The following is a 144,179-nucleotide window of genomic DNA, read 5'->3' on the forward strand; positions in this document are numbered from 1 at the left end:
TTCCAGGAGAGAGGGGATTGTGGCTCAGGGAAAGGAGAAGAGGGGAGGAAGGCGAGATTAATTCCTGCCCGGGGCCCGCAGCAGCTCAAGGAAGGCTCCGGGGAGAGGCAGTATGTGAGCCAGGCTTACGAAGCAGATGGGGTATGCACAGGGACGTGATGAGAAGTAGATAGGAGAGGATCCTCCATGGCAAGGGGCAGCTTGCCAGAGACACTTCCCCCAAACACCTGCAGCTCTTAGAAGGAGAATCCAAACCGAACCCAGGGGCTGGCGACTGTATGTGGTGCTGGAACAAGGGATGAGCCAGGGGCTTGACCCTGCAGAACCTAATCACAAGAACAGGAAGGAAGGGTGAGACAGCCCCTTAGTCCGTTTTATGTCCCCGTGGTACCATTCCAGAAGAGGTGACACCCAGAGGTGATTTCCTAGTCTCCTCCACCATTTCTTATTCCAATATTAAACAGTCGGCAGTGGGCACCTTCCCCTTCCGCCATCTTGGACCTGGCCCCTCAGGCTTAGCTTTACTCCCGGGGCCTCTTGTTCGGCATTCAGCAGAGGTGACAGCTGCTAGGAACTCCTTCCCTGTCCTTGGCCCCATTCCCCCTCTTCTCTTGGTTCAGTTCCCCAAACTTCTCCTGTGGAACTTGATTTAAAAGTATTTGACCTTGATCCTGGCTCTTCGAGAGACCTGTGTATGTGCTCGCTCACATCCCTCTATCCGGGATCTAATGAGAGGCTAACCAGAACCAAGTGGCATAGATGTATCTAGTTTTAGAGGATCGATGTTTGCCTAAAAGCTGTTTCGATTTTTTTTTTTAAACTTGAATTTTAAGTGCACCCAGGGATTTGCTGGTTATAAATGGCATTTTTAATCATATGGCAATCCTTCATTTCTGTAAACATAAGGCTCTTCAATGGATTGCTCGGGGTACACCATGTGTCCATTGTTCTCTTACAGCGGGGCGCACCTGTAGTACAGACTTGACTATTTACAGGACGCATATGAAGAAGAATAAGAGTTGGATGCGGACCATGAATAGAATGTTACATTTTAAAACTGTAGCCACATGAGACAAGGGAGCTCTATGAAGCCAAAAATCCTTTTTCCTTTTCCACGCCTGTCTATGTGGCATGCAGAAACAAACAAGAAAAGCAAGGATGCAGTGAGGAGTTCCGGCTGTGACGCTCCTTTAATGCACACACTCAAGCACAGCTGCTGGCCTTGCTGCTCCCTGCTAGGACAGCGGGGTCCCCTTGCCGGGGGACCCCAGTGGAGGTGTTCAAAGAACGTGCCTCCTGACAAAGCCAGCATCAAATGGCTGAGGCCAGGGCAGGGTGCTCAGTGGCCGCCGCCTTCAGGCGCTGGACCTGCAGCCGCGATCTGAAAGGGCTGGGGCCTCCTGGGATTCGGGTCTGCGGTGTGTCTCGGTCATGTGGGGACCCGCTGAGCGGTGCTGTGAGGGGGACAAAGGATGCCCGGGGCGCACCGAACCGCCCTCGTGAGCCATCTTAAGTTGGTGCCAGTAAGAATACATCACTGGAAAGTTATTCTTGTGGTGAATGGAAAACCATAGCATAATGTCAACTTTTTTTTTTTTTTAAAGATTTTATTTATTTGACAGACAGAGATCACAAGTATGCAGAGAGGCAGACAGAGAGAGGAGGAAGCAGGCTCCCTGCGGAGCAGAAAGCTCGATGCGGGGCTAGATCCCAGGGCCCTGGGATCACGACCCGAGCCGAAGGCAGAGGCTTTAACCCACTGAGCCACCCAGGCGCCCACATAATGTCAACTTTTCATGAAGTCAATTCTGCAGTTATTATGTAGGTATTGGTACTATTTTTTTTTTTCGCTTTATTCCTTTATCTCCTAGTTTTTATGTCTAGAAGGTGAAAATATGTATCTTCTATGAACGTGTTCGTCTCTCCTCTAGCATCTTGGACAGATGGAATACAGTTAGAATAATATCCTCCCTTGGGGTGCCTGGGTGGCTCAGTCATTACGTGTCTGCCTTCGGCTCGGGTCATGATCTCAGGGTTCTGGGATCGAGCCCTACATCGGGCTCCCTGCTCAGCAGGGAAGTCTGCTTCTCCCTCTCCCTCTGCTGCTCCCCTGCTTGTGTTCCTTCTCTTGCTGTGTTTCTGTCAAATAATAAATAAAATCTTTTTTTAAAAAAATAAGAATATCCTCTCTATTAATTCTATCAGCTCTGCCCTGTCAGTTTCTGATTCTCCCCCCCCCCCACCCCTTCCTCATTATTGGTTGTATTTCCCAGCTTCTTGGCTTGCCTGGTAATTTTTGATCGGATGCCAAATACTGTGACTTTGACATTGTTGGGTGGTGGATATTTAGTGATACTGTAAATATTCTTAAGCTTTGTTCTGGGATGCAGTTCAGTCCTTGCAAAGTTTCTTTGGGTCTTGTTTTTAAGCTTTAAGAGGTGGAACTGGAGCGGCGGTTGGTCTAGAGTTGGTTTTCCCTACTACTGAGGCAAAATCCTTCTGGGACTTCTCTGCATTGCCTTGTGACATCTGAGGTTTTCTAGCTGTGGCTGGCCTCAGTGAGCTCTGGGAATGTTCCGTCAGTTCCTTCAGGTCTCTGTGGATGGTTAGAGGCCTTCTCCTCTGTAAGAGACATGACAGGCTGACCGCGACTCCCCTGGAGACGGGCCTTTGCAGAAGGTTGGGTCTAGTGACTTCCTGAAGGCATCTTTCCTACGGGGTCCTTCTCTTCCCTACTGCGCAGCTTGTTCACAGGGCGCCTTTCCATCTGGCTGATCTTGCTTCATCCGCCTTGTCCCCCCCACCAAACTCTCCGTTTAGGTGTTCTGCATACCCGAGAAATGTCTACACCCGTCCATCTGTGGTTGGCCTTCTTCTCGCTCTATGTCCAGCATTCACGTTCGGGTTTACCAGGTTTGCACCCTTTGCAGCTGCCTTCCAGCTGGCCCGAAGCATGTGGGGTGTTTTCAGACATACTTTCATGCCTCATGACAAAAAAGTTGTGCCTTGTGGAATGCAGGAAATTTCTTTTGATATGAGGTTTGGTATCAAACAAGTGCCTTTCCTTCATATCTTCACTCTTCTGTCCTAAAGACAGCTTTGCTCTGAATGGCTGGGAAGTCGTGTAATTTGAACACTGTAGTGGTTACCTCTTACAAGGGCCTCCTCCTACAACAAGGGTCGGGAGGCAATTCAAAATGTTTTCTAATGGAGAATCAACTCCTGTCCCTTAAATAAGAGATGACAGAGGCCAAACCTTACAGACGAGTGTAAAACTTGAATGGAGAACGTGAGCATATTCTTAGCACGCTGCCATCAGTCACACGGGGGGAGAAAAGTCGTACAGGGCTTTAGCCAGACACAATTCAACTGAACTCCTTGCTGGAGATACTTGTTCAACCCACAGTGGGGCTGTCACGTCTGCAATTATCCTTTTCAGTTTACTAGAAAGTTAGAGACTATGATACTTGACAACAAAGCGGGCAGTGATGGAAACTAAAATCACTTTGGGTCTGCTCTGTCTTCCCGCAGCCCGGCTTGTTTGTGAAGGATTGGCTGCCTGGAGCTGACTTTGCTCGGGGGCCTTTGGGAGCTGCTTGCTGACTGTCCCAGAGGTGTACTGCCACATCAAATTTCACTATTATGACAGCCTTTATTTATTTATTTATTTATTTATTTATTTATTTTTAAAGTAATATTACTCAAGCTCCTTATAAGCCACAACCTGGAAGACAGCTGATGTGTCCAGTGCTTTTGTTGTGTTCACAGCATATTTCACTTAAGGCACTTGTGCCCCTTTAAGGCAACTGTCTGCCAATTTTGGATAAAATGGACCAAAGAGCCAACTCAGGAACTTGGGGTTTGTGGTATTTACAGAAAACATCAAGCATGAACGGAAGCTAAGACTGAGACACAAGATCGTAAGCAGAGCTCTTTTACCTACCTGATGAGCTCCGTAACGGCTGAAGGTAAGAAGGGCAGCTGGGCAAGCTGGTTCCTAGTTGGGCTACTCCTGTTCAAAAGGTAATAGTAATTGAGCATCTGCTACATCTAGGACTCTGACCTATTAGGATAAGACACTGCTCGAGTGCAGAAGTCACATCTAAGAACTATCTAAGCAGCCCCATGCCTCTCAGAATGTGTCTGCCAAACACCAAATGTGGAGGTTTACATAGCCAGTAGGGCTGGGGTTTTGTGGCCTCCAAGCTAGTGCTGGTTTAGGGGGAGGCATATGGAAGTCCATTGGTCACTGTAATTACAGAGTTGGAAACAGAGAATGTCAACAGAGGAAAAGCTGAACAAATTATGGACAGCCATACAGGAGTGCATCATTTAAAACGAGGGGCTGGGTCTAGAGAGACTGACCTAGTAAAATGGGACATGCTAAGTGAGATGTCGTGAGACATACCATGTAAAATAGAAATCAAAACGTGTCGCAAATCAGTAGTGTATGACCCAAAAACCAAGAGCACGTGCGTGTGTGTCAGGGGGAGAAGGGGTGTGACGGTCTAAACTAAGACAAATGTCAGAAAGAGCACAAGCTAAATTATTAGCAGGGGTTAGTTACTTTAGTAGGAGATTGGAGGAGGAAGGGTAGATTAGCTTGGGAAGGTTTTACTTTGTACAATTTCCTAAAGTAGTTAATATTTTTAACTTTTTGTGGTTTTCAGTAATTTTCTATAAAGAAAATTCAAATTTCAACATTTTGGAAAAGTAGGAAAATGACACAGAACACTGTAATCTACTGAATCTGTACTCATGGTCACGATCCCATTTATTACCACGGGACTTTCGGGCACATCATTAATCTCTCTGAGGGCTAAGGTTCTCATCTCATCAATCAGCAAGAATTCCTATTTCTGACTACCTCCTCTAATTGTTAAAAAATAATAATAATAATGCTGAAACAAGTTCATATGTGAAAATACTTGGTAAACCGAAGAGCGATGCAGGAACATCAGGCTTCAGTGGAAGCTCTCTGTCAGCTAGCACAAGACACCAATTCTAATTTCCCTCTTGATACGGCTCCCGGTTTTTCCTAAGAAGGCGTGTGTTTTCTCCAGCAAAGGTTTTGGCAGAGCCCACCGACTGCCCCGGCTCCAGTCCAAACGCCTCTGCCAGGACAAGTGTAACCTGATCTTCCTGCGGAACCTCAAGGCCCAGACTGGAGGTCCATCTCTTCTCACATACCCGACGTGGTGTTTCTTCTTACGGTTTCCTGCTTCAGAGGGCAGAAACTTCCCCATGATGGATGGAGCTGATCTTTCCCCTTTCATGCTGGGATCACAATCAGGGATGAGCGGGTTTTCATTACAAGTAGTTTCTGACCAAGCGAAACACACCCAGGTGGCTGGCTGCCAACGGAGCAAATGGCCCCACTCGCTTCAACCGCGGTGATCACGTGGCCCACAAACCAGGACTACCCACAGCACACCTGAAACCGGGGCAAAGTATCTCCTTCATAGCAGTGGACCAGTAAGCCACTCTGAGCAGACATACCAATTCTAAAATTCATGCTCTTAAAAAAAAAAAAAAATTCATTCATGCTCTTTTACCCTATGCATCTATCTGTTGTATAAAATTCTTAGGGACTAGCTTCTTTCCATCGTCCCCAAGGGCTTCCTCTGTACCCTTTGCAGTCCCTTCCCTTCCACAAGCTCTAGCCAACCAAACTGCATCTGACTTCTCTACAATTTCATGTATGTGGAATCACAGGTAGTCTTGGGTCTGTTTGTTTTGCTGAGCATGCCCTGAGAACCATTCATCTTCTTCAGTAGTTCACCCCCCCTCTCCTTTTTTCAGCGGTGGAGGGGGAGGAGAGAATCTTAAGTAGGCTCCATGCATAGCACAGAACCTGACATGGGGCTCGATCTCATGACCATAAGATAATGAATGGCCTAAGATGAAATCAAGAGTTGGATGCTTAACTGACTGAGCCACCCAGGCACCCAGCAGTTCCTTTTTATTACCAAGAAATACTCATTTAAAAAAAAAAAAGAAAGAAAGAAAAGAAATACTCATAGATGTAGTAGAATTTATCCACTCAGCTGCTAATGAACATTGGGTGGTAGCTACTATATAACTTTCTTCTGTTCCCACCAGTGCGGCATGGAGGTCCCACGCCTTGGTCTCACCAATACTGGGTATGAACCAGTCTCTCAAATTTTAGCCATTTTAATTTGGATTGTGGTTTCTATCTGCATGTCCCTGATGATTAATGACGGCGAGCCTCTTTTCAAATGCTTATTTCCTGTATCTTCTTTGGGGAAATATCTGTTTAAATCTTTAAGTATGCTGGATACAAACCTTTTGAGGTTTTTTGTGAACATATCTCACTTCCTTTAAATGCTGTTAGGTTCTGCCTACAACAGATTTGGGAAAGAACGGGATAGTCTGTATGTTCACAGATCTTGCTAGGTTGGACGCTGTTGCCCTGACTCAAGGCCGTAACTGGGTGGGGTTCCTCACAATGGCTCAGCAGAGCTCCAGAAACAAAGCCCTTCCTCACTCCGTTAGCTATTTCTACTGGAATTTAAGGTTTTACATTTTGTGTTCATGTCATCTTAACAGTAACTAAGAACTTAAACATTAGACCTAGCTTTTTTCACTATCAGTATCTACTGGAAGAGTCTAGATCAAAGTATAAAAGTAAATCAGAAGGCAAGACAAGGAGGACTGACAGAAAATTAGCTTCAGAGGAGATCCAATACTTCCCTATAAGACAGAACCTAGTTGCTCAATTAAATATTTAACGCCACAATTTTATAATACTGATTACAGTGAAATGTATGGCCTAGGGCAAAAGTAATTTTTCACTGTTTCCGATGTTCCCGCTGCACTGCTGTCACCATGTTTAACTCCGCCGGCAGAACACAGCTATGCAGCAGGTGCTTGGTCTCAGGATATCAGGGAGTGAAAACACCTCTGCACATTCGAATATTTCAAATACTTGCAACATTTTTTTCACTTTAAAATAACTTCAAGGGCGCCTGGGTGGCTCAGTGGGTTAAGCCGCTGCCTTCGGCTCGGGTCATGATCTCAGGGTCCTGGGATCGAGCCCCACATCGGGCTCTCTGCTCAGCAGGGAGCCTGCTTCCTTCTCTCTCTCTGCCTGCCTCTCTGCCTGCTTGTGATCTCTGTCTGTCAAATAAATAAAATCTTTTAAAAAAATAAATAAATAAATAAATAATAAAATAAAATAACTTCAACGGCTGCAAGACTAACTGCTAGACTGTCACTGCTTCCTAATGGTCTCCTAAAAATACTGTTTCCCAATGCTGAATGTCAAATGTGAGCAGTGACTGGAAATCTTCCACTCTCTCCTACTCGTGCGCCCTGCATCCAAATCCGCTCTCTGCTGCTTCATCCGTTAAGCCTCTGGTCCTGAGCTCCTCTGGGCTTTTCCTAACCATGTAGCTTCACGGACACCGTGTTCGCACAAGCTGGCCTAACGCAGGGAGTGGGCGGCATTTATCCACCGAGCCAGAATCGCTTTCTACTTTATTAAACATTAAAGCGTAAATGGATACTCCCTGTGGGGAGGGCTACAGGACACCAGGGAAGGAGAAGGGGACACTCAGGGAGAGAGTCACACAGCGGAGCCCCATCTTCACAAAAATGGCTCAATATTGATTTCCAGGGAGGAGCAGGGCATGGTCAGCTCAAATTTGGTGATGACGTCAGGATGAAGGACCCCAAGCTTCCCGATGCTCTGACCCCTGGCAAAGATCTCTGCGCATCTCCCAGGGAAGAAAGCAGGGCCTGAAAAAGAGGACAGAAATCAACGTTTCTCCTGGCAAAAGCATCAACAGAGATTTAACACCTAAGTTTTTCATTAGGCTGCTGGAAAAGTAAGTTCTTTAAACCACTGGCTAAGAAATAAAAGTGCCATCCTCATACTCTCTAATCTTGAAATATTTGGTATTACAGCAAGAAACTCTTAAAAGGAAAAGGTTAAGGGCAAATATGAAAGTCAGGGCCCTGCTTAGGTTTTTGTTTTTGTGGGTGTTTTTATTTGTTTGTTTGTTTTAATCATGGGGCTCCAGGAAGGCAGAAGAGGCTGGAGGAGCACAGCTAGAGAAGTCTTCGGGGAGCTCCGCAGGGAGGAATGACAAAGGGGAGAAAGGAAATATAACACTGATGACCTTACATGGGAAGAACCTGTTTTGAAACAGGTTTTTCCATAGTCCTACCTGCTGGATAAAAAGTCCACCCTGAATCCATTTACGACTCAAAACTCACTTTTCTACCTTATTACACAGAGAAACAAGCTGCATGGTCACTGGCAGGCTCAAGCTTTGCTACCAGAATGCAACCCACATTCCTGCTGGAGAAAGAACTCTCTCAGTTTCAGAGCACCTTCCGTAAAACCCACGCTCGCAAAGGCGAGCACCAAACCAGTCTGGGGTGAGCCCCGAGTTACTTAAGACAGGTGGGAAGTGCTCTCTTCTTCTGGGTATCAATGCACAGGGCTAGGGCTCAGCGAACCAGGAACTGTTATGGAGGTCCAAACAGCTAAAAACAAGCAACCATCTGGGCCCACTCCATACTCGCTGATGAGGGCCATAAGAGTTCATCAATGCTTCAATGCTCGTGCCCTACTCAAGATTCAAAAAAGGCTGACTCATTTCACTTGCCACCAACTTGAAAAGGGATCAGACCCACAGCTCCCAACTGATTCAACCAAAACTTTTACCGGAATGAACTAAAAATATCCAGCAGGGCTGGGCCACAAGCCTGCAGCCTGCCATTTCAGAGTGAGTGCATTATTTATGAAAGAATAAACTGCTGAGTCTCTACTAATGGCTCCAAGGTCAGCAGGATGAAGAAATCCAGCACTAGCGGGGGAGCGCATGCTGCTAACAAGTCATGGGTACCAGCCACACCGTAAAGACGCGCAGGACAATTCCACCTACCTCACAGTCAGCCTAGGACGATGTGTGTTTATATTTCTGAAAAACATTTTTAATTGTCATTCTTAACCCCCAAAGCACCCTGAGCTGGAACAGAAGGTGGCCTGTTCCCCACAATCCCTCAAACTAAACAATTCTGCCTCACTGTCTTATTAAAGCAAGACTTTCACTGCACTGCCTTTGAAATAGACGGCCCTGCACCTTACTCCACATCTGGGGACAAGGCAGAGAGGGAACTCAAAAAACACAGAAACCCAACTGGACTGATAATGTAGAGCCTTAGTGAGATAGGAATAGCACTAAATCTATTAAAGATGGTCTACTTATTTTTAAAGACTTTATTTGTCAGAGACAGAGGGAGAGAGCCCAAGCAGGGAGAGCAGCAGGGAGACGGAGAGGGAGAAGCAGGCTCCGGCTAAGCATGCAGCCAGATATGGGACTCGATCCCAAGGTCCTGGAATCATGACCTGAGCCACCAGGTGTCCCAAGATGGCCTGTTTTAACACTATCGAAACAAAAACCCAATTTACAAAATTCTGCCCCTCTCCCTGGCCCAAATCTTCAAACGACAAAAAAGTGAAGCTGATATAAAGCATTAATGCTAAGCAGTGTAACCAAGAATCAGGAAACCTTCACTTCACCGTGCATCACCCCTTTTTTACAGAACTATAGGGAAACACTCTTCGCTAACTGGAAAAAACAACAACGAAAAACAAAACCAGCCTATTTTTAAAGGTCATCCAGAAAGGAAGCTTAAGGTCTTCTCTGGTAACCTTGCCATGTTTAAGAATCCTCAGTGTGTCTCAAAATCCTTCCTTTTTATCTACAAATTCCAATTTGATTGGATTCATTTTAACTGAAGCATAAAACCAGACTATTTTAGAATCTAAGCCAGATGTGCTAGTTCTAACAATGTTAGCAAAATAAAGCTTAAGAGATAAGAACTTAGAATTTTTACTTCATAAAACAACTTTTTGAATCAGCACTTTTTAGCGCAACGAGTTACCTTCTTCTTCAGTGAGCAGGCATGATAATGCCATCTCTGCCCCTTTCTCCAGAAGTCTGGGCCACACTTGGCTTTAGCTCATTAACCAGTCGGGTCTCAATCAAACAAAATGTTCCTATTACTCAATACAATTTTCCCTCTTTCCGAAGAAAAGCAAAGAAAACTGAAATCTGTATGTTGCATTATTTAAAACATACTCAAGTAGGAGAGTATTCTACCTGATGTCAGTATCAACAGCTCTCCGCCCCGCACACAGATCTGTCAGAGCCCCTGTCAAACCCCAAATCACCCCAGCCGGAGGGCCTTCACTGCAGAGGAGCTGCTTCCCAACGGAGAGGGCACCAGAGGGGTCCTCTGGCCTCTCAACCAGTGCTAATCCTCCCCTCCCTCCCCGCATGTAACAATGACATTCACTAATGGATTTCTGTATAAACTTTGCTGAAAACCGCACACTTCAGCCTATGACGACCATGATCATTTTCTTGCCATTTTTCATTTCTCACAAAGTCAGATGATGATAGGAAGCCCTTAGGATTTGCTTCCTCTCTGTTTAGTTAGAGTGAGGCTGCAAATTTTGTTCTTCACATGCACAAGTTGAGAGGCACACAGAAGGGACTTGACTGATGGGTGTGGACTAGAAATCCTGAAAGAAAATACAAGACTGAGTGGTCGCAAACTCTGCAGCAGAAAGGAACCGCTCTGAAGAAGGCAGTCAAGAGAGCATTGCTTCACTACCGAAACAAGGGCACACACCTGCTAAGGCAATTCGGCCCAAGTTCAAAGACAAGGGCATCTCCCATCAGCAGCATTGTGGTTGTGCTCAGTAACTCGGGTGGAGGGATGGATCCTAACACTCTAGAGCTGGGACAGGAGGCAACTTAAACCAGCCTTTCCAGAAGAAGCCACATCCAAATAGAGCCACAGTCTGGGTCTGGGCTTGTGAAAAACCACACCCAGATGGTAGTCAGATGCCACTCTAAGCCCCTCAACAAAAACCAAACAGGTGCCTCTGGAGAAAGAGCAGCCTGCTGGGTCCAGAGACAAAGTTGTCAATTCAAGGAAAACCATGTTGTCCTATGAATGGGAAATCTAAAACTCAAATTCTAAAAAATACAGTTGCCTACTCTTCAGGTATCTAAGCCCAAAAAGAGTTCCTGGTTTGCTGAAAAGACTCCAATTTTCAACCTGTGCCCCCAACACTCCACGGCACAAAGCCCCTCAGCCCACTTTTCCACCTGGTTCCTGACATGGATTAAGCGCTCCGCTTTGCTGGTATCCATCACAGTGAAACAGCCTCCAACATAAAACAGACCCGGGGGAAAATAGCACTCTCTTGCTGAAATCCATGTGGAAGCCCAGACAAAAGAAACATCAGTTAAGCACAAGCAAGAATTTAATTTCCAAAACTTAGTGGGGTGTAAGTAAGTCCCTTAATTAAAGCTTTTGTAGCATCTCCTCGAGGTCTATAATTGTCTCTCTGTGCTCCAGCGGCAGGACCACTTTGAGGACCTTGGGGGTAATTCTCGGCCAGTACCGCAGCCCAGCACCCAGTCTTTAGCACATTTTCTGGCTAATTGACCTTCAAAGAGTTTGTGAGCTCCCACTCTTGCTCGTTGCCAAACACCTTTCACAGTTTCTTTTTCCCCTGTCTTTCTTTTAGAGTCGTATTATAGGCCCAAAGTTTGGATAAGCTTTCCACAACGAGTCACTCCTGTAATTTTATGAAGCATCGGAAGTAGAGGTTTTGGGCGGTAACTGAGCAGACCCCTAATCCGAACGCGGCACAGGTTATCAAGCATGAGGCCCTTAATGCCTTAATCTTCAACCCCTGCCACTGGCTATATTCAACTAATTCATCTGGTACTTAAGTTCGCCATCTCTAATAACCATCTGACTTACAGTTTTATTTTTCCCTCTCTCCACATCACTGAGACACTTCGGGATTCAAATCTACACACTGTTACCTGCCTTCATCACCCCGATTTTCTCCAAAGAAAGGTAAGAACAAAATGAAAAGAGGCAAGGAACTCGGAGAAAGGACTGAGTGTACATCTCATGTGTCAGAGCAAAAAAGAGAAACCATCACTGTCAGCTTAAATACAAATAAATACAAAATGCATAATTCTATTGATACAAGGGACCAGTGGGTCAACTGAGTGTGCTTTAAATCTGTTCTAAATGACCAATGATGTAATATGCATAACAGAACAGGAATAATCACTCGACAGGCTGGTCCTAGGGGGTGGTCCTACCAAAGCCTACCTGTCCTAAATCCTTAATTCCAAATACAATTAGATATATATAAAATAATCCATTCCATGGTGCAACAGTCCATCCTAGGAAAAACACAAAGAACAAACAATCCCCAGTGTTCCATTCTCGAGTGAAGCCAGCAGAGCACGGCACAGAGTGGGACACAGGTCAGAGTGGAAGAGGGCTCAAACCATGTTTCCTTTCCCTACACAGGACGCGTCTCCCAGTTTCCCACCAGCTCTCTGGGCGTGGAGTAACCACAACCGTCTAACTCTGCTGCCAGCACCTCAACCCTCCCTTTCCTTTTCTGAGTAGCGTCAGTTTAAAGGAAGAGGAAGGACAAAATAAAGGGCTTAAAACACACACACACACACAAAAACTGGGTACACACTTAAACTGAACATGGAGCATGGCTGGTTGTTCTCCAAGTTTTCAAGGCAAGAGTTTTTGAGCGTACAATTAGAGTTATACAAAGTGGGGAGAACCGAAGGGGCAAGGGGGAGGCACGATATGGGTAACATATTAACTTATTAAAAAAAAAAAAAAAAGGAATAGAACAGAAAACAATCAGAATAACTGAGATACATGCCTGCATAATTTATTTCCCCCAATCTCAGTCCACTACAGTTTGGGAGAAAATACCTCTACAAAGATCACTTAATTTGTAAGTGGAGACTGAATAATTTCCAACTGGTAATATAAAACACCCATTTTCCCTCAGATGTATACAATTCTTCACCTCACATCTGAAGTGAAATATTTATGGTACCTAAAGTCTTTAAAGAGAAGGGACCTAATCCCTTGAGTTTAATGGCTATCTTTCATCCCTTTCAGAAGATCAAAAGAAAGAAAAAGCCCTTACACAACTTTACAGTGCTAATCCCAACACACCTGCAGACATCATTAACTCTTAAAGCGAAGGCAACCGGACATGAGGAGGCCGGGTGCCCGCTCAGCCCCACAGCACGGGACCAGGGAGGACACCTGTGCTCATGGCGACATCCTATCGAGACAGGACAGACAAAACCCCTACTGGATCCTGGAGACTTTATTCTTAAAAAGTAATCAGCAGAGCCCAGATTATCTAGTCTTCGAATAAAAAGGAGAAATGTCTTCAATAAAGCACCTTTTAAAATAAATCACCACAATCAACCTTATGATAAGTTTTTAGAATCAGAACTCCGAAGTTTCCCAGTTTTATTTTGTATAGAGAAATGTGCCATTTATTTCCATGGATATCACTTAACATTTCTTAAGATCTACTTTAAAGTTTAATCTTTCATGCCTCTCATACACATTCATATTTAAAAACCTGAAGGTGGTCAGCAATGTTCGAAGAATTTAAATGTGATCCATCCAATAACGATTTTAAATCAGGCTCAAATTTACTTGTATAAAACTAAAGGATTTTTAACTCCAGATTAAAATGTGCCCTACCTCTACTGGTTTTGAAATTCCTATTCTAAAATAATGCCACTATCTGACATGTAAGTAATTTCCCCCAAACTGTCACATTTCTTAAACACTCATAGGATGGTTTTAGAATTACAGTCTCAGAAATAAAAGGTATGGATCACCTGCCTTCCTGGGCCGATAAAATGGTTCTTTTCTAGTTTTTCACCTATAAAATCCTTTAAGGAGACAATTTCGCAAGCCAAATATGAACAACTTTATTAATTTCTCCACAATTATAGTGAAATAACAGATTATTACAGGGCTAATTGGGGAAAAATGGGAATATGGAATAAATAAGATTAGATCTATAATTTCACAATTAGTTAACTTACTATTCAAATTCAGACCTTTGGCCACAGTGCAGTGAACAGAACTTCCAATGTGTAATTATGCTGGATGGGTTTTAGTTGCAGAATTTGATTACTGCTGACAGGTAGGGAATGCAGGAGAAAACGGAAAGAAAACAGAGACTGTTAAAGCCAGAGTACCCGGCCTTCTACTCCTCTCCTTCCATCCCCAGAAAAGGCAGTGCCTCCTCAGTCCCAGCGCAGCCCTGGCCAAGCCCCTAAGGACAAGCAAGCTACAGATGGGGAGAAAGCGAAGCACAAGGAGATTAGGAGACCTGCCCAAGGCGAGCAACAGTATCGGCTACAGCGCGCTGAAGGTGCCGCGGCCACGGACAGGGGTGCCTCCTTGTGTGGGGCCCAGAGGCACAGATGGCCTACAGGATAGTGTTCTCAACCTTTTGGTCAAGCTGTCCATTTCATGTTTGCAAACTCCTTCTGGTTTAAAATAAAATAAATAAACAAAACTTGAGAGGGAAAAAATGAAACAAAACAAAACCTGACAACCTCTAACCTTAGGACATGCAAAGTACGCTCTATAAAATTATGAATACAACATAATACTGACGAAACAAAACAAACCCCCAGGCCTTCCAGGGAAAAGAGAACTACGTTTTTCTGATCTCACACAACACAGGCACCCTTCAAGAATAAACTCCAGATTCTCGAGACAAAGCTAGAATAACGTGAGCAGCTCAGTCAGCACCACAGCGACACCAACTAAACAGGCGAGAAAGAAAGGCAGGTCTGTCCGAACTCGCGGCAGAGCCTGCTGCTGAGGCACAGACACTCCCGCAGGGTCTGCACACTGGCGAGGGCTCTGAAGACCCTGTCCGTGCTCTGTTTTAGAGATGAGAAAACGGTACCAAAGAGGAGAGGAAAATCACCCAGCCAGGCAGCAGCAGGACAGAGACTCTTGTCTCCAGGGCTACCTCGCTGAAGGGCAGAGTTGAAATCTGCCCTGGGTTTACTCTGGAGAGGAGCTATTCCAAAATGCTGTCCCAAGCTTACCGGACTCTCAACAGCTCTGTGGTCCAGACGGACAGACCCCACCATTCCCACTAGAGATGAAGACACTGCCACGAGAGGACTGAGTCCTAAATCACCAGGAGCAACATCCAGGGTTGTCTTCACTGTGCCACAGCTGACCACACATCCGAGGGTCTAACAGAACGTACTCTTCCTGTCATTTTAAATGGTGTCTCTACCATCTCAGGATCTGCATTTCAACTTAGTTTATATTCATACATGTAAAGAGATTTTTAGCATTTCCATTGTATGTGCCATAGTGTTGCCAGACTCTAAAAGAATGTTATGTTGGAGTCATTTCCAATTACCCACTGTTACACAGAGGGCTTCTACAATACATTGCTTCTTGCTCTTTCTTGGTTTCTTTCCCTTGGCCAAAAGTAATACCACACAAGTTTAAAAAAAAAAAAAATCGAATCCTTGTCTAGCTCATTATATATCAAAGTGTTCAACAACAGACTTATAGCAATGGTAGCAACAAACCCCAAACTTACACTAATAAGGACTATGCGGATCCCATCTTGTGTGACACCAATTAAGAAATACTTTCCCTTGCATGGTACCAACTACTACCTTGTTTAGTTCTCCTGGTGGGGGAAAACAAAATGCTTCAAAGCAGCCGAGGAAAATAATTTTAAGAGAAGGTCTCTGTTCAGAGAATGTAATTCAAACAAGCCAGGAGCCTTTAGGAGTTAAGAGAATAATCAGAAACGTTTCTCTTCCGGACGGTGAGTGCCAAGTTCAGTGGCTGAGATCACAGCATTGATAAGAGACAAACCAGCTACTGACGAACGTTAGACACAGCAAAACAGGTCTTACCGTAGAAACAGGACATTCTGGAACTGTTCAGGGCAAAGCATTTTATCTGATATTTTTGCTCCAGTGCTTACTCTTTATGGCCTTCAGTATCAACTCAGAAGAAATAAAAATCCTGAAGCTACAGTCACGGTTTTCCTTTACAGTACGGCAAAGAAACAACTGCCTGTATTTGCTGTTATCCTGGGCAGTGTGGTGGGCCCACGTTTCTCCTTCCACCTCTTCCTGATATGCATTTTTCACATAAGAGCATGGCTCTCACGAAGGCACGGTGTCAGAGGGCAGGGAGATTTTTCTATTCCACCAAATTAGCCCCCATTCTTTGTGTTAATACCTGAAATTGTTATAAAGGGACCATATTTCTGCTCCTTCATAATTAGAAAGGCAGCTAAAAATCAAAGCATCTCTTAAGTTCATACTGATATGCACCAACTTAACCGAGGTCAGATCCTCTCCTGAGAAGAAAAATGTTTCTCAAGGAACAGAGGAAACAGAGAAGAGCAAGAGGGCGAGTGGGGCGAACACCCGCGGCACAGACGGCCTGCAAGGGCTGCAGCACAGCGAGGCCAGGGGTCCTCGAACACTAGCTGCCACCTCACCTCTGGCCTGTCGGGCCTAGAATAACGCCTGGCAAGGAGATTCCTGACCCCCACCCCGCCTGCGCCTGCAGTTCTCAGAGTTGTTTCCAGGAGGGAGGAGACGACAGCTACGTCACCCTCGTGACCGAGAGCGCCGCTTTCTCAAACGGGTCAAGATGAGGCCAGAGTTATTCAACACCAGCGTAAAGCAAAGTAACTCCTCAAGATCCAAGTTCTCGATTGGGACCTTGACGAAGTTGATTTGTCCTTCTATCATTTATTTAAAAGCTTGGAACACTGAATGTCGATCTGTGGCATTCCTGCAATCAGTGATAACAGAAGACTAAGCTAAATGGCAGAAAGCAGTCTCTCTAAACAAAATCTGGGGAGAGAGAAAAGGTGCTGGCGGACGAAAGAAGCTCTGGAGAAGACAGATATCTAACGAACATATGATTATGGTTCGGCTTCCCCAGTGCCCCAAAGTGACAGTAAAATATGCATTTCTCATCTTTAAACAAAGCAGATTATGGGTTGATATTTAAAAATCAGCAAGCAGGGGCACCTGGGTGGCTCAGCGGGGTAAGCCGCTGCCTTCGGCTCAGGTCATGATCCCAGACTCCTGGCATTGAGTCCCGCATAGGGCTCTCTGCTCAGCGGGGAACCTGCTTCTCTACCTCTCCCTGCCACCACTCTGCCTGCTTGTGCGCTCTCTCTCTCTCTCTGGCAAATAAATAAATAAAATCTTCAAAAATAATAAATAAAAATCAGCAAGCTATTAAGGATCCCGGAGTCTTGCTTGCTAAAAAAAGGGAAGATGTTGGTCAGTGATTTTTAACAACCTTTTAATTTCCTAAGCCGTAACAGACAGTAAGCTATTAGCTACCGAACAGTGGGAGTTACTACATCAAACTATACCTTTGGTTCAACTAAGCAAAGAGGGAGCAAAACCGAGGCTGCGAGAAAGGTGCTGGCATCCAGTGGAATGACTTTGTTATTCTAAAAGGACAGAAGCAAAAAACCCAAACCAAACCAAACCAAAAATCAACAACCTCACAAATACATCACTCTAAACAAAGTCCTTGGGTGGGAAACTGGTTATTAAGTTGCAAAGTGCTCTGAAAGGATGATGGATACCAACATTTGCTCCAGCTCCAGGACAAACCGACCTCATTCAGAGTCCTCTACTTTGATACAAACAATTACAAAATAAGGCCAACATATAAATACACCATCAGCTAAAGGTTTTATATACTTCCCAGTTACAGTACAGATGTTTCCTTTTGGAATATCTTTTAATCTTATCAATATATTACATGATTAAGGTCTCACCTCAATTTCTAATGCTGGAAAAGACCGCTAATGGACTAAGAGGGCTGGGCTGATTAAGGAGACTATCATGCCAACTTTGATTGTGCTTGCCAGTTTCTTAAAATAGTTCCCAAGAGTTGAACAATGGAAGTTTTATTTTCCTCAAATAGTCTGACCCATTCAGATATCCTCGTGTTTTCTTCTGTACCTGTTCACTCTAACAGAGGACTTCCAAAAATCATTCTATCTTTTAAAGATACCAAAGATAGAAGTTCAGATCTCTTCTATTCTTTCATGGATTCCAAAAAAGCATTTACCCTAAATTTAGGAAGGTAAGCAGTATCATTTAAAAAAAAGAAGAAGGGTGCCTGGGTGGCTCAGTGGGTTAAACCGCTGCCTTCGGCTCAGGTCATGATCTCAGGGTCCTGGGATCGAGTCCCACATCGGGCTCTCTGCTCAGCAGAGAGCCTGCTTCCCTTCCTCTCTCTCTGCCTGTCTCTCTGCCCACTTGTGATCTCTCTCTGTCAAATAAATAAATAAAATCTTTAAAAAAATAAAAATAAAAATAAAATAAAATAAAGAAGAAGAAAGCAAGCAAGCGAGCGGTAACTGGAAAACAGCATGTATCAAACTCTCCAAAGAATATGGAAAAAGAGAAAACTGGATCTATTCCTCAAATGTACTCAGGATAAATTACAAACAGGTAAGAGGTGTGAATGTAAAATAAAGAAACACTTAAGCACTAGAAGAAGCATGGGGAATTCCTCCCTCATCATGGAGTAGAAGAAACTTTAGGACTCAAAATCCATAGGCAATACAGAAAAAGCAAATTTTACTACATAAAAATCTACATGGCAAAAACCAAAAGAAAAAAAAGATAATTTAAGAACTTATAAAGAATGGTGTGATGTACATCACAAAGGGTTAATATCCCTAAACACATAAAAAAATTTTAAACAGAGAAGAAAAAGACCAACATACCTGAAGAAAAAATAAGACACAGGAACAGGCAGCTCTCAGAAAAAGAAATAAAAATGTCCTAAAACACGAAAATATGTTTACTTGCTCATAAGAGAGCACCAATTAAAACTACAGTAGATACAATTTTCCTCCTGAAAGACTGTCCCCCCAAATAGAGAAGTCTGACAAGTCTGTGAACACAGTTCAGGAAAAAAAGGTCCTCTCATCCAGTGCTGCTGGGTTTGTACAACGCCAGAACACAAGCCTTCTGGAGGAGTATTTGGCAGTATCGAACAAACATATGAATTTACCCTTTGTCCCAATAATCCCATACTTCTAGCAATCTGTCCCAAAGAAACACTAGCAAAAATACCAGATAACATATGCACAGGGCTAGTCACTGCGGCATTATTTGCAGCAGCAAAGACTGGAAAGACCCTAATTACGTCCATCGAAAGGGAACTAGCCAAATCAACTTGTGGCACTCCAAAGCAGCGCTCTGAAAAAAGAAAGCAGCAGATCTCCCTCCCTGTGTGGCTGCAGTGAGCTTCAGGTGCAGATTAAGTTAAAAAAAAAAAAAAAAACAAGGTACAGAAAAAACCTTATGTAAAGTTTTAACTCCCGAGTCAAAAACGTGGAGAATACACACACGCATTTTAAAAAACTGTAAAAGGTAACTGAAAACTAATAAAAATCATAACCTATACAGGCAGTGAGGGAACAGCGTGATGGGAATAGAAATGGAAGCTAGAATTCTTGAAATACACTTCATTTTGTAAGCTATATCTTAAGTACAAAGAAAACTGAGGATAACATTTAATTTATTGTAATAATCATATGATCCATTTTTGAAAAACACGTAGCAGGATGACACCCAAAAAACAAATAATCAAGTCAAAAAATGGGCAGAAGACATTAACAGACACTTCTCCAAAGATGACATACAAATGGCTAACAGACACATGAAAAAATATTCATCATCATTAGCCATCAGGGAAATTCAAATCAAAACCACACTGAGATACCACCTTAAACCAGTCAGAATGGCAAAAATACACAAGGCAAGAAACAACAAATGTTGGGAGAGGATGTGGAGAAAGGGGAACCTCTTACACTGCTGGTGGGAGTTCAAGTTGGTACAGCCACTTTGGAAACAGTATGGAAGTTCCTCAAAAAGTTAAAAATAGAGCTACCCTATGACCCAGGAATCGCACTACGAGGTATTTACCCTAAAGATACAGATGTAGTGATAAGAAGGGGCACAGGCACCCCAATGTTCATAGCAGCAAGGTCCACAACAGCCAAACTGTGGAAAGAGCCAAGATGCCCTTCAACAGATGAATGAGTAAAGATGTGGTCTATATATACAATGGAATATTACTCAGCCATCAGGATGAATATCCACCATTTGCCTTGACTTGGATGGAACTGGAGGGGATTATGCTAAGTATAATGAATCAAGCAGAGAAAGACAATTATCATATGGTTTCACTTATATGTGGAACATAAGGAATAACATGGAGGACATAAGAAGGAGGAAGGGAAAAATAAAAGGAGGGAAATCAGAGGGGTGACAACCCATGAGAAATTATGGACTCTGGGAAACAAACTGAGGGTTTCAGAGCGGAGTGAGTGGAGGGCTGGGTTAGCCCGGTGATGGGTATTAAGGAGGGCACATGTTGTAATGAACACTGGGTGTTATAAACAATGAATCATGGAACACTACATTAAAAATCAATGAAGTACCATATGGTGACTAACATAATAAAAAAAAGAAAGAAAAACACATAGAATAAGCAAATAACATAAGCTCATTAGGAACCGAGATTTTCCATGTAAAGGAAAGAACTATAAATATAAAGCCAAGTATAAGTAAAAATCCTCTAATCCTAGGGCGCCTGGGTGGCTCAGTGGGTTAAGCCGCTGCCTTCGGCTCGGGTCATGATCTCGGGGTCCTGGGATGGAGTCCCACATCGGGCTCTCTGCTCAGCAGGGGGCCTGCATCCCTTCCTCTCTCTCTGTGATCTCTTCCCTTCCTCTCTCCTACTGTGATCTCTCTCTGTCAAATAAATAAATAAAAAATCTTTAAAAAAAAAAATCCTCTAATCCTAAATATAAATTGGAAATATCCATATGAACTCAATGTTTTCTCATTTAAAAGAGGACAAAAAAAAAAGCCACCACCAACAACAACAAAAAAACCCCGATTTCCTCAGCTCTACACACCAAAGTCCTAGAAACAACTTCTTTAGTAGCAGTGTACAACTTCAGCACCCAGATGGCAATCTAAATTAGATTTCTCACTAAAAGGAACCAGGGCCACTTGGAGATACACCTGCTTCCAGGTCTGCCACCAAAAATACACAGGAGCCCAGAAATGTTTTCTATATTATCACCAGCTTTAGAAAAAGCCTCCTCCATGTCCTGTATACAACCATTTCCCCTTCTTCGTTTTAGTAAGAACATCCTGACAAAGGTTTCTCAAGACTTAGAGTCTTTTCCCTTCTCTTCCAGAACTTTTCAGGCAGAAATCCCCACCCTAAGCACCGTCTGTCCCCCAGATCAGGAAAGAGAAAGTTCAGCAAGGAGCTTCAGAACCTAAGGGGCTGGGGAGGGTATGCACAGGTAAGCAGAGTGATGCAGAGGCAGAGTGATGAGCAGAGCAAACTTGCAAGGGGAAAGACGGAGTCAGGTTACAAACGGGGCACTGTTCAAGTAAATAAAGAACTTAGGAATAACAGAAGCCACGTTTTTCTCTGGTGAAGAGACAAACAAATATGGACCAAGAGAAAACTGGAATGAACCATGAAGGTCTACATGGAATGCAGGAACTGCTGTGGACTTACGGTCTTCACAATACTTACAAATAGAAGAAAATGTGTGTGTGCATGCACATAGGCATGCAAATAAATCTTACCCCTATGAGCAATAAACACACCCTAAATCTTGGCTTTTACACCAATCCCTAACAAATAGAATCAGGATGGAGAAATGGGGCAATGAAAAGTTCCAGATAAGCCTGAGAACATCTTCTTGTGCCCAAAGCAAGGGAAGGGTAATAAGTAACAGGAACATGTTAAAAGGACACAGAAGGGGCACCTGGGTGGCTCAGTCATTAAGCATCTGCCTTTGGCTCAGGTCATGATCTCAGGGACTGAGCCCTGCATCAGGCTCCCCGCTTGGCGGGAAGCCGGCTTCGCCTTTTCCCCCTGCTTGTGCTCCCTCTCTCTCTGTCAAATAAATAAAATCTTTAAGAAAAAAAAAAAAAAAGGACACAGAAGCCAACTTGAAGGACACTCACTTGCCAAACTGGGGACAATGTGAGCATCACAAGAAATGGTTATAATGGATTAAAATATTGAATAAGAAATAATGAGTCCATACAGATATAGGTAGGAAGACACATTTGGAACAGGACACTTAAATAATTTCCAAGATCTCCCACACGGACGAAGGAACAACTTTACAGGATACCGTAGTCCCTACCACCTTAATGATGAAAGTGGACAGCATCAGATACGAAATAAATGGAGACTGGGTGCCACCTGAGAAGACAGCAGCATTTCTATATTTCTCCAAAGATGCCTAACCTGAATCTAACAGTGAGAAAACTACAGACAACCCAAAAATTGAGGAAGGCACTAACACGCTCACTCCAAAAATGAATAAATCTTAAAACAACAACTCTCTTCAGAGTCACTCCAATGGGTAGATGGACTGATGGTTGGACAGATCTTAAGAAGGAAATATCCTATCTAAATATATGCATACGTGTTTTGTTCTCTATCATAATATTTCCTGTTGTGGGAAATGCAACACCTTATTTCATTTTGTTCCTTTACCCTGACAAAATATTAGACATCACACATTATTTTAAGTGACTAATTGTGTTGAGTAATTTGAGTTTATCAGACTAAAAAGGGACTGCCATATTACATTAACTCCTATCATTAACTCTTTAATTATCAAAGAACTTAAGAAATGTAAATTCAATCAATGTTTTGGAAGATTTTCCCTTTTAAGTCAGTGTTAATGAAAAATATCCTTAATTTCCAGTACCCAGAAGTGTTAAGACACCGTTAGGTACCTGGTCTTCCTGAACAACTAGAACTGGAGGGCACCCAAGTCTTGGCATCTCACTGCTGACTTACAAGAAGCTGGATTCACAGCAATCGTTCTTCACAATGTGCCACTCCATGTGACAGGAGGCCTGTTGTTACTAGAATCTTAGATACTCTTAGCCAGGGCATGTAAAAGAATAGCAAGTGAAACTATGTAGTCAGGAGTAAGAATATCTAACCATCGTCAATACAGCATTCATGAACTTCCTGCTTCTCTACGACGGTGGGTTTCAAACTTCTTTTTTAAACAGGGATGCTTTGTTCAAATCTTACTTGGAAGTATATATACAAATGGTTTGTTGTTTCACAGCAGCCCAGGAGACACTGTAAAAGCCATTCCCACACAACACATTCCCTGGGAATGGCCCAGGTCTTCATCAGCTGTAAAAACGCACACTGGAACGAAATGCCAGTGATTACCAACAAGGCGTAAGTGCGTCCACGAGAGGAATATCCATGAAGGTGCCTGGACTGAACACTCCGTATGTGGACAGGAGAGTGAGCCATCGAAATTGTGCTCAAAAGTCAGAAATAAAAAGACACAGCAACTAAGAGAAAGAACAAATGATTTTACTAAGAATTTTAAGATGACTTAGAAGACTACTTCCATCAAGATGGAAACTTGATTCCATCACCTTAGAGCGGGACAGCACTCAATTCTCCCGAGGAGTTCAGGCAGGTAGAAATTAAACTATAACTTGTAAGTCAGGATTGGTTCTATCCTTGAGAAAAGAAAACTCTGAATACCAATGGCTTAAAGAACACAGAAGTTTGCATCAAAGGCAGAGTTAAGTGCTCTGGGGAAATAGGCCTTTATTCTGAACGCCCACGTTCCGCTGACTACTCCACATTAAACCCACCTAGGGATTCATTCAGTGTGTCCCGCTGCTTTTCTACCCACCCATGCATCCATCCTTTTAACCTTCTGGATTGGCCACTGAGAGGGCTGAGATTTAGTCAGCCAGAACGCATCCTTCCCTAGGAATTCACCGGACGGTGTTCATAACCAACACACGGCAGCACACCCACATGCCAAAACCAGCCGCCACCGAAGTCGGACCAATGTGCAAATCTGTGACCTGAGGAAAGTAAAGCCGTCTTATACGTGAGATGAAAATGGAGTCGTCCAAGTTACTTCCCAAATCCTCTAATTCTCAGCATCTGGGCACTTGAAATAAGCTAAAAATGAACTTCTTTGTATTGGGGCCATGACCTTTTCCACAGAAGAGCAGAAGCCAGGTTCTAGCCTGGAAGCAGGAAAGAGAGGAGTACAAGGTGGCAAAGACTTTTTGCCCACTACAAACAGCTGGACTGCAGCAACTCTGAAGAACGCACGCATTCACCGCACCAGGCTCAATACTAGGTCTTGGGGGCAGAAAAGGAGGGGTGAAGAAATCTTATAAATTACAATGGTTTGTGGCCCTCCAAAGCCGAATCCAACTCAACCATCTCACTCCTCAGTATTCAGTTCCTCTCACTGGGTTGTCCTGGGCATCAAAGGAGCAGCACTGACATGGGAGAGAAAGCAAGTGTACACAAGACCAGTCAGTACAACACAGCCACAGCGACAGACGGCTGTGATTCTGTGGCTGAAGACTTGCCACAGCTCATGAAGCCATGTGCAGGGGTGGCCCGCACACGCGCAGAGGCTGCTGTCAGCTGCCTTAAAGATGATGTTCATGTCTGACTCCAAGAGCTTCTGTGCATGGCTCAGGCTTTGAGAAAAAGAAAGTTTCTAATTCAAAAAGTTATTCAACACGTCATTAATTACATCATGTGCCAAAAAGAAGAAACAGTGACAATATCCAACTACTAGCTAGTTATTTCTTCTCGAGGAAAAGTTAAATTCACTAATGATTAAGAAATTAATTTCAGTTATTTTACTTCTGAAAAAAAGGTTTTAAATGACAAAATGTGATTAATTGGCTTGTATATAATTTGACACACTATTATTTGTATAAGTAAATATACCTGAAAAGTTATTCAATAGACACAAACTTTCATTTAGAACTTCAGCTATTTTTAACCTTCAATTTTAAGAAGGTTCATACTTATTCCTTTTATGTATGAAGGGCAGCTCTACATGGAAGTACATAATATGCAGGGGCAAATAGAAAAAGGTCTAAGAAGGTTCGCTAGAGGAGAGACAATAAGAGCAAGCTGAGAAACGGGACAACATCTATCAGATGGACAATGGAGCAGAGTCATCCAAGTGGAGGGTCCAACACACCAGTCTGCTGAGTTCTGGAACATCAAGTAAGTCCCCTCCGCCCCCCACCGCAAAGTGAAAAGAGCACCAGTGCAGGGAACTTCGTCTGGCCCATGTAAGAGAAGGAGGCAAAAACACTCCAAACCACGGGGCTAAGTGAACTGCACGCTAATGGCTAGAGCGTCAGCATCGTGGCCCCTGGTACAGGGCTGCTCCCTGCGTGGGGATCATGGCTGCTGGGACACTGGCTCCAGCTCTTTAATCCCTTCCAAGAAGGTAACAAAAGCTGTATTTGAAGGCTTGCCTCAAACACAAAAAAGAGAAGCAGAGGAAAGAAGAACTGTTTTTACACAGAGTAATAAGGTCAGAAAGCTCAAACACATCTAAACCTTTTTTCTTTTAAGCCTGATGCCTTAAGAATGATGCCTCTGTTGGCAACTAGTGTGGACACATCATATGGATCCCACTTCTACTGGTGTCCAGAACAATTATGTAAATCAAACCATAAACGGAACACCTCCACTTCAACAGTTGTTCAACAGACCTGCTGTATTTCCAAGCTCAAGTTACACTAAAAACCAGTGTGAAGACTAGAAAAACCTCAGTTTCACCTGTATTTTTTTAGCATCTGAAATCCTTCACAGGTGTCCTAAAAAAGGAAAAGGTCATGACCTACAGGTCAAGTCGATGATCATTAGGTGTTACTGTAACAGAAGGTCTCTAAAGAAGCACCAGCAGCACATATGGTGCAGGATTAAATGTGTGTATTCCTTACACGGTCATTATTCATTTCACAAGATGAATTCTGAGCAGCATGAAAACTAGAATGGTCAAAACTAAAATCTGTAAAACCTGTCTCTTAGGAGTCTTATCTCAAGTTAAACTGAAGTGTTTTGGAGAACTGTAAATAAAACAAACAACTCGGTAAAAAAGTTAAAAAGGGGAAAAAATAAAAACTAAAGTCAATGCAGCCAACTACACACAAAAGCCCACCACCTCCTACAAGAAATTATTTTTGCCACTGATTTGCCCAGCAACCATGTAACTGTCCTAAACACAAAAACACTGAGATTTTTTTTTCTTGCCCAAAAGTGGTTTCTGAAAAAGATAAATGCATTCTGACATACATAATTTAGTTTGCAACAAACCACAAAAGGGAAGAAGCTTTGGGGTGGGGGAGAAAAGGCAATATATATGCTGCAATAATCTGATCAAATGCCACTAAAACACTGAGCAAACCCTTCTGAAACCCTCAAAGGGCTCTACAGTCCACTAAAACGTTAAAGGTACTCCCTCCCCCATTAACTGCCCTTATTCTATCACCAACTCCATATTCTATCACCAACTCCATATTCTGTCTCATGCTACGTTAAGTGCACAGGTGCTCAGCAAGGAAAACTCTAAAGCTAAGCGACATGGCTTCTAAGTCCAGCTGTAGCCGCGAGCCCTGCGTGCTCCTGCACAGAACCCTCAGGCTGTAGCGAGCGGCTACCTAAGGTTACCGGGGCACCTGGGTGGCTTAGTGGGTTAGGGCCTCTGCCTTCGGCTCAGGTCATGATCTCAAGGTCCTGGGATCAAGCCCCACATCGAGCTCTCTGCTCAGTGGGGAGCCTGCTTCCTCCTCCTTCTCTCTGCCTACTTGTGATCTGTCAAATAAATATATAAAAATCTTTAAAAAATAAAAAATAAAAAAACAAAATAAACATGGTTACCCTCTGATGGCAACAGAACACCTTGGGATCAATGCAATGATCAATCAAATGAGCTTCCGGATTTCTCTCACAATGGACAGGGCCACATTTCTCAAAGGGGAATCAAATTCTATCCACTTATCACCACCAAACAGTACAGCACAAAGGGAAGTCCATGGTATTCAATAGAAAACACAGAAGAAATCAAGTGTAACTGCCGAAGAACTGACACTAGCAGGGATCTCTGGCAAACAGACTTAGCTCAATTATAAATGCAAAGCCACCAGGGACTTTTAATTATTAAAAAGGAAACCATATGCCAGAGTAACAGAAGACAACTCAGTAATCAAGAATGGTAGGAAATGGTAACTCTTAATCCGTTTCTATTCTTTAGGATACTTTCAAGACCTTTTCTTTGCAGAAAAAGCTATATACAAAATAATAGTAAATCAGTGGAAATGATGTAGCTAAACACGCTCCAACTATCAAATTCCTATATTTACATTTTTACTTAGGAGATATGTACATATATCTATATGATCTATATAATATATATGTGAGATTTTAGATGAATACCAGCTTTACTCCTGACTTATTCTGACAAACCACTTACTTTAAGTGTTGACTTCTTTAACCATAAAAAAGTCCATGTTTGTCATTAATCAAAATAGACTTAGAAATGCCTACTAGAAATGAGGAATTATTATTTAGAATGACAGTAATTCTCTTTGGTTTGATGGCTCTTACAGAAAGCGCTTAGAAAAAAAGATGTGGCCAAAGCTGGTGATAAGGACACTAGAAGTAAATACCCTGTTTTATTTACCCAGAATAGCCAGTTTAGATATACTGAAATACGTACTGGTCCAGGCCACCCATATATATAAAGAAGTTGTACCATAGCTTTTTAAATTATATAAATCTAGGAGATTTCATAGGACATCAAAACTTTAAAATATTAGAAGATTCTACTATGAAACCCTAAATAAATTCAAAAAGAAAATAGACTATTGACTCTGTTCTCATACTAAATCAAAACCATAGTAACAACTTGGTCTAAAAAACTGAACAGAAAGATTTGCAACCACATGAAATGGTTACAATTTATGAATGCATTTTCTAATTAAAAAAAACAAAACACAACTCCAAACCAAAACAGAATCTACATATTAGGGAAATTAAGTGAGAAGCATTACATATTTTAGCAACAAAATAATAAAGGATTTAAATACTGCGACAGGTTTAGAATTACAAAAATCTGAAGATCAATATGTACTAGCTGTTATTATAAAAGTTCCAAGCAGCACATACCATGAAATTTTCCAAATGCTAAGTGCTACAGCTTCTACCTTTCAGAAGTTCCTTGAATCAGTCTTCTCCTTGGAATGGCTATGCCTAGTACTGAAGTTCAAGTCCACACCCTCACTACTACAATTCAGTGTCTACTCTATCACAGTATACACACTGCAATACGTTCCAACCATCCTCTCTACCCCTACTCTCTATGCCACCCAACCTCCATATTGCTGCCAGATTAATCCCTTGGACTCACATATCTAAGTCATATCACTTACTTGCTTAAAAAAAAAAAAAAAAAAAAAAAAAGCCTTCAGTATTTTTCTCCTAATTAGCTAAAATCCCTTATTCTAGCATCCAGGATGCTAAATATAGTCCTAAGCTTACTCCTCATCATATAGGCAAACCAAACTGCACCAGGCCCCATATGCCATCGTATTTGTCTTTCCTCATGCAGCCTGCTTTGCTTGCTCTGTCTCCACCTACTTCTTCCTTCAAATGCCCATCTGACTGCCCAGAAGCTCATTAATGCTCTCCCAGATGCCCTCAGTTGCACTACTTCCCTCTTTGGAAACCTTAATGCACTTGTCATACGGAGCAGTGTGGTACGAAAGTCGGTTTGTTGTGCTCCCCCCTGCCCTCCGCAGGCGCCTGGACAGCAAGGCCTGTCTTCATCTTGGTCTTCCTGAAACCTGCCTCATTAACTAGGATCTCAGATTCTTCTAAGAAATAAATATCTAAGGAGCTTACTAAAGCTAGAGGGGCATAATATGAAGATGTTGGTTTGTGGTTTACAGAAACATCATTAATATAAAAGTTATACCTAAAAGTATCCTGTCCAAAAGATGTGGTTTGTACACACACACACACACACACACACACACACAGGAATATTACGCAGCCATCAAAAAATGAAATCTTGCCAATTATAACAACGTGGATGGAACTAGACAGTATGATGCTAAGTGAAAGAAGTCAGAGAAAGACAAATATGATCTCACTGATATGTGAAATTTAAGAAACTAGGCATAGGATCATAGGGGAAAGAGAAAAAAATGAAGTAAAACGAAACCAGAGAGGGAGACAAACCGTAAGAGATTCTTAATTTTAGGAAATAAACTGAGGATTGCTGGAGTAGAGGGGTTAGGGGGATGGGGTAAGTGGGTAGTGGACATTTGGGAGGGTTTGTGTAGTAATGAACACTGGGTATTACATAAGACTGATGAATCGCAGACCTGTACCCCACATTATGTTAATTTGAAAAAGATTTTAAAGTATCTTATCCATAATCAATTATGGATTATTTTATCATTTATCAATTATTTTACCATTTCAGCTCTTTGCAACCTTTGAAGAAAAAGAAAATTATATCTCATATACATGGCATAATCTGTTTCAGAGCTGACTTTTATCCGGTTAATCTGTTTATGAAGTGAAGATGCTAAGACTTCAGAAGGTGAAGATGAGTCACATCAGCTTTCAGGCTGCTATTCATTTGGAGGACTGTATCTTAATACAGAATTCTAGAAGAGCAAACTCGTGAAGGAGTAAGTAAAGGCACTGTGAAGGTAGGCAACTTGGTGCTGTGGGAGGGCCATTGGGTGGCAGGAGCCCTCAGTTCTCCAGCTGACACACAGTCCAGCTCACTCGACTTGTCCGGTCCTGGTTCCTTCACCTGTCAAACCGGGAACGGGACTTGCTGAACTCCCAGATCCCGCTCTACCACTGCCGAGGTTAGAAGGGTAACACAGGTTTCAGTAGGTGATTGTTAATGAGAGATGTAGAAGAACAGTAACTCCCTGTCATATTTAATCTCTCAAACTTCATTAAAAAATAATAAATAACTTCACACATCTTCAACCTAAAAAAGGCCCATGTGTTTTAGGATTATTGCATTTTCAGAGAAGTCTTCAAATAAAAACAAAACATTAAAACAAACCAACAATAAAAAATAATCTATGAGGACTAAGAAAAATAAATATAAGAAAAACAAAAATAGGTCTTCCGACAAACCTCACACCACTATATGTAGCTGCCAAATAACACTTTAAAAAAAAAAAGAATGTTGTGTCATAAGTTTAAGAGGCCAAATAATGATGAAAAATTGTCAGGTAAGCAGTAGGAACAAGCTCCTGGATATTTCTTTGAAGCTGTTTCTGGATCTCTAGTCTAACAAAACAAACTCAGATGCAAACTACAGGGATACTAAAAGCAAAAACTCCAGAATGCCTCACATCAGTAGTACACAGACTCCGTCTAGTTAGCCTAACTGAAACTCCCCAACACATTTTACTGCCCTTGGGCTTTTAGACAGGAAGAAGCTCACTCTTCCTCAGCCAGCCTTAGAACTTAATTACATGTGAAGCCTCTCAGGATAACTTTCAGGTGTTTCCTTTGCCTTAATCACTTCAGACAGGCAGCTTCTGAGTGCACATCATCAGGTCAGGTTCTCCCAGCATCCAGTCTGGACTCCTGAGTTCAGAAGTCTCACCCTGGGGCTGGGGGCTTGACAGTGCCAATAACTATGGGCTACCACACTCCGCTAGAACAAAAGTATTTTGTGCAGACCTAGAAGACTCTACAAGCATTTTCCCAAGATGCTTCAGGGAAAAGGAATGTTTTCTGGAAAATACTAACAATTAAATGAAGTTCTATTTCCCACCTCCCCACCCCAATCAAACTGAAAAAAATACCAAAACGGAGCTGGACTCTTCGTTACATTATCACTAACTCTGGATTCGGCCGATCAGTCTTACCTTCTGATGCTTTGATCACATATCCACCCTTCTTTTCACCAGGAGGTACATTAAGCAACTGCATTATTCTGTCCAGCAGCCCATGGATTATCTCAAACCCAGGATTCTTGTTGTAATAAAGAGCACAGAGATGCCTGTAGTTTCTTGCACCTACATCTGAAAAAATAAAAGAATTGGCCACAAGGCCACAGTGACCATTACTTAAGAAAGTACTGTGAGCCTAAAAGGCATCTTTAGGAAACTTAGAGCAAATACTACTTATAGTAAATTGGGAGGAAAAAAAAGAGACCACTAAGTTCAAAAAAGGTCGAAATTAAATTATATATTGTTTGAAGAACACACATAGGTTGGAAAACCATGAAGTGAAGAAGGGAATAACTATGACAGAAGTTAGGATAGTGATTACTCTAGTAAGAGAAGTGATATGAAGGGGAAGAGCCTCACAAGACGCCTAAGATACTGGCAATATTCTATTAGTTTGGATGGTTACCGTAGTATTTGCATTACAGTCTTCTTAAACCATATATTACCGACACTCCTCATAATTAAAACATGAAAAACAGCAATAAAGGAAGAGAAGAACCACACCAATGTAAAAATAAACTAAAACAAAACAAAACAAAAACCTCTACACACAGGAAAAAGACTGAAGAAAAATATACCTAAATGTCAACAGAGGTTATATTTGGGCAGACACTCTTTTCTCCAAGTCTTACCTATTTTCCAATTGCTCCTTGATTAGTATACATTATTCTACTTTGAAATCAGAACTTACAAAATGTACTATTTTAAGACAGACTTGCAGCAATCCAAAAGAACCCTGTCAGTGACCGGATAAATAAACTGGTTCATCCACACAGCGGAATACTACTCAGCAATAAAAAGGAACAAAGTATTAACAGACCTGACATCTTGGATGAATTTCAAGGGCATCCTACTGAATGAAAGATGTCAGTCTTGAAAGGCTACATTTAAGTGCATTTTTTGGACATTCTGGTAAAGGCAAAACAACAGCATATGAGAACAGACAGTAGTTGCCAGGGTTTCAGATGTGGGGGAAAAATGTGACAGGTAGGTTTTGGTTGTGACAGAGCTGATCTGTATCTTGTAGCCACGGTTACAAAGATCTGAACTTTCCCTCTCTCTCTCTGCCTACATGTGATCTCTCTCTCTCTGTGTCAAATTTTAAAAAAGGGGAAGGGGTGCCTGGGTGGCTCAATGGGTTGGGCCTCTGCCTTCAGCTCAGGTCATGATCTCAGGGTCCTGGCATTGAGCCCCGCATCAGGCTCTCTGTTCGGTGGGGGGGCCTGCTTCCCCCTCTGTCTCTGCCTGCCTCTCTGCCTACTTGTGACACCTCTCTCTCTCTTAGAAAAAAAAAAAATCTTAAAAAGAAAAAAAAGAGATCTGAAACTTTATTAAAACCTCTTTTCAAAAAAAAAAAAAAGTACAGCATATAAAGGTAAACTCAAATTCAACAGTGAGCATTTAATCTTAACAGATATATACACTTGTGGCCCTTTAATTCCGAAGGAGACAACTGCTCTGACACAAACACTGTATAAATACAGACTTCATTTTGGTGTTCAAATTACAAAAAGAAAAAGCAATTTAGTATTGGGGGTAACTGAAAATAACCTTTATATAACTTTGTATTATCATGTACTGAGCAAAAGCTCTTCCACAGATTTATTCCTGTAGCCATTCCCAATGACAAAATATAAAATGTCTTTTACCTTCCAGATATCCAAATAAAACACAAATTTTAAGACATGATACTACTAAAGTGATATAAAAGTAAGCACATAAATGGAGTGAAAAGTGAAACTAACAACTGATGATCTACTATGTGGTAGGTACTTAGCACCTATATAATCTTAATTTTCAAGACAATCATGTAAAATGGGTTTATCATCCCTATAAAATAGGATAGGAAAAATAAGATGGAGAAACAAAGGCTCAGAAAGACTGTTTAGCGTCAAGCCAACTGGCTAGAGCTAACTGTAATTGATTATACAGTTAGTAAGTTATAAAAGCAGAATTTGACCAGTGTCATTTAGCTCTAAAACACACCTTTCTACTAAACAGTGGAAATCTCAGTCTCAAAAGGATTTAGAGGAGAAAGTCTCTGAAGGACTTAGATGAAAACAAACAATATAAGAACAAACTTACCGATAGATATATACCTACTTAATGTTAGCCAAAGATACGGTTTGGCTAATGGTTTTGACAGGACACATATTTCAGTATTCTCAAGTGTTTTATTTTTGAAGTCCTTAAACTAAAGTCTCTAGCCATCAACAACACTATAATTCATAGAAAGCGTTCGGAGTGAAACTTCTGACTGAGAGAAATAACTGTTCTTGCCATATAACATTTCTTAGTGCCTACTACGATCAAGGCACACGGCTCTGGGTACTCCTGGAGGGACAGAGTCAAAGCCAGCACAGGGTCTGCACAGACTACACTCTCAAAAATTAATTTCTGAATAAATGAATAAAGCCTGGAAAAGGAGGTAAACACACACACACAACTACTAAACAAGATCAGGCCCAGTCAGTGGGCCACATTCTAAGTCAGCAAAGAACTCACTGATGTAGGAAAGGGAGTTCTGTACCACTGTCACTCTATCATTTCCGTTGGCAAGAATAAAGAAATCTGGTATCTAAATGCTCTAACCAAAGGTGTAAGAATAAAGATTAATATTAAAACCAGGCAGGCATAAAACCTCACTAAACCAACCACATGCATAAACTCAAATGAGAGGCTTGATTTCTCCGTAGGAACACACACACGCTTGCATATACAAGCATACTCCCTGAAGGGAAAAAAATGAAATGAAACAGAACTAAATTATCCCTTTCATATTACTGACTTGCTCCTGGGTATCTTTGCCATGTGGTACCCATTTGTTGGTGTCACATGCTTCCACTTTAACACAGACATGTATTCAAACTACTTTGTTCCATTTTTGCTGGGAAAGAAGAGCCCAACAGTAATGCCAGCATTCAGACAGCTTAGCAACATAAACTGAATCTTTATTTTGGTAACCTTGTACCTTGGAATACTTCTTCCCTGATCTCTAAACTGTGTAAAACTTACCTTACTGATAAGAGGAGCAACATCTGGTTTAAAGACTTAGAATTTAGAACAAGTTGAGTGATTCTGATAATCAAAATGATGCGCTTAGAGTAAAAAATACAGGACTTAAATTATACTCAAGTCAAGAAAGGTTTCAGGATGTCTGCATAACACACACATACACAAATAACCTGTGTATTTCTGGATTCGATTCTGCAATATTTTTAAGAAAACCCAGAGATTTTTAGGGCCTTGTACTAAATCCACTGTACGAATTAAGCTATTTAGGCTGCCCTTCCTACTCCCACCACTGATTGGCCATTTTCTCCACATTTCCCAAGCGTTACCGCTCCCTCTAGACTTGCTTCTTCCCATCTCGCTAAGATACTCCCCTTGCTGTAGCCAAACTGAATTAAAGGAGGAAATAACCACATATTCAGTTCCACCCACTCCTTCTTAGAGAAACTGCTAGGTATAGTAAAATTCTCATTTCCTTATATTTTGCACTGAGGGACTATATTACATCACCGGAAGTTCACTCACTGCATGCCACAAAGTAAGAACTATTTAAATTTCATGCCAAAACAAGGGTTTGTTAGAAATGCCTCAGTTCTTTATAACTCAGTTAACAGACCTCTTGTGTCATACCATCAAACAATTCTGCTTTTTAAATGGGCCTGCCAAGTATGTCAGCCTAAATTACCAATGTATTTCACAGACTTCAAAGTACTGCCCGGAGAGGCTGATCTAAACCACCCAAGGGGGGCAGGGGGGTGGGTGGGGTAGGCTGGCTACAATTCCATAAGCTGAAAGAACATGCCAAATGATTTTTTTTAAAGAGGAGGAAAAAAGGAATGGTACATGATGTTCCTCAGTGAAGTAAAACTACTGTCTACAACTCAAATTTTTCAAATGGGCTCCTACTTGGTAACCAAATTAATTACTAAAGTACCAATGATAAGAAACAAATGAAGGGTGTTAGGTTACGTTATTATATATGGACTGCCTGGAAAAGGGCAGAGTCTCTGAGAAAATGACTCCATATCTATACTCATATTCACCTGAAGGCCCAAACATAGATGCTAGAAGAAAGCCTACTGAAAAGCCAAGAAGGCTTTCAAAGTAATCAGTGGCTAATAGGGAGCATGAGATTAGTAATCCAGCCAAGACTGAGAAAATAAAATGAAGCACCTGATTTTAATTCCATCCAATACATTTCTTTAACATTAGTACCCAAGAGACTATAGTTAACATGGCAAATTTTTCATATTTCCTGAAGAATTTCAGTGTAATAGTAAATGATTCAAAAAAGCTACAAAAATCCTGTGAAGACACACACCTTAAAAACTATCTAATGTGTGAAAGAGGAATCTTTACACACTGGTGGCAGGGCTGCAAGTTTGTTTTAAAAAAAATCCTTTTTGGAAGAGAATTTAAGACAGCAATCATTTCATATGCTTACCTATGGACTGACCAATTCTATTTCTACAAATACAAATAAGTAAGGGTATAGGATATTCATTACAATAGACATGTTAGCAAAAACCTGGTTGCAATCTAAATATTCAAAACAGTCTGAATTATTATGCAGTAATACAATGGAATATTATACAGCCATTAAAAAGAATAAGATGGACAGAATGTACTCATAGGGAAAAGGTAAAACATAGGACAGGTAAAGCATAATTCCATTTGTGTAAACACTAGAAAGTATTTTTTGTAAAGATTTTACTTATTAGAGAGCAAGCGCAGAAATTGCGGCAGGGAGGGACAGAGGAAGAGGGAAAAGCAGACTCCCCACTAAGCAGGGAGCCCAGCGTGGGGCTCGATCCCAGGACCCCGGGATCGTGACCTCAACTGAAGGCAGATGCTTAACCAACTGAGCCACCCAGGTGCCCCAGGTGCCCCAATACTAGAAAGTATTTATCTATGGCTTACAGAGAAATGGACAACATATGGTTGTATATGCAAAGAAAATATCTGGCAACTTATTGTAAGAGCAGGATTAGGGAGAAGTTAGATACATGTATTTTTTTTTTTAATGTGAAAAGAACAGAATTGCTCTTAATATATATCTATGAAAGCCCTTAAAGGTGGTACAAATTTTATGAACATAAAACTTAAGAACAATTTTCCTTAAAATTTCTGTGTAACACCAAAGTACAGATTTTTTTTTTTTAAGGTAAGGCTGAAAGCCAAGAAATTAATATGAAGGGGAAAAAATCTATGACCTTCTCAGTGCATGAAGGAAAAAGTTATAACTTTGAGTTAGCTTTTAGTTAACATAAACCTGGAATAGATTTTTATCTATTAAAAAAATACGGTATGCAATGCATGACAGAGCATATTATACTCACGTTTGCAGATTTTAACTATGTGGAACCAAATGTACTAAAATAACTTTCCATATTAAAAATGATGTTATTTACAGTTAAGATGCCATCATATAGGAGAATGATGCTATCAAATATTGTTAATGTCAATGTTCCTTACACCCATATTTTTTGAGTTATTAATTGGAAATTCTACATGCCAAAAATATGAAGTAGTAAAATTAAATTAATCCAGACTGATGACATAAGCTCTCTTCAGAAAACTGCATTCCACATGTGGATGCTAGATAATCTTCCATCATTTGATGGCTACAGAATTAATGGACAATTTCTCAGAGCTTAAGTATTTCTCAAGCTCATAATGAAAATGCTTATTATTAAGCTCTTTATCAAGCAAAGAATTATAAAAAAAAAAAACTATAAAGACCTGGCCCTCATATTCAGTAGGTTACAATATGGAACAGATCCATGAATGGCATAGAGAGCAAACTGGAAGAACAAACCAAATCATATAGCAGTAACTTATTTATGTTCTATGCAGCCATGGTAGCCCAAGGAGGAAAAAGGAACAAGAATCTTATATATTGCGATTAACATTAAAAGAGTTTCTGAATTTCCACATTCAAACAAGTCAGGGTAAAAAGTAGATCACTGTGATTTAGAAAAGCTACAGGAAAGGGCACCTGGGTGACTCCAGTTGGTTAAGTGTCTCGGGCTCAGGGGACTGAGCCCCACAGTGGGTTCTATGCTCAGCAGGGACTCTGCTAGAGATTCTTTCCCTCTCCTTTTGCACCTACCGCTGCTCACACCTCTGGGCCCTTCCCACCTCCCACCCCTCACCCACAAATAAATAAATCTGAAAAGCTTCAGGAAGTATGTGAAATTCTAGAAACTAGTAGAATAATCTAGGGGGTAGGCAGAGAAAATGCAGCTCGTTACCAGGACTGTAGCAACGCTCTGGAGAAAGTAGGAATGGTCTGAGCAAGAAGTGAAGGCTTGGAGTGAGCACGCATCCTATGGCAATTGAGGCAGCTGGAGCCCTCTAAGTGGTCAAGGGCCTGCAGCCTACTTCATCTACTGTAATATCAAAACCCAAAAGTCTCTCAGTGTCTAGTTCAAACTAAAGTACGTGGTGATTTGATTTTCAAGATTCTCTACAGATGGGGCGCCTGGGTGGCTCAGTGGGTTAAGCCTCTACCTTCGGCTCAGGTCATGATACCAGAGGCCTGGGATCGAGTCCCGCATAGGGCTCTCTGCTCAGCAGGGAGCCTGCTTCTCCTCATCTCTCTCTCTGTCTGTCTCTCTGCCTATTTGTGATCTCTCTCTCTGTCAAATAAATAAATAAAATCTTTAAAAAAAAAAAAAGATTCTCTACAGATACACGTCAGAATAACAACTGGACGACTGTATCATGCTAAATCTAACCGACCCTGTACACTTTACAAAGCCAAACTAAGTCATCTTTCTTAAGCTGTGGTTCCCTTTAAACTCAGACTCAAGGGCACCTGGGTGGCTCAGTGGGTTAAGTAAGTCGCTCAGGTCATGATCTCAGGGTCCTGGGATCGAGTCCCGCATCGGGCTCCCTGCTCAGCAAGGAGCCTGCTTCCCTCTCTCTTTCTCTGCCTGCCTCTCTGTCTACTGTGATCTCTCTCTGTCAAATAAATAAATAAAATCTTAAAAAAATTAAAAAATAAAAACATAAACTCAGACTCAACACGGTGATGTGTTTTCTCCTGCCATCTCAGTGAGCTTCTAGGCATGCTGACAGCCTCAGGAATCATAATGGAATAAACTGTGATGGCAGAATTCAATGTGCTTTTAATAAAAAGCCGGAATGTTGGACTTTGCAAAATATAGTTGCTTTTCTGGGCACAAAAGATTAGCAGTTTACAAGTAGGTACTTTGCTCCCCTCAGTAATTTACTATTTTGTTTATAGTTTAGTTAGTCTTGCCATCGAAGTAGGAACAACTGAAACCAATCAAGAACTCACACAGCAGCCTGATTTGATAGCTCCAGGGCCGCTTCTACTGACTTCCGCCATAAAGCTGAAAATGTACCCCACAGCAGAGTCTGCATTTAACTTCTCGTTCCAAAGACACATGCCACTCTGCCCAAAAGGGATAAATCAGCTTAGCTGGTGGAGTCATGACTAATTTTTAACAAGGCAGCAGCAACTCTGGATCTTACAGCTCAATAAATGTAGTAATTGGCTCAGCCTTAAAGAACTGGAATGTGCAGGACTCCAAGTGGAAGTTTTACTATCCAAGAAGTGTGCCTGACTTAGTCACTAGATAGGCAGTGGGACTGACAGTCTCACAACATGGACAGTCAGTCAAAGAAGTCCACAAGAGCAAAGGAAACTATCCAGTGAGGTCAAGCATGAAAACAGGGGCCAGTGGGCTTTCACTTACTTATAGGAATTTAAGTCAAACAAAATTTGTAGGAGGCATACTGAAATCCAGCATAGATTCCTTTTCATTTCCACTGTGGAAGATACATATGCCTACACAAAACTGACAGGAGGCTGAGAGTCAGGGTTTTCCTTAATGTTAGAAAATGACTCAGTGGCAACGGTCACTCCTCTGTGTTCTCAGGGCCCCTAGTACATTCCTTCAGAGTACTACCTATAAAAATCTGCTCACCATCAGTCTCTCTCAAGACAGGAAACTCTCTCATAGTCCAAGCAGACCATAGCAAAGAACAGGAATTCAAAAAGACTTTTCTCCCAGTGCAATGAATGAGACTGTCTTGCTCACTGTTGCCACACATCTCTGCCCCTTCTGAACCAGTCCTTTGGGTATGGCCCCCACTAATGAAAATCTAGGATTTATACATAACTGGAAAATTCCTCTATCATTTCACTTTTAATGGACTACATTTTTTTTTTCTAAAACAGTTTGAATACTTAGGAGGAATTGGCTAATATAAATACAACAGAAAAATGCTGACTGGCTTGAAAGGCAGTAAAAACATTTGTGCTCAATTCATTGAAGAGAAGTGGGTGATGAATTACTAGAAACACAGCATTCCTTAAAAAAAAAAAAAAAAAATCCTCAAAAACAATGCCGCCCCACCCCACAAAACATAAAAACAAACAAACAAACAAACAAAAACCACATTCCTATTTTTAAGTAAATTGCCCCATCAGTACATTTTGCATTTTGGTTTTCATAACCTAAAAAAGATAGTGCACAACAGAAGAAAAGCCAATTAAGTCAAATTAAGGATAAAAATGAGCCCTAAGTGCCTCATTTTTAGTGTCAGCAAGGTGGCATCGAGTCACCTTTAATAGCCAAAAGTCTCTAAGTCACTCTCACAGAAAATTACCAAAAACCAAGATGCTATGTATCTGGCCTTAGGGACTCTAACAGTAAGAGCAGACACCAAACTGTATTTCTTATGTGGCTCGAACTTTTAAAAAAAATTTCATTTAATTCTTACCAAAAATCTAGTAAGTACTATGATCATCCCTGTTGCAACAGATGAGAAAACAGCACAGAGAAATTACATAAATTGTCCAACGTTCAGCAGCTCATAAGTGGCAGAACCATGACTCAAAACCGAGTAGTCTGGCTGTACAGTCTTAAATCCATGTGCTATGCTGCCTTTCCCATAGAACCCTCTATGTACACCAAATGACAAGTAGGGAGTCTGCCTGAACATATGTACAATAATCCTTCAGAAAAGCTACTTGTTAGGACATAAAATCCAGGCCTACCTAAAGAGAAAAGCCACTCCGAAGCAAACTTGTGTTTTCAAGATGATAAACTTATTGAGCACACTTACCTCTTCTCATTCCTCAAATCCCATTAATGGCATAAAAAATTGTGAAGAAAACCGTAATTCCAAGACAACAGGTAAAAGCAGTATCAGATAAAAATGTTCCCACAGGGAAAACCACAGAATAATCACAACTAAACCCCCAAATAAAAGAGGTCTGCTACAGAATGAAAACTATTCTTTCTGATGAAACAAAGTGCAGAAGAAATCCTAATCTGAGTTTAAAAGTATAGGGACTGGATTTCTAGGGTTTTCACCAGGGTGACTTATTAAATGATGGCCTACAGCCTAGCCCTGTACAATAGCTCGCTCTCAACAGCCGAGGTTATCTCCTAGCATGGGCCTTGCGGCACAGTGGAGTCTATGTTTGGGACTTCCCAAAAGACACATGAAAGAAAAAAGAGTGAAGCAATCCATACCAAGGACAGCAATACAGTCAAGTGCTCCGCGCTTACTGTGAAAATTGCCCGTGGCAATTGTGGGGAACCCCAGCTTGTTCCTCACTCTCCAGACTCTGAGCTGATCGCCTACAAGCAAGCCTAGCTCTGCAGAGCCCTGTAGGGAGTCCTTACCATGAGGGAGGAGGCTTACTGATGATATAGTATTATAAAACTTTTGAGGAAACTTAGACTCATTTTATACCTAAAAACTCCTGCAGATTGAAAGTGAGGGGACAGTGAACCATTTATCATGCTAATGGACATCACAAGAGCAACCTGGAGTAGCCATGCCTACACCAACTGGATTTTAAACCATTTTAAATATAAAGAGTATAATGAGACACAAAGAAGGGCACTATATCATAATATAGGGGTCCAACAAGAAGATCTAACAAGTATTTATGCCCCCAAATTGGGAACACCCAAATATATAGAACTTTTGAGGAAACTTAGTATAATTAACCTAAACCTAATCCTGTATTTATAAATACGTTTGGATAGCCAAGGATCAAAACCTACAATTCAAAGACCTAAAATGAAAGGAAAGAAGTCAAAGTTCACAGAAAAAATTTGACATTAAAATCATAACAAATTCTTAGGTATCTGTACCAGTGGAGGATTTGAGGCACAAGAACTACAGAACTACTTACAGCTGGCACTGAAAATGTTTTCCAATTCCTGCCAGATTGACCACCCAAAGGAAATTCTACATAGACTGGTATGAAAATAAACTTTTATTCTCTAAGGATATATGCACAGAGACCAAATTCTGGCCCTAGCTCTAAGTCCAAAATGTATGCAACCTTGGGAAAATTACTACTTTTCTGTCTCAGTTCTCCTACAAATTAAATAGGGACAATATTTTTTGGTCCAATCTGCCTCAAGGAGAGAGATTAACAATCCCAAGAGAAAAGGTATATTTTTAAAAATTTTTTAAAGTACAAAGCACCACACAGATGCAAGGTGATGCTATTAATTGAAAAGAAGGCTACATAGTAGAGAGCAGATGGAATCCAGCTTTGGCAGCAAAGTTTGCTATAGAAGGTCCACATATAGTCAAGCGGGCAAGCCTATGGTATCTGTTTCCTAAAACAGACTGATTTAGAGTCAATAGTTCTTGATGGCTCTGGGTAGTCAGAATAATGCCACATTATCCTCTTCAGGAATAACTAAGGAAAAGGCCTTTGCTGTTGTCGAGTGATTCAGGAGCACATACTCAGTTTTAAAATCTGGAATGAAACTCCTGTATAAACATGGTTAGGACTGGAACTGTTCCCTGGTTCTCAGGGAACAAGAGAAATACTGCCAGCAATTCAGTCATTTCATGGCCCTGCTACCAAGAAATGACCCCATATGCAGCTCCAAAAAGACTTGTGTCAGTCTGAAGACAGAAGTTTGAGTAAGACAGATATCCTTGGCAATCAGGTTTAAGTACTACCTAAATATGTTCACCAAATAACCTCTGAGTTCCATATGGTAGACCAGGCTACTGGCTATACTAACAAGTCCAGCCTATTCTTGAGGCAAAAACTGGTCAAACACATTTATAATGACAAATAGCTAATGCTAAACTAGAGTGACAAGACAAAGTACCTTAAAATGATATGCACATAAATCACAAGATTTTAAAAAAATGTTTCACTGTACTTTTCAAGTTGAGGTTTTAACAGGGTTCTTCATAAATGTTAAGTTCTTTAAGATCTGTTTTCTACTAAAAGAAATAAAAGCAACCAAATATCTGAAGGTATTACTTGGATGGATTTATATCAATCAATCATGAAAAGTAAATTTATGAAACAATTAGGAAAGTTTAAACACTAGCTGGCTGTTTGATGATAAAATAGTGTTGGGTTATTTTTTAAAAACAAAAGTAGTATCTTTTATCTTTTAGATAAATATATCTTTTGGAAGTACATACTGTTTGCTGGTGAAATGGCAGGATGTCTAGGAATCACATCAAACTAACGTGGGGGAATGCCATGTGCTGATAATTGCTGAAGGTGGGTGTTAGATTCACAGGGGTGGTTATACTGCACACCTTTATATAGAGCTGAGATTCTCATAATAAAATGCTTTAAGTGTACAATCAAAGGTGACTTGTTCTTACCTCTGCTAGAATCTTTTACTACGATGTCAGAGATTTCAAACAGTTTCAGAGGAAGGGGCATCTTCCGATTCGCAGCTACAGTCTTTAGGAGGCCAGGAAGAAGGGTAGTGCGTGCCACCTACAGGAGAAGACATGAAACTGAAATGACCAAAAAATAACCCAAACTGACTTGGTTATAAAACAAGGCCAAAAGAACTCGACAGCTTCACAGTAGTAAGACTCTTCTGGAAAATGCAATGAGTAAATGTCCAAATCATTTTTAATTATCAATTCCAAGACAAAAAACTGAAAATATCCTGGCTCCCAAACTTACAAAATAAAAAAATCATAAAGTCTGATCAAAAACTAAGAAGTATAAATACAATGCCTACATCTAGGATTGGTTATGATCATTTTTAAAATTAAAGTTAGCTTTTGAGATTACAAATATGTAAATTTTGATATCCTGCTTTATTTTATAAAGTAACTGAAGGAGATTACAAGAAATTCAAGTATTTAAATGAGATTAAATATGAGCTAATCAAATTCTTAAAAACCAAGACTAGGGAAAATGTAAATGCAATTACAGTATCACAATGAGAAAACAGAACACAAATATGTAAGCACTAAAAAAATTATGCAGCTGCTATGGGCAAGCTGTAACCATAGTTTTCAGCTTAGTGGCCAAAGAAATAAAAACAAACATGCTAGTTCTAAAAATAAACAAAAAGACAAAAAACAACAACTTCCCTACTTCTATCTCAAATTTCTCACTCTAAGCTATATGATAGGTTAGCTGTCAACACCCTACTCTCAGAAGTTTTAACAGCAGTGGTAGGGCACCACCCTTAAGATCCTGGGCTCACAGCAGACACCAGCACCACTACCCTTCACCCAGACTACTGTAGGAGCTTAAGCTGGTTTCTCTGCTTCTACTCCTGCCGCCTTATGGCCTGCTCTCCACACAAAGTGATGATCTAAGGCCTACATCAGATGACACTCCCCTGCTCAAAAATCTAATAGGTTGCCATCAAATTTTGAATGAAATCATGCCCTGCATGGGGTCCTATCTGAATCTGGCCCGGGCCTCCTCTCCACACTCCATGCCTGCCGCTCCCGCTGGTTTACTGGGTTTCAGCCACACTCCCCAAGCAGTTCCATCTCAAGCCCCCATGCCTCCCTCCTTCCTCTACCACATACAGTCTTCTTCTGGGTTCACATGTGGCTGTCTTTCTTCAGGTCTCTGTTCAAAAGGTCCCCACAGAGGCCTGCCCTGACCCCCCTGGCTAAAACAGCAGCCCCTCCTAGATCCTACAGGCATAACAGTAAACCCCTATGAAGACTTGCTTATACAATGTGTATTGAGGGAAAGAGAAAACCTTTCCGAATACATTCACTCTGCCACCTGCTGCTGGTAGTCTTCAACTCCCTGCTTTTGTAAATATCTCTTACTTTCACAACTGGAGAGCAAGTGCACAAACCACTCACAGAAATAAAAGTACAATGTTAAAAGAAAGCTTAACTTACTAGAATATAAACAAGCTACCTATGTAAATAGCTTTTCCTAGTGGGTTTTTTTTTTTTCCATTTTATAGATCAGCCTTATTTGCTTGTTTAAAAACTCACAGCAATACAAAAAATGAAACCTGAATCTAATCAAGCTTCTAGATCTACCTGCTAATTTACTAGAATGTATCTAACAAAATCCTAACTGCACGAACTCTAAGACAAATGACCCAGTTTGTTCAATGCAGAAAGTAAAAGGAAGAGAGACAGAGAGATGGACTGGGGGGCAATCTGTAGATTAAAAGAGACATAAGGGGGCACCTGGGTGGCTTAGCCATTAACCAGCTGCCTTTGGCTCAGGTCATGATCCCGGGGGTCCTGGGATTGAGCCCCGCCTCGGGCTCCTTGCTCAACAGCAAACCTGCTTCTCCCTCTCCCAGTCCTCCACTTGCTGTGTTCCCTCTCTCGCTACATCTCTCTCTCAAATAAATAAACAAATCTTTTTAAAAAAATAAGAGACATAAGAAACATTATCAACTTTGACTTGGGATTCAGATGAAGTTCATGAAAACTGTCTATTAAAAAAATTTAGACAAGAAAATTTCAACGACTGAACATTTAAAAATATTAAGGAATACTATTGCTAATTTGGGGGAACATGGTAATATTCTGTAACTTTGTTTATAAAATCTACATGTTTACTGACATTTTTCTTTTTATCCATTCTCTACCATATCTAGTTAGAAAACAGCCCCAAATTAAGAATTATCCAAGAGAAAGAATAAACAATAAACTGGGTTACTAGCCCAGAAACAACTTTATATTTAAACAAACAGAACTCTGTTAGCTACGTTAGTAATGGGAGGACCTATGTAATGGTAAAGCAGGAGTAAAATATATAGTCTGTCCAGTCTAAAAGATGGACTCATTTAATGTGTTTTATGCAGAAATATAGATTCTGAAAGTGTGCTAATCCACAGCTATTTATAGTGTTATTTAATGTGTTTGTGATTTTCCTTCTACTTATTAAAGTAGAGAAAGCAGGATATAAACCCTACAGAACATTACCACATCTTAAGAAATCTATCAAGCTTGATAAATGAAACTGGGAGGAAAAGGAAAATTTGGAATAAAAGCAAATAAAAATCCAGTAAGATTTACTGAAAAATTCCTCTACCCAAACGAATTTGAGTGTCTCTCACTGAAAAGAACAGGGCATCTTTTAAGAGCAGTAGGAAAGTGAGTGGACCTTCTCACAATCCTTCCAAATGGCGTAAGAATTTAAAGTTCTTACACTGAATACAGAGAAACAATTTGTGTACTTGATGAGTATTACTACCAGTTAGTTCTTTAAATAGCAAGCGAGCCCTAATCTACCATTTTATTTTATTTTTTTTTTTTTTTTTTTTTTTAAAGATTTTATTTGTTTATTTGACAGAGAGAAATCACAAGTAGATGGAGAGGCAGGCAGAGAGAGAGAGAGAGAGAGAGGGAAGCAGGCTCTCTACTCAGCAGAGAGCCCGATGCGGGACTCGATCCCAGGACTCTGAGATCATGACCTGAGCCGAAGGCAGCGGCTTAACCCACTGAGCCACCCAGGCGCCCCTAATCTACCATTTTAGTGGTACATTTTAAATCTAACTTTAAAAAAATCCAAATTTTAACATTTTTAGATCTTTAAAAATTTTTAGAACTTGAGATCCCCTCCCCTACTTTCAGAGATATGAAAATCAAGATTCACAGAAGCATACAGATCAAAACCACAATGAGATACCACCTCATACCAGTCAGAATGGCTAAAATTAACAAGTCAGGAAATGAGAGATGCTGGCGAGGATGCAGAGAAAGGGGAACCCTCCTTCACTGTTGGTGGGAATGCAAGCTGGTGCAACCACTCTGGAAAACAGCATGGAGGTTCCTCAAAATGTTGAAAATAGAGCTACCTTACGACCTAGCAATTGCACTACTGGGTGTTTACCCTAAAGATATAAACGTAGTGATCCGAAGGGGCACGTGCACCTGAATGTTTATAGCAGCAATGTCCACAATAGCCAAACTATGGAAAAAACCTAGATGTCCATCAACAGATGAATGGATAAAGAATATGTGGTGTACATATACAATGGAATACTATGCAGCCATCAAAAGAAATGAAATCTTGCTATTTGCGACAATGTGGATGGAACTAGAGGGTATTATGCTTAGCGAAATAAGTCAATCGAATAAAGACAATTATCATATGCTCTCCCTGATATGAGGAAGAGGAGATGCAACATGGGGGGCTTGGGGGGTAGGAAAAGAATAAATGAAACAAGATGGGATTGGGAGGGAGACAAACCGTAAGAGACTCTAAATGTCACAAAACAAACTGAGGGTGGCGGGGGAGGGGGTTAGGGAGAGGGTGGTGGGGTTATGGACATTGGAGAGGGTATGTGATATGGTGAGTGCTGTGAAGTATGTAAACCTGGCGATTCACAGACCTGTACCCCTGGGGCTAATAATAAATTACATGTTTATAAAAAAATTTAAAAATTAAAAAAAAGGTTCACAGAAGCTAACTCAAGTCACAAATGTTCACATATTATAAAGCATTAATGTTTTTTTTAGAAGACTTTATTTATTTGACAGACAGAGATCACAAGTAGGCAGAGAGGCAGGTGGGGCGGGGGGAAATAGGCTCCCCGCTGAGCAGAGAGGCCGATGTGGGGATCAATCCCAGGACTGAGATCATGACCTGAGCCAAAGGCAGAGGCTTAACTCTCAGAGCCAGCCAGGCGCCCCAAGCATTAATTTTCTTGAAAGCATTTCCTCCCAATTCTAAGATTCCCCTTGATTCTAAGCGAGGGTTAAAGAAAATCATGAAGAACTGCATGTGCAAGAAAAACAGAACAAGAGCTGACCAGTAAGAAAGAGATGGTCTAAGTTATTAATAAAGATATAGGGGTGTGTGGGTGGGAAGCAGTGGTTTAAATACTCTGCCTTTGGCTCCAGTCATGATCCCAGGGTCCCGGGATTGAGCCCTGCATCAGGCTCTCTGCTCAGCAGGGAGCCTACTCCCCCCACCACCCACCTGCCTCTCTACCTACTTGTGATCTTTGTCAAATTAATAAATAAAATTTTTTTAAAAAAGATATTATAAACTATAAAAACAACATTTGGAAGTAATTTCCTATTCTAATAATGTAAATCACTTAACATTTTCTAAGACAGTATTCTCTCCCTTTTTTTTAAAAGATTTTATTTATTGGGAGCCTGCTTCTCCCTCTGCCTCTGCCTGCCATTGTCTGCCTGTGCTCGCTCTCTTCCCCTCTCTCTCTGATAAATAAATAAAATTTTAAAAAAAAAAGAGTTTATTTATTTATTTGACAGAGAGAGAGATAGCTAAAGAGGGAACACAAGCAGGGGGAGTGGGAGTGGAGAAGCAGGTTTGCCGTTGAGCAGGGAGTCTGACAGGGCTCCATCCCAGGACCCCAGAAGGCAGACGTTTAACGACTGAGCCACCCAAGGCACGCCCTAAGACAGTATTCTCACTGAAATATCCCTGCACCCTATGTGAAACTGTCACTGAACTACAGGATTACCATGAAAAAAAATGGAGGCAGTGCAGTCAAGAACTGGTGTTAACTACTACTTTTAAAGTAATGACTTAATGGAGGTACTAGGAACAGTTGCTAACTCATTTATTACAAAATGGGTAGAAAAGATGAAATCTGAAAACAGTATTACAGTCAACTGATTTTAAGTGAATGAAATGGAAAGTTTAGACAAGACTAGGCAAGCAAAGCAAACAAAATATAACCAGGCCAATCAAGAAAAGACTAAAAAGTGTTAAGAATTCGTCAACAAGAGGCACCTGGATGGTGCAGTCAGTTAAACATCTGACCCCCAGTTTCCGTTCAAGTCATGACTCTGGGATTCTGGGATCGAGCCCCAGTCAGGCTCCCTGCTCAGCAGGGAGTCTGCTTGTCCCTCTGACTCTGCCCCTGCCCCAATTCTTGTTCTTTCTCGCTTGCACACACATGCTCACTAGTATAAAATCTTTTTTAAAAAATTTTAAAAATTAAAAAATTTTTTTAACTCTCTGCCCCTTTCCCACATGCTCTAATAAATCTTAAAGATCTTAAAAAAAAAATTCATCAGCACTTATGTAAGAACCAACCATAATCTTATCTAAGAAGAGATTTTTAACAAGTTCTAAGATTTTGTCATCTTAAGTATAACTTATGTACTGCCTCTCAGTATTTACCCAAATTCTTACCTATTTAAAATTCTCACCTGAAATTCAGCTGTTTTGGGATTACTTATGTGGACTGCCTTTGTTGCAGAGATGTCCAAACCAAGCTTATCAGCAATATCTTCTTGGGAACACTAAAAAGTACATGCAAAATAAAGAAAAACAATGACTAAATTTAATATACAACGTATTTAATGCTGTAAGTCAACTTATAGTCTCATAGCAATGTAGGTTCTCTATATAAAGAGGTTAAAAATAACAACTATACCAACTAATTAGGGCCACAGCAAATACAATTTAACATTAACAGTTAGTTCTCTTACAAGTTCTATCTATGATACAGAGCAAAGTTTTTCCCATGTTGATGGTGGTATAACTGTAGTGGGCCCTTCCTAAGCTAGTCTCCCATTCACCTTACCAGTCTAGTTCCTTACAGTTAACTATCCATTCCCTGATTCTTACACTCTTCCTTACGTTCACCAGAAATGTCTCAGGGTGCCTGGGTGGCTCAATGGGTTAAGCATCTCCCTTCAGCACAGGTCACGATCCTACAGTCCTAGGATCAGGCCCTGCGTTGGGCTCTCTGCTCAGCAGGAGTCTGCTTCTCCCTTTCCCTGCCACTCTTCCTGCCTGTACTCTTCCTGTGTCAAATAAATTAAAATCTTTTTTTTTTTTTTAAATTTAAAGATTTTGAGAAACAGAGTGAGAGAGAGTATGAGCAGGGGGAGAGAGGGAGAAGTAGACTTCCCGCTGAGCAGGGAGCCAGGTGCAGGATTCCATCCCAGGACCCTGGGATCATGACCTGAGTCAAAGGCAGACGTGTAACTGACTGAGCCACCCAGGTGCCCCAAAGAAAATCTGGGAGGGGAGGAGGGGAGGAAGGACGGAATAGCCTCTCCTCCCTACCTGCTCTCATCCCCCAAGGCTCTACCTTAAATGACAGCTCTACACTTCCATAAAAATATTCCTAATGACTTCTGTCAATTCACTCTCCCCACCCTGGTCCTATGGCTTTGATTACCATTATAATCCATGCTAAGTCCATACTGACTTGTGGTAGAACAGTAAGAATAAGAGCAGAACTCAAGTGGCCTGAATTCTGCCCAATATTCTTTCTACTTGACCATTTAATTTCTGTGCATAGGTGCTGGATAAAGCTCTGAGCAGTAAACTCCTAAGCACTCTTGCTCTGAAAAGAAAAAAATACCTGTTGCACTCACAACTAGGATGACTGACAGAAGTTATGAAAATAAAACTATTAGATGCATCACATCTAATAAATGATTAACAAAGTAATGCAAATAAAGTGCCTGCCAGAAACTAAGTGCTCAAGAAAATATTAACAATGGTGATTAATAAATACTAAGAATTATCACATATATTAATGCTAACTGTTGCAAAGGAGTTAAAACAAAATGAAAACTGATGGGGCACCTGGGTGGCTAAGTGGGTTAAAGCTTCTGCTTTCAGCTCAGGTCATGATCCCAGAGTCCTGGGATTGAGCCCCATGTCAGGCTCCTCTGCTCAGTAGGGAGCCTGCTTTCCCCCCACCCACCCTCTCTGCCTACTTGCGAGCTCTCTGTCAAATAAATAAATAAAATCTTAAAAAAAAATTAAAACTGATGTACCATCAGATTAGTGAAAAATTTTCCAACATTAGGTCACGTTGCCTACTGCACTATTTTACAAAGTGGACTTCGAGGACTAGTCTGCATTTCTTAGAGAAGCACACACATACACGGGTTTAGATTTTAGGTCAATGTCAGTTCTAATGATTCCTGCCATGCTTTCTTGGGAAGGATACTAAAGTCACATCCTGACAGAGAACAAAAGGGCTCCCTGATCTGCCACGGCTGTAGAGGCGAATGGTGGAGAATGGTAGCAGGCACGCTGGACATAACCAATTTTTCTCCTCAGAATGAGGAGTTTTTTAACATGATATAATGTGATTAATTAGGAAATGCAATTTCAATGATGCAATCAACTCTCAAATAGAAGTAGTACTGTGTGTGTAGAAGAAAGGTTGTTCCACAAACACAGGGCAGTGGAGGTATCTGAGTGGCTTTGTACTTCATCATGACAATAAAAGGGACAGATATTAGAAGCAGTTCGAAATCAAGGGAACCTTAAGTGGCAGTAGCTAGTAAAAAATATAAATATTTTTTTCAGTGTTAATATGTTTAAAGTATTAGAAAAATATAGTAAATATTTTACTTACTATAAGAAAAGTATAGTAAGTATTCACTGATTTTTATGAATATTCTTGTACTAAGGCTAAAGTAGATACTTAGTTTTAAAAATGAATTAATTTAGGGGTGTCTGGGTGACTCAGTGGGTTAAGGCCTCTGCCTTCAGCTCAGGTCATGGTCCCAGGATCCTGGGATGGAGCACCACATTGGGCTCTCTGCTCAGCGGGGAGCCTGCTTCCCTTCCTCTCTCTCTCTGCCTGCTGTTCTGCCTACTTGTGATCTCTCTGTCAAATAAATAAATAAAATCTTTAAAAAAAAAAGTGAGTTAATTTAAAATATTACAACTAGTAAGCAGACAGATAAAAATCATAATGATGGAAACAATTACTTGCATTTGGAAAAATCAAGGGCTAGGTTTTAGAAAAGGCTGTTTCATTGAAAACTAGATATAAGGCACAGAGATACTTAGGTTTGCTAATTATGTCACATAAATACCTCTGACATTGAAACTCCTATAAGAAAACTGTCATTGCGTATCTGAAGCTCTAACACCTCATTCCTTTCCCCTGCCCAGTGACAATGTGTGTTGAACTAACGGAACAGCTGAACAGACTGTTTCTGGCATCCCTAGGGGACAGTATAATCACGGGCCCGAGGTGCACATAGGCCTGGGCTGGAATCCTGCCCCACAGCTGACTGGCTGTATGGAATGGGACAAGTTACCTAAATTACCTGCTGTGTAAGACAGAAACACCTACTTCAGAGCACTGCACAGAGAGGGAATCAAACGCAAAAAGGCCTGAACACAGGATAAACCCCCTGCAGAGCAGCCCTGGTCAGGCAGAGTATGCACTCCCCTGAGACACATGGGGCTACCCACAGTTACAGGCTTAAAACTCACTACACTTCTATAAAAGGGCAGGGAAATACACAGGCCGAAGTCTGAACCACAGTTACTTCTGGGGAGGAAAACAGGGTTGGAATCTGAGGGGAAACAGAGCGGAACAGTCATGGTTCACTCTACATGGTTCTTTCTGTATAGGTTGAATCTTTTCAGATCAATCCTATGTCACTTAATTTTTAAAACGAAATATATTCTCAATGCTTTTTTTGGTATTTCATTGATGTTCAAGACTGTATAAGTATATGCATAGATGAATGACCTATACTATAAACTGAGCATACACAGGCCGAGACAACAGAAAAGCACTGCTCTAAAAGCCAAAAGGCTAGGATTCTGGTCCTGGTTCTCCTGCTGTCTGTGTACACTTCATTAGGTACTTATCCTGTTGACTTCAGGCTTCTTCACTCCTACAGTGCCTGGCATACAACAGATGCTCTGTAAATGCGGAATAAAGGACTCTGGAGTCAAAAAAAAAAGGACAATGCTGAGCTAGAAAATCTGTAAGGTTCCTTCTGAGGTTAGCATCCTGTGAATGACAAATGCTCAATAACAGGAGAGAGGCTCCTCTCCTTTCTGAGGACCCTCTCCCTGTCTTTCTGGAGTTGAGCTGGGGGTTGAAAATGAAGTCATTTTGTTTTTGTGTGGTTTTGGTTTTCACCCTCCATCATTAACCTGACACCTACTTGAAGACTCCAGAACTACACAGTGTAGGCACCACACAAATGCTCAGCAAGGCAAGAGGAAACTATAAACGGCACAGACTTTTTATTCTTTTCAAATGGTCAGTCTGGTGGGGGAAGGGCATTTCCTTCAATTTTGTAATAAAATTCATTTCCTAATTCAGGCCTTTTATGTCAGCTTTCCAACGCAAAGCAAATGATGTGAACACGTTCAAAGAAAAAGTTTAATGTGGAGCAGTCCACAAATCCTTAACTAGGGCGGCACCTAGTGGGCATAGATACAACCAAATTAAGACTAAACATTCCAACTTAATCAATTTGATTATGAAATTTGTTGTAAATTCAACCCTCAACACTTCCATAAAAGTAAAACATACACTGTTATGTGTCATTTAGGACTTTTGTCCTTCAAGATTTTCTGTGACTGAAAAAAAAAACTTTTTACTGGACTATACAATCTTAAGTAAAAAAAAGGTTATTCTTCTAGAACTTGGAAATTTTAGCAGTCTAGATTTTATAAATTCATGTAAGGAATCAGAGTACTTCAGAGATTCAGTGTCAACAATCAGCTGCAGAGACCACACATGAAACATACCAGGGCAAAGGTAAGTGCTTCCGTGAATCCAGCAGCTGCCATATCATGTCTTAGGAGTTCTGTGAGCTTATTAAGAGGAAACTGAAAAAAAAAAAGATAGTTAACTTTACTCCACTTCAGTAAAATTTCCTACAAGAAAAGGTTTATACAGAACAGGTCATTAAAGGGCAAACCCCCCTTCCATCCTTACTAATACTGCTAGTACCACCACTTCGCCACCCGCTCCCGTGCACTGCCTCACTACCCCAATACTCCTACACACATGCACTAACCCTCCACTTCACCTCTCCCACAACGAACTTCTGCCTACAGGTCAGGTTGAAAAATGAATCTCCCAGTTCAAGAGTCAGAAGATCTCCAAACTCAAAACCTGTCTTTCTTCAAATACTAGTCAACACAGGTTTTAAACTTACTCTAATCCACTGGGCATCTGTTTTGTATCCCCCAAATGCTTCTCATAGCACAGCATGTCCAAATACTACTTAATTCCTATGTGCTGTTTTTCTCGAAGCCTTCCTGGCATTCAATAATCAGTTTCTAACAACAAGGAGTATTTATTTAAGGGTACAATCTTACTTGATTAGCTATGGTGTAGGTTTTTGGAAGCATCATCTGAATGTTGTTATATCCATAGGCAATAGCTGCATCTTCTACAATATCACATGCATGGATAACGTCAGCTCTGGTCGGAGGGATTTCGATCTCAATCTGATTCCCATCACCTATTACTTCTGACTTTAAATACATCCTGGTTAGAAGCTTGGCAATATTTTCTGGAGTTTCTCTGAAATAGGAATGTACATTCCATAAACGTCACTGGATTATTTAAAATCCACTCATATTTTGTTTTTAAAATATTCTATTATCTGAAATATCACCTTCCTTTCGGAATTCCATGAGACACCAGACAGCCTAACAGACGATTTATTATCATTTACTCACTCTGAAAAGATACCAAAACCCTCTCTAAGCATAAGCATTCTTTCAGGAAAAATTAAAGTCTTCTGGGTACTTCATTCTTGAATTCTCTCCAACAGTAAACAAATGTTTTCAAAGCATACCTGATTCCAACTTTTTTGTTAATTAGATCAGCTCTCACTATCTCCTTTCGGTAAGCCAGTTCCTTTAAAGAGAAAAAGTTTGAGAAGCTTAAGTGAGTCCCTGTCAGCTACAGCGTTAGGCTCTAACTTTACCTCCTCTCATTGTGGCAGTTTCACTGCCCTCCCAAAAAACAGTTGTTAAAGAGAGACACTGAAAATAAATGTAAAGTTTCAAAACATTACGGAGCAGTAAATCTGCTACAACAGGCTCATAACTGGGGTGCCTGGGTGGCTCCGTGGGTTAAGCCTCTGCCTTTGGCTCAGGTCATGATCTCAGGGTTCTGGGATCGAGCCCCACATAGGGCTCTCTGCTCGGCAGGGAGCCTGCTTCCTTCTCTCTGCCTGCCTCTCTCCCTACTTGTGATCTCTGTCTGTCAAATAAATAAATAAAATCTTTAAAAAAAAAACAGGCTCATAACTGAACATTGTACTTGCTAGACAACTGGAACTGCTCAGAATAGAAAATGTCCAACACTTTTCTCTCAGATGGCCAATCACCATTCTCTGCAGTAAAAGCCTGGTGCATTACATCATTTCTAAGATGCTTATAAATCCTAGGATTTGCAGTCTCCTCGCAAGCAAGCAGGTATTTATGACCAAGAAAGAAAAATTCAAATATCAGCATTCAAATATCTCCATGTACTATCAACTATCACCATTATATTAAGCCCAAGTATTACGAAGAAATTCCTTTCTTGTCATTTATCCAGGTGGGGGGAACACCACCAGGCCCCCAGGCCATCCTAGCTATCATCAATCTGCTCCAGGAGATGGCAGGACTGGAAGCATCTCATATATTGGTACTCTCCTTCAAACAGTATATAGCTTTACCATGTTAGGTAGGAACAAACATGTAAAAAACCCAGGCTTTTGAGCACCTTTGCAAACATATCTATGAATGTTTCTTATCATTATATTACTCTCAAAGGTATATTTACCACTGGCAAAAAGGCTATAAATCTAAAAATCTGATTGGACTCAAGTAAGTACAGACCAGAGCCTTGCCCTTCAAAATGCAACTCTCAGGCAGAAGTATCATCACCCAAGTACCTCTTAGAAATGCAGGCTCTAGGCAGGGCCTCTAGAGCTGGCAGCAGTGACATTGGACTTACTGAATCTGGAACTAAAGGTTATTAAGATCCTGAGGCGATGTAACTACACATTAGGGTTCAGGAAGTGCAAAACTAGCTAGTGAAAAAAAAGCTAACGATTGCAACAGAAACAAACCTTTACTGAGCAGTTAACCATGAAAAAAACACTTTCAAGATAATCTTAACCCTCATAACAAATACTATTAGATTCCTTATCAGTGAAGTGAGAACTGTAGTAGATGAGTAACTATTCTCAAGTCGCAGCAATGATAAACTGCTGGGCCCTAGTGCTTACAAAAATGCTTGTCAGATAATAAACACTCCATATGCAGTTAAAGAGTAAATGCAGAAAGTAACAAATGAACAAATTAATGAGTTAACAAGTTCAGGCAGCCTCATTTCGAAGCTCACACCATTAACCATTCCTCTCTGAGTACCTTCCACTTCTCTCATCTGGTCCTCTTATTCCAAAGTCCATTCTTCTATATGAAATAACAGAAGACTAGAAAAGAACTATCAAAGTACTTAGAAAAATAAACTATTTCATGTGAGGAAGAATCAGTTCCTCAGAGGATCATTCTCTTCTGGGAGACAACTTGAGAAGAGCTGTTCTAATCCACATTCAGAAGAAAACAGATTAACAAATAACAATACTGACACAATACTCCTTTTCAGAAATCCCACCATTTCAAATTTATGAAAGCTCTTTATAATGCAAACGATTTCAAGGAATTATCTACATGAGAAAAGTGAACCAAACTTTAAAATATCTTTTTCCTCCCCAAAGTAAATATTTCACTTCTATTAATAGTTGACAATTCTTCATATTAAAAAGAAAAAAACTTTTCTCAAATCAGACATCATTTTAAAATAGACTAAAAAGCTATCTCTGGCTAATCCCAACTACTACTGTGGTATAGATGACCGCATTCTTCCCTTCCCTGCTGCACCCAAGGCCTTACAATGAGGTACCTCAGGTCCTCGAATTGGGAAATGGGAGTCTATTTCATCCTTCTTTGAATCTAGCAAAGTGACTCATTGAGGCCAACAGGACACCATGCTTAAAAATACTTAAGCACTGGACTTGCTCTTGTGCTGTTGGGAATCCTGCAACCACAACCATGTAACAAAGACCAAGCTAGCCTGCTGGATGATGACAGACACCTAACCTGGTAACTCTAAGGGTAAGCAGACTTGTGAGTGAGGCTATCTATCCCAGGACACCTAGATGCTAGTTTACCAACTGGCTGATTACACAGAAGCAAGCCCAAGAAAGGTTAGCCAAGCCACCCAACCAGAACTACCCAGCTGACCCACAGAATCATGATAAGCAAATCACTGTTGTTTTAAGTCACTAAGTCTTGGGGTATCTAGTCTATTATGTAACAAAAACTAACAACCACTACAAATTTTTTTCAAACGGAGACTGCCTATAATTTCAATTAAGTTTTCTACAGTTATACACTTGTTTTGAATTATAATCAATATTCTAGAATAAAGTATGACACTAAATGCTCATGTTTTCAGGAAGGGAAAGGTTTTGATCTTGGCAGGTTTTATCTACTTTAAATACTATTTAAAAGAGTAGAAATAGGGGGCGCCTGGGTGGCTCAGTGGGTTAAAGCCTCTGCCTTTGGCTCAGGTCGTGATCCCAGGGTGCTGGGATCGAGCCCCACATTGGGCTCTCTGCTCAGCAGGGAGCCTGCTTCCCCCTCTCTCTCTGCCTGCCTCTCTGCCTACTTGTGATCTCTGTCTGTCAAATAAATAAATAAAATCTTTAAAAAAAAAAAAAAGAGTAGAAACTATTCCAGGCTATGATTCACTTCTTAAGCAATAGAGGAACAATGAAAAAAATCCAAAGAGCTAAACAAATGACCTCACTTCATTTGCAAATAAATGATTAACACAGTCATATGCTGGAACAGCTATCTTTATATTAATAAAATCATCTTGGGGGAAGAAAAAATTTATATTAATAAAATCATCTTAGGGGAAGAAAAAAATGCTTAATTGTTTAAGCAATTAAACAATGCTGTTTTTCTTGGGTTTTTTTGTTTGTTGGTTGGTTTTTAACTAAGATTCCACGTCTTGACAATAATTCTGCTTACTACTTAGTCCTGTTAATATATCTGGAATCATTAGTTACAGTAATGGCTCTTCAGTGACTGTTAATTCAAGGGAGAACAGACTAATTAGGTTGGGAGGGCTGAGTAATCTAAAAAGGGGGGAGACTAAATTACCCAGTAAACAAATTAATAGGAGAATAAATCAGAACCTGCACCTCAATGTTTACAGCGGCAATGTCCACAATAGCCAAACTATGGAAAGAGATGTCCACAGATGTCCATCAACAGATGGGTAAAGATGTGATCACACACGCGCACACGTGTGCACGTGCACACACACACACAAAATGGAATACTACTCAGCCATCAAAAAATGAAACCCTGCCATTTGCAACAACGTGGATGGAACTAGAGGGTATTATGCTAAGTGCAGTAAGTCAGAGAAAGACACTTATCATCTCACTCATATGGAACTGAAGAAGCAAAACAAAGGATCATAGGGGAACGGAAGGAAAAACAAAACAAGACAAAAATCAGAGAGGGAGACAAACCACAGGAGACTCTTAACCATAGGAAACGAACTGAGGGTTGCTGGAGGGGTGGAGGTGGGGGCATGCGATAACTAGGTGAAGGACTTTAAGGAGGGCACATGATGTAATGAGCACTGGGTGTTATTTAAGACTGATTAACCACTGGACTCTACCTCTGAAACTAATAATATACTCTGTGTTAACTAACTGAATTTAAGTTTTAAAAAATAAAATAAAAAGAGTAAGTCAGAGGAATTACGGCTATATAATAAAGTGGTATAATGGAGCACACTGGAGCTGAAGCCAGACTATCACCTAGATCTACCACTAAAAGTAACAGGCAAGCTATTTAACATCTCAAGGTCTCTATCTCCATCTATGAAAAGGCCAAATAACACCCACCTTCATAGGGTTACGATGAGGATTAAATCCAGGTAATGCACATATTATCCCTGACATGTGGGTGGATGGAGGGACAGACATACGACGAGCACTCTATAACCATTATTATTACTATTATCATCAAATCCACTTCTTAAATACTTACTGGAAAGGTATAGGATTTTCCATTAGGAAAAATGACCTCAGCAGCTTCAACCCTTTAAAAAAAAAAAAAAAAGGCCAGAAATATTAAAAACAAAAAGGGCCATAAATTCTAGAAATGTGTATGGTTAACAAGTCTCTCACTTATTATACAACAGTAACCTCAACACAATCAATATACGCACGTTCCAACACTGCTGCCTGGATTAATCCTCCTAAACACAACCCCACCCTTCTGTTCCATTCCCTGTGGCTCCCACATCTCTTCAGACAGCACACATCTAATGTTTACTTCTCAGTGTGACAAAACATGCATCCTCTATTACTCCTTGACAGTATGGATATACACATTCCAGGCTCTACCAGGGTGCTGTGTTACACCATGAAAGCTGACTAAGCAACCAGTAATAGGCAAATCAATTTAAAAAACGGACCCTGCCACAATTTCAGTCCTGCACTCTGCAGGAATACTGCTATTTTGAATTATAATTAACATTCTATAATAAACTATGATGCCAGTACACAGCAAGGACCATTTAGTGAAATCTTTAATTAATTTAATAAAAAAATAAGCTTTGGAAAAAATACAGTAATCCTATTGATTTTAAACAGTTATGCATAGGTCTAAGCCCCATTCCCCCACCCCCGGCAAAGAGAGGATATGTTCTAGTCACAGGAGCCACATTTTTCATCTTTATATTCGGTATAAGGCCCTAGTGCTTTGCCTTCGGAACAACAGGCTTCAATAAAGTTGTCAAACTTACGTAAATTGATTCTCACAATATTCACTGAACATGGTGACAATAACATCAAGAACTATTTTTGCCTGCAAAAAAAAAAAGAGAGAGAGACAAATATTTTAATCTAAAAATACACTCTCTTCACTCAGATGGAAAATTTAGCCCTCAAACATCTAAAAATGAAACATATATACACATTCTAAAAAAGGAGTGGAATAAAAACTTATGGGCTAAAGTAGCCTAGCCTTATCTTCAGGTGGTCTGCATTTATTCGGTTCCCTGAGAATTAACAATCCATGACTGAAACAAATCATTTACTTCCCCTGGCCCTCTCCCTTGGGTTCACCAAGTTTCAAGAGAGACAAATAGCTGACTATGGGAGTAGACCTTATCAATCTCCTAGATCTCTACAGCCAGTTGCGGGACTCCTGGCTCAGGCACTTACTAATAATCTGACATTGGGCAAGTTACTTACATCTTTGTACTTTAGCATCTTCATCTGTTAAGTAGAGATTATAAACATTTCTATATCCCATTTGGTTATTATGAGATTTAAATGTCTTAATATATGAGCAATGCCTAGCAAAACTGTAAGGACTGTATAGATTTGTTCGAGTTTTTAATTGGAAACATATTCTTGGGAAAAAACACAATAACCTTAGCAGGATATATATAGGGTTTGCTTTTATATATACATCACTGTTTAAATATAAGCTTCAGGAAAGGTATCTAAGGTCAAGGTATGAATTTTTTAAAAATTTGTAAATAGTATATGCTATATTATTCTAGTATTTCTAAAGGCAAGTATGGCCCATAAAAGTTGTAAATGAAATACCTTACAATGGTGTCCAATCCTGTAAGATGTACTGAATGCCATTTATGGCCCTATTTCTACAGGCCAACCTTCTTCTGCCATTCAAGCTTACCTGACTTATTTGCTTAATTGCCACATTACCCTATGCCTTAAAATGTATAAAGAAATCTTATGCCATTAAAAAAAAAAAAAAAGCTCATAGCAATACAATCCAATAGAGATAGTTACTAAATGTGAGGGAACCAGTATTCTACATATTCTAGGTATCACCGTTACACAAACCCTTTATCAATTTGCCAAACAACACTTATTTATAAACTGCTTCATTTTTAAACTTTTATTACCAAGAACACAAAGGTACCAAATTTCTCAGCATTTAAATTAAGCCAACTAAGATAAACAATGGATAAAACACTTAATCCATTCTCAGTTTTACAGTTAGGTATATGGCGAATTCTCCCACTAGAATGAGCTCCTTCAAGTCAAGAAACATGAAACTCATTAAATGCACAGCACTGGAAAGACAGAAGTGCCCATTAAAGATTTGTTGATTAAACAAACACACCATAACCAAAGTATAGAATATCTGTATCTAATTTTCTAAATTTCTGAAATATGTTCCCACCTACAAAACACTTTAAAATTCAGCCATCTAGTCTTGGCCCACAACTAAAATGTCCTGTCTGACAGTACAAAAGTGGAATTAGTTTTATTTACCTTAGTGAAATCAGTTCCTGTGCATTCAATAAATACATTTTTAGTATTTACGGTTATTTTAGAATGATTTCCTGCAGTAAACACAAAATAACACAATCAGTTTCAGAAACATAGGTACACTAAAAAAGTTCTCCAAAACAGAAACTACATTTTCACTTAGAGTACCATATAAATGGACATCTCAGAGATAAGGTGATAACACAACATGTATTTTAAGCCCCCACTACAAGTGGGAGAATACTGCATTCAGTGTGTCAGAGTTGCTCCACCCAGCCTAACAAGAGACAGTCTCATCTCCTCTTCACCACAACCCTATGATAGAGCTAGAGGCAGATCTAAGATTCAGAGCTTCAGCTCACTAATCCTGATTCAGTCTATTACGCAGCAAGGCTACACTCTAGGTCTGGTCTGGCTACTCCGAAGCTCAGGTTCTGAACCCCTGTTAACAATTCGAGTTCAACCTCCCTTCTCACCTCCAGATGGTCAACATCTATGGCTATGACACTATTAAATTTTGTAAATACATGTAAGTTGCCTCCTCAAAAGAGCCTTCAGAAAGGAGGTAAGAAGGTAAAATTCAGTTTAAAAGTTTTAACTATAAAATAGCAGGCAAGGCAGAATTTGAGTTTAACCAAGTTGAGTCATGGGCTAAAACCAAAAAATATCAATGCTCTTTGGAGGAATATAACAGACTCCAGAGAGTGGCACCAGTAAATATCTATGTACTTATAAATATTTATACATTTAAAAGTTATATAAAAATCACAAGTAAACTGTTAATAAAAAGAACTACTACAATAAAATCTACAAAAACCAGAAATTCCAGATTAAGATTTATTTGACTCCATTAGCCAAGTCTAGAATTCAATTCTTAGAGAAATGTTGAAGGACAAGAGGAAAAAAAAAATCTGATGTTTAAGAAATAACTCACCATTGATAATCGGAGGCATTGAAAGGATGACACCATTGCTATCATAGATAACTGGGTACAGGGGTTTATTTTCAATGATATGTAAATAATGTTTAAGGTGGTTGTCAGTCTGAAAAAAAAAAAATTGATTTTCTATTTCTAAAGCTAATTACTTTATATACCTATCTAGTACAAAAAAAGGGGAAAAGCTAGAAAAACAATAAAACAGCCCCATATTACAGAAAGTCCTAGATCTGTAAGATTTCCTAAATATCTTAATATCCTTATATACCTCATCTCCTACTGGGGAGAGATGAGAACACAGCTAAGTCGTTTTCCAAGAATAAAAATAAATTTGCACTGGTAAGTCTGACTCGTCTCAAGGAAAACTCAAACCATCACAAAACTGTTTACAGAAACAGTTTACAAATCACTGGCAAATCAGGCCAAGGATAAAAACTTTTTTTTGCAGAATGATACACACTACTTTTATTATTTAAGCACCATTAAGTGACTATGCAATCATTTTAACTGCTGTAATCTAAAATGTTAAATAGTAGAAGACAGACACTTCTAATACCAGTTCCCACCAAAAAAACTTCTTAAATCTTATTCTTTATACTGTGCATGTGTTATAATTATACCCACATATGAATATTATAATGTGACATATTCTACTTAAGTGGTTCTCAATTCCAGTTGTACATTAAAATCATCCAAGGGGTTTAAGAAGTAATGAAACTTTGTCCAGGCCCCACTCTACATCAAATGGATCAGTAGCTCTTGACTGGAGCACAGACATGGTTTTTAAAAAGTACTCACTTACATCTCCCGAATTCCAAGACCTGACTTTGAAGAAATTTTCTTGATTTATGGAGAGCTATTTGCATAATATGAAAAAAAAAATCTACCTTGTATATGTTCATCAGTTCACAGGCTGTATACTCCTTGGTCTTATTCAGAGGCTTGAATTTGATATCTGAAGGTCGCTTTGCAGTGTATGTAAAAGGGCCTGACAAAGTGTCCAAATCATGGGTACCAATAGCAACCAAGGCTCTTTTCCTAAATGTTGAGGGAGAGAGAAAAAAGGAGACCAAAAAAAAAAAAAGATTTTTTTGACACTTCCCTAAAATAGCCTGCTACTATAAAGCAACTTTAGAAGAGTATAAGGAACACATTCTCACAGAATTTAAAGTAATGAGAAATTCTAAAAGCTGTCCAAAACACATTTTTTCAGTAGCTACAGTAAGTTCCTTGCCACTATGCCTTCCCAAGTACTGTGTTAACTAGGACATTTTCCAAGTGAACATTCCCTTTTTTTAACCCATTTCCTCTCAGGGTCCTCAAGTAAACAAATGTTTTATTAGAATAAACTACCAAATTGCTCTGTTTTTTTGGTTTTTGTGTATTTTCCTAAATTTTCTGTCACAAAGCTGTATTACTTTAATCATAGAAAAAAATAACTGAATTACAGTTAAAATTTAATGTGTAAGGGAAGTTCAAAAGCTATTAATTTCATTTGTTCTATGGTTTATGTGCAAAAGAATTTAAGGTAATTTTGGGAGCTTATAGCAAGTTAAGATTAGGAGAGAAAGAAAGAGTAGGGATATAAAACAGAGCCAGGAATAGTGTTAATACCAAGAATCTAAAGGCCTACAGTCTTAGCATACAGGATCATAAATTTTGCCCTAAGCTTTCTAAAAGAGAATTCAAAAAGAAACTTGGCCAGAATTTATGGCATTCTTAAGATTTCTTAGAATTAGTTTTAGATGTATGTACAAATATATTTGAGTATTTATGCTTTAAATGCATATCTTTATATACAGATAAAATACATCAGTAATCAAGGATTTTATTGAAGTCCATATTACATGAATTATGAAATAGTTTTCAAAATTTGTAAGAAATAATTTTTAGTTATCCTTCAAGACTGGTAACAAGAACTTTAATAAATATGATTAACTCAAAAAAACTGTTAACGAGCATGAAAGAAGTGTTACTCAATGATTTACACACTTACAGAAGGTAACTCCAGAAATACCAGAGGTTGAAATATACAGTTAAGTGTAGCTAAATTAACAACTGATGAAACCACAAGTAAGAAGGTCCATGTTTTGTTTTTTAAAAGATAGTTATGGTCCCTAAATAACTGAATAACTAAATAACTAAATAACCAAAATAGTTATTTTAGTTATAATAAACTAACTAAATAACTAAAGATAGTTATTAATCCTAAGAGTTAATATTAATAAAGATAGTTATTAATCCTAAAAGAGTACTCCCACAAAAGATCACTAAATTCTAATTTCAAACCAATTACAAAAACAAATTCTAGATGACTCAAAGAGCTATGCATTTTGAAAAAACAAGACATAAATGTACATATACACCCAGAAGAAACCACAAAAACTATTTAAAGAAAATACAGAACAACAATGTGTAAAACTGGAGGAAAGTCATAGGAAGAGTGATAAATGGGACTATCTAACTGGAAACTTTACATAGCCAAAGACCCCAAAAGTCAAGACAGACTGAGAAGAGACTTGTAATTTACATACAGAAAAAGACTGATATCCCAGACATATGAAAATACGCAAACTAAAAACAAGTCAGAAATCAAAATTGTAGCTATTGTATTGGCAAAAATTTTAAAGGCTTGCTGTGAAAAAGCAGGACAAAGCTGAAAGAACTGAACACACTCTGCTGTTGCCAACTTCAGAGACCTTGCCTAGCCAATTGTTTCAAGTTTCAAGTCTAGCTAAGTATCCAATAGTCTCTGCCTGTAAGACAAAAACCAGTCCTTAGAAAATCAAGAGCCTTATCCATTACGTAACATTCTATGTGCAATCAAAAATGCGATGGACATGAGGGGCCCCTCGCTGGCTCAGTCAGGAGAGTATAGAACTTTTGGTCTTAGAGTCCTAAAGTCAAGCCCCACAATGGATGTAGAGATTGCTTAAATAGCTTTTTTTTTTTTTTAAAGCAGCGGACATGAGAACAGGGAAATAGGATTTCTTTTCCAGACAAAACCAGTCCATACAATCCAATGCTAAAATGACCCAGATTTTTAAATCACCACACAAATTTTAAAGTTCTTACCACAAAAAATATCCAAAAATTATGGGGAAAATACGCACATAATGAACAGATGAGGAAGTAACAGCACAAAAAGAAACTTGCAAAAAGAATCCAAATGGATTCTAAGATGCAAACTAAAATAACTGAAGTAAAAAATTCATTGGCTACTTCTAGCCGAGATGGAGTAAGAGACTAGATTTACGCTCTTGCCCAAAACCACCACAAAGGGGCAAAATACAGCAAACAGTTTCATGGGTGGTGCTGGACATCAGGCAATAAAGGGTAGCAATCTCTGACAGGAAGGAAATAAATGAAGTGAGCCCCACAAGTGCCTCAGCTTACTGCTTGGAGGGGTTTCCACATTGCATGTTAGGAAAGAGGGACAAGAGTGAAGATCAGCAGACTCCCTGAGTTGAGAAACCTAACTGAGAGTCTAAGGAGACCCAAGACAGTGGGGGTTCACTGGAAATGATACTGAAGTGGACAGAGCTATGAGAATTCTGGAGATCTGCAGAGGTTCCCCTACCCCACTCCAAGTGTTTGGCTGAGTCCTGATCAGTGCATGCATGTGAAGAAATAGATTCATCGGAGGAACAGTGTTCTTATAGACGGAAAACCTCACTACTTCTTGTGGGAATGGATCAAGTAGGCAGAAGGGTCTTGCCTCAGTATTAGCAATTAGCCCTACACAGAACAGTGCTTAAATCAATGGAGAGGGGAAAAGAGCCAATAAAGCCAAAACCTGGTTCTTTGAAAAGATCAGTTTATTGATAAACCTCTAGCCACCCTCCCCTGATCAAAGGAAAAAAAAGACAAGTGAAAAAGGTGGTATCACTACAGATACTCGTTATTAAAAGGATAATAAGAGAACATTGTGAACAACTTTATGCCAATACATTTGCTAACGAAAACAAAAGGCATATATTCCTTGAAAAACACAAGTTTCCAAAGCACATGCAAGAGGTTATTTAGGATTTACTGACAGATAAGGACTCTGGCAAACCAGGGATTTATTTCTCCCCTTTCAAAAAGCTCATGACTTCCAGAAATACCAAATAACAGAGCTTAAAGCTGAGTAAGATGAGGAAACACCTTCCAATTCAGATAAAAATAGATTCTTCAAATAAACTATGTTCAAAATAGATAATCGGCCTCAACCACTTACTAGCTTGTCAGAAACCTATTTTGTTCTTCATCTGAGATTATATTTAAATTCTTATTGTTTTGCTTAGTAATTCATAAGCTAACAAATAGACTATATAAAAGAACAGGAATAAATATTATTTAGAATCTGAAAAAGCTTCTTTTACCACATAAGCAAAGATGTTTCTGGAAATAGAGACCTACTGGTGTTTTATTTTTAAAACATTCCACCCCAGAAGAAAAAAATCCAAGGTCCCCTCCATCCCTGTCCCTAGCCCATTACTTACATAGAGGACTTTTCAATCTCGTTTACCAAACTGCAATTACAATTAATAAAAATTTTCTATTTTTATTCAAGATATCTATAACCATTAATCATAACTTTCGATCAGCCTGAGATAGGCTGATGTACTTCAGGACCAATACACACACACACAAAAAAACTTGACATGTTAGTTAAAGCTTAATGTTTATCAGTACATCTATAATTTCCATCAGGATTTCTTAAATAATGAAGTTAGTTCAAAGACTCCCATTGTTACCTTCCTTGACCTTTAGGAGTTCAGGAATTATGTTTGAAGATCACTGCATTAAAAGGAGCCAATGAGAAATGATGGATAGTAAGTCAAATAGGAGTAAGAAAATACAGTTATTTGAAAGTCTTAAGTTTCATCTGTAAATTTATAATTATACTCAAAAAGTGACATCAAACGAAAAATTTTTCCATTTTTAAAAATAACAGGTCATACTTCAACTACCATCATTTAACATTTAGTAGTATAATTCACTACTAATAATTTGAACCAAACAACAAAAACGCAAACATAAAAATCAAGAAAATCTCTAGGACAAGAAACTTCTTGTCTATGTGGTATTCCAAATAGAGCTCTTATTTTTCCATGCATGAACTGTTTAGTAACAGTAACAGATAACTATCTGGTAAAATGTAAACTTACTTAAATTAGTTACGCAAATTTAAACTGTTATTCTCACATATTAACTTAGAAGTGCTCTGAAAAATCTGTAGAGAAAGGAAAGAGAGGGAAATAGAAAGGCAAAAAAAAAAAGAGAGAGAGGGGAAAGGACAGAGGAAGGCAAGGAGGAACGAAAATACAACTACACACCTGCAAATGTTCTGATGTAATTTCTCCTGGAGTTCAATGAAGCTGTCATATCGATCTTTAGTGAACTTTATATTTCGGAGAACTGCTGCCACAGCATAAGGACGTATTTTAGCTGTCTGAAGTTCAATGTATGATTAGAGATTGTCCATACTATCACAAATTCACAAACAAGCATATATATTTCATTCAAAGATATAGTGGTGACAAGAGACAAAGTTAACTTTCTCGTGGAATGTACATTTCAGTAAAAATTTCTGAATATTTACTAAACAGAAAAAATTAACCTGTTAAGGTTAACCTGCTCATAGTTGATATTTTCACCAAAACAATGTCCCCTCAAAATTTCTTTAAACTTTATTAATATACCAGAACTTAATTCTATCTCAAAGTGTTTTAAACAAACACTTGGGTGTTATTTTCCAAAATTATTCAGAAAAACGAATGCTTTGCTTTCACCAATAAATGAAAGGGAACAAACTGATAGTTTTTAAGAGCTAGAAGATAAATATATGTCCATTTTTGGTAAATGTCAAAGAAAATTGTATTTGGCAGAAGGATCAGCTTCGTACCTTTTCCCTCCCCACTTCATAAATATATACTCAAAAGAAACTTTCTAAAAAGGAAAATAAGAATTTATCCTTATTACCTCTTCTGTGATGATCAATTTCTGAATTTCTCCATTAGGCATTACCCGTTTATACACTGGAGGTTTTATCCTAAAAGGATTAAAATTAATTAATTTAATTAAAATTAATTAAAAATTAAACTTGATTTTTAACCAAAACATTTGGTAAACTGCATTCTGCATAAAAGTACAGAAAATGAATAGAGCTAAGACAATAGGCCGAAGTTACAGCAAATCAGATTTAGGCTGAATATTAAAATGCAAACTTTCTAACATTTAAGGTGGTCCAAAAATGGTATAGGATGCCTCATGGTAAGAAATGTCTGGTCACTTGAGGATCAGGAGAGGCTAGAAAACCACTAAGAAATCATATAGGGGGCATTTGTATCAGCTGAGGGACTAGAATTGTTAACTTTTTTTTTTTTAGATTCGATAACCTTTAAAGTTTTATTCCAACCATGAGATTCTGAACTTCTAAGGAAAAATAAGGTTTATTAAAAATACAGATTCCCTGGTCCCTTCTGGACCTACTGAATCAGGATATTCAAAGGAAAAGCCAAGGAAACAGTACCTTTTGAGGCATAGTCCAGGTAATTCTTACCAGGAGAGACTGGGAATTACTGTTTTCATTCAGTGCTTCTCAAAAACCTTAAGTGCTCACAGTCAAGTGGGGAATTTGTTAAACCACAGACTCATTAAATAGGTCTTGAGTAGAGGCTGAGATTCCCCATTTCTAACAAGCTCTTGCATGATAAAGAGGACGCTGATCCACGGACCACACTTCAAGTAGCAAAATGGCTAAATTACTTTCCTAATCCTGTCTGATCACCAAAACGACACTAGGAGTAGAAAACTCTAATGAAGCAGGTCTGGAGAATGCCTCTAAGGGATCATCCCTGGCCCTAAAATGTGAGGGTCTGATTGTCACACAGAACCAACCGAACCACCTTCCAAATTTTAACCACCTAAGCCAAATGCCTAACTATCACCCTTTCACCAATACCCATCAGTCACCTGAAACCTCACAGGTTCAGAGTCTAGCCCATCGGCCAGTGGCTCTCCTTCTGCAGCTGACCAGACGATGTGTCACTGAAAGCAAAACTAATTATTTTTGATAGGAGTTTCACATCTTCCACTTCATATACTCATTACTTGCTATACTCATTACATGAATAGTTGGAAAGGGACTTAAAAATACTCATTATAAATTAGGAGACTGAGGGGTGCCTGGGTACCTAAGTTGGTTAAGTGTCTGACTCTTGGTTTTGGCTCAGATTATGATCTTAGAGTTGTGAGACTGAGCCCCATGCTGGACTCCACGCTGGGTCATGGAGTCTCAAGATTCTCTCCCTCTCTCTAGCCCCACTCCCCCGGCAAGAGCAGGCAAATGCTCCCTCTCAAAAACAAAAACCAAAAAATTAGAAGATTGAAATAGAGGTCAGTTAACCTGAGCAAGATCTGAGAGCCACCATAAGACTTTCAGCTTTCCAGTCAGGAAGCTCCACTCCTGAGCTTCTTTAAAGCTCTTGAGCAAACGCATACTAAGTTTTGCCACCTCTACTTTCTTCCCAAAACTTAGCAAATCCAACTACTCATCTATTGCTATTGGCTTACTGAGGAAATTCACATGAACCCACTAAAAACTTTGTAAGAAGCCATAAAATCATTAACTACTCCAGTTTTAAATAGCTCCCCAGATGGAAGGCTAGGACTCAATATGCAAATTTTTAAACGGCTACAATCCACATTACCTTCTGGTCCAACCATCCCTCTATTCAAACCTAAAGTTGTGTACCTGCCCAACAAGTTCTTTTCTAAAGACTTAAAACAGCATTGCTGATAATAACAGGCAGAAGAATCTAACTAAGCAAATATTTAACAAACATAGTCTTTTTTTCATTTTTAATAAACATATTCTCTTACCTTTCTTTGAAGACTTGAAGTCCTCGAACCAATCCTTCCAAACACAGGAGATCATATCTATTGGCAGGTACGTCAATTTTGTAAAGAACAACATCAGAGGCCCCCTCTGCCTTTTCATTACCTTGTTCCTTACTTATGATTTCCTTCTCGGAAGTCTAAAACAAGCCCAAAAAAATAAGGTGAAACAAATCTAAATTCTTTATTTTTTTTTTTTAAGATTTTATTTAGTTATTTGACAGACAGAGATCACAAGTAGGCAGAAAGGCAGGGAGAGAGAAAGAGAGAGAGGTAGCAGGCTCCCTGTTGAGCAGAGAGCCTGATGCAGAGCTTGATCCCAGGGCCCTGAGATCATGACCTGAGCCGAAGACTTAACCCACTGAACCACCCAGGTGTCCCAACAAATCCAAATTCTTTGGAAAAAGTCATTGTTAGTGCTACAAAGGGGCACCTGGGTGGCTCAGTCAGTTGAGCATCTGGCTCTGGGTTTCAGCAAAGGTAAGGATCTCACTGGTCAGGTCGTAAGATCAAGCCCTGGAGCAAGCTCCCTGTTTAGCAGGGAGTCTGCTTGAAGGCTCTCTCCCTCTGTCTGTCCCTCCCCCAACTTGAGTGCACACACATCCTGGCTCTCTCTCTCCCAAAGTAGATCTTTAATTTAAAAAAAAAAAAAAAAAGTGACATTATACATGTTTTTCCTGCAATAAAACGTGTTTATTATACTTGCAACAAAAATATTGTTATTATCACAGCAACAGAAAATACGCAAATTTTTGCTGACTTCAGACATCTAGTATCCTCAGATATTTCATAACAGCATAACTCCTCTACAGCAAAGTTCAGCAAACTATGGTCCACTGGCCACCTCTTTTTCTAAGTTTTAATGGAACATCACCAGGCCCATTTGTTTACATGTTATCTATTGTTTGTAACAAACCATAACAGCTGAGTTGTGATAGAGACTACACCATCTACAAGATTTACAATCTGGCCCCCTATAAAAAAGTTTATCCAAACCAGATTTAAAAGAAAATACCACCAACAAGTACGCAGAGCAGCAACAACAAAAAGTGTCAAAGAGGCAAAGTAAATAAAGATAATTCACCAAATAAATGGGACTTCTTACAATGACTCTAAAAGCTAAATTCAGTAGGCTCCCAAGCCTCGAAGCAACATGAGAATAATATTAAAAACAAAACAAAAAACAAACATCTAAAGAGATCAAAACTGTGGTGTAAATTAGCAGAGATTACAGGCACAATGGGAAACAACCTAACAGTAAAGGTATAGAACAGTAAGAATAAAGACAACCAAAAAGATAGAAGAAACAATAGTATAATTTTAATGCAGTAGTCAAAAGCTTAGAATACCTCAGTCATCAATCATATTCTAGCAGAGAATAACAGATTTTCTTAAAAATAACCATTTGGGGGCGCCTGGGTGGCTCAGTGGGTTAAGCCGCTGCCTTCGGCTCAGGTCATGATCTCAGGGTCCTGGGATCGAGTCCCACATCGGGCTCTCTGCTCAGCAGGGAGCCTGCTTCCCGCTCTCTCTCTCTCTCTGCCAGTCTCTCTACCTACCTGTGATCTCTCTCTGTCAAATAAATAAATAAAATCTTTAAAAAATAAAAAAAAATAAAAATAACCATTTGGCAAGAATCACTATGATACACGCCTGCGAGAAGATAGGTCTCTTATTCTTCAACTTAAAAAGGCAGCAATTCTACGGACCCCTTTGACTAACTTTATTTAAATTCTAATTCTTCCTTCTTTTCCTGCCTCCTTTCATGTCATACTCTCACTCCCTCATCATGCGGGATGAGGCATTTTAGGAGAGACCCATATGCCAAAGGGGAGAAAATGTGGTAAGCAGAGAAATTAAGACACCTGAATTAAAAAAGAAAAAAGGCCTACTCCTTTTTGCAAAAAAAATACACCAGCTTAAATCTTTCACCTCAGTATCTCAATTCATCATAAGACTATCTTAAGACTGGGTCTGTAAGGGCTGATAAAATCCTTATAGAAATAAAAGGTCACAGAACTTTCAAAGCTAAAAGGGATCTTCAGGGATCATAATCCACAGCCCCCATTTCACAGATGAAAAGGAGGCCGAGAAGCAATGTGGTTATCCATGGTTACATAGCTAGTGAATACGGGACCCTGAACTCAGATTTTCTGATATCCAGTCTAAGGCTCTTAGATATCATACAGCCTCAAACGTAACTGAAGTCTAACTATTAACAGCAACTTGAAGAAATCATAACCAATTTCAAGCATAAAGATGTTCATTAACAACAACAAAAAAAAACTTCCTATAACACGAGTAAAAAAGCAGCAGAAAAAACAAGGCGAGTCAATGCACATTTTTGTCAGCCTAAACCTCCTGTTAGAACACTGAATAGATCAAGAAAACAAGACTTAAGAAAAAAAATTAATTACAACAGAAATACAAAATTATTATTTTATTTATAAATATAATGTCTTATGTGATCATTAGTAACATTTTGCAAGTAAACTTTTTAAAAGTATTTTAATTATTCAATTAAAAGACTAGGAAAATGCTTCATAATGATTTTTATAAGCAATTCTTCAAAATCTAGAAAATCATCTCAGCCTTTAAGATCAAATGCATTAAGATCAAATGCAAAAACTAAAAGATCACTTTACAAGGTCAATGTATACAAAAATGATTAGGAATGAATGAACACTGGTGAAACAGAAACAGAGGAAACAGGAAAGGCAGTAGAGCACAGAAGAAATGAAAGAGGAGGAGCCACAGGCCCCCGGAACTCCGGCTAAAGCAACATTTCCATTGCTCCCTAGGCCCCTTTCCATAATTGATTTGTAAAAAGACACCTCACTGCCAGGGAGCACACACTCATTCTGGGTTACTCAAGATGGTCTATCCATCTCCATAGCATTAGCCTGATAACTTAGGTGACTGCATATAACTTAACACATGAACCTCTTGAGATTTTAAAGAAAGCAACAGATACCCTTAGAACTGGAGCTTAACCCCTTAACACCAAGAGCACAGAAATCACAAGAGCCCACAAATGTTCCATCTTAGTCTAGCCATACAGTAACAAAATACAGTAAACCTCTGAAAAACACGCTTCTATGTGAAACATTTAAAAAATATTCAATACATACAATTTCATCAAGTTCCAGACCAAATTCAAAACACAATTCATCAAATTCTTCATCAGCTGTAAAAAAAAAAAAAAAAAAAAGATTGCTAATTTTAATCTGCTCATTTTAAATGATAGTATGTAAACTGCATTTTCTTAATAACTGTCCAAGACCAAGCTAGTATCAGGCATCAGATAGTACCATTTTAAAACTAACAAAAGGGACCAACACAAAACAAAAACCCTTAAAAGAAACAACTATTTGAGGGCTGATTCCCTTAATTTCAACTACAGAATTAGGTTACATGCAGTGGGAAACTCACACAGAAAAACCTATTAAGTAGCTATCAAACGTAAAGTAGGCTCTAAAACACAGATCCAGCACAATGGGATAATGTCATGTAAGTCTTAGCATTTAAAATTCTGAGGCCTGATAATAGGCTTTGGAGGCAAGCCAATCAAAATTTGAACTCCTGACTATTCCATATATTAGTTCTGAGAGCTTGGCACCTTATATTAACTTCCTGATACCTAGGCCTCATCCATAAAGTAGCATTTTACAGCCATTTTTTAGCATGGAACTCTGGGAAAGATTTCAATGACATTATGCAGGTAATGGACTTGCACAGCACTCCAAAACACAGTAGATCTCCGATAATTATCGTTCTCGTCCTTGAAGTTATATTCTACTTTGCTACCTCATGCAGCATTTAGGGGAATTCCGTCATAATCAAAACTTGAACACAAAGGGGGCGCCTGGGTGGCTCGGTGGGTTAAAGGCCCTGCCTTCACCTCAGGTCATGATCCCAGGGTCCTGGGATCAAGCCCTGCATCCGGCTCTCTCCTCAGTAGGGAGCCTGCTTACCCCTCTCTCTCTGCCTGCCTCCCTGCTTATTTGTGATCTCTGTCACATAAATAAATTAAATAAATCTTTAAAAAAATTTGAACACAAACCATCATTACTAGTATATTCTAGTGAAAAGATGGTCTTAAAATTCTGACCCTGGGCACCTGGGTGGCTCAATTGGTTAAGCGACTGTCTTCAGCTCAGGTCATCATCCTGAAGTCCTGGGATCGAGTCCTGCATCAGGCTCCCAGCTCCATGGGGAGCCTGCTTCACCCTCCGACCCTCTCCCCTCAAATGCTATCTCTCACTCTGTCTCTCTCTCTCTCAAATAAATAAATAAGATCTTTAAAAAAAAAAAAAAAAAATTCTGACCCTGACAATGGACTTCAATGCGACACTTAAAAGTGTTATCTACTATATGCCAAGAGCCATACTCAGTGCCAAGGCTACAAAAATAAAACAGTTCCTACTCTAATAAAGAAATCAGAGGTGTAAATACAGTTATGTTAACTGCCAGGTACAGAGGTGGCACAAAGAAAGTAATCAGCTCCACTTGTCCGCTAAGGCTTCACACAAAGGCTCAGTTCACCAGGCAGAGACTGTGGGGAATGTGACAACAGCAAGGAAACTTTGGAAAGGTCAACAGGGATGGAGCATAAGGATAAAGTCAGAAAGAGACACAATGCAGCAAGCAGAAAGAACCCACATGCCCTGGGATGTGCTCAGGCAGTGGGAGTTACCCTGAAGGATTTACCACCGAGAAAAGCATGATTAGATCTGCACTTTGAAGAATGGAGACAAGTGGTGGATGGACTGGAGCAGGGAGGCTTCTGCAACAGTACGGGGGAGGCACAGTGAAGACCTGCCTGAGGGAACAGCAGTGGGTACAAGGAAGGAAGAATGTGAGGAACATCAAAAAGGCAGAATCTGTAAGGCTCAGCGACGGATGGGAGGTGGAAAGGGTGAGAGCAGGAAGAATCTAGCACTCCCAGGTCTCCAGCGTAGGTCAACTAGGGCAGGAACAACAGATGTCCCCAGTGATCCCTGCTCTTGGTATTCACACCCTTGAGTAAACCGAGGTCTGAGGCAACCGCAGGAGTGATCCTGGAAGCCTACTCCTCAGCCAGCCAAGCCTTCAGACGACTGCAGGTCCAGCTGACAGCTTGCCTGCAACCTGGTCAGAGACCCAGAGCCAGAACCACCGAGCTGAGCTACTCCTCCACTCCGCTCTCCAAAACTGAAATAATCACTTGCTTATACACTCCTGTGTACTGGGGTAATTCGTCATGCAGCAACAGAGAATACAGACTTCAGTTCCTGGAAGTGGAGTGCTGCCCTCACAAAATATGGGGGGGAAACAGGAATGGCTTGAGAATCAGGAGGTGGTCTTTGAGCAAAGTGTAAATCAAACCCTCAAATGCCTTGAAAAAGCTGTTATATTCAAACAGCTATACTTACATAACTACACCTAAAGAGCCTCATCCACACCTGGACCTGATTTAGAGGAGATTCTGGATTGTGAGATGCTGCTGTAATGGGATGACACTTCTGGAATCCTTGGAAAGGGGTGAGTAGATTTTACATGTAAGAGGAACATGAATCACTGGGGGCCAGAGGGCAGACTGGCAGTCAGCCTCCCAAACTACCTGCCTCCTGTTATTCACACCCTTGTGCAGTTCGTCCACACTGTGAATGTCACTCCTGAAATACTACTGAAAACTGTGCTTCTATCATTCCGAACACTCAATTACCTGCTCTCTTGGGTCCTCTCATTCTGAGACAAACAAGCCACCATATTGCAAGCAGTCCTAGGAGAGGTCAAGGTGGGAGGCACTGAAGTCTCTTACCAAAAATGTGCAAGAAACAGAGACCTGCCAATAACCACTTGAGTGAACTTGGAATTAGATTTCAACCCCATTTAGGGCCTTGAGAGGACTACAGACCTGACACCTTTATGACACGGTAGTAAGAGATCCAGAGCCAGAACCACCCAACTAAGCCACTTCCCAATCCTGGACCCTCAGAAGCTATATAACAAATGATTGTTTTAAGCTGCTAAATTTAGGGGTAATTCGTTATGCAGTAACAGACTGCAATCTGGTCAGTAACTATGTAGTTATTAAAACATTGAATCTTTCAGGACGCCTGGTGGCTCAGTGGATTAAAGCCTCTGCCTTTGGCTCAGGTCATGATCCTGGGTCCTGGGATCAAGCCCTACATTGGGCTCTCTGCTCAGCAGAGAACCTGCTTCCCACTCTGTCTCTCTGCCTGCCTCTCTGCCTACCTGTGATCTCTGCCTGTCAAATAAATAAATAAAATCTTAAAAAATATATTGAATCTTTCAATGAATCCTAATTATACAGTTTTACTCCTTTTAGCTGTATTTCATGTGCTTAGAAACAAGAACCAACAAAATTGCAATTAATAATCCTAACAAAATGATGCACCTAAGTGCCTATACCTTAGCGGTTTGTAGGACATACACAGGTGGCTCTGACAGTACTGTCAGCAAGTCACGCCAAGGCAGAGCAGGACCAGAACTGAACAGCAATAATCAGTTAACAAGAAAACACCGGAGGTGATAAAAAGGCAGACTGAGAGGGACACCTGGGTGGCTTAGTCAGTTAAGTGTCTGCCTTCGGCTCAGATCATGATCCCAGGGTCCCGAGGTCAGTCCCACATCCAGTTCCTTGCTCAGGAGAGAGCCTGCTTCTCTTTCTGCCTGGCACTTCCTGTGCTCGCTCCCAAATAAATAAAATCTTAAAAAAAAAAAGACATTGCCAGATTCTTTGGGGGGATAAAAAAGGTAAAAAGAGAGAAAATTGCCCCAGAGAAGCAAAATGACCAAAACTAAAGCAGCTTGAGAAATATCCCTGGTAAGCAAAGAGACTGAAAGGGAAGGCGGGAAGGGATGGACTGGAAGAAACAATGGAGTTTAGGACAAAAAGAGATACAAAAGAGTTAGTACAGAAAATAGAAAATCAGAAAATAGAGAGGAAGACTGATTAAGAGGGGGTAAGAAACGAGATGGACCCACACTACTTGGAAACTAGATACTTTGTTCAACATGCTTTTCCAACTGTGACCTCAACCCAATTAAGTTCAAAAGTTTCAAGAACATGAAATGTAAACTAATAAGTTATTTCTGACTGTCTTAAGTACATCTCAATAACATCAGTCTTTCTGACTGATGTTTTTAGAGTTAGTAGCTGATGGGTACTTATGGGGGGGGGGATCAAGCTTGTCTGAAAGCTCTCACTTAAAAAAAGGGGAGGCAGCTAGAGAATATATTAAAACATCAGATGACAGTAAATAGGTTATAAATCTCACCATTTTTTTAAATTTTTTATTTATTTGACAGAGATCACAAGTAGGCATAGAGGCAGGCAGAGAGAGGAGGAAGCAGGCTCCCCACTGAGCAGAGAGCCAGATGTGGGGCTCGATCCCACAACCCTGAGATCATGACCTGAGCTGAAGGCAGAGGCTTTAACCCACTGAGCCACCCAGGCGCCCCAAATCTCACCATTTTAAAAACCTAGAACAGGGGCACCTGGGTGTGTCAGCCAGTTAAACAACTCTGGATTTCAGCTCAGGTCATGATCTCAGGGTGGTGGGATACAGTCCTACAATGGGCTCCACACTCAGCAGGGAGTCTGCTCGAATTTCTCTCCCTCTCCCTCTGCCCTCCCTCCCCATGTTTGTGCACACACTCTCTCAAATAAATAAATCTTTAAAAAAATAAAAATTTTAAGAAAGTAAATAGGAACCTAGAGAATGTCTTACTTTCCCAGAAATGAATACTTGGGTAGTAACTAATCACAGAGGTCTTGAACAAATATTTGCCCCATACCATCTTTTGCAATTCAGACATATCATACACCAGTAGACATATGAGAATATGGTTTAGAAAAATGGGTTAAGGGGATGCCTGGGAGACAGAGTCGTTAAGCATCTGCCTTCAGCTCAGGTCATGATGCCAGTGTCCTGGAATCTAGTCCCACATCAGGCTCCTTGCTCAGGAGGGAACCTGCTTCTCCCTCTGCTTGTTGCTCCCCCTGCTTATACTCATTCTCTCACAACTAAAATCTTAAAAAAAAAAAAAAAGAAAGAAAGAAAGAAAAGAAAAAGTAAAAAAGAACTTTTTTAAAAAAAAGAGAATGGGTTAATATAAATATATACACAAAAAAAAGCATATAAAAAGTATTTAAAAATTTTAAAAGTATAGAGAATTAGAGCTGAATTCAGAGTTCAAGAGCATGACCTCTACTTTTAAGGAATAGGGCAGGACCCTAAAAGGAATACTTGAAGAATACATAGTACCTAAATTTACATCTTCAGAAACATTTTAAAAGCTAACTATTTTCAGGTAACATCTCATTCTAGGAAGGAGTACCTGCTAAACCGACTAGGGGTCTGTTATCATACTGAGCCCTAAAATCCAAAAATAGCTCTCACAAACCAGTTGCCACAGCCTTTATGTAAGCTGATAACTAGGAGAGGCAGATGTCATTTCAACTGCTACATCCATATGGTCTCCGATAATTGTACTTAGTATTTCATCTTTTTTCTAAGTGGGGATGTTTTGGGAACTGAAGGAGAGACGAAGTGTGTATGAGATGAAGACAGCCCACCCAGGAGACTCCTCGTCGTCATTCGGGTCTCAGCTCAGATGTTACTACGGCATCTAAGGTTCTTCTTAGCACAGTATTTTTGTTTCCCTGATAGCCTTTAATGTAATCCAGAATCATTTTATTAATGTGCGAGGTAATCATCGTCTGCCTCCCTTATTAGAATGTGAACATGGACCTCAGGTCATGTGTCACGTGCACCGCTATATTCCCAGAGCGCTTAGAACAGTGCCTGGCACATAACAGGTGCTCAGGAACCATTAATAAAACAGACATAATACCACCCCTTCCTGCTCCAACTTCTCCTTCCACTCCCTCATAAATGGAGTTTCTATAGCGCTCTGGTTGCACTCCACTAGCTGCCCTCAGGCTGCAACCCAGGGCTTCATTCCCACTCGACCCCCTGGCACCAAGCAAGCACGCGGCAGATGCTCCTTGGGAGATGGCTGAATGAACGACACGACGAACTGGACAGGCGCGAATGATGCAAAGACAGCCCTGGCATGGCTGGTTGCGAGAGGTTACTTCAGCGCAGCCATCCCGGTCTACACCCGGAGCACCCGAGGCCAAAACCTGCCGGGCAACATGAACGTTACCACCACGAAGCCCTCTTGAGGGAGCTCCAGGCCGCTGAGGCCAGGCACAAAGCCAGGTAATGGGGCCGGCACTTACTGTAGTTCCGACCCAGAGCTTGGAAGAGCAGATCTCGCTTCACGTTGACAGTCGGCATGGCGAGTCAGACCCCACTGCGCCTGCGCCGTGAGCCGGCCGGCGCTCAGCTGCGGAGGCGCGTAGGACCCGGCACCACGTGCACGGGCTCTCTTAAATATTGCCAGCCTTCTTCCAATAGTTTCTGCCTCGTTTTTCTTCTGGAGGCAAGTACATTGCCACAAAAAAACTCTCTAAATCCATGTAGTTGTATGAATGACTTTAAGGCTAAGAAAGAAGGCAAAAATTGGGTAGAAAATGTGCTATGATTCGATAGGCAGTAGAAAGGACAGACCGCGAAGGCCCTCACGCGTCTAACCCCACGGTGGGCGGAATACGACCCACTAGTACGTGAAGCACCAGGGACAGCACGTAGAGGGGCGGGGCCTTGGGGGCGCGTCTTCTCGTGGGGTGGGGAGAAGGCAAGCGGGCAGGCGGGGTTTGCGGTATCCTACCAGGGAAAGTGTGCAAATATGAGCTGTGGGCGCCGGACCGCAGTTTGGGCTTTATTCTTCGTGCTTACATAGTTTCCCTTGTCCCCTGTAAGTTTTATGCCTGGGTTGTAGCCTTGCAGCAGCCCCCATTTAAGGAAGGTTTCTTTAGCGACTTTAGAAGAAATTGATACTCAGTGCTGTCTGCTGGCCGAGGCTGGGCTCAGTCCTCCGCCGGCATTAGCAAGTTTCCTATTTCTGGCAACCCTGAATGTAATGCGCTGAATGCCTCTCCACCCCGCCCAAGATAATCAGGTCCTAAGCTCGGACCCCTATAAATTTTACCTCGTGTGGAAACAGTCTTTGCAGGTGAATTTAAGGATCTGGAGTTGGAGGGATTATCCTGGCTTATCAGATGGATCCTGAATGCAATCACAGGCGTCCTTTGAAGAGGGAGGCAGAAGGACATTGGACAGACAGAAGAGGGGCAGGAAGTATAACCAAGAAGGCACAGGCTCTAATGATGTAGCCACAAGTCAAGGAATGCCAGGGGCCACCCGAAACTGAAGAGGCAATGAGGAATTCTCCCTCTGGTCTCTAAAGCAGACCTGCAGTGTCTACATACACTTTGATTTTGGCCAAGTGAAACGGATTTTGGACTTCTGACCTCCCCAACTGTGAGAGAATAAACTCGTTTTAACCCACCAAGTTTGTGATTATTTGTTGAAGGAAATACCCCTACGTAGGTGATCATTATTCCCATTTTGCTGATGGTGAGACTGAGGCGCAAGCTGAGTCACTCAACTCTCAAGGCAGAGCTGAGGCAGTTTCATGGGCGGAGACCTGCCCTTAACCTTCCTCTATACAGTGAGTGAGGGCCTCCAAAGCCATTTGGGTGGGGGGCAGTAGGTGGGTGGAACTTGGGCCTGACTACCCTTCAGGCAGGTTAGCACTACATTAGCTTCCCTCCATGACACAGAGAATCCCTCCGCAGTGCCCAACATAACAGATTGGCAGAGGCCCCATCAATGGCAAACATCTCCAATGCCCAATAAAATCTTCTGCCAAATTGGTACTCACCTCCCAGTGAATAAAGGACTTCTTAAGTTTCTGCATGCTGACCTGCTCTCCTCTGGGCACTCCAAAGTGTTCTGTCACCTCTGAACCTCACTTTCCTTATCTATAAAAGGGATAATATACACCTTAGATAATTATCCTAAGGATCACAAATCCTCATGAATGATTAATACAGTTCTTACGTCCTAGGTCCTGGAAAGCAGCTGTCAGTCATCTACCCTCCTAGTCAGTTTCCTGCTGGTCTCAAACCAGCAGGGCATTCTGGTTTTAACTTCCCATATCTCCCAATGCACCCACCCTGCTTTTCATCTTTGTACCTGCTCTGGTACTGAACGTTTAAAAGATTCTAACGGAAAAAAGAAAACTATATCACTCATCACAAGTGCTCAGCTGACTGATAGGGAAGACATTCAGAAAATGTTGAGATAGTAGATCACAATGTAGGTAGGTGTTGCTTTTGTCTAATGTTAGGGATGGCTGGAGAGCCAGAGATGGCAGCATTTCCTAGAAATGAAAAATGGGCTGGCCAATACACATAAAGGAAGTGCTCGCACTAGAAATTAGGGAAAAGCAAGTTAAAATCATAATGAAGTACATTTTCATACCTACCAGATTGGTAAAAACGTGAAAGTCTGACCCAAGCAAATGTTGGCAAGAATCTGGAATATAAATTGGTACAACCACTTTGGAAAATAGGGCCTTAATTAGAAGAAAAGCAGAACACATGCATACCTGACTACTGTTACACTCCCAAGAATATTCCCCAGAGAAACTTACCCATGTGCCCTGAAAGAGCAAATTAAAATGTTCATTATTAAAAAAAAAAAAAACCCACAACCCAATGTCCATCAATACTAGAATGCATAATTAGGATAAATCCATACAACAAAACACCGTGCAGCTGTGAAAATGAATGAACTACAGCTGATGTATAAACTTGGATAAGTCATAAAAACCGAATATTGAGAAAAAAAAGTGAACCACAGAAGCATCTACACAGTGTGGTGTCATGTATGTAAAAACAAAAACCAGGTTAACCTAGAAAGTATATTGTTTAGGCATACATAAATAGATGGTAAAACTAAATAAAATGGATTATAAAATATGGGAGTAGTTAGTTCAGAGTGGAGTAGAATTGACGTAGCCTGGGAGTGTTTCAAAATCATTTCAAAAATATTGGTAATGTTATGGGGGCACCTGGGTGGCTCAGTCGGTTAGGTGGCTGCCTTTGGCTCAGGTCATGATCCCAGGGTTCTAGGATTGAGCCCCTGATCATCAGGTAGCCTGCTTCTCCCTCTGTCCTCCCCTCTCTCTGCTCATGCTCTCTTTCCCTTTCTCTCTCTCTCTCTCTTTCTCTCACATGTACTCACAAATAAAATCTTAAGAAAATATATTGGTAAGGTTCTGTTTTACTTAGCATACCTTCATGGGCATTTTTTTTTTAAGGTTTTATTTATTTATTTGACAGACAAAGATCACAAGTAGGCAGAGAGGCAGGCAGAGAGAGAGAGGAAAAAGCAGGCTCCCCGAAGAGCAGAGAGCCCAATGTGGGGCTCGATTCCAGGACCCTGGGATCATGACCTGAGCCGAAGGCAGAAGCTTTAACCCACTGAGCCACCCAGGTGCCCCTCATGGGCATATTTTAAGAAATTAAAAATGAAGGTAAGAAACAAGAGATGAAGGTGGCATTTTTGGGGGGGCGAGGGGGACAAATGCTTGATGACCTTTAAGAAAACAATAAGAATAGTTGACTTTGGGTTTTTTTTTAATGAAGATTTAAATAAAAAGTTTTATTTTATTTTATTTTTTTAAGATTTTATTTATTTATTTGTCAGAGAGAGAGGGAGAGAGAGTGAGCACAGGCAGACAGAATGGCAGGCAGAGGCAGAGGGAGAAGCAGGCTCCCTGCGGAGCAAGGAGCCTGATGTGGGACTCCATCCCAGGATGCTGAGATCATGACCTAAGCCAAAGGCAGCTGCTTAACCAACTGAGCCACCCAGGCATCCCTAAATAAAAAGTTTTAGTATCATGTATAATTCTCTTGCTTTATAGATTCTGGGCTTTAGGTTACATTTTATACAGTCTTTCACCACCTCAAGATTGTTTTATAAAAATCACATATGCTTCTTAAAGGGCTTGGAATTTTTTTAAAAAATCTTAGATCTTGTTGAAATTTATTTGGGTTTCACAGCAAGTGAGTAAACCAGCTTTATTTTGTTTTCAAATAACAATCTAGTTAGCCCAACACAATTTGCTAAGACTTTTCTCCACAGATTTGAAATAAATGTAGAGTATTACATTTCTTTTTAAATTTTTAATCCAATTAGCCAACATATAGTATATCATTAGTTTCAGATGTGGAGTTCAGTTATTCATCAGCTGCAAATAACACCCAGGGTTTATCAGTGTATACTATATTTCTATACATATTTAGGCCTACTAAATGTTCTATTTCATTACCAGTACCAAAGTTTTAGTTATTACAGCTTTCTTTTTTTTTTAAGATTTTATTTATTTATTTGACAGACAGAGATCACAAGTAGGCAGAGAGGCAGGCAGAGAGAGAGAGATGAAAAAGCAGGCTCCCCAAAGAGCAGAGAGCCCGATGCGGGGCTGGATCCCAGGACCCTGGGATCATGACCTGAGACGAAGGCAGAGGCTTATCCCACTGAACCACCTAGGCACCCATTATTACAGCTTTATAATGCATTTTAATGTTTGGAAGAGTTAATGTATCATCAAAATTAGAAGGTGAAGGAGGTTAGTATTCTCCAGGCTGAGAAAGCACTTTGAGATGTAAAAACAAAGCTATCCATATATATATATATTTTATATATATATATATATAATATATATATATATAATATATAATGCATTCGTGTATATATATACACGTATATATAATGCATTCTCTTTGATCCTGAAATTCCACTCTTGGAATTATTTTAAGAAAATAAGCTGGTATTCTTCTGTTTGTGATATTAAAAAATCTTGGAACAACCTAAATGTCCAACAATACAGGCTTGATTAAATAAAGTCTGATACTGCCATACAGTGGAATAGTATAGGTCATTACAAATGATACTGAAGGGGTGGAGGACAACCCTGCCCTAGGCCTGTGGGAGAGAGGGCTGTCTTTATGAATATCACCTGTGACCAACAAAGAATAACCAGCCCCTAAAAAGGAAGTCAGCCTCTGAAGGTGTTATCAGTAGAGATGTTAAAAAAATCTAAGTTTGCTGGTTAGCTTTCTATAAAAGACCAACCCAAAAAGCCCTCATTGGCAGCCCTGCTGGGACCCTTCTCACTCTTGAGAGCTTTTTCTGTATCTTCACTTAATAAAATTCACTTAATAAACTTTTATTGCTTTACCTAAAAAAAAAAGAAAAGGAAAGGAAAAAATGATTTTGGAGAACTACATTTTTTAACATGGAAAAAATTCTACATTAGATGAAAACAAGATACTAAATAGACATAAAGCGATCAATTTGTTTTTTTAAAATGCATGTACATGAATGTGAATAAAATCGAAACAGCTGGCATGATATACACCAAATTGCTAACTTTGTTTTCTTTGTCTTTTATAGTTTTCTTCCTTTTTTCAAACATTTTCTTCTTCTTCTTCCTCCTCCTCCTCCTCCTCCTCTTCTTCTTCTTCTTCTTTTTTTAGGATTTTATTCATTTATTTGACATAGAGAGAGAGGGAGAGAGACAGTGAGAAGGAACACACGCAGGGGGAGTGGGAGAAGGAGAAGCAGGGTTCCCACCAGGCAGGGAGCTCGATGCAGGGCTTGATCCCACCTGGGATCATGACCTGAGCCAAAAGCAGATGCTTAACAACTGAACCACCCAGGCTTCCCCTTATTCCTTAATATTTTTCTTAACCATGGTTATCTTTGGGTGGTGAGATTATTTCCTTTACTGTACCTTTTGTACTTAACAGAACTGAAATTATCAAGAATACTTCTGTTATGAGGGGAAACAACAAGGTTATTATAAAACGCAATCACGTGTCATTCCCTGTCTATCAGACAGGTGTAGAAAATCCAGCTCTATCACGGCTATGTGAGATGGGATCCTGTGTAGACCCGTGCTCGCACAAATGTTTTTGCCCCTAAAATGGGTAGCACGTAGTGAAAGTTTCTGAGATGACTGTACCACCTTCCTATAATGCTTTTGGGTTGGGCAGCAACTAGTTAAGAAATGTAATAATATCTGAAATCCTTCCAACATAGATCCTAAAGATGCAGTTGTGTCTAACAACCTTTCGCACTCTGGCCGCAGATAGTTTGAAGCGGCACACCAAACAAATCATCCAAACTGTCCTCGGGTTCTTCATCCGTAAAATGCAAACAGAACCTCAGCAGACGGCTGAGTGGGGATAAAGTATTTGGAAATGATTTGCAACCGGCAAGTATTAGATATTTATACTCAAGGTAATAACTCAGTGATCTGATACTATAAATTTGCTCTCATATTAAGCTTAGTAAAACTGGAGCTGATGCCTCCAGGGGGATGAGACAGGGCTTTAAGCTCAGGGAATAGATGATACAATTTACCATAACCAGCCTTGTTTTAATTGTGGTATATGCAAAACTGGTTCTGTTCTGGCTAAAACCTTGTATGTCTTTCCTATAAATTTCCAGGACACTCTAATCCCTTTGCAGGTGACCTTGAAACTTTTAGGACATGACCAAAGTCCATCTTTCTTCTTGGGTTTCTACTGATGGATCTATCTGGAACCAAGAAGGTCTGCTAGACCTGCCAAGAGTCAAGTCGATTGGTATCGACTTCCCAAATGTCAAACCAATAGCTGTTTTAAATTGTATTTTAAAAATAGACTTGATAGACTCTTTTATTATTAGCTATCTCCTCATCCTTGAAATTCTCCCTTCTTAATTTTTCTGACTCCAGATTCCTCCATTTAGCTCCCTGGACTTTTTCTACTACTGCTATGTGAGAGACAGTACACTGTAGTGGTAAGATTTCTCCAAGTTAGTAATAGATTAAAACCTTTTTTTTACTGCAGACAGAGACTTTGAACCAATTACTGATTACTGATAAACCTCAATTCTTTGTGAAGTGAAGGTAATAATAAAACGTACACCACAGGTATGCCATAGGGTGCTTATGCAAATTTTAAGAGTTCATGTTAGGTTTTGGTACTTGATACATACTAACCCTCACAGCCTCCTCTCCCTCCTGTACTACCTTTACCCTGCCTTCAGTGTAGGATACCTTCTGGAATTATGTCTGAAGATCTTTTTCCCCAACAGTCTCAGCTTCCACCACTCCCTAATTGCAGATGGTGCCCATTCTAACCTCCAGCCCATCTCTCTCTTCTGTGCATATTTTGTACCAACTTCTGAACATCTGGATGTGGATGTCCAACGGGCTGGCATGTCGAACTCAAAAACTGAACTTTCCTCTCATCCCTAAGCTTATTCTACCTTGTGTGCTTCCTATCCTTTTCAAAGTCACCATCATCGGCCAAGTTACCCAGGCCAGACATATTTCACTTGACCCAACTCCTCCTTCATCACTCTCTTCTCACTGGTTACGACTGAGTAAACTTGGGACAATTCACCCAGCATGCCTTATTTCTCTCTGCACGAAGTAAACCTTTGAGTCACCATGCTAAAGCAATGGGACCCAGTATCCCACGCCGGTATACCAGGAGTAAACACCTGATCCAAGCTGGATCTTGGACCTGAGACCGCAGAGAACTTGAGTTCCATGTTATTCAGTGGTGGAAGCAGCAAGGTACAAGTCTGGAGTCACTGATGGTCACGTTTCCCACCGCTCAGAGAAACTAATCTGCAAAGAGATAAAAAGACACTAACACCAAGAGAAAAGATAGTGGAGAGAAACCTGAATGCATTTAAATGGGTGTTCTTAAGCCCCCGCTGTCTCCCTCTTCTTCCTGAAATTTGGTTCCTCAACTGAATGAAGTTCAGATGGCTTAAACCTTAAAGTGTGAGAGGTGGAGGATTACACCTGAGACTCAAGAGGTAAGCAGACGCCCCTTAATGTGGGGCTCAAACTACATGAAAGGGTTTGAACGTTATCTTAAGAACAACGAGAAGATGCTCGGCAGGGATTCTCCCACTGACCTCTCTACTCTCATGCTCTCTCTCTCATTCTTAAAAAAAAAAAAAAACCCAGCCAAACAACAACAAACAAACAAACAAAAACAATGAGAAGAAATTCAAAGACTTCAAGCAGAGAAACAACATGATCAATGAAGTATTTTGGAAAGATCACTTTGGGTGCATTATGGGGAAGGAATGAGGGGTGTCCGTTCAGAGGGCAAAACTCAAGGCAGAGAGACCAGTTAGGAGGCTGCAATTATGGAGGGGAATAATGATAGCAGCCAGGACTGGGGAAATGGCATGTGTTTAAAGAAAACAAAAGGTTTAATAATAGACCGGAAGAATCAACAGGTCATATACCAAGTAGCCATAAATAACCAGAAAGATACAAACACAAGCACAAGCAAACCCATTGGATTGGACCTTCTTGGAAACTGGAAGAGGTGGAGTCTGTGCCATTTTCTCCAAGGACACTGTTGTTGGACACTGCTGATTGATTGCCTCTTTTGAAGAGCTGGTCCAGACCAGGTTGGTAGCTGTAGACCTTTCCAATCTCTTTCTCCTCATTCCTCCCTCACTTGGGTTGCTGGAACCTCAAATAGGTTTCCAGACCAAGAACGAATGGAAACGTGGATGAGGGTCATGAGAAGAGAAATCATGGCAGCTACAAAGCCTTGGTATCTTGGGCAAGACTGCTGCAGCTCTGCCCAGAGCAAAAACACTCGAGCCTTGTCAGACTGATAAAATACGTTAATTGATAGGACAATAAGAAAACAGAGGGGCCAGAGCAAATTTCTTGAACTTAGTTCAAAAGAGTGTTGAAAACAGAACTTCTTGAAGGACATTCCATTGAAACTATCATTATGATGGATTTCTGTTGACTTTAACCGGATCTGGCCACTCTCAGTGACTTACAGTAACCATGATGTTTGAATTTCATGAATGTATGGGTGTGTATGTAAGAGAGAGAAAGAGAGTATTTGCCTTTATGATGAACGCCCCTTAAGAAAACTGTCACAGTGACCTTTGTTCTAAACTATCCCCTCTGAGAACTCTCAATCTGGGAAAAATACTATTTCCTTTTCAACTAAAAGATGGGAACATATTAGCTTAGGCTACAGTAAAATGTCATGTTATGGCGAAACATTCTCTTCCCTTTAGTAGAAATTACCTGTCATGAAATGCACCGGAAAAAAACAAGGAAGTGATTTTAAAGTAGTCATTTCCACACATAGGTTTTGTAACCTATGAGGCAATCTGAACCATCATCTTCTTATTCCTAAACTGGAGCTGAGACCTAGAAAGAGGAACCATCCTCTGTTAGTGGAATCTCAGATCTTCAAGCTGGACAGTGTAGATTTCCTCTCCTTATGATCTCATCAGGACTTGCCACGGCACAGGTGTTTGATATACTGTGGTTGAATTTTTGAAAGTGTATTTATGTTTTATTTGCTCACAGATACCTAATGCCAAAGCCATAGTATGTGGTTGGTAAATATTTGTTGATTGAATGAATAACTAATCCCAACCCAAACTATGGCACAATTGGTCCTCTGCATTCTTCAGAGACTTCTTCAGAGACATTCTTCAGAGAAGTTCGATGACTTCTCCATTTCAATGACATCCCTTTCCTTCCTTGTGCTATCATTCAAGAAACAGCAGTTATGTGCTCGGACTCTGGAAACAAATTTTTTTTCAAAACACAGATGGGGCTCCTGGTGGCTCAGTGAGTTAAAGCTTCTGTCTTCGACTCAGATCATGATCTCAGAATCCTGGGATCGGGTCCCACATCAGGCTCTCTGATCAGCAGGGATCCTGCTTCCCCCTCTCTCTCTACCTGCCTCTCTGCCTACTTGTGATCTCTGTCTGTCAAATAAATAAATAAAAAATCTTAAAAAAAAAAAAACCAGACACTTAGTTCTACTACTTAATAGGTGAACAATTCGTTTCACCTGTGTCTCAATTTCTCCATTGGTTAAAAATAATAAATACTACCTAGACTGGAGAGCTGCTGGGGGGTTTACATCAGGCACAGAATGATAAAGCATGAGCACAGTACTTGCTAGGTGGTAAGCACTTAGTAATATTGACATACTTGTTTTTTTTTAACTGCAACCACATTCAGACCTTGAACTTCTCCAAATATTAGGATACCCAGACACAAAAAAAAGCAAAATAAGCTTCCAAACCGGGTTTTGCCAAACCCTACGAGCTTCTGAAACTGTTTAATATCAATTTCATTTTGTGACAAATACAGTCGCTATGGGAAGGAAGGAGATGCTGAGAAAGTGGGTTCCTCACCTTCTTTCCCAATAAGAACAGGTTCACTTGGATTTATCACTCGGAGATCTTTTGAAGATTGAAAAAAAATTCCTCTACTAGAGTCAAAGTTTGAAACCATGATCCCATACCACGTTGCTTCTCCTCATCCATTTTAGTAGGCTATGAAGAGAGCTCGGTCTATTCCTTGCCAGTAACTGGCTGGGTTATCTTGGGCAAATCACTTAACTTCCCTGCTCTCAACTCCCCATTCCATGAAAGGTGTAGTTTGGAAAGATAATGTTTACAGTTCATGTTTTCATGTTAGTTTTAGTTCTGGAAATCTGAGAAGAGTTGTTTTGAATAGCTTGATAAAGCTTTCTCGCCATTTAATGCTGGTAATCATTTAGCTACAATAACCTGGGGCACAATATATACACAGACACGTGTTGAATATTAAATGAGTGAGTGATTTGTTACTTAGGATGGTGATAGACTGTGCCTTGGCGGGGCCATGCTTTGCTTCAGTGTGCTATGCTAGAGTTTAACAGCTGTTTACTACTAGCTGAGGGCCTGGGAAAGTGACAAGAGCATGACTCAGTACAGTAAACTCCAAATGATTAGGAAAAGTCTGGATGTCTTGCTTATTTACCAAAAAATTGTGAATCTGATTAACCAATTCTACCATTTATATCTCCGAGCATATTCCAAATCCATCTCTATCCTCCTTTAATACCACAGCAGACCATACCACCATCTCCTAGGCCAACCCTACAATGGTTCCTTAGGGTCTGCCTGCTTCCCACTCTTGTTAATTCCAATCTGTTCTAAATACATGCTCACTATTTCCTATCACTGGAACGTGCATGTTTCTTTCAGGCACTATCATATATTTGGTTCTACACCCATGTGGTTACTTTGATTCTTCCAGGAGGCTATGAGCCCCTCCAGGACAGAGACCTCTTATTCACTGTTATAGCCAATACCTGCTCCCCAGCTCGTGCCTAGTACAAGAAGCCTTTTCATAAATAATCAATGAATGAATGCTCAAAGGCTCAGAGACCATGTCTTAATTTACTCTCATGCCATCAACACCATGGGCAACGGCGATGCAAAGCGAGCAATCGTTTGTTCCAGCTAAGATTCATTTAATGAAAGGATGACTCTCCTCTCTGGGTTTTAGACAAAACTGTATTTGAATCTTTTCCACTTTACCAGCTGTGTGACTTTGAGCCTGAATTTCATTAACTGCAAAATGAGCAATAAGCTAGTGCTTATTGCTCTAGGGTTGCTTTAGGATGAGTGAAGGGCTCTGCACAACATCTGAGACAGTGTGTACACCTAGTATCCCCACTGGCACTGGGAGAAGGCTCAGGGAAGAAGTCTAAAAGAAGAATATGAATCCTCAACTAGGGAAACAAAACAAAACAAAACAACAAACAAACAAACAAAAGCAAAACCCACAAACCAGGAAGTTTTGCATACAAAAAGTCACAACTACCCTGAACTACTTTGCCTTAAGTATTCATTTGTATCCAACTTTCTATTAGAATTGTTGGAGAAAGAGACATGATGGTGGGGGTGGCTAGTCAACTTTGTTGTTTTGCCCTGTTGCAGATCCCTTCTAGCAATGACTTAACAGTCACGTGCCACTTGGAGTTGTTCAACTATACGGTAGGTAGTATTTATTAAAAAAAAAAAAGTAGCAGTGCTCACAAGGATTAGGCAACTACTCAGAATCTAACCATTTAACGCATCATAACTTCAGGGTAAATAGTTGAATCTAAACACAGGCTGCAAAGGTCTGGACTTTGGCCATCATTTTTACCTCATTCCACCCCAATATTCTCCTTGAGCTCCCAATATATTTTATTTGAATTTCAGCCACAGGACTTTTGCACATGTGCTCCTTTTTTTCTGGACAACTCCCTCAGTTAACTAGATTCACCTTTATAGCTCAAGGTCACTTCTTCAGAGACTTCCCTGACCTCCAGCTTAAGTCTTAGAACCCCTTACAGCCATTCACAGTAGGGTTTCACTTTGCAATTACACACCCAATTATGTGGTTATTTTGCTTCATGTTTGTCTCCGCCCGTAATTTGTACTCCGAGCCGAATCAATGAGTGTCTAGGTAACCAGGTGTAAGGCCAGAGCCCAGAATGGTTCCTGACCTGTGGGAGGTATTCAGTCAGTATCTGTTAAAGGAATGAATAAATGAAAGGTTTCCGGTACTAGTGGAGGGATCTGGGTATCCAAAGGAGGAAGTCGGTTCTCTGCCTCTCCTCTCCCGCCGGAGTTAAAAGGTGAGATAGGGTACACACACCAATAAACATACAGAATACACAGAAGCAATGTCCCGCACCTCCTTCTAGCTGGTGGTCGATTTCTTGAACTAATCCTTCCCCAGCCAGAGTGTTCCGAGGAAGGGGTGGGTTTAAGGGCAGATACTGAAGGTGATCGAGTAGCTGAACAACGATCAGATCCCAGTGGAGATCCCAGTGGAGATCCCAGGTCCTCCGCAAGGCTGCAGAAGCCCAGGCTGCCGAGCTCGGGTAGGCCCCCGGCTGACCCCTCGCCATCCCTAGTACCCACAGCGGCGCGCTCTCATCAGCGCCCCGGCGCTGGGGCCAACGCGCCCGAGCGCGCCAGCTGCACCTCGGCCCCGGCACGCGCGATTGGCAGCCCCCCGCCTCAGCCCTCCCGCCCCACCCCACCCCCGACGAAGTCCGGCCCCCGCCTGCTACCCGGGCGTCGCTGCCGCTTCCCCCTCGCCGCCCCGGGGCAGTCCCGCGCGGGGCCGGAATCCGGCCGCTCACTTCTCCCAGGCGCCGCGAATCAACCCGGCGCCCGCAGTCGGCGCAGTCCTGTCCCGGGCCGGAGCATGAAGGTCGAGTTTGCGCCGCTCAACATCCCGCTGGCGCGGCGGCTGCAGACCGCCGCGGTGCTGCAGTGGGTCCTGTCCTTCCTGCTGCTCGGTAAGGACCCCGCGCGCTCCCGGGCGCCAAGATCCAGGCCAGTCTACTCGGTGCAGGGGGTCTCCGTCTCCTCCCTCGCCGACATTCCTTGTCCAAGGACGCGCTTAGATCCGCCAGCCCTTCTTTCCGTGTAAGTCAGAACAAGAAGGTCAGAGAGGGCTTTGGAGAGCTAACTTGGGACTCTTGGTTTTTCTCCCCACGTGCACCTCGTAGCAAAGGACTGTTCGGCAACTGTTTTCCCTGGGATTTTTTTTTTTTTTTTTTTTTTTTTGGTAATTGATGCCTACCTTACCTACAGTAAAAGGCACTGATGATAATTATGCAACTTGATGAGTTTTGGCAAATGGATACACTCAGATGTCACCAGAATCCAATCAAGCCGTGGAACATTGCACTATAGGCCTGCAAAGTTAGTAAACTCCTTTCCTGAATTGTCGACTGATTAAAAAACGACAACAACAACAATGCTCGAGTATTTACAGCCTGATTCCTTCCTCATCCCTCCCTCGTGACAAATAGCCGTGTACGCGTTTCCGTGTTTAAGATCCCTCAGGTGCAGAAAGGTACCTTTGTACAAGGAAGTCTGCAGCAAACATCGGTTTTGCTTGGGTGGCTTCTGTAGGTAAATAACTCGACCCAAGGGTGTGTTCTAGCGGGTTCCCAAGTTAATCCCATCGAGAAAGGCACCTTGAGGCTGTCGCTAGATGGAGCGGGTTGGGTTACCCGAGCGCTTTTTTTTCCTGGATGTTTGTTCAGCTCTTGGAGTAAATGGGGCGTGGATGGTATGAAACGAGGGAGGAATTACCGAAAACTTGCGCTGTTCTGAAGGCTAACAGCATTTGTATGCTATGTTAAGATCATGGGTTCTACCCTGTGGAGGCCACAATGATAATAATAATAATAAATTCTTTGCACTGTAGAAGTCTACAGTTTGGAAATGCTTTCATATTTTGAATGCCTGTGTCAGTGGTTCTTGACCCTGGTTACACATTAGAATCACTGGGGGAGCGTCTAAAAAATACAGGTGTTGGGGCTCCATCCCTAGTATCTTTAATAAGTTCGTTGCAGAATGGAGCCCGTGGATCAATATTTTGTGTATCTATGTAACTATATAAATGTGTGTGTGTATACACACACAAACTCTCCAAGTGACTCTAGGGTACAGCTAGGGTTTACTGAAAAAGGAACTTCAAACCGGTAACTCATTAAGTCTTCACAGGCCAAACCCCGAGACAGGTGTGGCGGCATTACAGTCCAAGGAGCAAAGGACATCGCAACATTGACATCATAACAAACACTTACTGAGGGCTTAGTGTGTGCCAAGCCCTGTTCTAAGCACCATACACTATCAACCCTGTGATCTTCCCAACAACTCTATGAGACAAGGAGTGTGTGTCCCTGCACTCACTGGACAGATGAGGAAACTAAGAGGTGAAGTAAATTGTTCGAGGTCACATAGCTGGTCGGAGTGCGAGGAGCTGGGTGCAATCCCAAATATTCTACCCAGGGTCCCTGCTTTAACCACTGTGCCGCCCACTCCAATGGCTCGAACTTGGAGACTAACTTGCTGATCAGTCGCACACCTCTGGTGGCCCACAGTCCTTTCCTTTTATGGCAGTCATTGTCATTGCTTGTATTTATGTATGTCTGTGGTTACTTGAGAAAGGTCTGCATGACTAACCTTGTCCACCAGCTCAATGTGGGAGCCTGGCCCCTGAAAGGCACAAAGTAAATACTTGTGGAATGACTGTCTCCACTGTGTCACCCAGAAGGGAGGCTCTCCGCTCCCTTGTGTCTCTAGTTGTATTAACCTGCATCACCCTCACAGCAACCATTGGAGGTAGGCCCAGCCCCATACTTGTTTTACAAATGAAGGTGCAGGGGTGAAGTCAGTTGCTCAAGGTCACAGGTGGGGGAGCCGCAGGTGTCAAATGTGAGTGAACCAGTGACTGAGGTATGACTAATGATTCTTAGTTTGAGTAAGGCTAGAGTGGCTTGCAGACCATTTAAATGCCTTTTACCGCATGCATTTGACATTTTTGTTATTAGGAGCGTATTATTTTGTACTATATGTAGCGGTAATTTTTATTTTAAAACTTTCAAACATGCAGAAAGTAGAGAGAAGTGTGTGAATTCTCATATATACCCATTACCTGGGTTTATAATTATTTTAACGATTTACCATATTAGTTTTATCTATTGTTTTTGCAAAGACATTTAAAATCGTATATTTTAATCCTAAATACTTTGGTATGCGCATATAAGATTAAGTATTTTTTACATATTTATGGTACACATGTAGCATAATTAACAATCATTGCTTCAAATCATTTAAACTAAGTGCATATTTCCTAAACTGTGCCAGAAGTACACTTTTCTTGGTGATTTATTTGAACCAGGTTCTAAACAAGATCCTTGTGTTGCAGTTGGTCTTTACGTGTCTTTTAATTTAGAACAGTGTTCCCTATTTAACTGTCAGCGAACTGCTAAAAAAAGGAGATTACCTGTTCTGCAGGGTGTCTCCCTTCGTGGTTTTCCTGATTGCTTCTTTTGTAATGTTAACCTGTCCCCCAACACCCTGTGTTTCTTTCTTTCTTTCTTTCTACCCTGTATTTCTTCTACAGAGAAAGTTAGATCTAAGACTTAATGAGATTTTTAAATTTATTTTTAAGATTTTTATTTATTTGAGACAGAGCACGCAAGCTGGGTGAGCGGCAGAGGGAGAGGGAGAAGCCAACTCCAGCCTGGGATCATTACCTCAAGCAATGGCAGAGGCTTAACCTGCCACCTGGCCTGCCAAGGCTTGATTCAATGTAAATGAAACCTTTGTGGCAAGGCCTCTTCCCCAGGCACTGCTGTGTGCTTCACACTGCATTATGTCAGGGTGTACACAATGTCCAGTTGTCCCATTAGTAGTGTCTAAGTGTGATCGGTGGGTGCAGATAGGAAGTAATCTGAGGGCCGGTAAGTGGCATGTGCAAGTAAAAGTTCTCCACTGACCCTAGTGGACTGCATTAATGATCCTTGCCTGAGTCAACTGCTACGTGGGACTGCAAAATGCTAGTTTTCTTATTCTGTCATTTACTGGCTAGAATTTCTGCAAAGAATAATTTTTCTCCATCATTTAGGGCCATTTGACTACACTGCAATTCAATTCGTACTGGAACGGTAGGATAAGAGCTTACTTCTTTCTTTCCATTTAATTATCAGTCTTGAAGGACGGAGTAGATGTAGAAGCTACTTTCAGTGGTGTCAAGGGAGTTTTTATTAACTGTCTATTTTAAGACCTCTAAATCAAAATCTTGGAAAGCATTTTCCTTTCCAGGAAAAGAGTTTAAGCTATTAGCCCTTGAAACGTATTTTCAAAATCTCAGAACGTTTCATTCTTTCCTTGAAATAAATGTTTTATACCTGTCATCCAGTTTTATAACATTGTATTAGTATTAGGTGGATGACATTAATAATGATTTGATACATGTGTTTATGACAAAATAATTTTCACAATAAGTTTAGTTAATGTCTATCATCATACATAATTACAAATATTTTTTTTTTAAGATTTTATTCATTTATTTGACAGAAGGATCACAAGTAGGTAGAGAGGCAGGCAGAGAGAGAGGGGGAAGCAGGCTCCCCGCTGAGCAGAGAGCCCAGTCCAGGCCTCGATCCAGGACCCTGAGATCATGACCTGGGCCGAAGGCAGAGGCTTAACCCATTGAGCCACCCAGGTGCCCACAAATATATTTTCTTTGTGATGAGAACTTTTAGCAACTTTCTTTTTTTTTTTTTTTTTTTAAAGATTTTATTTATTTATTTGACAGAGAGAAATCACAAGTAGATGGAGAGGCAGGCAGAGAGAGAGAGAGGGAAGCAGGCTCCCTGCCGAGCAGAGAGCCCGATGCGGGACTCGATCCCAGGACCCTGAGATCATGACCTGAGCTGAAGGCAGCGGCTTAACCCACTGAGCCACCCAGGCGCCCCCTTTTAGCAACTTTCAAATACAATATAGTATTGTTGGGACATCTGTGTGGCTCAGTCGGTTAAATGGCTGCTTTCAGCTTAGGTCATGATGCCAGAGTCCTGGTATTGAGTCCCATATCAGGCTCCCTGCTCAGTCAGCATGGTGTCTGCTTCTCCCTCTAGCTTTGCCTGCTGCTCCCTCTGTTTGTGCTCTCTCTCAAATAAATAAATAACATCTAAAAATATACACACACACACATATACACACAGTATTGTTGACTGTAGTCACTATGCTGTGCATTCCATCCCCAGCACTTACTTATCTTATAACTGGAAGTTTGTACCTTTTGACCCTCTTCACTCAATTTGTCTACCCCTCCACCCCCTGTTTCTGGCAACCACTAATCTGTTCTCTGTTTTTACAAATTCATTTTTTGGTTTTGTGTTTGTGTTTTGTGGGGGGATGGGTAGAGGGATAGAGGGGCAGAGGGAGAGGAAGAGAGAATCTTAAGCAGTCTCCACGCTGGTCATGGAGTCTTATGTGGGGGTTCAACCTCCCAAACCCGAGATCATGACCTGAGCTGAAACTAAGAGTCTGATGTTCAATGGACTGAGCCACCCAGGCACACCTATGAATTAGTTTTGTTTGTTTTCTTTTTAAAATTTCACACACAAGTGAGATCATACAATGTTTGTCTTTCTCTGTCTCACTAATTCCACTTAGCCTAATGTCCTCAATGTCTGTCCAATGGTACCACACATGGCAGGATTTCCTTCCTTTTTTTTTTTAATGGCCGGATAACATACCTATCTTTATCCATGGACACTTAATGTCATTTCCATGTCTTGACAACTGTAAGCCATGCTGCAATGAACATGGTGGGTGGGGGGTGAAGGGCAGATTTCTTTTTGAGATGGTGATTTTGTTTCGTTTGGATAAATTCCCAGAGTGGGATTGCTGGATCCCCAGCCATCCGATCTTAATGTTCAAGAAACTGAACATTACCTACTAGTTTGTGGGCTACCAGCCTGCTAACTGGAAAGTAGGAAGCTGACAAAGAGAGAGCCAACATTTACTGACCGTCTTTTACCTATAACTGCTGTGGCAGAGAGGACTAGATTTCCTTTTTTAGATGACAAGACTGGAACGCAAGAGGTTAAGTGTCTTGCTTAGATGGCATTGGATTGGTCCATGATCTTCTACTGAGTGGGTTTATTTATTTACTTGAGCATTGTTCTTGAAGCATGGCTGACATACAGTTTGATATGTATACAGTTTGATATGATACAGTGTACAGTTTGATAAGCTGACATGTATCTCCCCGTGACATCACTACAGTGAGACAATAAACATCATCCCGAAGGTTTGTCCTACCCCTTTTGTAATCCCTCATTCTCCATTGCCCTTCATCTCCTGTGTTTTCTCTCCTACAGATTGTGTTGCGTAGTGTTTCATATAAATGGAGGCATGCCATAGGTACTCTTTTTTGGTCTGGTTTTTTTCACCCAGCATCATTATTTTGAGATTGGATCTTGTGTATAAGTAGTTCACTGCCTTTTGTTTTGAAGGCGTATTCTAGTGAAGGGATACATTGCAATTTGTTCATCTGTTGGTGAATAGTTGGGTTGTAGGTATTATGAATGATACTGCTGTGAATTTCTGCCTACAAGTCTTTGTATGAACACGTGCTTTCTTTATTCTTTATTTCCAAACCTGGGAACAGAATGGCTGGTCACGGAATGGTATGTGCAGGTTTAACTTAAAAAAGAAAAAGATTTTGTCTATTTATTTGAGATAGAGAGAGAGAGCACAAGTGGAGGCGGGGAGGGGAAAAAGGGCAGGAGGAGAGGAGGAAGAGGGGAGCCTGAGACCGGACTCTGAGATCGATCATGACCTGAGCCGAAGGTGGATGCTTAACCAGCTGAACCACCCAGGTACCCCAGGTTTAACTTTCTAAGAAACTGCCAAATTTTCTTCCCAAGTGGTTGTACCATTTTTCTATTCATACCAATAGTGTATGGAAGTACCAGTTCCTCCAGATCCTTGCCATCACTTGATATACCCATTTTTTTTAAATTTTGGAATTTAATGAGTGCGCAGTAGTGTTTCATTGTGGTTTTAGTTTGCATTTCCCTGATGACTAAGGACGTTGAGCTTCTTTTCATATACTTATTTGCTATTTGTGTATTTTTCCTTTTGAAGTACCTGTTGAAATCTTTCACCCATTTTTAGTTGGGTTGCTTGTTTTCTTTCTATTGGGTTTTAGAGAGTTGGTTGTGTTCATTGGGATACAAGTCTTTTGTCAGGTATATACTTTGTGTAGAATTTTCTTCCACTCTAGGGCTTATCTTTTCATTTTCTAAACTGTCTTTGAAAGAACAGATGTTTTTAACTTTGGCAGAGTCCAATCTATCCATATTTTCTTTGTGGATTTTGTTTTTGGTGTTTTATTTAGGGACCCAAGGCCAGAAAAATTTTTTTCATATTTTCTTCTACATGTTTTATAGTTTTAGGTTTTATACAGAGGATGGTGATCCATTTGAGATTACTTTTTGTATGTGCTGCAAGGTCTAAGTTCATTTTTCTGGCATATGTGTAATCCAGCTAGTTCCTGTCCTGTGTCTTAAAAAACAAAACCAAACCAGAATCTGTCCCTTCTCTACTGTAGTGCCCTGTGTATTTGTATATGGGTGGGTTTACTTCTGGAGTCTCTGTTCTGTTCCATTCATCTGTTTGTCTGTCTTGATGTCAGTACAATGCTGTAGTGATTGCTTTAGCTTTATAATAATTTGTGGAATCAGATCTCGTTAGCCCTCAGAACTTGATGCTTTTTTTTTCAGAGTGGTTTTGATAATCATATAAATTCTTTGTGTTTCCATTTGCACTTTAGAATCAGCTTGTAAGTTATCACACACACACAAAATGCCCATTGGGTTTTTATTGGAAGTGATTTTTTTTAATTGCGATTAATCTATAGATGAATTTGGAAAAAATTGATACCTCAAAAATACTGAGTCTTCCACTATGTGATTTTATTTATAGCAGAAGTTTTTAAACTTTAGATCCTATTTAAGAATGACTTGGGGATTTTTGTTAAAATGCAAATTACCCAGAGACTTTGATTCTGTAGGTCTCAGGAAGGGCCATTATATATATATATATTTTTTTTTTTTTCTTATTTATTTGACAGACAGAGATCACAAGCAGGCAGAGAGGCAGGCAGAGAGAGAGGGAGGGAAGCAGGCTCCCCGCGATGTGGGGCTGGATCCCAGGACCCTGGGATCATGACCTGAGCCGAAGGCAGAGGCTTTAACCCACTGAGCCACCCAGGCGCCCTTAAGCTTTTTATTTTGAAATAATTTCAGAAATACTCACTGTAGAAAATAAAAATTCTGGGCATCTGGGTACCTGCGTAGCTCTGTCCGTTAGGCATCTGCCTCAGGTCATGATCCCAGTCCGCTTTTCCCTCTGCCCACTCTCCCCCTCGTGCTCGCTCACTCTTTCTCTCACAAAAATAAATAAATGAAATCTTTAAAAGAAAAAAGAAAGAAAAGAAAAATTCCAGAAAATTACAAAAATTCCAGTATTCCTTCACCAGATTCCCCAAATGTTAACATTTTACCATGTTTTCTTTCTTTCTCTGTCCCTTTCTCTCTTTGCACAAACACACATGTGAGCGTGCACACACACACATGCATAGTTAATTTTTTTTTTTTAAGTCTTTAAGGATAAGTTACAGACTTGGTTTTCCTTTATACTTAAGTACTTTGGTGTATATTTCCTAAAACCAAGAATACTCTCTTATATAACCACAGTACAATTATCCAAATGAGAAAAAGAACTGGTACGTTCATCAGCCTAATCCATACACAGACCCTATTCATATTCCGGTAACTGCCCCACAAATGTCCTTTATAGCAAAGGAACCCACATGTTGTATTTAGTTATGTCTCTCTTTAATTATGGTTTTCAGTTTGTAGCTATACAAAATCATTGTGCTTATTTTGTCCTTCAAATGCTAAACATTTCAGAAATATTAGGAACATGGGACTCGTTTCAATTGGATCCTGATAATTTATGTGCATTCATTAGGTGAAGAAGTAGGTCCAACAATGAATTTGCTTTTAGACGAGAAAAAGGCAGTTCCCTCTCCCTAAAACATTTTAAAAGCAATGTGGAACAGAACCATGTATGAGGAATACTGAGATGCAAAATTCTGCAGAGGGATCTGAGGTTTGTCTTTTAGTACCATCCTAAGAAACTCTGGGAGGTAAGTTCCCTAAATAGGAATTTTAAAAATCAGAAGAATGTTACGCTTACATTCTTATAATCAACAGATGGCTCTGATTGTGTTTTGAAATACAGTGCCTCAGGAACAGGAAAGAAGAGAATGTGATGTGCTAAACTCTGAATTCCATTTCCTTCTTCCATACTCTGTTGCATGGTTAAAATAAGTATAGAAACAATTTTCATAGGGGAGAAATGAAAACTTCCTGGATACAAGTGGGAAGGATACACATACAAATTAAACATTTCCAATTATTTCTTAATAATTGGTCGTTATTTAATCCAAATACATAAAACTTAAGTAGTTTTTTGCAATATTTTTCTGATCCTGTTTGCTCATGGAAATTTAATAGAATTATGTTCAAGACGAGAATATTCTCACATAAGTAGATTTGTTCTACAGTTTATTTTCTTATTTCTTTCTAGTGAAGCCATTTTGTTTCTTTCTTCTTCTTCTTCTTTTTTTTTTTTTAAGATTTTATTTATTTGTTTGACAGAGAGAGACAGTGATAGAGGGTGTACAAGCTGGAGGAGTGAGAGAGGAAAAAGCTGGCTTCCCGCTTAGCAGGGAGCCAGATGCGGGGCTGGGATCACGACCTGAGCTGAAGGCAGGCACTTAAAGACTGAGCCACCCAGGTGCCCCATTTTGTTTCTTTTTAAAAAATAATCTTGACTAGTTATTAGAAAAATTGAAAAAGTGTAGAAGGGCTTTTAAAGACCCTAGAGAAATTCCATATTCTTATTCAGAGGTAATTATTATCAATATTTTGGTTTATTTTTTCCTCCTGTTTACCTATTTTTTAAAACTTACTTTTACTAAAGTAATACGCACACTGGAGAACAAATCAAATAACATTTTGGAGTGAATCGTTTGCCATTGGTGTTTTTGAAGGTCTCAAGCAGTCAGTGGTGGCTAAGAACATTTATGGAGAGTTTCCCAGTGTGCTGTCACTATTCGAAAGCCTATGTGTTCTCTAAGTTTTATTAACCAATTATTTTTCTGTGTTCTAAATATAACCGTCTGATATCTTGAACAACTGATAAAGTTACACTGAGAACTTAAAGGATTTATCAGTTTATATGCATCAGGTCTTTGAAGAAGTACCTATAGGTAAAACATTTCATTAGGATTCACGGACTTTTCAAATTCTGCCAGCATTGATGGGCGTTTTGCCCGGATCAGACAATGCCTTTGCATTTGTGCTTTCTAGATCAGCACCCTTGAACTGTTGTCAGCATCCAGGTGAGTGCACAGGAGTCAGAAAGGGGTGCGGGACAGCAGAGGAAAGTCATTACTTAATGCTGCAGAAAATGACATATGGGTCTACATAAGCACTGAGGGACTTTCGCCACCCCAGAGCGCACACCTTGCCACCCCTCCTTGCCAGAAGTCTTCAGTTCATGGGAAAAATGTAATCTTCACCCCTGATTTTGCTAGAACACTTCTTTTCTGTAAAGCTAGGGAAACCTACAGGCAGCATTGAAAGGTTCCAAGTGGTTCTTTCAGTGATTCCCTCTACGAGTGGAAGGTTGGAAGTCAAGATTTTTTTTGCAAATGCAGAGTTGGCTCTGTGAGATTCCAGCTCATTCCCAGCCAGATAGCAGTGCTTAACCTGCTATGATCAGTTATATGTGTAGGTCATGTATTTCCTCCCATTTTTTAATTTGGAAAATTTCAAACTTACAGAAGTATTGAAAGAATAGTTCAGTAAGCCTTTTTTTTCAACCTGGATTCACCAGGTCTTAGCATTTCTCCACATTTGAATGCATACACACACACACACACACACACACTCTCTCTCTCTCTCTCTCTCTGTGTCCCCCTCCACATACACTTTCTTATTATTGTTACTGTTGAACCATTTGAAAGTAAGAAAGTAAGTTGTAGACATCGTGGCACTTCATGATAAATACTATAGAATGTGTCTCTTGAAAACAAGGAACTTCTACATAATCACAATCCCAATATCATACCCCCCAAATTTGTCAGTGATACAAAAATCTTATTTAATATACGGCTCATATTCAGGTTTCTTTAATTGTCTTCAAATTTTCCTTTAAAGCCAGACCAGCTCCTATACCTTTCTTTATCCTCCAAGATTTTATTTATTTGTTAGAGAGAGAGGGGGCAGCAGCAAGGGAGAGACAGAGGGAGAAGCTGACATGCCACTGAGCAGGGAGCCCCATACGAGGCTGGATCCTAGGACCCCAGGATCAGGACTTGAGCCAAAGTCAGATGCTTAACCGGCTGAGCCAGCCAGGGGCCCCACCTTTTATTTGTTTTTTAATCTCTTAGAACTCTGGTATTTTCTGAATAGCCCCCCCAACTATCTTATAGAATGTCCCGGAGTCTGGACTTGCCTAATTATGTTGTCATGATTAGAGTCAGGTTGAGTGTTTTTGGCAAAAAGACCACAAAAGTAATGAGGTTTATTTCCCATTATATCATATCAAGAGGCGTCATGTCATTTTGTCCCTTTATTGGTGTTGCTAAATTTAATGACAATGCCATATATTTTGGCTGAGCGCTCTTTGTTTCTCTTAGTACTGTTGAAGTGGGTGGGCCATTGCAGCACTATTCATAGTAGCCAAAAGGTGGAAACAAATCAAATGTTGAATGGTGAACGTTGAACAGATGAATGGGTGAACACATCATGATATAGTCATATAGGGGAATATTATTCAACCCTAAAAAGGAATGATGTACTGATACACGCTTTAAGACAGATGAACTTCAAACACTTGATGTTAAGTAAAAGTCTAGAGAAGCTTACGTGTTGGATCATTCCATTCATATGAAATCTCTCGACATAGACATAATGCAGCTTGCTGGTTGCCAGGGGCAGAGAAGAAGGGAATAGGGAGTAACTGCCTGATGGGCTCAGGGTTTCATTTTTGAGTGATCTAAGTATTTTGCAACTAGGTAGAATTACAACACTGTGAATGTATTAAGCGCTACCAGATCGATTTCTTTAAAATGGTTCATTTGTGTTATGTGAGTTTCACTGCAATTAAAAATGAAGTGAGGGGGAGGCTGCTTCTTGATGATGTACAGGAAGTAGAATCTGTGGGCATGAAGTTATAATAGAGTGTGAATGATAGAGTCTGGCTTTTGGTTTTTCATTCAACATATACCTCAGTCATCAACTGAAATTTATGCCTTCTGTGCAACTTGGTTTGTAGATCAAGACGCTTTTAAAAGGTATCAGTATCAATTTGGGGAACCATGCAGTACATTGGAGTAGACTTTTTAAAATCTTTTCTCTTTGACCTCCCATTCAGAGGAATCATGTTACCTTGGATTGCTTACTGAGATAAAAATAGAGAAGAGAGGTGATCCGGTCACCTAGTTTTTTAAGCGTTTTCTTCTTTCAGTCCAATGTAGGATCATGGGATTTAAAAAGCTATTTTGGTGCTGTAAATGATATGAAATATTAAAGAATGCATGCAATGTGTGCAGTGGGAGTTTAAATTAGAACAGCACCTTTGGATGGTGAGGAATCAGAGTGTATCAAGTGACAGAGGTGTTTCTGCTTGGTGATCCAGGGTTTTCCTGACTGTCCTCTAGAAATTAATTAAAATGTGGCAAATGTTTTACAAGTTTATGTTTTTAGAGAAAATTTGTGAGAAGCCCACATTTTCAAAAAGAAAAGAGTGGTTGAATTAGTATTGCCATCCAATGGAATGTGAATCAGTCATCAAAAAGACCATTTTTTAAAAAAGATTTTTATTTATTTATTTGACAGACAGAGATCACAAGTAGATAGAGAAGCAGGCAGAGAGGGTAGGAAGCAGGCTCACTGCTGAGCAGAGAGCCAGATTTGGGGCTTGATCCCAGGGCCCTGGGATCATGACCTGAGCTGAAGGCAGAGGCTTCAACCCACTGAGCCACCCAGGCACCCCCAAAAGACCATTTTTGAAGAGGTTTTTTTTTTTTTTTTTTAAGATTTTATTTATTTATCAGAGAGAGAGAGAGCTCAGGCAGACAGAATGGCAGGCAGAGGCAGAAGGAGAAGCAGGCTCCCTGCCAAGCAAGGAGCCCGATGTGGGACTCGATCCCAGGACGCTGGGATCATGACCTGAGCCGAAGGCAGCTGCTTAACCAACTGAGCCACCCAGGCATCCCTTGAAGAGGTTTTAATACCAAATTTATAAAATAAAACAGCTAGTGTGAGATCATCATAAGAGATACAATATAGAACCTTAAAAAGTGATCACCCATGTTAAGGAAACATAACTGTTCATAGGAAAAAAAAAGACACAAGGAAAATTTTAACAGTACTTCTGGTTGAGTGATAAGAATGTGGGTGCTATTTTATCTGCTTTTAGTTTTTGCATTTTCCAAACGTGTGATAGTAAACACCATCACTGTAACACCACTCCCATTAGTCAAGAGTGTGCTAGGCATGATGGCGTGTCTATGTTTATTTCCCCGTCATCCTTGGAGGCAGGTGCTGTCATTAGCTCATCTCACAGGTAAAGGCATTAAGGTTCAAGAAGTAAAAGAACTCGCTGCAGGTTAGGCAGCTAGTCGGCAGATTCCAACATGAGCGGTCCAATTCCAGGTCCGTGTTTTAACTATCATCCAAGCAGAACATTTAGTGGCTGTTGAAGAGAGATGCAGTATGTATTCAATTAGTGTGTGTGTGGGTGGGTTAGTGGAACACTGAATGCGTAGCCCGGGGACTTTATTTCTGGATCTGCTCTTGACTCCTATGGTTCAAATTAAGTTACTATGCTTTTGGTCTCAGTTTCTCCATCATTATAGTAAGGAAAACAGACCCTCCCGTTTGCCTGACTTCTTATGCTTATGAGGCTGCCTATGCGTTTCTAATAAATACTTGTAAGTTTATGGTGCTCTTGCCATGAGCTATGATTAGTTTAGTTTAGTTTTGTTTTGTTTAAAAAAAGTGTGTGTCTGGGACGCCTGAGTGGCTCAGTGGGTTAAAGCCTTTGCCTTCAGCTCAGGTCATGATTCCAGAGTCCTGGGATCGAGCTCCGCATCAGGCTCTCTGCTCAGCAGGGAGCCTGCCTCCTCGCCCCCCCTCTCTCTCTGCCTCTCTGCCTACTTGTAATCTCCGTCTATCAAATAAATAAATAAAATCTTAAAAAAAATAAACAAAATAATAAAATAAAAAATTGAAAAAAGTGTGTGGGTTTAAGAACTAGGCAGATCCAGGTTCAAGTCCTTTGGACCCTAAAAATCCCTGAGCTTCAGTTGCCACATCAGCAAAATGGGTACAGTACTGTGTACCTTGAGGGGTGGGAGGAGAGAAAATGACATTGCCTGGGGGAGGTGGTCATCACTCAGAAACTGATTCTCCCTTCCCTGCTGCATCTTAGCTCACCTGATCTAGTGGAGAGTGCAGCCTAATGAGACCTCTGGAAGTTTCTTGTACATAATTGACACATGGTAGTGTCATAATTGACACATGGAAGTTTCTTGTACATAATTGACACTTGGTAGTAAAATAAAGAGAAAATTAACCAACAGTGGTAAATTGTCAGCACTCAGACCTGGGTAGAGGGAAGCAGGTGAAGCAAAATGAAATGACCCTGATAGGAATGAGGGCAGAGGACACTCTCTTTGGCCGTACTCCCGGAGTCATGGAAACGTCCCTGGCTGTTCCAGAATGCAACAAAACACCCCATGGAGGGATAGAGGGCACGTTCTTCCTTAACCTTGCATGTACTTTCCTTTTACAAACCTTAACCTATCCTGGAGAAAGCAGGTCTGTCCTCTTATGGGGTCAATTCTGTATTTAGGTTAAATCTATACCAGGATATTTACTGATTTATATAACTCCAGAAATATAAATATATGTTCTGTTTTTGGCAAAAAAAAAATTGTACCTACAAAACTGTGATAGGTCAAAGTTCTATTAATCAGATACTATGATGGATAGTTTGGAAACAGAACTCTTTGTAGCAGTTGATAGGAAGTGAATAGGAGTTTGGGGAACTGAAGTCAGCTCTAAAACCAAGACTGCAGATCATAACAGAAGAAGAGACAAAGGCGTCCTTAAAGTCCTAGGTAATGGGTGGTATTTATTGGGCACGTACTGTGTGCCAAGTTTTATGACTTTATGCTTCCCTCCTCCTTTCTCATTAGTATTTCTCTCCCTCTCTTTTTTTAAAGATTTATTCCTTTATTTGAGAGAGAGCAAGGGCGTGGGTGGGTGGGAGCAAAGAGGGAGAGGGAGCACATTTTAAGCAGGCTGGCTCCCCACAAAGCCTGGAATCAAGACCCAGGCCTCCCAGGACCCTGAGATCAGGATCCGAGCCAAAATCAAGTCACATGCTTAACTGACTGAGCCACCCAGACCATCCATATTACTCTTTTTTTTTTTTTAAAGATTTTATTTATTTATTTGACAGAGATCACAAGTAGGCAAAGAGGAACACAGAGAGAGAGCGAGAGGAGGAAGCAGGCTCCCCGTAGAGCAGAGAGCCCGATGCGGGGCTTGATGCCAAGACCCTGGGATCATGACCTGAGCCGAAGGCAGAGGCTTCAACCCACTGAGCCACCAGGCACCCTCATATTTCTCTTTTTATAAATATTTTTTAGTATGAGAGCACTGATCTAAAAAAAAAAAAATCTGACTTAGCTTAATGTATTACTTTAAGGCAAACATTCTTGTCACTACTACCCAGTCAAGTTTTCTTGCTTCATATATTTTGAAGCTATGTCATTCGGTGCATAAACAATTTGGATTTTGCTTTGTCATAATAAAATGTTGTAAGTAGTGAAAGATGAACTAAGATGTAAAGAGTTTCTCCTACGCTATTTCTGTCTCTGGCGACAGAGTTCCTGAAAATAGTTTGTTGCTAGAATGTTCCCTCTTTGTGGACACATAAATAATGGTGGCTCAGCAAGGTAAACACCTATAGTAGGAATTCCCTTTTTTCAGTAATGATTCCTCCATATATCATGTCAGGGAGGCTTGCAGACCAGCAGCTTTGAGAGTAGACTGTGGATTTAGATCAACCAGTTCCTTTCTTGTGGGGCTTGGGCAATCCACTTAACCTCTCTATGCCATTTTCTCTTCTACAAAAAGGGCTGTCTATGGCCACTTCGTTGATACTGTAGCTATGCAAGGCTACATGAAAATATTTTGGGAGAATACATAATACAGTACTTGGCATATAGTCAATAGACAATAAATCTTATAATACTGTATCATTGCTGTCTTGTTATATTACCTCACTTGGACTCAGGCTCAGTTTAACGCACCTAGTGTATTAATTAACCCCCCCTGCCATGGACCATTGTACAGTGAGCAGATGCTGACTGACCCTGATTCCTGAGGTCTTTTCCTTTCTTACAGCACAAGTGTGCATTGCAGTCATCGTGATACTGATTGTATACAACTATTGGTTCCTCTATGTCCCTTATATGACATGGCTTTACTTTGACTGGAATACCCCAGAGCAAGGGGGAAGGAGATCCAATTGGGTCAGAAGCTGGACCGTTTGGAGATATTTTAAGGACTATTTTCCGATTCACGTGAGTAGAATTGTTTTATGTTGTACTATCTTGAACTGGGAGAAGAGTGGAAATTTGTTTTCATCATAAATAGTTCAAGCTTTTCTCTTTGCAGAGGGAGAAAGCCTACAGATCAGCCCAAATTTCTAAATGGGAACTGAGCTAAATTAACACCATTTTGAAAGCTATGTGCGGGGGGACTCTGGGCTCAAGAAATAGTTTACACATTTGGAAACAGCTCTAACCTAGAGAACTAAACAAGTCATGTTTTCTCTTTCCTTTTTTGTTTGTTTGTTTTTAATATTTATTCATTTATTTGAGAGAGAGATAGCAAGAGAGAACACAAGCAGAGGGGAGAGTGAGAAGCAGCCCCCCCACCACCTCCCCACCTGCTTCCCCACCAAGCAGGGATCCCAGTGTGGGATCCCAGGACCCTGAGATCATGACCTAAGCAGAAGGCAGACGCTTGACTGACTGAGCTACCTAAGTGCTCCTCTGTTTCCTTTTGACATAAAAACTAATCATGAGTTTCTTGGTTTCTTACTGGAACCTAATCTGAACCTTTTTTTTTCTTTTTTAAATCTCACTATATATGGTAGCTTATCAAAACCTTCGATTTGGATCCAAGTCACAACTATATATTTGGGTTTCACCCCCACGGAGTGCTTGTTGCTGGAGCCTTTGGAAATTTTTGTACAAATTATTCAGACTTCGAGGAGCTGTTTCCTGGCTTCACTGCGTATCTTCATGTGCTCCCATTTTGGTTCCGCTGTCCACTCTTTCGAGACTATCTGATGACCAGTGGTAAGTGAAGGCAGATTCTTATTTCTCCAGTGTTTGAGGGTGGTGGGATCACACAGGATGTTCCCTCCCAAACACAGGTTTATAGTTTCTTTCATTTTTTTAAAAAAAGATTTTACTTACTTATTTGATGGAGAGACTGAGAACACAAGTCAGAAACAGAGAGAGGGGGAAGCAGGCTTCCTGCCAAGCAGAGAACCTGATGTGTGGCTTAATCCCAGGACCCTGAGATCATGACCTGAGCTGAAGGCAGAGGCTTAGACCACTGAGCCACCCAGGTGCCCAGGTTTATAGTTTCTTAGTTAAGCCCTGTGTCTGTATCCCTGTCTGATTCTTCCCATGCTGCTTAGATGTTTCTTGTCTCCCCCACTGGACTGGAAGTTTCAGGAAGACCCAGACTATTTCCTTTTTTCCCCACTCCTTTCTAGCATAGGGCCTGGGATATAGGACTGTTCAATAGATGTTAATTCAATGCAAGAATAAATTGATGAATGCATTTTGTATATCCAGATATGGAAGAAAGAATCTTGGGTCAAACAAGTGATAGATTGCACCTTTGGAGAAGCACTTTGCCTGTGTTTATTAGCATTAGAGATGGAAAATAGCCTCCAATATGTCTTGAAGTAACAGCCGTGCATAAATGAAGCATACTCAGTCTGAGTTTTTCTTCCCAGATTAAGTAGAACTTGGCTCAGAACTGAGTTCATTCTACTCTGCTACTCTGAACTAGTGGAAGACTCTTTGATCGATGAAACCATGATTCTACCAATTCCAAGAATAAAATTGAGCTGAAATACTATAAAGACATATATGAGTGTGTACAGAGGCTAAGCTTGTGTGAACAGCTCTCACGTCGATTTGAGAGGTTCAATTTATTTGATTTTTTAACCCGACCAACTTATTGACTCAGCATGAACTACAGAATCTTACAAAGTGCTTTATGTTTATCATCATCATCTACGTTAACTATTGTTGTCTTGCATTTCAGGGATATAAAGAAAAGTGGGTAGCCTTTTTTTGAAAATGTGTAATTTCAGGATAAGCGGCATATTCAAAGATAGAATTTACCAGGGTCTCCCAGGTTTTCATTAGTTCCTATTAATCTCTCAAGTCTCTGTTGTCATTGTATACCTGATAGGAAATCACTAACCACCAGAGGACTGGGATCCCTGGCTGGGTTTTCAGGTTCTGCATACAGACGGACCTTCACCCATAGGGCCCTGGGCTCTCTGTCCAGTCTGGCTGTCACTGCATGTGGCCTCTAGAGGGCGCACCAAACCTCCAAACTACTATACAGGCCAAAAAATCCCTCCCTTGTTTTGTAGACGTTGATTGGGTTAGTTTTTTAAGAGGAAAAAAAATTAAAGGGAAATTTTTTAAATTTCAAAAAAGGCACAGAAATATATTTCCAATATACTGTTTTCTGATTCCAAGCTGCAAGTGAGTTTGGGTAGTGGTAACTGAGAGCAGGTGTGGCAAATTTATGGTACAAGAGATGTATAAACACCCCTTTCCGTGGCCATGTCAGATACATATAGTCAACCTTAAGAGTCTTTCTCCCATATAGTGCCCTTGGAGTCATTGCCATTTGCTTGAGATGGCATCTGAGATTAAGCTTGTCTGTTCTTTCTGGTTTATGACGTCATGGGATCTTTTCCTTTCTGCCATCACCTGAGTTATCTCTAAAAGCTAGATTAAAAATATCCAGACTAAAGCTAAATAAAATATCCAAACTTGTAGCTACATAAAAGCTAAAATAAAGCTAAATAAAGTTAAATAAAAATATCCAAATTTGTACCTGGTAGAGCCTTAGGGTGTCCTTATCTCAAAGTTTGGAGAGTTCTCAATTTTTAACTAGAACCAGCTTCCAGGATGGCCCCTAGTCCAAGGCTGCCTTTCTACTCTATGCCTGGATTGGTGGCTCTCTCTCTGGGTGTGAAAGACAGACAGACATGTGTACCAAACCTCATGCAGTAAAGAAGCAATAGAGGGGTGTCTGGGTGGCTATCATTAAGCGGCTGCCTTTGGTTCAGGTCATGATCTCAGGGTCCTGGGATCGAGCCCCACATCCGGCTCTCTGCTTGGCAGGGAGCCTGCTTCCCCCTCTCTCTCTACCTGTTGCTCTGCCTACTTGTGATCTCTCTCCTATCAAATAAATAAATAAAGTCTTAAAAAAAAAAAAAAAAAAGCAGCAGCAGCAATAAAGTTTCAGAGGTCCTTTGCTGACCAGTGCCTGCTTTACTCTTACCCGAGGGATTTCTGTCACTGTAAGTCCCCATAAGTCGCCCCTCCAAACTATTCCTCTGTGGTCCATTTTGGTGAATCTCTGCTCATCAGCCAGGGCACATTCTGTGTTTCAAGGCTCATGTTCCTTCCCATGTGCCCAGTACGGCTCAGCAGGTAGCAGAGATCAGATCACAACAGCCACGTATATAGCCCAGATGAGGTCGCTATGAAAAACAGCTGATGGATTCGACAAGACTTACAGACTGATGTGGCCTCATGAAGGTAGCAACTATATATGTCGTATCATCAGCATCTAGCATCGTGTCTTGCCTGTAGCAGGTGCTCAAGAAGTGTTTTGAATGAGAGAATGAGTGATGAGTCAGCGTGGTTGCTAAGAAGAGGGGGGTATGTATGGGAGGAGCCTATACCTCTGATTTGTGTGACAAGATAGGTGATGGTCCCATTCACCTTGAGAGGTAATGTTGCAAGAAGAACACAGTGCATTGGGTTTGGAAACATGGAGTTTGTGGTGTCTTTGAGTTGGTAAGGTAGAAATGTCCATTGGGCCATTGGAAGTGTGGGTGTAGAGCCTCAGGAGGAAAATGTCCCAGGAGATGGATTTGGGAGAGTTCAGCACACTAAGTGGTACTTGAATCCGTGTTCGTAGATAACATTAGAAGATATTAGAGACTCTGAAGGAGCCTTAGTTCAGCCTACTGTAACAGAATACTATAGACTGGGTGACTTAAATAATAGACATTTATTTCTCACTCTTCTGGAGGCTGGTGTCCAAGATCAAGGCTCTGGCAGATCTGGTGTCTGGTTAGAGCTCCTTTCCTGGCTTATGGATAGTCATCTTGTTATGTCCTCTCTTCCTCTTTTTGTAAGGACACTGATCCCATCTTGGGGGCTATGTTCTCATGACCTAGTTACTTTCCAAAGGCCCTACCTCTTAATACCTTCCTACTGGGCATTAGGGTTTCAACATAGAAATTTTCGAGGAATACAAATATGCAGATCGTAGAGCTCTAAGTCATAGCAGCATTTAAGGATGGTCTATAAAGAGAGCCCAGAGAGGGAACTGAGAAGTGGCCGGAGGAGAGCTGGTGTCTGGAAACTCAGAAGGCCCCCCTTTCCAATGGAATTAATGCCTCCAGCTCCCACTCCAGGCATGCAGGGCAGAATGGCAATGTCTTGAACTCAAGAGAAGTTCAAACCCATTGAGACTCAGGTTCTCTACCCTCTGCCTCTTTAGTAAGTTGTTGGTCACTCAGAATCCTGCCTTATTTTATATTCCCCCAGTAATAGGCACTTATAGTAAAATGAGCATATAACTGTCCTTTAAGAAATGAGGTGTATTGTGTCTTAATAAAGCCTGCCTGACACATTCTTTTATGACTCAAAAAATGGATAAAGCCATGAATGGAAGGAAACAATAAGACTTTAAAAAGCAATTATCTCTGTAATACAGGTCATGAGTGGCTTGTTTTTTTTTTTTTTTTCCTTTAAGAGTTCATGACTTTTTCCTCCACGAGGAAAAAGTACTTAGTACATTCAAAATCTGACAAGGAATCTTTAAAGTTATTTTTATGTGGGAAAGCCTGGTACAAGACTGAACAATTATATAACTATCTTAAACAAACAATTTATCAAAGTCAGACTAGATATTTTGGAACCATGTAAAGATCTGATTATTTGTCAGATGTCTGAATTTTTAAAATCGTTTACATTATAAATCTAGATTTGGGAAATAAGAATCCACATAAAATATCTGAAAACAGGTCCTTGTGTGTTCAGAAGGTCCAGTGCAACCTCTTTGGTTCTGAACCAGGATTCACCAGGGTAGTGATCAAGGCCACCATATACAGCTATCCAGGTTGTGCACTGAACAACCTGCAGAGGGCAGAGGGCATCTTTCACTTATAGTGCAATGTGAATAGAGTCCACAAGATGCAGAGGGCATCTTTCACTTATAGTGCAATGTGAATAGAGTCCATAGAGTTGAGCAGTATACAACCTACCCAGATAAGTGATAGATCTAAAAACAAGTGATATTTTAAAGACCTAACCCATCATCTGCCAAAATAATGTTTTATTAATGGAATATATTACCAAAGATCCAGCTGTGACAAAATTATAAACTACAAGATGTTCCAAATGTAAGCAGAATAGGGAATTTTGTTAAATGTTCGCTGATGCCATTGAATAGTATGATAAAAACTTTTTAATTTTTAAAATAAATAATTAGCCTTTTGTTTTATTCACTAAGGGTCAGTCTCAGTTTCTAAGAAAAGTGTGTCCCATGTGCTGAGCAAGGAGGGAGGTGGAAACATTTCAGTCATTGTTCTTGGGGGTGCAGAAGAATCACTGGATGCCCATCCTGGAAAATTCACTCTGTTCATCCGCCAGCGGAAAGGATTTGTTAAAATTGCTTTGACCCATGGGTAAGTAACTTCTCATTTCAGGTACCTGGGTCAGAGAAATTAAGATGTTATTAAATGAACACAAAGAAAGAAAGTAATTTTTCTAGTCCTTAAAGACAGACTTCCTCTTAGTCGACCTTACAATAAAAGCAGATGTGGATATTCATGGGAAATGGTATACAGCCTTCCCACTAAGGTAGCTCAATTCTGTTGCATCCAGAAGTTAAACGCACCTTTAAAAACTAAGCAAACAGGGTGTCTGGGTGGTTCAGGCAGTTGGGCATCTGCCTTCAGCTCAGGTCATGATCCCAGGTCCTAGAATTGAGCCCCACGTTGAGCTGCCTGCTCAGGGAGGAGTCTGCTTTTCTCTTTCTCTTGCCCCTCTCTTCCCCACTCATTTTCTCTCTCTCTCTCTCTCAAGTAAATAAATAAACTCTCAAAAAAAAAAAAGCAAGCAAAAATTCTGAAATTTTATACACGGAGTATAAATTTCCAGCCAAATGAACAAATGAATCATGGCCTGAATTATAGGTGGGAAAGAAACTTCCTGGACCCTTGATTTTTCTGTGGAATAAAATTCCGCAGATCACTAAATGGCTAAAATACCGCCCCAAAGGATTTCAAGTATAAGTCAGTCGCATTGTGTGGAACATGAAATTAACAGTGCAGACAGACATGGGAACACTGAAAAATTCTTGGTTCACATATTCATCGGTTACGTACAACACCCATCAAAACGCATGCCCAATCATTGAACATTACATCAAAAACTAATGATGACTAGTTGAACTGAATAAATAAATAAATAAAAATATTGAAAGGAAAGAAAAGAAGAATTCTTCGGATATGTTGCAAAAGTCATCTGAACAGAATATAAACACTTAAATTGTTTTCCGTAAAAATTTGTATTCTTGGGGTGTCTGGGTGGCTCAGTGGGTTAAAGCCTCTGCCTTCAGCTCAGGTCATGATCCCAGGGTCCTGGGATAGAGCCCCGCATCAAGCTCTCTGCTCAGCAGAGAGCCTGCTTCCCTTCCTCTCTCTCTGCCTGCCTCTCTGCCTACTTGTGATCTCTCTCTGTCAAATAAATAAATAAAATCTTTAAAAAAAATTTTGTATTCTTCTGCTTTGTTCTTTGTAGCACCTCCTTGGTCCCGGTGTTTTCTTTTGGAGAAAATGAGCTATTTAAACAAGTTAACAACCCTGAAGGCTCCTGGCTTCGAACTGTGCAGGAGAAACTGCAGAAGATCATGGGGTTTGCTTTGCCACTGTTCCATGCCAGAGGAATTTTTCAATACAATTTTGGCCTGATGCCCTATAGGAAACCTATCCACACTGTTGGTATGTATATTGAAGACTAAAGGCTTGTTAGAATAAGTAAAAGTATTACCTTCCTTTGAGCAATGTTATTGTTACTGATTGCAGTGTTAATGCAAGAGAAGGGGCTTTGAATAAGACCTTCCTAAAATAAGAATCCTATAGATGTTATTTGAGCTTCATTTACGATATGCCTTCTGGCTAAGAAATGACTGTATTTTCCATTTGGGACTTGATTACTTTCAGGAATACTACTGTTGAACTACAACAGGGAGAATCCAATTTAGACATAAAGTTCCTAGTACTCTATATGAATCTACTTCTCTGTACCAGCAGATTGGAACATAGCAGTTCTTTGATGAACACATTACATCAGTCTGTTAATAGAGGCAGATTTCTGTGTAATTCACATGCGCCGGTTTCTGTGGCAAAAGCATTTTGGGGGGGCCGCTCGCTGTTTTTATGTGTATTCTAATATGAGCTGATTTTATTTCAAAAAGTGGTATACTGGGGGGAATTGAGATGGGGGAGGAGGGTGACAGACTGTTGATAGAAGGAGCAAGGCGCAGAGTAATGAGCCCTTCACACTGGAAGTGACCTGGATTGCTGAGCGGGAGACAGCACAGAGCCAGATGCTGATAGCACCGTTAACCAAACTGTGTGCTTGATCTGAAACTGAAAGTAACAGTTTCACTGTGGATGGTCCATTAAATGACATTCAGAATGTTTTTAGATCTGTTTCATTCGCATGGGATTTTACCACTTACTGTCAGTTTCTGAGAGCCTTGTGTTTCCTGTGCAGTCACGTGACACTATTTTTAAATCCCGTATTTAATTCAAATGGAATGTTAACGCTGTTGATTAGTTAGTGTAATGGGAACAGGGAGATAAGTCTGCAGTTGTGTTTTTCCAAGATAAGCTGGTTACATTTCTTTGGCATAATGTATATTTTTTTGACCAGATAATCAACATGGTTAGACCATGATTTTTCTTCGTTGTAATATTAAATAGTCATTTTTGGTCCCTTATGGGCAAAGTACTATAATTGGCGTTTTGGGGGATATAGGGAGAATTGAAAGACATGATTTTTAGGAACTAGAAGTTTGATTAAGTGCAACTCATACACGTATGAAGTTAGTTGCTGATGTTGAAAGCTAAGTGTATTTTGTTGATTTAAATGATTATAGTTATCGCCTGGTGGGGATGAACTTTAGTGTTTTTTTTTTTTTAACTCTAGTTTTAAGTTAAGTGGTCATCATGTGAAGCAGCCTAGTTATAACTCTACTGACAAATAATTGGTCAGGGGTCAAATAAAAATGATTGAATCCGAATTTGTTTTTGAGACTAGAAAACCTAGAGCTCTTGTTTTCACTTGTGCCTATCTAACATGCTAACATTCTAACTTCAAGAGTTAGAATAAGAGAAAATTGCTTCAGTCTATCCTTCCACTTACCTCCCAAATGATTAACATCAGAAATACCATATCTAGTCTCTAGCATCCTCAGTATCCTGCTGTTCCTTGAAGCCTCTTAAAAACCAAGCTGAGAATATGAATGTTTATTACATAAAATCTCAGCTGCCACGAGTTTGATTTTATGGCGGTAGAGTGGGAGTCAGATGATTGAGAGCAGCCGGATTTGGGTGAACCAGACCCTCACAGACTGTGTGCAGAAAAGACTTTCATTTGAGGGTGACTGGATGGCTCTGTCGTTAAGTGTCTGCCTTCAGCTCAGGTCATGATCTCAGGGTCCTGGGATTGAGCCCTGCATCGGGCTCCCTGCTCAGCAGGAAGCCTGCTTCTCCTTCTCCCTCTGCTTGTGTTCCCTCTCTCACTGTGCCTCTCTCTGTCAAATAAATAAATAAAATCTTTTTTTTTTTTTTAAATGAGACTTTCATTTGGAGGATGCTTGGCTGGTAAGTTGGTAGAGCACACAACTCTCAATCTATGGATATATGAGTTCAAGCCTCATGTTGGGCATGGAGCCTCCTTAAAAAAATAAATAAATAAAATGGAGACTTTTATTTATTCCATAAACAGAAGCAAAGCTATGTCTCAATCCAATGCAATGCGATATGGTAACAGTGATCTAAGTTACTATGTTCATTTCTTTCTTTCTTTTAAGATTTTATTTATTTATTTGACAGAGACACAGTGAGAGAGGGAACACAAGCAGGGGGAGTGGGAGAGGGAGAAGCAGGCTTCCCGCTGAGCAGGGAGCCCGATGTGGGGCTCGATCCCAGGACCCTGGGATCATGACCTGAGACAAAGGCAGACACTTAATGACTGAGCCACCCAGGCGCCCCTCTGTGTTCATTTTTATTTTAAATCAATGCACTGCAAACCCCGAATTGTTTCTTTGCTGACTTCCTGACATAGCCCAGGCAGATCAGGTAGAGTCGAGACCAGCAGGTTATTTTATGGCCCATCTGCTCCCCTTCCATTTAGTTAAGAGTTTGTGAACTTACCTCTCCCTCTTCAGATCAGTAAATGTTAATTCAGTCCATCGTAAATCATCACTTCATCTGTAACCGTCTCAACCACAGCTGTCTGGAGATGCTCAGATTCTCCATCCTGCAGTCTCCCCACATGCCTGGAGACCTCACTTCCTCAGTGACCTCAGAGCATTCATTTCAGTGTTAGTGATTCTTGAATACTAGTGAGAATTATTAACACTAGGGATTTTGTCTGTTAATATCCTACTAATTAAATCCTCTTAAATATGTGTTCTTGGGCACCTGGGATGGCTCAGTTGGTTAAGCTGTTACCTTCAGCTCAGATCATGATTCTAGGAGTCCTGGGATAGAGTCCCATATCGGGCTTCCCCTGCTATGCCTGGAGCCTGCTTCTCCCTCTCCCTCTCCCTCTCTGTGCCACTCTGCCTGCTTGTGCTCATGCTCTCTCTCTCTCTCCCTATGTCAAATAAATGATAAAATCTTTTAAAAAATAAATAAAAAATAGATAAAAATAAAAGTGCCATCATGAGGTCACACTTACCCTCTCTGCATATTTCTTAAACTACACCTTGCTAAACCATCAGGTTTCTCTGTGTCCTCCATCAAAACCATCTTCCCTATTTTTAAAAACATTTTATTTATTTATTTGACAGTCAGAGATCACAAATAGGCAAGGAGGCAGGCAGAGAGAGAGGGGAAAGCAGGCTCCCTGCAGAGCAGAGAGCCTGATGCAGGCCTCGATCCCAGGACCCCGGGATCATGACCCGAGCTGAAGGCTGAGGCTTCAGCCCACTGAGTCTCCCAGGTGCCCCTCATCTTCCCTATTTTTTAAAAAGATATTTAAAAAAAAAGATATTTTTTATTTATTTGAGAGAGAGGGTACGCAGACACAAGAAGGGCAGAGGGAACAGGGACAAGCAGACCCCTCTCTGAGCATGGAGCCCAGGGTTTAATCCTAGGATCTCGAGATCATGATCTGAGCTGAAGTCAGTTGCTTAACTTACTAAGCCACCCATTTTTCCCCTTAGCTGAGGGTCACTCAGTGGAAATAATTTGTGAAGAAGATACCATATATTAGCTTCTGCACAGCAAAGGAAACAATCAACAAAACTAAAAGACAGCCTACTGAATGGAAGAAGATATTTCCAAATGACATCTCTGATAAAGGGTTAGTATCCAAAATATATAAAGAAGTTATACAACTCAACTTCCAAAAAACAGTCCAATGAAAAAATGGGTAGAAGACATGAAAGAATGTTACTTCAGAGAGGAAATACAGATGGCCAATGGACTGGTGAAAAGACACTCAACATCACTCATCATCAGGGAAGTGCAAATCAAAACTACAAGATAACACCTCACAGCTATCAGAATGGCTAAAGTAAAAACACCAGAAACAATAAGTGTTGGTGAGGATGTAGAGAAAGGGGAGCGCTTTGCGCTGTTGGTAGGAATGCAAACTGGTGCAGCCACTGCGGAAAACAGTACAGAGGTTCTTCAAAAAGTTCAAAATGAAACTACCCTATCACCCAGCAATTGCACTACTGGGTATTTACCCCCCCAAAAAACACTACTTAAGAGGGATGCATGCACCCCTGTGTTTATTGCAGCATTATTTACAATAGCCAAGTTACGGAGGCAGCCCAAGTATCAGTCATCAGATGAATGGATAAAGAAAATGTAGTATATATATGCTGCAGAATATTATTCGGCTGTAAAAAAGAATGAAATCTTGCCTTTTGCAACAACATAGATGTAGCTAGAGTATAACGCTGAGCAGAGTAAGTTAAAGAAAGACAAATACCATATGATCTCTCTCATATGTGGAGTGTAAGAAACAAAACAAATAAGCAAAAGAAAAAAAAAAAAGAACCCAAGAAACAGACTCTTAGCTAGAGAGAATGAACAGAGGAGAGGTCGGTGGAGGGGGTAGAGGAAATAGGTGATAGGGATTAAGAGTACATTTATGATGAGCACTGAGTACTGTATAGAATTGGTGAATATTGTATACCTGAAACTCATATAACACTGTATGTTAACTATACTGGAATTAAAGTAAAACATTTAATAAAAAAGTAAAATAAGATATACCATATATTTTCACATTTCACAATAGTATGCAATTTACATATTTTGTTATTGTCAGTTTTATTTTTATTTATTTATTTATTTTTAAAGATTTTATTTATTTATTTGACAGAGAGAGATCACAAGTAGGCAGAGAGGCAGGCAGAGAGAGAGGAAGGGAAGCAGGCTCCCTGCTGAGCAGAGAGCCCGATGCAGGACCCTGAGATCATGACCTGAGCTGAAGGCAGAGGCTTAACCCACTGAGCCACCCAGGTGCCTCCCAAGAAGGGATAATTAAAAGAAGTTTAGACTCAAAAAACAATGTGCAAGGAATTGCAGGCTCCTGGAATTACTTTGTTTCTACTATATAGAGCTCCAGGAGGGCAGGGATTTTGTCTTGCTGTTCTCTGCTGTATTCCCCATGCCCCGTGGGTAGTGGCTGCAGACACATTTGTAAACAAATCATTCTTCAGTTATGCCTTTCTGATTTGTAAGTTTTCAAATATCTAACAAGTACCCATTAAAATTTGTAAGGGAAGCTAAAGTTAAAATCAAGTTGTAGAGCCAGTACAGGTAGTATGACGGGAAGTTACGTGTTTGGGGAGAAAGTAAGAGGCAAGGCTATTTGCCATTGAAAGGGGGAGGTTTCTATTCAAAGGTTCAGAAAAGTTTCCTGAACAGTAAAATGAACTCCTGTGTGCGTTTCTCCCACACTCACCAGTTGGTAACATTTTGCTACGGTTTTTATCTCTCTTTAACGATGTGATAAATACACTCTTTCCAGTTATCACTGAGCTGTTGGAGTGTGTGCAAACATGACATTTGCTCCTATGTATCTCTTTTAAGAGCAAGATGATTCTGATCTATAATGTCAGTGCAATTCAGGAAATCAAACGTTGATAAAGTACTGTTAACCAGTGTACAGTGTGTATTTAAATCTCACCAGTTGCCATAATAATTTCCTTGTTAGCTGTGCTTTTGGTGGGTATCAGGGGTGGGCGGGGGGGTCAAGTGTTTTCCCACAGCAGGATCATACATTGCATTTAGTTTCCACATCTCTTCAGCCTGCTTCAAACTGCATTAATTTTTCTTTTTCTTTTCTTTTTTTTTTTTAAAGATTTTATTTATTTATTTGACAGAGAGATCACAAGTAGATGGAGAGAGAGGCAGGCAGAGAGAGAGAGAGAGGGAAACAGGCCCCCTGCTGAGCAGAGAGCCCGATGCGGGACTCGATGCTAGGACCCTGAGATCATGGGACTTGATGCCAGGACCCTGAGATCATGACCTGAGCCGAAGGCAGCGGCTTAATCCACTGAGCCACCCAGGCGCCCAAACTGCATTAATTTTTCAACTTCCTTTCTGTCTTTATGACATGAGCAATTTGGAGTAGTGTAGGTCAGTGGTTTGTAGGTCAACTTGGGTTAGTGTGTTTCACCATGAGTATATTCCAGTTATGCATATGTGGCAAGAATTACACAGAAATGATGTGTCATCCTCAGTATGTCATATCAAGAGGCTCTTGCTGTCAATTTGTCCCATTGTTGGTGATGCTCATTTTGATTACTTGAGTGGGGTGTTTGCCAGGTTTCTCTACTATAAAGTTAAATCACAAAGATTTATCTACATAAATTTTTACATATATTATGTTAAATATTATGTTTATATATATTATATTTATATTATGTTTATAAAGACTTTTCCTTTTCATGAACAAGTAACCTGGGGATGGTGTCACTTAGACACTGTGTAATTATTCTGTTCATCAGACTTTACTTGATGGCTTTAATAGCCATTGATAATCCTTGCCTGAATCAATTAAGGAAGTCATGGTTGCAAACTGGTGATTTTCTGGCTCTAGTATTCCTTCTATATTAATTATTTGGCTGTCCATCTTCCCAGTGTTAGATTATTTGAATTCTGGATATCCAGGGAGGTTTATCAGCTGTGTGTGCGTGTGGCATGGGAAGGGTTCTCATCCCGTCCTGTCCAGCCTCACCATGTCCCCTGACTTCATAACTCCTCAGTCTGCCTTTTGATTATGGATGTGATAGAAGTGTTTGTTTCATTTTTATACTTATGGCAAAATTGAAAGATAGAATCACTGCCATTAGGAAATTGATTCTTTCCACTGCAGGCTCAATATGATGGTAGCCGCTACGCTCAGGCACCAGCTACATAAAGAAATCAGTATTGACATTAAGAAGCTGTTTATCATACATCAGCTAAAATTTACAGATGGAGGTAATGTGGGTTTGGGGCCTGATTCAGGGTGCTTCCTTTCTCGTCCCTGAGCGTCAGATTTTACATCTCTGAAGGAGAGACTCTTATAATTGTCCTGTCTTGTCTTAGGGTTATTCTGGGGATCAGATGACATGGTGTGTGGGGAAGTGCTCCATACGCCCCAGGTCCTGAGAGAGCACTGGTTGGTGCAGGAGGCCTGGCCAGATTGTTGGGAGCTATTAAATGTGTTTCCATCTCCCTGTGTAAGTATTCTTGCCAAAGTGTTCATCTGAATCAGACTGTGAGGAAACAGACAAACCCAGATTAGGAGACATTATATTAAACAATTGGCCTGGATTCATAAAAAATACTAACGTTGTAAAAGACCAAAAGGAGAGAGTACCCAAAGACACAACAGCTGTCATAGGGAGAAGCAACTGTAAGGATATCACTGAGACAACTCATCAAGTTTGAATGTAGATTTGGTACAAAAGAATATCACATAGAGGTTAAGTTCCTTGGGTATGATAATAGTGTTAAAAAGGACAGTGTTTTGGTGGCGCCTGGGTGGCTCAGTGGGTTAAAGCCTCTGCCTTTGGCTCAGGTCATAATCCCAGGGTCCTGGGATTGATCCCCGCCTCAGGCTCTCTGCTCAGCAGGGATCCTGCTTCCCCTCCCTCCCCCCCACTTGTGATCTCTGTCTGTCAAATAAATAAATAAAATCTTTAAAAAAAAAAAAAAGACAGTGTTTTTGCTCTTAGTTACTTCATGCCGAAATAGGATAAGGCTATTGAACAATCGACATCTACAGCTTATCATCAAACAGGTCTACAAAAATAAAAATACATATGTATATACACACAGGGCAGTGTGCAAAAGATATTAAGAACCTGTGAGTCTAGAGGAAGAGTATGCAGGTACTTATTGCATTATTTGTTCTGTAATTTTGAATTTTTTAACATAAAGATAGGGAAAGGAATGTACTTTAATAAAATAAAACTGGTTTGAAAACACTTAAGGACCAAAGTGGTCCCTTATATTTCAAGTCATTATTATATTCTGATGGCGGGGGTGGTGGTGGGGAAGCTGGCCAAGGGATTCTCTGAAATAGAAAGGAAAGGGAACCTAATTTAAATTTAAATGTAAAGTAGGGATTTCAGGAGATAAAAATGTTAGGGGGATTAGTATGGTACCCAATACAGCCCATTAAGTGTTCAATAAATGTTCTTGAGTGTGTATGTGTATGGAAGCACACATACATACTCTCTCTCTCCTCACATCTGGCATATTTGAGCCTGCACCATGAGTCTGAGGTTCAGTGAACCCATGTTTCATTGGCACCCACATTTTGACTCTTCCCAAATCCGTGCCAACAGACTGGCCTTTGTCTCATGTACAGCTGTGTAGCATCCAGGAAAAGCCTAATTCCTGTATGGGACTGTTAGAGCTATAAACTGTGGAATGTTCATAATCAAAGAAAAATAGAGAAAAGATTCCTTATTGCAAAAGATCTAATCTTTGCCTCGGTGTGAAGAAAATGATGCCCCTTTCCAAATTTCTCTACGGCCCTGAGCGCAGTGCCCCATGAAGCTGCTCATTCTTCATCTTAGGTAAATACAACACAGCACCATAGAAATGAGGGCAAGGCTGCTGTGTGAGGCCCTAAGTGCATAACTAATCTTGAATTGCTTGATGGAATTGGAAAAAGGAACAAATGGGCATGCCAGCTAGATAAAGCACTGCAACAGAAACAGGAGCATGATGATTCCTGACTCTGCCATGAGGAGATGTGGGCTGATTTTTCCAGGGCAAGGAGTTCTGTTTCTAAGAGCAGTGTGATGAGGCTGGGTTTTTTTTTTGTGTGTGTTTTTTTTCTTTGTGTTGTAAAGAGAGTTACAGGGCAATGTGCAGCTAACTTAGTCTTAGCTTCGTTTTCTTCTCCTTAGTAGTAAAAAAAAAAATCTCCTTTTTGGCAGTGGGTGGGTGGGGAGAATACTGGTCTTTCTAGGGCTCTGGGGACTCTTCTCAGATTTGTTTTGTGACCTCGGTCTTTATTCCTAAAAAGTAATTGAGAATGATTTCTTACTCTCTAGTCCGATTTTGGATTAGTAGGAGGGGTAGGAGAACCAGTTTTACCTCCTGAATTCCAGTTCTTTTGGTGTAGTTTGGGAATTTCCAGCATCTCCATTTCTCTACAGGTAAACAAGAGAAGGGCAAGGATGAAACTGCCCATCTCACACTTTAAAAGAGAAGTCATGGGCATATTTGAGCTCTCTGGAAGAACCATCTGAAATATAGTGAGCCCATGATTAAGAAAAGAACAGGATTGAAATTAGTTGTATGCAACGAGGAAGTAGTTTCTTCTTTCATAGGAAGTAAAAATTAATAATTCAGAATTCATGAGTCTTAATTAAGCTGAGAACAACACACTTCATCTTCTCAGACCTCTCTTTCTAAGGCCCCCCCACTCCCACTCTGAATAGTTGCACTTGACCTTTCTTTTTCGTCAATTTCACTTAACAGAAGCTAGTTCTATAAAACTGAATTTGCTAGTAGATTGCTATTGCCTAATAGATTCTCAATTCACATGTAGATATCTCAGGGTTTTTTTTTTTTTTTTTCTCTTAAAACAAAAAGGTCAGAGTGAGGAGGAGGCTTTGAGATCATTGAGTTCTACTTTTTTATCCTATGCATGTGATAAGACCAGAGAGGAAGCTACTGCCTAGCTCAGTGTGCTGGTCTAGTCTAGCGGTCTTTGTCTTGGACCAGCTCCTTCCTGTTCCACCCCGTCACCCCATTAGCCTCCCCTCTTCTGTATTTCCAACCACAACTGACAGCAAGACAGTTCCAGTTCTTTCTGTTGGGTTACAAAGGACTGATGTCTACTCTATGTAATTTTGACGTTCAGGCTATCAAAAGAGAACTGTATGGGAGATTCTTGAGACTGGATCTGTTTAAAAACATAGCAATTGGAGAATATTAATACTGCAATAAGGCGATATGTATCTACCATGTATGTCTGTGTATATCTCCTTACTGCAACATTAGATAGATAATCTTCTTAATAATACATTTTGTTATATGTAACAAAATGTATTTCATATATATAACCTATATATATGTTATATATACATACATCACTCTGCTCTGTGCCCCCTTAGGTCCCATACTGATTTCATTTATCACTTCCTTCTTTCTCTGTGCCTTAACATTTGCCTGGTTTTCTCTTAACTCACCACCTTCTGTTACTGACATGGATTTGAACCTTGGATGTAGCATGGAACAAGCTAGGGTAGGCCAGAGGAAACCTCCTCTCTCCCCTCTGAGTTCCATTCTAGTACCCACGGCCCCACTTGGCCTCATGCCCAAGTTAATAGAGGGGAATAGAGAAGCTGTTTGCTGCCCAGCAGGTTACTGAACATCTGTAGGTTTTCAACTCTTGGCATCTGTAAGCAGCAGGGGTTGCAGTGAGCTGGGAGGATCCAGGAAAGCAGATGCCAAAGCCACCTGTATCTTATAGTTTCAAACAGTCTTGAGACACAATCTAAACATCTTTTTAAAAGATGTTTAAAAAAAAATTAGGGATGCCTGGGAGGCTCAGTGGGTTGAGCCTCTGCCTTTGGCTCAGGTCATGATCCCAGGGTCCTGGGATCGAGCCCCGCATCGAGCTCTCTGCTCAGCGGGGAGCCTGCTTCCTCCTTTTTCTCTACCTACTTGTGATCTCTGTCAAATAAATAAACAAAATCTTTAAAAAAATATATTTCTTTATTTGACAGAGAAAGTGATCACAAGTAGGCAGAGAGGCAGGCAGAGAGGGAGAGGGGAAAGCAGGCTCCCTGCCGAGCAGAGAGCCTGGCGCAGGGCTACATCCCAGGACCCTAAGATCACGACCTGAGCCGAAGACAGAGGCTTAACCTACTGAGTCACCCAGGTGCTCCTAAACACCTTTTTAAATATGTATAGAGTTGCCAGGTTAAATAATAATTAGCTCATTTTTCATTATAGGTAAAACACAAATGCATTCTCATTGTAGGAAATTCCTACAATACAGATAAAGTGAAAAGTCTCCCACCTTTACCTTCGTTCCTTCCTAGAAGTAATGGTTATTAGTCTCTCTTTCTAGATTTTTTTAAATGCACTAAAGCTTATGATGCACCTTGGTATATAAATGTCTTTTCATAAATAGGATCCTACTGTATTATTTCACAACTTTTTTCCCCACTTCTTACATTTTAGACCTCGATGTGTGTGTGTGTGTGTGTGTGTGTGTGTGTACACATATAATTTCATTTTTTTAAAAACTGCTGCCTAGGATTCTGTTGCATGAACGTTCTGTGGTTTACTTAAGAAATTTTCTACGGAGACTTCTGCTTCGTTTTGTTTTCCACTCTTAACAAACAGTGGGACTCTTGTGATTGTGTGTGTCTTCTATTACGGATTCTTAGTTGTGAAGATACACATTCCTTAAATTAAAAAGAGTCAGAGGAGAGGGCCGATGCCTGATGACTCCAGACTTCGCAGTCGGTCACAATAGGGCACTGTGGCCGGGCTGCCAGCTGTACCAGAGGGACAGGGCTGGTGACGTTCATACACAGCTATGCCCTCTTATCTCACAGCTGTGCTCAGTCCAGTAGTTCACTTGACTCAGAGTCAAAACCACCAGAGGCCTTCCCCTGCAGCGACTGCGGAGAAGGAAAGTTCTTTATTGGTTCTCAAGTGGGATGGTGTGACTCTTGGAGGCAGCCAGTGAAATGAACCAGGGATTAGAGCAGGCGGATTCTGATTGGTCGATCTCTCTCCCCCGGGCCGTCTGTCCGGTCCGTGAGGGGCAGCTGGTGCAGGTGCAGTGGTTTCATTTCCTTACTTCAGATGCATTCTCTTTTTTTGCAGTTGGCCGTCCAATCCCTGTGCCTCAGACCCTGCACCCAAGCCCAGAGCAGATTGAGGAGTTGCATCAGACCTATATGGAAGAGCTGAGGAAGCTATTTGAGGCCCACAAAAGGAAATATGGCATCTCGGAGCACGAAACTCTCATTTTTAGATAACTACTCTTAGAAGGCATACAGAGGAGGAGAGAATATCCGATTGGAGGATACATCATTTTAAATAAGGATTTTTTTTTTCTTTCACTCTGGAATCAAGATTACAACTGAAAAGTATTATTTATGGTGACAAATGTTAATGTCTATCCGTGGGAGATAAAAATACAGTGGGTGACTGTAGGAGAAGGAGGCAGAGGACCATAACCCTTTGGGTGATCCTCATTAGGGAACGTGCAAGCATTTCCCGGGTTAAGAAAAGGTTTAGGATTATTCATTATTCGTGTGCTTAAAAAAAAATTTAAAAAATTAGACCCTTTTACCAAAATCACAAGAATTTAAGGTGGTGTATTCATGAAGTATCACAGCTCTTGTTTAGCACAGCTGAAACACTTAGGAGACAGTGTGTCAAGTAATTTTCCATACCTAGCTAGAGGAGATCATTTCTTTCTTTTTTTTTTTTTTTTCCCCCTGCTTGAACGGAGAATTTTTTGGGTGAATAACATTACTTTTCAGAGTTAGATAACTTGATCCTTTAGGTCCTCTCACCCAACACATTTTTATACAATACTGCAGAATTTCTGTGCAGGTTTTGAAACAGGATGAATCTACCATCTGGAAACCCATGTGGATGAGAGCACGTCTCCTCATTTCTCTTCATGCTTAGAAATGCTCATGCTTGTCATTTGCTCAGAAATTCTGAGCAAATGTTCATTTGCTATATGTTCATTTGCTATATAGACAAGAAGGTCTTTTGGGAGACATGCTTTAGAACATTAAAATTCCAAAAGGTTTTCATGATATTAGAAATGGTTTTAATTTCCTTCCCAAATGGCCTCTTTGAGTAAGGCCAGCTATGAAATAAAGTGTCCTCTCTGGTTGTAATGTGTCCAGTTAGAGTTGTCTGGTCCACGGGAGTGGGAACCCTGTTCCTCCTGTTCACTGACCTCTCCCTAGTGCCTGGGTCCCGCACAAGATAAGTGCTTGTTTACTGAATGTATTTATAGATGAACCCACAAACATTTTTGCCTTAAGATGAAGAATTTTTAAAGCTTTATTTACAATAGGACGAACGTATTATAGACAAGAGCTTCTTTCAGAAGGGGAGAATGTGCTGGGTCTGTTTGTCTCAGAATGGTGATTGACAAGTCAGTCAGTCAGTCTTGTCAGTTGCCTTAAGGAAGAAGAATGTCTAGTTTCCAAATGACCTCCACTGCTGCTTGTTGCTTCTCTCGCTGCTGCACTCTAAGTATTTGAGGACACCTTCACTGAGTTCTAACTTAATAGATCTTCAGGCCTCTGACTGTTAAAACGTCAAGCCCTGGGCTAGAGCCTAAACTGTGTTCAGCATCAGACAGACAAAATCATGCTGGGTAATGTCTTGAGGAGGAAAGCATTTCACAGAGGAAAAAGTGAACCTCCCCCATGGTTCCATTTGAGGTGGTTTTGGCCAGCATCACTCGGGCTTCACGCTCGTTGAGCAATCCTGGAGTCCACTGACCCGTGGCCTTCAAATTAGACCAATTTTATAATCAAAGCAGAGAAGAGGACACAACCTGTTTTCAACAGATGCAGAAAATTGGATTGTAAATCCTTTTTTGGTATTATTCAATACTAGCAAGGCATAAAGGAGCACCATTTATGGAAAATGACACACCCTAGCTGGTTAGGGGTCAGTCTTCGTAAGGCCAATTAACCACCACAACTAAAGACTTTCAAGTTATTTAAAAACCTGTGGGGACTCCTGGGTGGTTCAGTTGGTTAAGCCACTGCCTTCAGCTTGGGTCATGATCCCAGGGTCCTGGGATTGAGTCCCGCATCGGGCTCCTTGCTCGGCAGGGAGCCTGTTTCTCTCTCCGCCTCTGCCTGCCACTCTGCCTGCTTGTGTGCTTTCTCTCTAACGAACAAATAAATAAATAAAATCTTAAAATAATAATAATAATAATAAACCCATGAATTTGGGCCAGGTAAATTTAAAAAAAAATTTTTTTTAAAAGCATGAATTTCTTTCCTTTAGAGAAGTTTGTTAAGTGCTTATGACCCATAGTGGCGATTTCATGTGCTTTCTTTCATGAAGGTATGATGTTTAATCTCCTACTTGGTGGTGGAGGCCAAGCTGACCGCCACCCCCAGCATTAGCTGGATTATCGAGGAAGCAGTTAAAGCCCACATGTAGTGAAACAGAGACACTAAAAATGAGAAAAGTTTTGCTCTGATGAATTTATCTCGAATTTTGCCATTTCTAAAACCCAGACATCAGCAACTTTAATTTTGGCATCTGTAAAAATCTTATTTTTAGGTACAAATTAGGGATTTTTATCTCTTTTTCTTTCTTTGGGTCTCCAGAGGTCTTAATCCAGCCAGAAGTCCTTTCATAAAGTCAAAGCATAGTAGGAAGTTCCTTTATAGTCCTAGAGATTACAGATGAAGATTTGGACATGAATTTTTGCTATAGCACAAGTGTGGGTCATACATGGTATGTGCTAATCCCTTCCTGTTGTTTTCCAGTAACCCATGATTGCCAGTTGTATCTGTCTTTTTATTTATTTATTTTTTAAAGATTTTATTTATTTGTTTGACAGACAGAGATCACAAGTAGGCAGAGAGGCAAAGAGAGAGGAAGGGAAGCTGGCTCCCCACTGAGCAGACAGCCTGACTAGGGGCTTGATCCCAGGACCCTGGGATCATGACTGAGCCGAAGGCAGAGGCTTTAATCCACTGAGGCACCCAGGTGTCCCTGTATCGGTCTTTTTAAACTAAGTGATAAAATGTCTTTCTGGGGCTGGAAGAGGTACTTCAAATAGAATTTGTATATCTTTTTAAAGCAAAAAAACAACAACAAGGCAACTACTATATAACCAACCGGTTGTGCCAGTTTCTCTGGGATGGCAAATACTGAAGCAGTTTTTTATATTTAAAACCAAGGGGTTTGTCAAATACCTTATATGTCAGTTATTTTACTTAATCCTTCCCAAACACTCACAGCCTAGTGCCTTCACAGCATGTATGGGAAGGCGAAGGTCTAACTCCGTCCACAGTTTGCTCACGAGATGGGTTCCGCGTTGGTGGAATCTGTGTCTGGCTGGGTTGGATCCCACCCCCGACGGAGCGCAGGCCTCTGGTGCTCTCTCAGCGAATGCTTATGGCTCTAACCCAGAAGTCTGATAGACTGTGTCAGTGGAAGTCAAGTTCTAGGGCCAAAAGGGGCTTTGTGTCTGGCATGAGTCCTTCTGCAGATGGAGCAGTTGAACCCCAGCAGCTTAACGTGGCTTGACACCGACTCCATGATCATATTCCTCTGCCCTGATGGAACAGGAGGAGATACGGCTCTTCCATGATTGTTGATGAACCCACCTGTGAATCCTCCCGTAAAACCAAAGTATCCAAACATGGAGCGCGATTAAAGATACTCCCAAAATGCAAGGGGTTTAACAACCCTGAAGCAAGCTCTGTTTTTTTGGGACCTGGAACGTTTTTCTTTTTTGAGACTGGTCGGCTGCATTGTTGATTTTTCCCTTCTGCAAGAGCTATTTTGGGGATGTGCACTGGGTAACGTCCAAGGTTTTCAGCAACAAGCTAAGCCACTAGAGCCTTGTGTATGGAGTAGCAGGATAAGGCAAGGTGCTTTATGTCCCCGTGAGAGCCGCAGAGGATTTTTACTTCTCAGTCACGTGACCATTATTACAGGTCAGAGCAGTCCCGTTACTCAGCGGTGGAAGCAAATCTTCTGTCACCTTGCTGACAGCCCTAATCCCATTCTGGCTCTAGCATCATTCAGCTGGGTGCTATTTTATTTTATTTTATTTTACAGCTCTTAGATTCTGGTTAAGAATTTTCTTAGGCTCTCTCTTGAGAATAAAGATAAATCTGACCTTGTATTCCCAAGAGCCATGTAATTCTCCTCTCCTCCGTTTCCAGACCCACTTGGAGCCTTTGGTCTTTCTGGTTGGATTCCAACTGTCCAGTGTGGGGTACAGTCATGCAGAGACAACCAGAAAACACAACTGTGCTATTTTTTTCTACCTTCCAGGGGCTTCTATTTCAAATAATCCTTTAGCCTCTGGTCCTCCACTAAGTGCTGGGTGACCTGGACTCCTTCTTAGGAGTGAATGATCTCCAAGGTCCCATTCACTCTGTCTCTGTGGTCTCTGCCTGGCCCTCATTCTCTCATGGTAATAACATCCAGCAGGAGATGGAGATTTATCCGTAGACTTCTTTTTCCTCTGCCATCCTCCCTTGTATTCCTCTGGACACGCAGAGGGTTCAAATGACTGTCTCCCTTAGCATATGGAAAACATAAATTGCTACGGAGATTTCTCCAGCATCACAGTGGCCTTTAGGCATGGTGTTCCTAAGAAACAGTTTCGTTCTCTATAAATAAAAACTGGAGACATTTATCGAAGTGGTCTCCTTCTTTATATGGCTCAAAACTGTGAAATAACAGTTTATTTCTTGTTAACATCTTTTTAGGAGATGGTGAATTTTTATATTTTCTGTTTTGGATGTGTTGCCGTGTGCTTTTAAAAAGCTCTTGGTTTCTAAAGTGTTGACCAATAAATGTGTTTTGTGCCAGAGTTGTAACTGTGTGGGCGTGGTGTTTGGGCTGAGTGGGATGGTTTTCCTGCCCATGCCTTGCCAAGGCTGGAGGCGCTCGGACCTGGGGATGGATTCAGGCAAGGGAATTGCGGTGGTGGTGTGGGCATTGCCTGAAGAGCCAGGCCTGGAGATCCTCTCCACGGAGAAAAGACAAAACAAAGCGGGGGCAGGGCTAACCGAAAAGTGCAGACAGATGTGCCAGATGAAAGGAGCAGAGGGCAGGAAGAGGAAACAAGCCGGGGAGGGGCCGCGGTGGAAATAGGAGTGAAACTTGTCAGATACGGAAATGTTCAAAAACTCGTAGAAGAATGGATAGATTCCAAATCAAGTGAATCGCCGCTAGTAGGTTTGGGGTTTCTTTTCGGGTGATGAAAATGTTCTGCAATTGGGTTGTCATGATGGCTGTCCCACACTGCAGATATACCAAAAACTCCCAAACACCCCTCTCCAAATGGGAGGATTTTACGATATGTGAATTACATCTCAATAAAGTGGCTTTGTACACTCGAGTCAGTCATACACTTGGCAAAATAACAGAAGAAGCTAAAAACGCAATTTCTTTTTTTATATGTCAGGAGTGAAATTGCCTCCTATGGATGCGTTTTGGATGACAAAGTTTACATTTTGATTTTTGAGACTTGTTGGTGTTTCTGGTGTCTGTTATCAAAATAGGGGTTTGCAATACTCTTTTAAGATATTTTATTGGCTAAAGAACATGCTGAGATTGCCTGGGTGGCTCAATTCGTTAAGCGTCTGTTTTCAGCTCAGGTCATGATCTCAGGGTCCTGGGATCGAGTCCTGCACTGGGCTCCACCTATAGTGTGGGAAGTCTGTTTCTCCCTCTGCCATTCCCCCTGCTTGTGTTCTCTTTCTCTCTCTCTCTCTCTCTCTGAGTCAAATAAATAAATAAATAAAATCTTAAAAAAAAAAAAAAGAACAAAGAAAATGCTGAGTTATTATTGTGTAAAAATACTGTTTGACTTTAATTTTTCCTAGTATTTTATGAATACTGTAGTTAGAATATATAAATAAATATAAATAAACAAAACTGTGGTTAATACTAAGTAAATATTATCCTTTAAAAACCATTAATATTTATTAACCACCTTCAATGTGCCAGATACAGAACTAGGGACTTTAAGTACATTATGACATTTAACTCTTAAAATAGCCCTGTGAGGTCAGTACTATTTTTATCCCATAAGGAATTAGAGTTCAGAGGGGCTAAGAACTTTGCTCAAGATAACCCTCATGGTGGTGGTGGAGTTCAGATGGGATGCCAGGGCCTCTGGCCAGGGCCCTTGCTTTGGACGTAGGGCTCAGGAGCCCTGGGGTATCCACCATCTCTGTCACTAACTCGGGGAAGTGAACTTGACCTATGGAATGAGAAGGTGGAACATGACCACAAAGGTTCTTTATGGGTCCATCTGCTGGTGATTCTGCTCTAAAGCCATCGACATTTCCAAACACTGCTCCCTCTCCCCAACCCCAGCACATATACACACACAGACCTAATAGGCACAGGAGTCCCCCACCCCCGCCTGCGCTGAGAACAACCCGGAGAACCAGTTGTGAGATGGCAAAGTGTTGTGGCCACCCTCGGAAGGACGGGTAAAATAGTTTCATAAGTGGGCTAATATTTATTGTCAAAGTTAATCATTTAAAATGTTAGCTTAAGAACACCTGCCTAGTTTAAAGTGTTGACTGATTGATTGATTGTAGCTGTGGTTGCATGAAGCATTAGCTGGGGTAAGCTCATTTCTCCAAACTGTCTTTTTTTTTTTTTTAAGATTTTATTTATTTATTTGACAGAGAGAAATCACAAGTAGATGGAGAGGCAGGCAGAGAGAGAGAGAGATGGAACAGGCTCCCTGCTGAGCAGAGAGCCCGATGCGGGACTCGATCCCAGGATCCTGAGATCATGACCTGAGCCAAAGGCAGCGGCTTAACCCACTGAGCCACCCAGGCACCCCCAAACTATCTTTTTAAATTGATTTTATTTTGGGTACCTGGGTGGCTCAGGCGGTTACGTGTCTGCCTTCTACTCAGGTCATAATCCCAGGGTCCTAGGATGAGTCTCACATTGGGCTCCCTGCTCAGCGGGGAGTCTGCCTCCCCCCCCACCCACCCCTCCCACCCTGGCCCAGCTCCTGCACGTGCACTTTCTCTCTCTCTCTCTCAAAAATATATAAAATCTAAAAGCTATCCTTGTTAAAAAATTTTTATTTTCTTTCTCTTGCGTATATGTATGTGTGTATTTCCGAGTACCTCTTAAAAGTTTTCTTCATAAAACAGTTGCCGCATGTTCCAAATTTAAGAAGAAACGTCTTTGGTTTGACCTCTCCTTGCCTGCCTCTTCCAGTTCACCAGCAACATCTTTAAACACTCTAGATGGAAAGGAAATGTGATCTTCAGTTTGACCTGGCATGACATCTTCTGTGTAATGCTGAAGGAAAGGAATGCGTGATCGCTCTTAGATTGCTTGACTCCATAACAGCAGGATCATATAATTTGTCATTTCAAATTCACTTAACTTTAAAATAACATTGAACCTGTAAATATGGAATGTTAAGTCATAGAGTCATTGATACGTAGATACATCTGCATTGCTGTTATTGAAATAAGAATACCCAAATAAAGGAAAATTTAAATCATGGGGAAGAAAAGAAAATGTGGCTTATTTGGGAGCTAGCTGTGCTTTTAAAGATGCATTGGATTTACATTTTGAATAATATATAGGCGATTGAAATTAGTGTCATTATTACTGCAAATAAATGCAGGAAGTGTAACATAGTGACAGTCCGTGATATTTCTGCTGGAAGCAACACACTATTCCAAACCAGGACCCAAGCCTATCCAGGTCTTAAAAGCAGTTGCAGAGGGAGGAATGCCCTTCTCAACCTTCTCAACCAGGGACGTTGACCCACATGCCTCCCCTTTTCTACCTTCTTCTATAATTTTAGCTTTTCCTCTCCACATTGGTTTCTGCTTTTCCCACAATCCAAGAAAAAGAAAAATAAAAGGAAGCGAAGGGAAAAGTTGAATTTCAGGAAGGAACTAAGGAACTCTTACTTTCTAGCAGAGGTAAGGTCAAGGACGGTGGAAGTAGGGAAAAGTTGAACAGGAAGCAAGGTCCCTGCTCAGAGGAGGAAGGACCGCAGGATGGAAGAGAGAGACATCTTTACCATTATACATGTGATGGTCAAAGACCTTTCCCAGTTCGCTCCACGGTGTGCCCTTGTCCCAGAGCATCTTCTTTTCGGTGACAGATGACAGGAACACGTTTGGGACTGACAGCCCAAGAGAGATGTTCTCTCGGAAAAGGTATTCGGCCAAAGGAAGACTATGTCCTCATGTGAGCCCCTTCTTGGTAATGAGAGAGTAGGTCTTGCGTTAGAAGTTCACCCTTTCCTTATCCTTACCAAGACGCCATGATTAGGCTCTTTGCTGATGTCTGATTTCCGTCATGACTCCACCTAAGTAGGCAGCTCGACCGTGGAAGATCGTAGCTGAAAGTTATGGGATTCGTGGAAAGCCCTTTCTGCCCCCGTTACTATGCCAAGTTGATGCATGGTATTATAGCTACGTCCAAATCTGAGTACGTCTGTCTGTTTCCACTGTTCCTGTTGAAGGGTTCCGTGAAACACACCGTCAGGATGATTTGGCTACAAAGCTGAGTTTCAGTGTTGAAGATGACAGACTGTATGCAAAGCTGTGTGCCCTGCTGGTCATTTGTGGCCGGAGGAAAATGCTTTTCATAAGGAGCTGTGGAGACTGCACTTTGGAATCGCTCTGAAGCTCTCACCACATCCTTTCGGCCTAACTTCCCTGTGAGGGTTATTTCCTTTTCCACATCTTGATAGGCTTAGACACTGCCCAAGGGTCTTTATTTCAAAGGAGAAATTTCTCTTCCATCCCACCCGGGATTTCTCTTTGCTCTGGGCTCTCGTTTCTGTGAAACAGGAATGCAGAAGCTTTGGTCTGATCCTCTGTCTGGGTATGTAATGTGTTTTCTGCTCATTCACAGAGTTCCATCAGGGATAGTCTCTGCCAGGATTCTTTGGCAAGAATCCACTGAAGAATTGCTTTCAGCTTTGTTTGTGGTTACTAGATTCAGTTGGAATTTCCTGCATCTCCCGGCGATTCAAAGATTCTCATGGAGGGCTGGAGGCTGGGGGCGGCAAGGTGTGTTGTTGCCAGTAAATGCAAGAAGTCTGGGTCCTGTGAGGAAGAAGATGCGCAGGGCCCAGTCATTCTGAACATCTTCCCAGTCAGCTGGACAATATTTTTTTTTAAAGATTTTTTTATTTATTCATTTGCGAGCGAGAGAGAGTGAGAACACCAGCCGAGGGGAAGAGCAGAGGCAGAGGGAGAAGCAGACCTCCCGCTGAGCACGGAGCCCTACGTGGGGCTCGATCCCAAGATCCCGGATTGTGACCTGAGCTGAAGGCGGATGCTTAACTAAACCACCCAGGTGCCCCTCAGCTGGACGACCGTGATCAAGCACCGACTTGGAGGAAAGAACCAAGCTGCAGGCCCCATGCACTGCCCACTCTGGGACCATACTTAGAAAACTATCTCATTGGAGAGTGAGGAAAATGGGGGTCACAGGAGCAGCTCCAGCCAGGAGTTGTGAAGAGATGGGGGAGCTCTGGAGGGAGCAGGATCCACTGAGGCTTTCAAGATAAAGAAGGCTTAGGTGAGCGCCAAGGGAAAGCTTAGGCAGAGGAGTCAGGATAAGGGTGACCAACTTGTCACAGCTGGCCCCGAACTTTCCTGCCTTTAGCAGTGAAAGCTTCCGTCCTGGGAAGCCCCCTAAGTCTAGGCCAAGTGGGACTCCCCCCAACCCAGGCAGAAAGGCACAGCACCACATGGCCCTGTGTGGCGGGCACAGCTAGCCGCTCTGTCTACCTTTGGGTGGGGTGACAGGGAAGCATTTTTTTTTTCCTATTTAATGTTCCAGAGGGCAGCTTTTAAACTAATTTTTGAAAAACGAATATCCAACTCAGCTCTATAATCATATGATACTCTGAAATGTCTCAGTTTCTGTGAGTTCCATGTGAGCGGCAGTCTCAAGGCTCTGGAAGTTCTCCATATATTTGAGGGAGATTTTTTCATAAATTCTCCTTAAATCACTGTCCTGTGTGAGGGGCCTCGAAACTAATGACAGTGACTGTTCCCTAAGAATCTGGGTCCTGTGGAGAGGGTTGTGGGCATGTGTGAATGTGACTGACTCTTCTGCACTTCAGTTTCTTTCTCTTCAAGGAGAAGTTATGTTCTCCTGTAATGGATTTCTAAAATATTTTTAATGAAGGGATGCTCAGACCCTGAAACTCAAATCTGAAATGTTAGGAAATGCCCTAATCTTTACATAAACTTTAAGTGTTTATTTTCCGCCCCTACCTTTTACTTGTTAAAAATATACATATAGGGGCGCCCGGGTGGCTCAGTTGGTTAGGTGACTGCCTTTGGCCCAGGTCATGATCCTGGAGTCTTGGGATCGAGTCCCACATCGGGCTCCCTGTTCAGCCGGGAGTCTGCTTCTCCCGCTGACCTCTCTCCTTTCATGCTCTCTCTCTCTCATTCTCTCTCTCTCAAATAAATAAATAAAATCTTTAAAATATATATATACATATATGTTTAAATCTTATTTATTTTTTTATGCTTTGTTCCTGAAAGTACCATAGATGGAATAATTCTGTTGGAGATTTGAGAATCTTATTCATCACGTGAAATTTAATAAAAATGAGAATTGAATATAAGAACATAACATTTTGAGCATTCACTTATAATAATAAAATTATCTCTCCTACACAAGAAGATCCATTGAGTAGTAGAAACTAGAAATCATGGGGGCGCCTGGGTGGCTCAGTTGGTTAAACGTCTGACTCTTGATCTCAGTTCAGGTCTTGATCTTAGGGTCAGGAGCATGAGCCCCACATTGGGCTCCACAAGGGGCATGGAGCCTGCTTAAAAACAAACAAACAAAAGAAACTAGCGATCACTGATACTTTTATATCTTTGCCACAGTTAAATGAGCATATTTAATCTTGAAATAGTTTTTTTTTAGTGTAAAAAAAACTAGTAGGATTTTAAAAAAATTTTATATACTTATTTGAGAGAGAGAAAGGGAATGAGCAGGGGGAAAGACAGAACCAGAGGGAGAAGCAGACTCACCATGGAACAGGGAGCATGATGAGGGACTCGATCTCAGAATGCAGGGAATCATGACCTGAGCCGAAGGCAGATCCTCAACCAACTGAGCCACCGAGGTTGAAACATAGTTTTAAATTTTGTTTTTAGGGCATGTGGGTGGCTCAGGGTTAAGCCTCTGCCTTCAGCTCAGGTCATGATCTCAGGGTGCTGGGATCGAGTCCCACATTGGGCTCTCTGCTCAGCAGGGAGCCTGCTTCCCCCCTTTCTCTGCCTGCCTCTCTGTTTACGTGTGATCTCTCTCTCTGTCAAATAAATAAAATCTTTAAAGAACAAAACAAAACAAATAAACTCTTTAAAAAAATAAAATAAAATTTGTTTTTATATCTTTCCCACTTCAAGTACCTTGGCAGATTAAACTTAGGCTGAAGTTGAACTCCCCTCAAGTGGAATCCAGAGTTACGTGACCACAATCAAATTCCTAAAGAAACAGAGAGTTTCCCATGAGAAGCATCTGTCTAAATTATTCTTTCCACAGTGACTATGCTTGAGACTAGATTTAGAAAAGCTCTAGATTGCTTCAAATCAATTCCAACTCCAGAGACTCAGGAAAGCATTAGATCTTTGACCGACATAGCCAGTGAAACCGCAGCGAGAAAGGCCAACCTCATGCTTGTTTTATCATGGAGGCAAAAAGTACCACCGCACCTTCAGCCACTACATGTCTGTTTAAGGCAGGAAGATGAAAGGGGTCCTCTCTCTTCTTTGACTTTTTTTAGAATCCTTGCTACCTTTCGCAGAATCCCTCTGGCAAACTCTGCTTGATATCTCATTGGTCAGAAATGGGTCGTGGGGCACACCCAGCTACAAATAAGGTGGGGAAAGTAACAACTGACTTTCCATTCTCTATGGCAGAGCTTAGCAAACTTCCCCAATCAAGACCAGGATGGGAAATATCTTACCCAGTAACTACTCACTCCCTCATTATAGTGCAAAAGTAGCTGGAGATAATTAATGAAAGAACATGGCTGTGTTCCAATAAAACTCTGTTTATGGACATGGAGTTTTGAATTTCATGTAATTTTCATGAAATAGTCTTCTTTTGATCTTTCTTTAACCATTTAAAGCTAAAACCACTCTTAGTTCGGAGGGTATATAAAACCAGCAGGCTGACCTGATTCAGTTTGTGGATCCCAGAGGAGGGTGAGAATGGTTTGGGGGGTGGCGGGACACCATAATTCTGCCGCAAATAGGCTCTGTACTTTGAATATAAAATACCGGAAAGTGATGACAAGTTCAACCCATGAAGCCAACTTTAATTTTCCTGAGGTCGGCAAGCAAATTCTGCTTCCAAATCATGTTGCTTGTCATAAACACATTAAATCTACCAGGTCCCTTTAACTCAGAAAATCTGTACTGCTGATATCCAGGAGATCTTTATATATTTTTACACATTTTCTTTTAAATTGCCCTATAATGACTGCAAAACTGGCTCAGACCTACACAAACAAACTCTAGAATGGAGTGTAGAACTGAAACTCGAAAATTATTGACTCTATAACATAGACATTTGCACAGCTGCTCAAACGTCTGTTTGTATGAGCTTCATGAAAATTCAGAGATAATACTACCTTTGGTACTAGTTAAACAGAAGAGTGGTATCTTAGATATATTGTTCGAATGATTATTCTTTTTGAAACTATTTCTTTTTTTTTTTTAAGATTTTATTTATTTATTTGACAGACAGAGATCTACAAGTAGGCAGAGAGGCAGGGAGAGAGAGGAGGAAGCAGGCCCCCCGCTGAGCAGAGAGCCCGATGCGGGGCTCCTGGGATCATGACCCGAGCCGAAGGCAGAGGCTTTAACCACTGAGCCACCCAGGTGCCCCTCTTTTTGAAACTATTTCTAAAATGTTACCTTTTCATCCCCTTAGAAATGTTCTGCATGTTCTCTTTTGAAATTTATAGTTAATTTTATAATTATGCTATATGTATGTGTATGTAAATATAAAAGTATTATTATGTACGTATGTATACATACATAATATAATACAACTAAAGCATAATATATAGCATATATATTACATATAATAGATACATATAATTATGTGCATATAATTATACATATAATACTATATACATATTTATACATAATAGCACTCTCTCCCTCCTAATAAAAGAAATCTGAGTTCCATAGCTAAAGAGTCTAGGGGTTCAGGCATGGATCCAGATGCTCAGATGATATCGTCAGAACTCAGTCCTGCTCCATCTCTCTTCTCCCACTGTGTTGACTTCACTGTCCAACTCCCTTCACCTTCCTGGTGTCAGACAGGCACCAGCAGCTGCCGGCACACATCCTACTAGGTCAGCACTCCCAAAGGAAAAAGAACTGCTCTTTTCCCTAGAATTGGGTCTTACTGAACTGACTTGGATCATGTGTCCAATCCCTGAACACATCCTTGTGGTCAAGAGGTTGGAATATGCTGACTCGCCTGGGCTCTGTGGTTAAGGGCCTCTGCCCTAGAGATGGGGAGATTGTGGAGCCACTGGCTTTCTGAACCACATGGACAGAGAATAAAGGATAAGTGGTTCCCCAAAGGAAATCAGGGTGAATGGATTCCGGGAAGACAAAAATAATTGTCCGGTACGATAACATTCACATTTGACTTTTAACAAAGGAGTCAGGAAGAGAATATGGAGACTCAAAGGAAATAAATGAGAAATGGGAAAACCATGGGAATGTGAGGAAAGTGTTTTATGTAAACCGGGCAGGGTCAGTGGTTCATAATCTTGGCGATGTATCAGAAAAATCAAAGTGGTTAAAAAACAAACAATGAAACAGACTTCTGCACCTTACACCAGACGGGCTGAAGCAGAATCTGGGGAAACGTGGTCTGGGATTCTGTTATCTTTGTAAACCACCCCACATGGAAGATCTGCCTCTTATGCATAGACTTGCTTTGGGAGCTACCAAAGGAGGTTGCATTAGAGCAGGGGCTAAGCTACTGTAGCAGGGAGACCGCAAACCACGGAGATGGGAAGAAATTGATTTCTGTCTCACATTATAGTTTGGAGGTGTACAGTCCAGGATGGTGACCATGTTTATTCAAAAGCAAAGTTCCTTCCACTTGTCATGGGCCATCCCCCCTCCGGTGTTGTCCTTGTCTGCACAGTTGAAGCTGGCCGCTGCACCTCCACATGCTAGCCCCCCGGGGAGAACAGAATGAGGAGGGTGGAGAAGCCCTGAGTCCTGAAGGCTGAGGCTCCAGAATGCACACGGCATTTCTGCTTTCTTTATATTGGTCTGAACTTAGTCACGTGGCACAGCAAGTGCAAGGGAAGCTGGGAAGTGTAGTCTTTCTCTCACCTAAGATATCAGTATATAGGGGTACCTGGTATCTCAGTCAGTGAAGCGGCTTCCTTCGGCTCAGGTCAGGATCCCAAGGGTCCAGGGATCCAGTTGCCCATCGGTTTCCCTGCTCTGGGGGAGGTTTGTGTCTCCTTCTCCCACTCCCGGTGCTTGTGTTCTCTCTCACACTGTCTCTCTGTCAAACAAATAAAATCTTAAAAAAGAAAAAGAGATATCAATATATATTTTTTTCTTGTTTCTAAAAACACCCCCCCATCTCTACATCAGTGGCTGGGTGGGTGTGTGCCCAGCTCCCATCGGACACCTACAAATGAAACATCCACAGCTTTCCGTTAAACGTGACAAGTTGAATCGCATTAATCTTGACTTCTTCACGAAACTCCTCTGAAGTGAGAATAAAGGAATAAAAGTGGTGAAAAGCCAAAGAGAACAGGGAGGAGTAAGAGGAGAAAGTGACGTCAACACTATTCTGCAAAATGAAAAACAGATGGACAAGTGGTGAGTGAGTTGGCAGCACAGAAGAAGCAGAAACCGTCTGCTGGAAAGAGTGCGGGAGGGAGAGGGTCCTGTCGGAAGCAAGTGGCTGTGGCCGCAGGATCATCTCAGGAAGGCCGGGCACGGAGGCCACCACGTGTGGTGTCTGAGCAGACTCTCAGGTTCCCTGCCCTAACTCGAGCAGCTTGTGCATACCTGAGCAGAGCACAAGAGTTTTGCTCTTGGAAATTCTAGAGAAGCTCAACTGGCATGCCAGGCTCAAAGAGAGGGATGGAGGTGGTGAGGCGACTCTAAAGCTGGTTGAGTGACAGCCTCCATTTTGAATGGTAATTCCCATCCTTCCCCCTTCCTACACCGTGTTCCTACAATCCTCAGCAGCCAGCTTTCTATCGCCCCAACAGGAGAATGGATGATTCCTCTCTGGGGAAACCCACCAACCGACAGATTCTAATTTGGGGGAGTCTCCATCTGCCACGATCTACTGAGGTCTACCAATGAATAAACTACTTTCACAGAGCCACTGGTCAGTTTTCTGGTGTCAGTAAAGGACATTGAACAATCACCACAGTTTTCAAGAAGGGCTTCAACGGGAGATCGAACAAATGAGGAACGTGAGAGAGAGGGAACCAGGGGAAGGAAACTTCAGAAAATGGTAATTTATACCTTTAGAGAGATGAGACCATTTTGTAACAATAAAACAAGAACAGAATGCTATGCCAAGAAGAGTGTGTAGAAAAACAAAGTGACGTAACTATAGAGCGTGACGGGGGCAGGACAAAAATAGGCACAAGAATGTATGAGGGAGCCAGATCCTCACACTGAAGAGAAGAGAGACAACAGAAGAAGTCCCAAGTTAAAAAGTCAAGAAAGAGCAATTTAAGCATGTAATTTAGGGGCGCCTGGGTAGTTCAGTTACTTAAGCGCCCACCTTCAGCTCGGGTCATGATCGCAGAGTTCTGGGATTGAGCCCTCATGGACCCCCCAGTTGTGGGGGGAGTTGCTCAGCGGGGAGACTGCATCTCCCTCTCCCTCTGCACCTCCCACTCTCCTGCTCTCTCTCTCTCAAATAAATATATAAATAAAATCTTTTTAAAATTATAAAAAGCAGGGCACCTGGGTGGCTCCGTGGGGTAAGCCTCTGCCTTTGGCTCAGGTCATGATCTCGGGGTCCTGGGATCGAGTCCCGCATCGGGCTCTCTGCTCCACGGGGAGCCTGCTTCCTCCTCTCTCTCTGCCTGCCTCTCTGCCTACTTGTGATCTCTTGTCTGTCAAATAAAGAAAGGAAATCTTAAAAAAAAATTAAAAATTGTAAAAGGCATGTAATTTAGAATGTAGATATAAATACATAAAGGAAAAGGTAAATGAGCTGAAAATGATTGACTCCAGAAGTGGGAGAGGAGGGTGGGGGGAGCTGAGAGGGGAGACGGCTGCTTTTCCTTATGAGCTGTTTACTTGGCTTGCTGATTGGATTTGCGAATCCATGCCTGTAACAGTGAAATACATTCTAAGACTTTTATTGGTTTTAATACTATTCTAAAATAGTTTATATATACCTTAAAATATTTTATAATGTTAATATCTCATATCACAAGGGGTACTTCTTCACAAGATGTTGAGATAGAAATGTATGAGAAGCTTCTATGTGAATTAGTGAGAAGATTCACAGATGGACCAGGGGGAAGAGGAAGTTTATGAGGGACTTTTGCAGACTTAAGACATGAAGGCATTTGAGAGTCCAGGAACTTTCAGGAGGGAAAGTGAGAATTCGCATTTTAAGAAATCTGAGCAGGGGCACCTGAGTGGCTCAGTGGGTTGGGCCACTGCCTTCGGCTCAGGTCATGGTCTTATGGTCTCAGGGTTCTGGGATCGAACCCCAAATCGGGCTCTCTGCTCAGTGGGGAGCCTGCTTCTCCTTCGCTCTCTGCCTGCCTCTCTGCCTACTTGTGATCTCTGTCTGTCAAATAAATAAATAAAATTAAAAAAAATATATCTGAGCAAACCATTATAGACCAAGCTGCCAAATATCTACAGAGAGTTGGGAGATGTTATAAAAATCATAGATGCTCTGGTTTTTTTTTTTTCCATTGTTCATATATTTTAATAATAGGAAGTCACTTTGTTTGGATAATTTTGGGAAATGATGACGTGGTTTTCCTGTTGAGCTATAAGCAGAAATGCTTTGCAGAGCATTTCTACTGATCAGCTTCTCAAAACCCTGTCTCGCTCATTGACACCCGCTCACTGCACTGCTCAACGGGTCAGATACTTGCTTCCTCAGTCTTACTCTGAGCTAAGAGTGCCCACGTGTTCCAGTTCTGGTCAATGAAATATATGAGGGTCTTGGTCAGGGACCTCTGGCAAGTGTTTTTCTTCCTGATAAGGAGTTGGTGCATTGAAAGAGAGATTCCACGTGATGCCTTTAGACAAAGGGATGTCATTTTGGAGCTCTTTGTGGCCATCTTGAAACCACAAGGGCAAGGCCAGAGGAATTTCTGAAGGCACTGATCCAAAGCTGGGGCAGCAATAAATGTTAAACCAATACCAACAACAGACTCATGCCTCCTTGTTATGCAAGAATAAAAAAAGCCAAGTTTTCTATTTTGCACTACAGAATCATTCCTGTTTTCATTATTGGTCCAAATATGTCATCATATTATTTTTATAAATAATATCACTATCTCAGGGTCTGCTATATGATAAGGCACTGCCTTAATTACTATAGGGCAATGCCCCAATTACTATAGGGCAGTGTCCCCCGTTGTAATTGAGTGAAGGAAAGTAAAATGATTGACTCACATCAGCACGATCATTCCGTGACATTTGTACACTTGTATGAAACTTTAAAACAGCTTTTCAAGAAGTGTGGCTTGACACACAGATATTGCAGTTGTGATGACTTCTGGACTCCCTCAGCCCTCTGGGTAGCTTAGAGGGCCTGGAATGGTAGGCATTTCTAGGGCTGCTGGCGTCCTTGGGGCAGTTGAGAACCCCTTCTTGGCTGCCTTATCGATTTGCCCTCAATGCCCTCTGCAAATATAATCCTTCACTCTGAGTGCCATTGGGTAGAAGGTGCCCGGAAACCATGCTTTAGGATTTACACATGGCGTTTACGTGCACCTGCTCTCTTGGTTTTTGCAGGAACATTGTGGCCTTATTATGAATCTCATCCTTCAAATCCTCAGCCTCAGTAGACACCGAGTGTCTGGATAAGTTAGATATTTGGGGATTAAAAAAAGTCAGACATTGCACCACTCCAAAAAGAACTTTGCCCTATACAACTTGATTTTTAAATTTTAGTCACCCATGCTAGGTTTGGGCCATTTTTGCTTTATATGTTGATTCCTTGACAAATGGTCAGCAAGCATTTGCTGAGTACCTATTATGTATTTAAAGGCCTAAGGGAAGAACATGTCAACTGAAATCCCCCCCAAAACAGGCCAGAAATAGGCAAAAATGAGAAAAGGGTTAAGCCTATTAGGATGGCCTCTAAGCTCTTACTACACAGGACCCATCACCCTGGCATGATATCCTGTTGGTTCACATGGGTAAAGGCTGCTTTAAATAGTGATTAAAGTATGGGGGTGTTAAATGGCCAGAAAGACGTAATCCTCCTCCCCAGGTCTTTCAGCATTGGGACCCCCCAAGAGAACATTATTATACAGAAAATAAAGTTTACTTCTTGACTTTAGTCCTAACTTAAAAAAAAAAAAAAATTTTACGTAGCGTGTCCCAAGTCACACGGCCATTTGGCGGCAGAGTCAGAATTTGGAGCTGGGTCTTCCCTGACTCTGCGCTGCAGACAGAAGAGGCGTATTTATTACCCCCAGCTCTCCAGTCTTATTTTACACTTCCCTCTGAATCTACTGGACAATAATGAGCTTTGATTGCTCAGAGGGGGTGGTGGGGGGAGGAAGCGAATGGGGTGATGTGATGGAAGAACGCTTTGGCAACCACAGAGCTGGAAGCTGACAGGAGGGTGGTTCGGCCAGCTCCAATCTCTTTATTTGTGGGCCGGGGAGATGTGACGAGACCAGAGAAGCCAGCACGGAAGACAGTGACCACATTGTTCTGCGGGACCGAGGGCCCACGTGCTTCCTCACCATTTGTTTCTTTGGCCTCCTGAACTCCTCTAGATGGCATTGTGCTTGTCCGCTGTGCCAGGTGCTTCTGGCAAGAAAAGGGGGAA

The 144,179-nt window shown here is 41.0% G+C and overlaps 2 protein-coding genes across 6 annotated transcripts; one reads left to right on the forward strand and one right to left on the reverse strand.

The window, feature by feature from the left end:
* Positions 1 to 7,483: 7,483 nt before the first annotated feature.
* On the reverse strand, positions 7,484 to 78,347 carry FARSB (phenylalanyl-tRNA synthetase subunit beta). 2 transcript variants are annotated; one of them, XM_004762897.3, is made up of 17 exons: positions 78,233 to 78,340; positions 72,108 to 72,163; positions 68,962 to 69,116; positions 67,060 to 67,129; positions 66,414 to 66,529; positions 61,980 to 62,130; positions 61,090 to 61,198; positions 60,159 to 60,229; positions 58,652 to 58,713; positions 57,892 to 57,943; positions 53,619 to 53,680; positions 53,134 to 53,341; positions 52,558 to 52,638; positions 48,231 to 48,323; positions 42,471 to 42,588; positions 30,732 to 30,887; positions 7,484 to 7,761 (listed from the first exon to the last, which is right to left on the reverse strand). In XM_004762897.3, the coding sequence occupies exons 1-17, from the start codon at positions 78,288 to 78,290 to the stop codon at positions 7,610 to 7,612; spliced, it is 1,770 nt and encodes a 589-aa protein (XP_004762954.1). In that variant the 5' UTR covers positions 78,291 to 78,340; the 3' UTR covers positions 7,484 to 7,609. The 2 variants fall into 2 exon arrangements, with proteins under 2 accessions (XP_004762954.1, XP_012917051.1); XM_013061597.2 differs by lacking the exon at positions 72,108 to 72,163 and having other exon boundaries at positions 78,233 to 78,347.
* Positions 78,348 to 90,882: 12,535 nt separating this feature from the next.
* On the forward strand, positions 90,883 to 126,265 carry MOGAT1 (monoacylglycerol O-acyltransferase 1). Of its 4 annotated transcripts, none has more exons than XM_004762898.3 (6): positions 90,883 to 91,102; positions 106,679 to 106,857; positions 107,436 to 107,640; positions 112,133 to 112,307; positions 113,425 to 113,624; positions 125,232 to 126,265. In XM_004762898.3, the coding sequence occupies exons 1-6, from the start codon at positions 91,009 to 91,011 to the stop codon at positions 125,384 to 125,386; spliced, it is 1,008 nt and encodes a 335-aa protein (XP_004762955.1). In that variant the 5' UTR covers positions 90,883 to 91,008; the 3' UTR covers positions 125,387 to 126,265. The 4 variants fall into 4 exon arrangements, with proteins under 4 accessions (XP_004762955.1, XP_004762956.1, XP_004762958.1 ...); XM_004762899.3 differs by having other exon boundaries at positions 90,986 to 91,511; XM_004762901.3 differs by having other exon boundaries at positions 90,989 to 91,232.
* The last annotated feature ends 17,914 nt before the right edge of the window (positions 126,266 to 144,179 follow it).

The sequence above is a fragment of the Mustela putorius genome, unplaced genomic scaffold, assembly GCF_011764305.1.
Source record: "Mustela putorius furo isolate JIRA1106 unplaced genomic scaffold, ASM1176430v1.1 tig00000275_pilon_pilon_pilon, whole genome shotgun sequence".
Classification (NCBI taxonomy): Eukaryota; Metazoa; Chordata; class Mammalia; order Carnivora; family Mustelidae; genus Mustela; species Mustela putorius.

Bases quoted from the DNA above. Each gene is read 5' to 3' on its own strand.
- FARSB (XM_004762897.3), bottom strand. From the start codon at position 78,290: ATGCCGACTGTCAACGTGAAGCGAGATCTGCTCTTCCAAGCTCTGGGT. The intron at 72,164-78,232 runs GTAAGTGCCGGC...TTTTTTTTACAG, and splicing joins AGCTCTGGGTCGGAACTACA to CTGATGAAGAATTTGATGAA. The intron at 57,944-58,651 runs GTAAGTTTGACA...TTTTTTTTAAAG, and splicing joins TATTGTGAGAATCAATTTAC to GGTTGAAGCTGCTGAGGTCA.
- MOGAT1 (XM_004762898.3), top strand. From the start codon at position 91,009: ATGAAGGTCGAGTTTGCGCCGCTCAACATCCCGCTGGCGCGGCGGCTG. The intron at 107,641-112,132 runs GTAAGTGAAGGC...TTATTCACTAAG, and splicing joins AGACTATCTGATGACCAGTG to GGTCAGTCTCAGTTTCTAAG. The intron at 113,625-125,231 runs GTATGTATATTG...CTTTTTTTGCAG, and splicing joins GAAACCTATCCACACTGTTG to TTGGCCGTCCAATCCCTGTG.